General features: G+C 37.4%; 1 protein-coding gene across 3 annotated transcripts; it reads right to left on the reverse strand.

The window, feature by feature from the left end:
- Window positions 1-8172: 8172 nt before the first annotated feature.
- LOC133664351 (zinc finger protein Helios-like) lies at window positions 8173-85568 on the reverse strand. 3 transcript variants are annotated; one of them, XM_062068887.1, is made up of 9 exons: window positions 85450-85568; window positions 84005-84074; window positions 79927-79976; window positions 37731-37820; window positions 30203-30394; window positions 28272-28439; window positions 22384-22521; window positions 22105-22218; window positions 8173-9131 (listed from the first exon to the last, which is right to left on the reverse strand). In XM_062068887.1, exons 1-9 carry the CDS (start codon window positions 85457-85459, stop codon window positions 8329-8331), a joined length of 1635 nt encoding a protein of 544 aa, XP_061924871.1. In that variant the 5' UTR covers window positions 85460-85568; the 3' UTR covers window positions 8173-8328. The 3 variants fall into 3 exon arrangements, with proteins under 3 accessions (XP_061924871.1, XP_061924868.1, XP_061924867.1); XM_062068884.1 differs by lacking the exon at window positions 85450-85568 and having other exon boundaries at window positions 30239-30394; window positions 84005-84190; XM_062068883.1 differs by lacking the exon at window positions 85450-85568 and having other exon boundaries at window positions 84005-84190.
- Between the last annotated feature and the right edge of the window lie 58611 nt (window positions 85569-144179).

Here is a 144179-nt window from a genome sequence, read left to right on the forward strand (position 1 = left end):
AAAAAACTTTGATTTTAGAAAATCTCCGTTAACACGAAAACCTCTGTTCTCATAATAATGAAAAATCAGAAGCCTGAAAAAACAATCTCTATTTGCGTCCTTTACGGTTTTCCAATGTTTGCATCGCGCCAAATAAGCCTCTGTGTGCGGACCATGTTCATTTTGTTGACATCACTTCCTGCTATCGTGGATGTATCAATTTTGAAGAATGTCCTGTTTACATCCCGTACGCGGCCATTTGGAAGAGCTTTGAGGCTAGCGGCACTTCTGACGAGTTTATTTCCACAGATATCGTACCTTGTCAGCGTGTCTTAGAGATCACTTTGTGTGATCGGAAAGGCTTTAAATGTATCCAAACTCTCACAGTCTTGCTGGATCGCCTTCGGTTGATTGACAACTAGCTAGAATTTTAGCTAGTTAGCTAATGGCTTGCGGCACCTTCACTTTGAGGATTTTATCAGAGAATTTCCTTAGCAAGTCTTTAATTGTGATGAGACTGAAAAAGACGCCACGGTGGACCTTTATTACAGCGAAGGAAAAGGCACCGCAGGGAAACAAACTGATGAAGGATCGCCTTACGCAGCTAGTTTGTGCTAACGCTGGCGGCAACTACGTGAAGTCACTGCTCCTTTACCACTCCAAAACTACCAGAGTGTTCAACAATGCCACAAATATTCCCAGATGCAAGGTAACATGATTTTCCTTTTGTTGTTTTTTGCTTCTTGAACGCACCAACGAGATTTGTGTGTTTGTGTGCATGTTGACATTAAGGCTCGCTGGGGTGTTGAGCCATTAACCCCTTGTTATGTTATGTATGTATATATATATATATATATATATATATATATATATATATATATATATATATATATATATATATATATATATATATATATATATATATATATATATATATATATATATATATATATACATATACACACACATGCATACATACTATTTATATATGTATACATACTATATATATACATATATACATACGTATATATATAGAGAGAGAGACAGAGAGCGAGTATATATATACTAAATATATACATACGTATATATGTATGTATATATATATATATATATATATATATATACGTATGTATATCGTATGTATATGTATGTATATATTTAGTATATACATACTCTCTCTCTCTGTCTCTGATTTATGTTTATATATATACGTACTGTATATATATATATATATATATATATATATATGTATATACAGTATATATGTATACATACTAAATATGTACACTACCGTTCAAAAGTTTGGGGTCACCCAAACAATTTTGTGGAATATCCTTCATTTCTAAGAACAAGAATAGACTGTAACGTTTCAGATGAAAGTTCTCTTTTTCTGGCCATTTTGAGCGTTTAATTGACCCCACAAATGTGATGCTCCAGAAACTCAATCTGCTCAAAGGAAGTTCAGTTTTGTAGCTTCTGTAACGAGCTAAACTGTTTTCAGATGTGTGAACATGATTGCACAAGGGTTTTCTAATCATCAATTAGCCTTCTGAGCCAATGAACAAACACATTGTACCATTAGAACACTGGAGTGATAGTTGCTGGAAATGGGCCTCTATACACCTATGTAGATATTGCACCAAAAACCAGACATTTGCAGCTAGAATAGTCATTTACCACATTAGCAATGTATAGAGTGTATTTCTTTCAAGTTAAGACTAGTTTAAAGTTATCTTCATTGAAAAATAAGGACATTTTAATGTGACCCCAAACTTTTGAACGGTAGTGTATATATATATATATATATATATATATATATATATATATATATATATATATATATATATATATATATATATATATATATATATATATATATATATATATATATATATATATATATATATATATATATATACATATATATATATTTTATATATAGAGAGAGTATTTATACATACATACATATATATATATATATATATATATATATATATATATATATATATATATATATATATATATATATATATATATATACATATATATATATTTTATATATAGAGAGAGTATTTATACATACATACATATATATATATATATATATATATATATATATATATATATATATATATATATATATATATACGTCTTTAAACTGTGTACTTTTATTTACTAAAATAGGGACTTTTGTGGAGACATGTTTACATTGATTTTTATGGGGAACTCAAACATATTTCTGGGTTTGTATAACCATGGCCAAGAACCAATTAAGTTTGTGGTTGGAGGTTCCAATGTATAATGCATCTGTTCTTTAATATAACAAAATATCAGATGACATGTGAATTATCTTCAGAGGTGGGTAGTAACTTGGGGTGTGAATCTTTGGGCACCCAACGATTTGATCCGATTCCGATTCCTAGAGTGACGATTCAGATTCCATTCTCGAGCAAAACCGATTTTCGCATTGTATTATTTGGTTTACAAATATAACAAAACTTTGTCCAAACAGGTGGAAATGGCAACAGCGGAGGATGCATGTGCATGGACGAGCCAGTCTGCCCCACAACAAGAGGATAGAGAAAAAAAAGGATCTTATTTACTACAACGTCGGACTACAATGGTGGACCAGCGCAAAAATCTTTGGGTAAATCCCTACCATATATGGATAATCTACTGACGCCACCAATTGGAAAAACGTCAGAAAATTTGCAAATTCTATATGGCTCGTGTGTGTGTATATATATATATATATATATATATATATATATATATAGCAATACATAACAAATGTAATTTTTCATTATAGGGCCCCTTTAAATAACTTTTTGGATAAATTGTACTTGCCGAAGTAATTTTAATGCCACATACTTTTTACTTGTACTCAATCACATTGAGTTTTTTTTTTATCGCATTTATTCATACCATCAATACATTTATTAATATTTTGCAAAGACGTACATTTGGCTTGTTAAAGGGACTCCTTCCAGCGGGTTCTGTCACATGACTGTGTTTTACCATGTGAGTCATATTACTGTAAAGTAACAGCACTTATACTTGATTACAATTTTTGGCTACCCGACCCACCTTCGATTATCTTTAACATCAGCACACACTTTTACAAAACACACTCTGGCCGCAGATTTCCAAAAGCTTCGGGATCGAAAGACAAATAAAAATGTTTGTGTGTGAGAAAGAGGCTAAAACAAAAGAAAAAATATGTTTTTTAAAATATCTGTTTTGGTGTCGACAAGACCAAAGATGAGGTCAACTAAACCGCAGCATAGAATGGAAAAACACACAATTATTATTACAATTAAAGCTTTCCCAGGCATCATTTAAGACATTATGTGTAGCGAGTAAACGCACAACATGTTTGAATACAGAAATAGCGTGCAATATGCAAACTTCATATTTCCAGTGCTGGATGACTAAAATACACACAATTCCACAACCCCAAACATGAATCAATTAAACAGCATTAAAAAGCAGAACTGACCAACATACGAATAATTTTCCTTCTTGTTTTTTAAATGTATCTTACTCGGGGTGTCTAGACACAACTTTTTCACTTTTAATTCGACACCAATATTGGAGCTTTGACTTCTGGTTGATACCGATAGTGATTCCAAACAATACCAGCAGTTGTCAAACTTACTTTATATTATTTAGTAGTGTGGGATATTAGTTCGATCAAGTGTAATTACTCAATCTGAGAACAATGGTAGGTACCAAAAACACGAACCTATTAATTATTAACCATCTGGACTATTATTATTATTATTATGTTGTCTTTAAGTTGAAGTGGAATGTTTTTTCTTGGTGGGCAAAGGTTGAGTAGCGCCAGGACAAAAAAGTCTATAAGGAGTGTAATTTAAAAAAATGGATATATAATTTTTTATTACTTTTTTTGTAACTTCACTCCTAAATAAATATAGCAAATAGGTCATGTTTTTTTAACCCTTTGAATGCCAATTTGTTCCAATTATGTCAGATTTTTTATTTGGAAAAATGTGCACAAAATGAGTCGTCATCTATACAGAACCTGTTGAAGGGCTGGGGTGAAGATCAGGCCTGAATATACAGTACATAAAATTAGTACTACAAATAATTTTAAAATGATTCCAAAACATTTTATACACTCTTAACTCCTTCCGGATGTTTTCACCCTGGGGCTACTGTACAGCTTTTAAATTATTTAAATTATGTACATGATACCCCAGAGGATAAAAACAACAACAAAAACAATATATATGTTTTTTAAATTTATGTTAAGTTTTACATAATATGAAAATTATTATTTAGTTTTAGAATACATTTATAATTATTTATTTTTTTCCTTAGATTGTCATCTATACGTCAGCAGCCAAGAGATTGTATAATCATTTGTACAGTAGGGAAGGACCCCACTCCTGGGTGGATCTTATGTGAAAAGTGGGAGGTTAATCATTTTGCAATGCAGTCTGCTGAAAATGATGGAAAGTGCCACTCCACATAGCAACGCACGCTGTGGTCAAAGTTGGAATTGCCACAAAACACATTTTAAGACATTTAACACTCTACTGCTCTCTGACGGCTGAAGTGGTCCGTGCACCCCTTAATTCATCACGCTTCATGTGTCAGGTAAACCGTGACAAATGGGGCCATTTGAATCCCCTTCATACTGTAAACCAAATAATAAATTGTGAGAGTCGGTTTGAATTGAGAATCGCGTAAATCGTTAATTGATTCTGAATCAAATCTTTACTCCAAGAATCACAATTGAATTGAATCAGGAGTAAGATTCCCATTGCTATGATTTATTTGTAATTGTATTATAAACCAACCAATAAATGTGTAACTTCAATGTGTACGTCAATACTGTAAGGAAGCAGAGCTAAATGGTGACGACATGGCACGAGAGATTATATTTCTGCAGCTGCGGATGGATACAATGAGGCAGGCAGATCAAGTCCAAACGGACAGGATTAAATCCCACTAGAATCACAGCGAAGAAGGTTATTTTGACCGTCATTTATCAGTAAAACATTTTTGGAATGAATGAGAAAATGCCAGAGGGAGGTGTTAGAGCGCCTCCGACCGGTAGGAGACCACAGGGAAGACCAAGTACACTTTGGAGAGACAGTGGGGCAAACAACTATTTAGTCAGCCACCAATTGTGCAAGTTCTCCCTATTAAAAAGATGAGAGAGGCCTGTAATTTTCATCGTAGGTACACTTCCACTATGAGAGACAGAATGCGAAAAAAGAATCCAGGAAATCACATTGTAGGATTTTTTATTAATTAAATTCCTCAGTAAAATAAGTATTTGGTCACCTACAAACACGCAAGATTTCTGGCTTTTACAGACCCGTGACTTCTTCTTTAAGAGACTCCTCCGTCCTCCACTTGTTACCTGTATTAATGGCACCTTTTTGGCCTTGTTATCAGTATAAAAGACACCTGTCCACAACCTCAAACAGTCACACTCCAAACTCCACTATGGCCAAGACCAAAGAGCTGTCAAAGGACACCAAAAACAAAATTGTAGATCTGCACCAGGCTGGGAAGACTGAATCTGCAATAGGTAAGCAGCTTGGTGTGAATAAATCAACTGTGGGAGCAATTATTAGAAAATGGAAGACATACAAGACCACTGATAATCTCCTCCGATCTCAAGATCTCACCCCACGGGGTCAAAATGATCACAAGAACGGGGAGCAAAAATCCCAGAATCACACTGCAGAGAGCTGGGACCAAAGTAACAAAGACTACCATCAGTAACACTACGACGCCAGGTACTCAAATCCTGCAGTGCCAGACGTGTCTCCCTGCTTAAGCTAGTGCCTGTCTGAAGTTTGCTAAAGAGCATTTGGATGATCCAGAAGAGTATTGGGAGAATGCCATATGGTCAGATGAAACCAAAATATAACTTTTTGGTAAAAACTCAACTTGTATTTGGAGGAGAAGGAATGCTGAGTTGCATCCAAAGAACACCATACCTACTGTGAAGCATGGGGGTGGAAACATCATGTTTTGGGGCTGTTTTTCTGCAAAGGAACCAGGACAACTGATCCGTGTAAGAATGAATGGGGCCATGTATCGTGATATTTTGAGTGAAAACCTCCTTCCATCAGCAAGGGCATTGAAGATGAAACGAGGCTGGGTCTTTCAGCATGACAATGATCCCAAACACACCGCCTGGGCAACCAAGGAGTGGCTTTGTAAGAAGCATTTCAAGTTCCTGAAGTGGCCTAGCCAGTCTCCAGATCTCAACCCCATAGAAAATCTTTGGATGGAGTTGAAAGTCCAAAAGTCCCAAAACATCACTGCTCTAGAGGAGATCTGCATGGAGGAATGGACCAAAATACCAGCAACAGTGTGTGAAAACTTTGTGAAGATCTACAGAAAATGTTTGACCTGTGTCATTGCCAACAAAGGGTATATAACAAAGTATTGAGATTAACTTTTCTCATTGACCAAATACTTATTTTCCACCATCATTTGCAAATAAATTATTACAAATCAGACAATGTGATTTTCTGGATTTTTTTCTTCTCATTTTGTCTTTCATAGTTGAGGTGTACTTATGATAAAAATTACAGGCCTCAGCTTTTTAAGTGGGAGTACTGGTGCAATTGGTGACTGACTAAATACTTGTTTGCCTCAATGTATGTCTCCCAGCTGGCCTGGGAACGCCCCGGGAAGAGCTGGACGAAGTAGCTGGGGAGAGGAAAGTCTGGGCTTCTCTGCTTAGGCTAGACTTCGGATAAGCGGAATAAGATGGATGGATGGAAAGAATAAACGTGAAAATGCCCACACGGATGTAACTAGGACAGTCTGAGACCCTCTGTCGGTAAACATGCCAAATGGCGACATCGTCAGTGAACCTCAACAAAAGAGGCTAAAGTTCTTAGGGGCCGACATATGTTCACAATTGTGCATTATGCACATAAAAATATGACTTCATTAATGTAAAAAGTTACAACTTTTTCCCCCACAATATTTTATGATTATTGTCAACATGCCACCTCTTTATATTTGTACTTTATTCTGATCATACTTAGACTTCATAATAACTGCAGAAAGTAGTTCTGGGGCCGTACTTATCAAGCTTCTTAGAATTACTAAGGCTTTCATTGGATCAGTTGAGTCTTAGTGGCCATTTTCGCGTACAACAATAAACATCGTAAAACAATAAATCATAGAAGTCGAGCTTGCTTTCATTGAGGGCCATGTGGCAGTTACGGCTGCCATCAGGGGGCCGCCTGTAACAATATAAATTTGCCTATGCATCTGGGGCCGTACTTATCAAGCTTCTTAGAATTACTCCTAAGAAGTCTGCTAAGAGTTGACTTAAGAGTAAATAAATTCTTCGCTGAAAGCTGCACTTAAAAGTTAGTTATCAAGCGTCTTACTCACACTTTCAGCGAAGTGTAGGACTGAATCTTAAGTGTCACACTCAGAGCTGAATTACGACATTACTATGTGCCGTAAACAGAATTTTAGGTGACGTCATTTCTGTGTCCATAGAAATGACCAATCACGGAAGGGAATCCGTTGTCTAAGAATAAAGAAATATCTTGGAAATATTTAAGTGGACAATGGGAGTGTATATTTTGACAATAAACTACAAAATAATACAAAACAAACTAGTCCCCGCCGGCACTCACGCTACCGCTCCCTCTCTTCTCTCGCCCACACACTCACTGACGTCACTCACCTCACGGCCACACACATACGCTACTGTCATAACATTTTCTTTCCAATTCATTAATTAGGCAACTAATTTGAAACTAGTGTGGGTGGCTCTATATATACTAGCCCACTGCAGACACATGCAGAAATCAACAAGGAATCGAAAAGTATTAAATCTGTGACAAAAATAATATCCGCTCTGTCTAAACGATACCGTTTGATCAGCTGCTCGTCATCAAAAAAAACAACAACATTGTTCCGTTCCCTGAACGTTCGCGCACGTCTCTCTCGCCTCAGTGCCATCCCCTGCTGGCAACTCCTAACCACTTAAGACACCTCTGAAGGTCTCTTAAATATCGTGGAGAGTAGGAGTGATTCTTAGACTTAAGAACGTTGATAAAAAGCTTTTATTCTTAAGTTTGAGAGTAGGACTAAATTTCGCAAATTCTCAGGACTTAAGTGTAAAATGGCACTCTAAGAAGCTTGATAAGTACGGCCCCTGGTCATCGACTCCTTGAGGTTTTGTTTTTAAAATGGTTTGAAGACAAGAATTGAATCAGCACACGCTGCCATCGAGCCTTCACATGTTTGGTCAGCTGTTACGTAGCTGAAAAGGCGCTTCCTTCAGCCATTAAAAGCTTGGTAATGTTTTTCCTGAATCTAACAATCTTCTTACTGGAATGTGTGCTTACCACGGACGATATGTGAGGAGAACTCATAGCGGTCTTTGCTGTTGTGGCCACAGATGTTACACTCCAGTGGATCCCTGTATCCATGGCAACCCATGTGGATGGTGTACATGACATGGTCCAAGAAAAGCACTTGGCAATGGTCACAGTGGAAGGCTCGCAACTCCCGGCCGTCTCGTCCAAACACCCGCATCGCTTCCTGACTCGCCAGCCTCTCTGTAGATTCCCGCAATACCCCGCTCCCGATTCCGGACCCGCTTCTGGGCGACACCTCTGTCGCGTGATCGCCTGAATAAGCCACGGGACTCGAGCGAGACCTTTGGATTGGCGGGAGACTGCCAGCAAGGTTGGCATGCCGTTCGTGGGTGCTGCTTCGAGCCGAGTCGGGCGAATCTCCTCCACTGTTACTCGGTGATTCCTCTTGCCGCGATTGTGTCGGTCTCACCGATCGGGCAGCAGGCCCGTTGGAGATGGCGTGGCTGGGGAACTCAGAAGGTATAGGAGGCTCGGGTGGCAGTGAGTCAGTGTTTCCTGTATGCTCAGCTCGATTACCAACTGGCAGAACGTGATGGTAGAGCGGGTTGACCATAGGCATGACCTCGGTCATGGACAGAGGGTGGCCTGGGTGTTGGATAATGGGCCGAAGTGTGTCCGATCCCAGGTAAGTGATGGCATTACTCATAGCCTGGTCCATCATGTGGGCTGACATCAGTTCGGCCTGCTTCTCAAACTTGAGGCCCATCTCATAGCCCATTTCAGGGTAGCTGTAGCGCACCATCTTTTCACCTGGAAAACATAGAGCAGGAAGATCACTGGGGAGTCCAACGTTTACATTTCTGAGCACACAAATCTGCTTTGACAATGTATCTTCACTTTTTTAACGTTAAAACCATAAATTGTCCAGGGAAAATCCAATGGCTAAGATTGAGACGTATCCTCGACTAGGACAAACGCGCAAGACTGTCCAGAACACGGAGAAAGCCCTCGAATACATCTGCTTGATTGGTAGCTCTGTAATATTGTTTAAAAAAGTATAAATAAACACAGAAAAATGTACCTTTTCACTCTGCCAACTTTCTACTGGGCATCCCACTCATGTATTTTTAAATCCCTCTCAGACTTAGCGCCACTGGGAGGGCTTACTCACTGATGTGAATACGTAGATGCCACTTTCAGGCTTGGCAGGCTCGCCATCTTGAGCAGAGGTTTTATACGACCAATCAGACCAGTATGCATTTGACTGGCACCAACATTTTAATACTTGATTAACCCGTATCTCAGTTGAATATTGTAGTAAATAAACACAGCTTTCCCCTGCTCAAGATGGTGGCCGCGTTGACTGGTCGTTCCGATGGCAACCTTCCAATTGTGGCAACCTTGTCCACCAATGCATTTTATATGCAACACCAAACTGTCCATCATTGTCAGTACGCAAAGTTTTTCGATGGTTGCGTTTTATATATAAATCACTTGGCCTGGTTCCCCCTTATTTGCGTTCTTTTAAGTGTAGAGACTCCAGTCGCTACAGCTTAAGGTCGCAGGACATACTTAGAATGTTTGTTCCTAGAGCCGATACAAATCTTGGAAAAAAAAACTGTCAGATATGCTGCTCCATGGTCATGGAATAATTTACGAAAGGATCTGAGGTTACCTAAACTCATGACTTTGGGGGAATTTCAGGCCATTTTAAAGGATCGAGAAACTGTTTCTCTATATTATTCATTCGGTCTATAGTTTTAGTTGATAACGTTGACAAACTTCTCGGTTGATGGCATCAACTTTTTACTCTATAGGTGGGAAGCATGATTTATGATCTAGTAATAACCTTTCCAAACTCAGAGGCGATTCAGCAACAGCAGCTCAGTAGCTAGCTTACCTTTTGCTATATGGCCAGAGTATCAGGGTCTCTGTGATCAACACAAAGTGTTCCTGTGCCAGAAAAGTAGTTCCTCTGCGTTACCGCATACAATGTTGCTATCTATAGCTTGGTTCTTCACATTTCAGACTTTGTATATTATTTCCCTGTGTTTTGTGTTTCTTTCTGTATCAGCGCTCCTTCCTTTGGCATTTTCACCCGTGGTTGACTGCTCGTCCCACGCCGGTGCTCTTTGTGTTTTTGATACTCTGCTTTTTGGAAACAAGTGGTGCAAAGAGTTTGGCTGCTGGCAGGAAGGGAGGAGCGAAACCGGTTTCTGGTGACATTGATTGGTTTTGTTTCTTTGATGGCATTATTAGAACGACGTCTTCTAGGCAAGTGTGTACATACAACATACATATAACTAATTGCCAATTAGTCAATGCAGTCAGTAGTCATCATTATTTGTCATGAGCAAACAAGAAAACTGGCCTTAAAAAAATATAAGAACTGGCTAGAATTCTGGTGAGACCGTGGTTACATAGGGAGGTTTTTTTAGGAGGTAATATTGAAAAATGCCAAATATCCTCACACTCTCATCTTTTTATCGACATGTTATGCTCAATATTTGACATGTGCAAGATTGAGGCTTGGAAATCCCCATCATGCGTGTCAAACCCTCCACAATAGGAATGCGGTGAGTGTTTCTGAACAAGATTGCAAGCAGCCAGTTACAGGTGTACCTAACCACACGATGAAAAACATTTCCTTGCCACTCGTCGTTGGCACGCTCTAAACTCCTCAATCTGTGTATCTAATGGGTGCCAAAATAATACAGAACATTGTGTTGAAACACGGATACAAACAGGCACTACCTAATTCATCCAAAAATGTATTTAAGAAATGACAATTGTGAACAGAAAAGTTCAGACTATTATTTTGACATAATTGACAGTATTGCTTGTATTGCGTCACGTGACTTGTTCCCCGAAGTAAAAAAAAACTGGTGGCTTTTGTGCAGCAAGCAGCGCACAGACCCTTGAGTACGCAAGGGGTCTCGATCTTCCTGCAAAAAGCAAATATGAGCATAAAATCAAACTATACAATGGAATAGATCCTTATACTTGTTAAAAAAAAGATTTGTCGAGTGATATCGAAGATTATACGTTGGCGCGTTCCCAGACATATGGAACCAGATATCATTCTACATGACAAAACAAATGACAACTTGGAAAAGCATGGAGGTTTACAACTTCTTTGTGTGTGGATGGGTCAAGGAAATTGGTATCAAGACTCTCCTGGGTAAATAAGTCTAATTTTTGCTACGGGAAGGTTACATTTCAGGATTTAACTTCGCGTCTAATGCCATGTTTGTTGCGGTTGTTGCACACGCCATTTACGAGTAGCGCGTTTTCCCCGTCTTTATCAAAATACAACAATAGATGTCAACATTGTGTATGTTGTGAAAGATTAATTTATGATTGTTTATCAAAATATAACTATATATGTCAACATTGTGTAATTTACTGAAATGTTCATTTAATAACGTATTATTGTTTATCAAAATAGAGCTATAGATGTCAACATTGTGTACGTGCTGAAAGATTCATTTATGATTGTTTATCAAAATATAACTATGGATGTCAACATTGTGTATGTGCTGAAAAAAATCCTTTATAATTGTTTATTAAAATATAACTATAGATGTCAACATTGTGTACGTGCTGAAAGATTCATTTATGATTGTTTATCAAAATATAACTATAGATGTCAACATTGTGTACGTGCTGAAAGATTCATTTATGATTGTTTATCAAAATATAACTATAGATGTCAACATTGTGTATGTGCTGAAAGATTCATTTATGATTGTTTATCAAATTATAACTATAGATGTCAACATTGTGTACGTGCTGAAAGATTCATTTATGATTGTTTATCAAAATATAACTATAGATGTCAACATTGTGTATGTGCTGAAATATTAATTTATGATTATCAAAATATAACTTTAGAATTCCACATAATGCATAGGGATGATACTCGAAACCGGTTTTCCCGGTTGTTTGATAAGAAAAGAACCGAGTCCTCGGACTCGAAACCCTTTTTGAGAACCGGTACCCGTTATCGAGACCACTATAGTAAAGGAAAAGAGTTGATTCTTTATTCGAATCCCGTCCCGACCAGAAATGCTCCATGGGACATCACAAGAATTGACGTCACGTAGCTCAGTCATTAGGTGCAGATAGCGAAAGCAGGAAAACAATGGATGGGAAAAAGCGCTCCAAGGTGTAATAAAGTTCAAAACAAAAGCTATAATCCATCGAATAACTTTACTGAGAGATTTTAGCAGGGTAAAACACATGACCAACACTTTTACGACCAACCGGAAACATAGCAACGCACCTCCTTTACCGCAGCTGTCGCAACGTTCTTAAAACAACCGCGGCACATACATATATATACAACATATCTCCCTTTTTTAACTTTTGTTTTTCTTTCCTTGTAAACAAAACAAAATCACACTGTAGATGTGTTGTCTGTCTAATTATAAATAATGCAGACGAGGCGTGTTGGCTGAGTTCTTGACGTTTACTTTCACAGCGTGGCAACATGCAACACTTTTCGGGGCTACCGCGCATGCTCGTAACTCCCGTTGCATGCTGGGTAGTGTAGTTGTTATATTCTCTAGCTCATAACATTTTTCCCACTATAAAGAAATAATGTTAACTCAATAAAGTGTATTTCTTTTTTAGCTTTAACTTTTCATTTTTTAGCATTGTAACCACATTTGCAAAGAACTTTTCTCTTCATAGAATTTTCTTTCAATAAAGAAATAAAGTGCAAAAATGTCAAAGCATCATAACAAACAGTTACCGTATTTTCCGCACCATAAGCCGCACCTAAAAACCACAATTTTTGTCAAAAGCTGACAGTGCGGCTAATAACCCGGTGCGCCTTATATATGGATTAATATTCATATTTATTTTCATAAGGTTTAGGTCTCGCAACTACGGTAAACAGTCGCCATCTTTTTTCCCCGTAAAAGAGGAAGCGCTTCTTCTTCTACGGTAAGCAACCGCCCCCATAGAAGAGGAAGCGCTTCTTCTTCTACTGTAAGCAACCGCCAAGGTGAGCACCCGCCCCCGTAGAAGAAGAAGCGCGCGGATATTTAATTTCATTTGTTTTTCTGTAAAGACAACAAAATGTCTCCTACTAAGAGACACGCATACAAGGTTCCACTGGCTTTTGATATTCATGTGAACCGCACTGTGGATACAACGGGAGCACGTACGGTGAATATTCGCACCACAGGGAATGAGAAGTCGTCCTACTGTGGTTCTAGCTTGCCATGCTAACGGCCAGAAACTTCCACCCACGGTGATATTCAAAAGGAAGACCTTGCCAAAAGAGAACTTTCCAGCCGGCGTCATCATAAAAGCTAACTCGAAGGGATCGGATGGCTGAAGAAAAGATGAGCGAGTGGTTGATAGACGTTTACGCGAAGACACCGGGTGACTTTTTTCACGCAGCGCCGTTCCTGTTGATCTACGACTGCATGCGCGTCCACATCATAGATGGTGTCAAAAAACAAGTGAAGCACACCGAAGAAGAATAATTCGAGGGATTTGTAGATGAGTAATAACTTCAGAAAGTGAGCTTTAAATGTTTATTTTGTGTGTTGTGTGACACTAACGTATGAGCAACGTTGAGTTATTGATGTTGCTATTGCTCTGCACTATTTTGAGTGTTACTATTTTTGTGATTGCACATTACATTTTGGGAGTGAACAGAGTTGTTAGAACGCTGGTTTGTAATATATTATTAAAGTTTGACTGACCTATCTGACTGTTTTGTTGACATTCCCTTTAGCGTAGCGTAGGTGCGGCTAATAGCACGGGGCGGCTAACAGGTAAACAAAGTTTTGAAATATGCCGTTCATTAAACGTGCGGCTAATAACACGGGGCGCCTTATGGTGCGGAAAATACGGTAAGTCAAATAGCAGCAGAAGTGCACTTTTTGGAGAGCTGTATTATTTTCAGTTTTGTGCCCAAGGGACTGATTTTATTTAACACTATATTATTATTTATACACCTATAGTGATCACAGAGACAGCTTGTTTTTGTGTTACTGTATATATTTGTTTCTCTGAAAAATCCCACTTAATATACTTTGGGTAACAACAGTCAATATTTATTTATTTTATTTTATTTTTTTAGGTGGGTAACAGTCAATATTTATTTATTTATTAGATTTTATTTTTTTATTATATAATAAAAGTGAGCTTTTGTTAAACCAAATATTGTGGGTTTTTTTCTATATACAACAACCTATCTGGACTCAATAAGAGAATCGATAAGGAATCGGTTCGATAAGAGGATTCGATAATAGGCTCGAACTCGATAATTCCTTATCAAACATCATCCCTAATAATGCATGTGCTGAAAGATTAATTTACGATTGTTCATCAACCTATAACTATAGATGTCAACACCGTGTATGTGCTGAAAGATTCATTTATGAATGTTTATCAAAATATAACTTTAGATGTCAATATTGTGTATGTGCTGATTGTTGTCTTTGGTAAAAACTTAACTATTTTAGGTTTTGCTCATATTTGCTTTGTTTTTGAGTTGAGTTTCGAAACATATTTGTAGCAAATATGTTTTTGTAAGATATACAAGTAATATCAAAATAACACTTAAAAGTTTATCATTTATATATATGTATATATATATATATGTGATGCTTAGTAGATTGTTTGCCACGACAAGCCTTGCATCATCATCCTGATTTTCTTGCTACATTCCAGAAATGTGGGAAGGTGTACATGTCGGATAAGAACTTTGGAATGTCGCTTGAGGTTAGAATTCCTGTTTGCAAAACCTGGGGCAAAACTTTTGCTAAATGCAAAGCTCGGACGGGAGAAGTGCCCACAAAGTCACCCCAAATATTGTAAAACAATCAATATGGGTTCAGAAAAACATGTAAAGCGACTTTGGGTACTTAGAAAAGCGCTATATAAATCCCAGGTATTATTATTATTATTATTATTAATTCTAGGTCATTATGGAGTAGTACCTCAACTGACAAGCTGATTTGGTTCTGTGAGGGTGCTCTTAGCTCAAAACACTTCACGTCGTCCATTGACGTGAAGTAAAAATCATTGTAATCAGTGCTCGGCACCCCAAAGCAGGACAATGTTAACATGTAACATGCTTTTTAAAAATGAAAAAGTAAAGTTTGGATAATACATATTTTTATAAAAACAATCCAATGGAATTCACTGCTATTAATTACAGTAGTTTTATGAAACTGTAATAATTTACATTGGAGAGTGGACTTCTACGGTATCTCCTTGCAGCTGCTTCGTCGCCAAACACGCTTTTAACTTTTGAGATGTGATTAATCATGAATAATCGCAGTAAATTACTTGTTGACATAATTGAAAATGATTTTAAAAGACCTGCAATTTCATTACCAAACATTTTTAATTATTTAGTTTCTCTGCCTTTCATTGTGTATTTTAATAATCATTCTGTACAGCGCTTTGGTCCACAAGTTTTTAAATTGTTTTACAAAAAAAGTTGAATTGAATACGTGATTCATGCAGGACATTTCTGTGATTGACCACATGGGTTAAAGGGGAACTGCACATTTTATGGAAGTTTTGCTGATCATTCGCAATTCTTATGTTATTTTAATGCATTCTTACTCGTAAATAAACGCTAGCAAAAGCCATCTAACAAAAGAACCAATAGGCCAAGTGCTCTAGAAAACCTCCAAAAACCTCCATCATTGTTTTATATACACGCTGTAAGTATACATGTAATGTTTTAACATTGATAATATGTAATATTTACAAAACCCAAAACCACTGAAGTTGGCACGTTGTGTAAATCGTAAATAAAAACAGAATACAATGATTTGTTAAAGTTAAGTTAAATTAAGTGAAAGTACCAATGATTGTCACACACACACGAGGTGTGGGGAAATTTGTCCTCTGCATTTGACCCATCCCCTTGTTCACCCCCTGGGAGGTGAGGGGAGCAGTGGGCAGCAGCGGTGGCCGCACTCTAACCACTAGGCCACTGAGTAGATTTGCAAATCCTTTTCAACCTATATAAAATGATAAATCATAACCTATATTCAATTGAATACATTGCAAAGACAAGATATTTCACGTTGGAACTGAGAAACTTTGTTTTTCTAGCAAATGTTAGCTCAGTTGGAATTTGATGCCTGCAACATGTTTCAAAAAATCTGGCACAAGTGGCAAAAAAGACTGAGAAAGTTGAGGAATGCTCATCAAACACTTATTTGGAACATCCCACAGGTGAACAGGCTAATTGAGAACAAGTCAGAGCCATGAAATGCTTAGTCATTCACAAACAAGGATGTGGCGAGGGCGAGGGTCACCACTTTGTGAAATTGTCCAACAGTTTAAGAACAACATTTCTCAACTAGCTATTGCAAGAAATGTAGGGATTTCACCATCTACGGTCCAAAATATCATCAAAAGGTTCAGAGAATTTGGAGAAATCACTGCCGTAACATTGAATGCCCGTGACTTTCGATCCCTCAGGCGGTACTGCATCAAAAAGCGACATCAGAGTGTAAAGGATATCACCACATGGGCTCAGGAACACTTCATAAAACCACTGTCAGTTACTACAGTTTGTCACTACACCTGCAAGTGCAAGTTAAAACTATACTATGCAAAGCCAAAGCAATTTTATCAACAACACCCGGAAACGCTTCTGGCTTTGCTGGGCCCGCGCTCATGTAAGATGGACTGATGCAAAGTGGAAAAGTGTTCTGTGGTCTGACAAGTCCATATTTCAAATTGTTTTTGGAAACTGTGGATGTTGTGTACTCCGGACCAAAGAGGAAAAGAACCATCCGAACTGTTATAGGCGCACAGTTCAAAAGCCAGCATCTGTGATGGTATGGGGGTGTATTAGTGCCCAAGGTATGGGTATCTTCTGCTGGCCCCACTATGGACTGGACTCTCACTGTTATGTTGGATCCACTAGGGACTGTACTTAGAGGGGGGGTTACCCACATATGCGATCCTCCCCAAGGTTTCTCATAGTCATTCACATCGACGTCCCTTGTGTGGGCTCCGTGCCGAGGATGTCGTTGTGGCTTGTGCAGCCCTTTGAGACTTTTGTGATTTAGGGCTATATAAATAAACATTGATTGATTGATTGATTGATTGATCTTACACATCTGTGAAGGCACCATTAATACAGGTTTTGGAGCAACATATGTTGCCATCCAAGCAACGTCTTTTTTATGGACGCACCTGCTTATTTTGGCAAGACAATGCAAAGTCACATGTTACAACAGTGGGGCTTCATAGTTAAAGAGTGTGGGTACTAGACTGGCCTGCCTGTAGTCCAGACCTGTCTCCCATTGAAAATGTGTGGCGCACTATGAGGCCTAAAATACGACAACGGAGAACAACTTAAGCTGTGCATCAAGCAAGAATGGGAAATAATTCCACCTGAAAAGCTTGAAAAATTGGTCTCCTCAGTTCATAAAAAATTACTGAGTGTTGTTAAAAGGAAAGGCCATGTAACACAGTGGTAAAAATGCCCCTGTGCCAACTTTTTTACAATGTGTTGCTGCCATTAAATTCTAAGTTAATGATTATTTGCAACATTTCTCAGTTCGAACATTAATTATCTTGTCTTTGCAGTGTATTCAATTAAATATAAGTTGAAAAGGATTTGCAAATAATTGTATTCTGTTATTTTTCTTACCATTTACACAATGTGCCAACTTCACTGGTTTTGTACAGAGTTTGATCATTTTAAGCATACGGCGGCAGATTAACTTTACAGACGCATCATAACGTTCACTTTCCCACAACATTACTAATCATGGCAGACTTGATGAGAGACAACAAAGACTACTTTGATGATGATCCACAAACTTCTATTTTTGAGCCTGAATATAAGGAGGATGATCTACAAGTTTTAGAAGCTGTGTGCTAAACAGGTGCAGCTTTAGTCAAGCACTAAGCGTCATGTAGCAGTATTGCTAAGTGCTAAACAAGATATACAAACAATCAATATAATAAAACAATCACTTACTGCAGTGGTCCCCAACCACCGGGCCGCGGCCCGGTACCGGTTAGTGGATCGATTGGTACAAGAAATGAAAAAAAAATTTTTTTTATTTTTTTTATAAATTAAATCAACATAAAAAACACCAGATACACTTACAATTAGTGCACCAACCCAAAAAACCTCCCTCCCCCATATACACTCATTCACACTCATTCGCACAAAAGGGTGGTTTCTTTCTGTTTTTAATATTTCTGGTTCCTACATTATATATCTATATAGATCAATACAGTCTGCAGGGATACAGTCCGTAAGCAGGCATGATTGTATTTTTTTATGACAAAAAAAATAAATAAAATAAAATAAAATAAAATAAAATAAAATACCCGCCCCCCCCTGACTTACTGTATAACGTCTTTCTTCACTAGGATAAAGACTGATGGGATGATTATATACCTTCCCCTTTACATGAACAATTCATCATAATCCTCACAAAGGGTTGGAAAAAAAAGTGTTTTTTAGTGTCTTTCTCGTTATATTTGGATCTAAGTTGTATGTCAAAGTCGACCAACTTGTGGGTTTATTTCCACAACCTTCTATTATCCAGGTGAGAGGCATGATTTACAATCTAGAATTAACTTTCACCAACTCAGAGGCGATGAAGCAGCTCAATATATCAATATAGCAGCATAAGCTAGTTAGCTCTTTGTGATCACGGCGCCGCAAAAAATAGTTTGTCTGCGCTAGCGCTTATAACAATATTGCTAAAACGTGGTTAATATTCAGGTCACAACATATAAATGGAGTATCGTTGGCGGTTTTTGGATGATTTTTTAGAGGATTTTATGGGCAAAATAGTGTACTCCCAATATCTGCATTGTTAGCCACCTTGCCGTATTTTACGAGTTAGTATGCATACAAAAAGAATGTGTTGTTCTTGTCTTACATAAGGATTGTGAATAATAGGCAAAATTATGGAAATAATGCAGTTCCCCTTCAAATTTGACACCTCAAAAACATATCCGTCATGTTTTTGTTTGCTTGTCTTGAATGTTTCGAGGTAACTTGCTATTGTTTGGGCTGAGAAAACTAATAGCTAATTTAATCCCGAATGAGATATTTTGGAGTGATTTGCCAAACATAGATGGTAGGGCTGTGAAACTTAGGGCACCACCCAATTTGATTCAATTCTTGGGGGTAACGATTCGATTCAGAATCGATTCGCTATTCGAAATCTATACTTTTTTAATAACATTGGATGCCAATTCTGTGATTAACTACATTCCTCCCAGTGACGTGCAGTCACTGGAGGCAGGTGAGGCGGGGCCTCACGTGCCATCATGGAAAGAAAAAAATGTAAAAAGAAAAAATATTAATTACATTGTTATATGTATCCAGTGATTATACTATAAAGTTATTTTCCATTTAACTTCACCAGTTTTAGATTATTTTTATTAAAAATCGCTGAATTTTCACATTTGCCGTTCAAATACTGAGAAGAGGCTTGCTGTCCAGTTGAGGCACGTCACTCAGTTGTGCCTCAACATGGATTGCGGACTCGGCTAACTGCTGGCCTGCTGTGCAGTGAGACCGTATTGCTATATGAACTATATTATACATTTCCATAGTTTAGTTAGCTGAGGTATATAATGTACAGTGTATTTTGTCAACAACTGTATGTGTGTAACGTATTTCTTGTGCTGAGCAATCATAAAACTGCTGCGAAGACGCACTGGCTGAGGCTCGCAGTAACCCCGCCTCCTTGTGGATAATGCACCCCCGCCGTAGAATGCACCCCCTGACGGGAGTGTTATATCAACTAAAGCCCACACTTAAACTTTCCACGTGCAAGATTGAATCTATTTAAAAAAGTTATTTAATAAGACGCCAAAAAGGGCCAAAACAATAATGTTCGTGTTGGGGGAGTTGTGAATGACTGCAGGGCCACAACATTAGGTACACCTGCAGACTGCAGCACGGATTTCATATTTCAGTCATTCACAACTCCACAACTGACCCATCCCTTGATCACTCCCTGGGAGGTGAGGGGAGCAGTGGGCAGCAGCGGCGCCGCGCCCGGGAATCATTTTTGGTGATTTAACCCCCAATTCCAACCCTTGAAGCTGAGTGCCAAGCAGGGAAGAATGCTGGTATGAGCTTTTAAACATAACCCGTTAACTGCTGCCAATCAAATGGTGAATAAGATACTCTTTAGGGTTCATATGTTTGTAAATCTGACTGTGATGAAGTCAGTGCCTCACCAGCCGTGAACCTCACTGCACGTCACTGATTCCTCCATAACATAGATAAACAGTTCTGATCAATTTCTATATTATTTAAAAGAAAACTGGTTTTGTATAAAAACATGTTTCCCAAACATTTAATAAAGTCAAATACAAATAAGGCAACAAGAGAAGTATCCAAAACTTATATTTTCTAAAGTAAATCTGTACAGCAGATATAGATCATCTACATCAGGGGTCACCAACCTTTTTGAAACCAAGAGCTACTTCTTGGGTACTGATTAATGCGAAGGGCTACCAGTTTGATACACACTTAAATAAATTGCCAGAAATAGCCAATTTGCTCAATTTACCTTTAACTCTATGTTATTATTAATAATTAATGATATTTACACTTAATTGAATGGTTTAAAAGAGGAGAAAACACAAAAAAAATTACAATTAAATTTTGAAACATAGTTTATCTCCAATTTCGACTCTTTAAAATTCAAAATTCAACCGAAAAAAAGAAGAGAAAAACTAGCTAATTCGAATCTTTTTTTAAAAATTTAAAAAATAATTTATGGAACATCATTAGTAATTTTTCCTGATTAAGATTAATTTTAGAATTTTGATGACATGTTTTAAATAGGTTAAAATCCAATCTGCACTTTGTTAAAATATATAACAAATTGGACCAAGCTATATTTCTAACAAAGAAAAATCATTATTTCTTCGAAATATTCCAGAACAAAAATTTTAAAAGAAATTCAAAAGACTTTGAAATAAGATTTAAATTTGATTCTATGGATTTTCTAGATTTGCCAGAATAATTTTTTTGAATTTTAACCATAATAAGTTTGAAGAAATATTTCACAAATATTCTTCGTCGAAAAAACAGAAGCTAAAATGAAGAATTAAATTAAAATGTATTTATTATTCTTTACAATAAAAAAAATAAATTTACTTGAACATTGATTTAAATTGTCTGGAAAGAAGAGGAAGGAATTTAAAAGGTAAAAAGGTATATGTGTTTAAAAATCCTAAAATCATTTTTAAGGTTGTATTTTTTCTCTAAAATTGTCTTTCTGAAAGTTATAAGAAGCAAAGTAAAAAAATTAATGAATTTATTTAAACAAGTGAAGACCAAGTCTTTAAAATATTTTCTTGGATTTTCAAATTCTATTTGAGTTTTGTCTCTCTTAGAATTAAAAATGTCGAGCAAAGCGAGACTAGCTTGCTAGTAAATAAATACAATTTAAAAAATAGAGGCAGCTCACTGGTAAGTGCTGCTATTTGAGCTATTTTTAGAACAGGCCAGCGGGCTACTCATCTGGTCCTTACGGGCTACCTGGTGCCCGCGGGCACCGCGTTGGTGACCCCTGATCTACATCAACAATGTGATTTGTCTGAGTGGCTGGACAGGACCGATTAATACATTTTTTTTAAAATGTAAAAACGAATTTAGATATTTTTAATCGATTAAGAATCGTTACAAATAACAATCATGATTAATCTAAAAACGCTATTTTTTTTATATTTCTAAAAGACATTAATAAATGAGAACGTGTGTGTCATGTCATGGCTGTGTTATGTAATTACCCACCCACAAACTTCTGGGGTGTGGTGCTCTTCCTCTTCCCAACATTACTGTGCAGTCTTTCAATAACAAGAGGTCGATCAAACGTTGTCATGGGTCTCGGATCTTTAGGAACGTCACCTGGGGAAAAAAAAAAGATCATTTAGTGAACAGCAAGGAATGAAAATATTTCTGTATTCATGAAGACTACCAAAATGCAACATTTAAAGACATATTATGCTTTATGAACACGTTTACTGCCCTGCGTCAAATGGACTTTGCAAGGTTTCAGTTTGAGGAACTTACCTGCGTAAGAACTGGTGTTGGTGGCCGGCTCCAAGCCGATGCTCTGCAGGTAACCATGGCAGCGTTCCTTATGCTCCTCCAGCGAGCTGCGCTGTTTGTAGCTCCGCCCACAGTAGTTACACTTGTGTGGTTTGCCAACTAAAAGGGAAGACATTCAGAAGAGAGCATATTCATATATTTTACAGTAGGAAGGGGATTCATCGCGACAACATTTGTCGCGGTTTACCCGGCACATGAAACGTGACAAATTGGGGGGTCGCACTATCCACCTTAGCCGCCAGCTGGTAGTAGAGTGTCTTAAAATGTGTTTGGTGGCAATTTCAACTTTGACCACAGCAACAGTCGTTATGTAGCAGGGGTGTCCATACTACGACCCATGGGTGTCCATACTACGACCCATGGGTGTCTTCAATTTGGCCCGCGAGACGTCATGAGTTTAATAAGGAATCTGGTCGCAGTGAAATTGCAATTTATATTTCAAAAGTAAATTTTTTAAACTGCCGCTGATTTGCCACCATCTTGTGGACAGCATAAGTCAATTTTGTCCATGACAACTTATAATGTTATGACAGCTCCTGAGCACAGCATTTACTTATATGACCCAATGCAAACAACCTTGGTGCAAAAAAAAATAAAAATACCAACAGACATGGTCACACATAACACAATATAATACAATTTGTGGATATTATAAAAAGACGTCCATGCACCATAAAAATAATTCAGAATTACACCCATTTAAATACATTACAAAGCATGATGGCAAAAATGCAAAACACTTTCCACACTTATTACACACATGTTTGCTGCATTTTAGCTGCTTTGATATTTCTGACTGATTACAAAACTTTAAGGAGGTTGTCACAGAAGTAAACAAGGTAAAAGTCGAACTCTCACATACTCTTAATATCCAATTATATTCATTATCAACTATTTATCTATTAAATTATATTAATATAATATGTACACATATATATATATATACACATGTACACACACACATGTATACATGTATATATATATATACATTATGTATATATATATATATATATATATATATATATATATATATATATATATATATATATATATATATATATACATACATACATACGTTTCAGTTTAGCTTGCGCATACATCATTCACATGCAATTTCACAGGTTCTGGTTAGCATTTCATAGACCTTGGTTATGAAATCTTTCAGATGTTATCCTTAATCATGCAAATAGCACAAGGCTTATACTACATTTATATCCGACGACACACACCCTAAGGACAAAAGTACCACAACACAAATGTTAATGATGTCCAAACTGTTCACAAACCGTTGGAAGTATAAGATTGGCTGACGGATAAGCAAGCAGGTCTCATTTTACAAGCAACTTACAAAATGAAACATAAAACCACACGGTCCCAAACTCACACAAGCAACCAAACATCCGTGTGAGTAACTCCTAAAGCTACAGATGACACCACACTTGAGTTTAGACATGTCCTCTCTGGTGGGAAAGTGGGTTACAGATGACACGCTCAAGCAACACAATTCCTCCTAAGCGAGTTTAACAAAGTAGACATGTCCTTGGTTCCTAGCAGCAAAGCTTTTGCAGTTAGATGATTCTATAGCAGACAACACAATCAACAAGTAGCAATCATTATGACCATGAGTCACGGTCTAACCTTTACTTGTCTCGTCACACCATTGCTACAACCACGCTTCTGTCTCTTAAAGGGCCTCCATCTCTGTCCAAAGCAGAGATGACCAAACTACGGCCAGTGAGAAGTAACAACTTAAATAAAAAGTCTGGCCCGTGCTCCGTCTCGAGTTTGATTTTAATTACCAAACGTAATGTGTGTATGTTCAGCTACTAACTACTTAAATGAAATCAACAATAAAATAAAATAAACAATATTAATACAAATACATATATATATATATATATATATATATTAGGGGTGTGGGAAAAAATCGATTCGAATTCGAATCACGATTCTCACGTTGTGCGATTCAGAATCGATTCTCATTTTTAAAAAATCTATTTTTTTATTTGTATTTATTTATTTTTATTTTTATTTATTTATTTTATTTTTTTTATTTTTTATTAATCAATCCAACAAAACAATACACAGCAATACCATAACAATGCAATCCAATTCCAAAACCAAACCCGACCCAGCAACACGCAGAACTGCAATAAACAGAGCAATTGAGAGGAGACACAAACACGACACAGAACAAACCAAAAGTAGTGAAACAAAAATTAATATTATCAACAACAGTATCAATATTAGTTACAATTTCAACATAGCAGTGATTTAAAATCCCTCATTGACATTGTCATTAGACATTTATAAAAAAAAAATTAAAAAAAGAACAATAGTGTCACAGTGGCTTACACTTGCATCGCATCTCATAAGCTTGACAACACACTGTGTCCAATATTTTCACAAAGATAAAATAAGTGATATTTTTGGTTCATTTAAAAGTTAAAACAAATTGACATTTTTGCAATCAGTTGATAAAACATTGTCCTTTACAATTATAAAAGCTTTTTACAAAAATCTACTACTCTGCTTGCATGTCAGCAGACTGGGGTAGATCCTGCTGAAATGCTATGTATTGAATGAATAGAGAATCCTTTTGAATCGGGAAAATATCGTTTTTGAATCGAGAATCGCGTTGAATCGGAAAAAATCGATTTTGAATCGAATCGTGACCCCAAGAATCGATATTGAATCAAATCGTGGGACACCCAAAGATTCGCAGCCCTAATATATATATATATATATATATATATATATATATATATATATATATATATATAATATATATATATATATATATATATATATATATATATATACATATATATATATATATATATATATATACATATATATATATATATATATATATATATACACACATATATATATATATATATATACACACACATATATATATATATATATATATATATATATATATATATATATATATATATACACACATATATATATATATACATATTTATATATATATATATATATATATATATTTGTATTAATATATATTTTTTATTTTATAGTTGATTTCATTTGAGTAGTTAGTAATTGAATATGCTACTAATTACTGTATGTATGTTACTAATTTATGTATATATATATATATATATATATATATATATATATATATATATATATATATATATATATATATATATATATATATATATATATATATATATACACACAAAATAAATACCATTGGGATACGAGAAAAATATACTGTATAAAATAGTTACAATTTTAATCAAGGACACTTGGTGGTGTAAACATTAAAATTTAGTTTCAGGTATTAGTGCTGTCCAAATGATTGAATGTTTTCATCTAATTAACCACTCTTTTGAATTTGGATTATTCATGATTAAACACAGATTATTACTCACTTGCATAATTTAAATTAACTTTAAAAAGTACCCCAGTTTTTGGAAGAAAATGCAATTTTAATGTCATGATGTTAAACATGAATATTTCTAAATGTTTTGCTTTACAGCCTATTTATTTGCACAAAACTTGGTAAAGTTGTATTTGAAATCCAATCAGAGTGAAATTTGCCAGTGAGCCCAACAGTCAGCGTTCCCTCACTCCTCTTTGCACCGAAAGTAGGCGCTGACCTGACAACTGCCCTATGACCACCCGTGCCACCTGTCAGGGACTGTCACCAGCCGCGGTTACGGTGAAGGAGCATGCACGCTCAAAACTAATTGTTGGTCCATGTTGGTAAACCCCACTCTCTGACGACCTCAAGAGCAGCGCTGGCTATCAGGTTGATAGCTCAGGCTTTTAGCTCCGTAGTTAGCATGCTAATCTCAGGTTTGAGTCCCAGGCGGAACAAACAAGCATGGACTGAACCAGGCGGGTTACATGTTTTTAATTAATGTGATCTTTTTGTGTGATTAATCACATGAGTTAACTTGTTATTTTTGACATCCGTACTAATTATGTAATCTGCTGCTGGTATCCATGTTTATTATGTATTGCACATTTATTGAATGGAAATAATATCCGTGAATAAATTACATTATATTTTCTTACTATCTGTATTCCCTTTTTTTCATTTTGACAGAATAAATATATGTACAGCATGAAATTGCATAACTTTTTAAACTTTGATATTATCCAATATCGAGACAAATATTATATTTATTATCATACTTTACAAACCTTTTTTTTGGGGGGGGGTGACAAAAATACTTAAATTAAATTAATGATTTCAAAGCAAGTTATCCATCAAATTGTACATCGTAAAAATTATAATATATTTTACGGTAAAATTTACGGTGGTTTTCAAAGCACATTACTGTAAATTGAAAAAAACTACCACTGTTTTTTTTTTACGGTAAAAATCTGTCGACTGTGATGGATGTTTTTATGGTGTGTTACTGTAAATGGAAAAACAGTACCACATTTGACGGAAAAAAGGTGGCAGTTCTTGCCAGAATAAAAAAAAAAGTGGTACTGTTATTCCATTTACAGTAACCGTCAATTTTACAGTAAAATGTTGGCAACTCAGCTGCCATTTATTTTTCATATGAAACAGTAGTACCGTAATATATTGTAAAAAAAAAAAAAAACACTGTATATTTTCTTCTGACCAGTCTTTTTCTTTTTTTAACGTTTAAAATGCATTTAATAATCAGGGGCCGTACTTATCAAGCTTCTTAGAGTGCCATTTTACACTTAAGTCCTGAGAATTTGCAAAATTTAGTCTTACTCTCAAACTTAAGAATAAAAGCTTTTTATCTACGTTCTTAAGTCTAAGAATCACTCCTACTCTCCACGATATTTAAGAGACCTTCAGAGGTGTCTTAAGTGGTTAGGAGTTGCCAGCAGGGGATGGCACTGAGGCGAGAGAGACGTGCGCGAACCATCAGGGAACGGAACAATGTTTTTTTTTTTTTGATGACGAGCAGCTGATCAAACGGTATCGTTTAGACAGAGCGGATATTATTTTTGTCACAGATTTAATACTTTTCGATTCCTTGTTGATTTCTGCATGTGTCTGCAGTGGGCTAGTATATATAGAGCCACCCACACCAGTTTCAAATTAGTTGCCTAATTAATGAATTGGAAAGAAAATGTTATGACAGTAGCGTATGTGTGTGGCCGTGAGGTGAGTGATGTCAGTGAGTGTGTGGGCGAGAGAAGAGAGGGAGCGGTAGCGTGAGTGCCGGCGGGGACTAGTTTGTTTTGTATTATTTTGTAGTTTATTGTCAAAATATACACTCCCATTGTCCACTTAAATATTTCCAAGATATTTCTTTATTCTTAGACAACGGATTCCCTTCCGTGATTGGTCATTTCTATGGACACAGAAATGACGTCACCTAAAATTCCGTTTACGGCACATAGTAAAGTCGTAATTCAGCTCCAGTGTGACACTTAAGATTCAGTCCTACACTTCGCTGAAAGTGTGAGTAAGACGCTTGATAACTAACTTTTAAGTGCAGCTTTCAGCGAAGAATTTATTTACTCTTAAGTCAACTCTTAGCAGACTTCTTAGGAGTAATTCTAAGAAGCTTGATAAGTACGGCCCCTGATGCATAGGCAAATTTATATTGTTACAGGCGGCCCCCTGATGGCAGCCGTAACTGCCACATGGCCCTCAATGAAAGCGAGCTCGACTTCTATGATGTATTGTTTTACGATGTTTATTGTTGTACGCGAAAATGGCCATTAAGACTCAACTGATCCAATGAAAGCCTGAGACGTTTGCACAGTACATCATTAAAATGTTGTATTTAGGGGCTTCATATTTGTCCAAGAGGACTGCAGAAGTAAAAAAAAAAAAGTTGAGAGTTTGTCACAAAAGGGAGGAAGAGTCTTACCAGCATGAGTGCGAAGATGACCCGTGAGAGCGTCACGGCGGCGGCAGGCGTAATTGCAGAAGGGACATTTGAAGGGTTTTTCGCCCGTGTGCAACTTGATGTGTCGCAGCAGGTTACCCTTCTGAGTGAAGGAGACGCCACACTGGTTGCACTGGAAAGGCCGGTCACCTTAATGGGGCACGAATACACGTCTTTTAGCAAACAACAAGGCAAAGAAAGGTGCAGACATGAAATAATGCATGTAATTGTCTTGGAAGAGAGACGCGTTAAATAATGTAACCATGGTAACCGCATGGAAACATACAACAAACTGTTCAGTATGTGTTTGCCACATGTAGCCTATTCATTGGCTTTCATTACTGTACAAGTGTACCTAGTGTACGGTGGTGTGTCTCTGGTAATCTATACAGTAAAAAACACAAATATGCTGTTTTTGCTTCATTACTGTGAGAATCCTACGTGTGACTGAAGCATTGAGGCAGGGGTGTCAAACTTGTTTTCACTAAGGGCAACATCGCGGTTGTTTCCAACCTCATGTATTTTTACAGAATTGCCTATGTATTTGATCATTATATATGTTTTATGTACTCTCGTAAATCTGTAGACTGGCAGCCCAATCGCCAGAATGTTATAGTAGAATTTATGGTGTGATTTTTTTTTCTTTACAGCATATTACTGTAATTGAAAAATGGTAAAAATGTTTTTTTTACTGTAAAAAATATTGTCATTTTTACACTGCATAATTTAATGACTAATTTGCTTTGATTAGATATTTATTTTTATTAACAAAAAACGTTTCTCATGTATGATAATATATTTTTTAATACAATATTAGGAAACACAGAACTAATAGTTCATTATTATTACAGATTATAACTACTTTCCAAAAAAATTTAACTAAAAATAGATTATTAACATGAACAACACTTTTATTACAAATAGTACATAAGTTAAGAAAACAATGTAATGTATGATAATATAATATTTGTTACGTTATTAGATAATACTGAATACAAATATATGCAATAACATGCAGTACATGTATTTTTTCTGTCAAAACAAAAACAAACATATATATATATATATATATATATATATATATATATATATATATATATATATATATATATATATATATATATATGGATATATCTATAATAGTAATAAATATATTTAGTTAAAAAAACTGAAGTACTTAATGCACATTATTTCCAGGCTTACGGGACACGTCAAATGATGTGAACTAAAGGTTGACGCCCCCTCATGGTTAGCAAGCAAGTCCAAAACGTTGATGTTGAAAATATAGAACATTAAACACGACGCTCTGTCAACATGTTTTTGTACGACTTTGGTAAGATACAAAGCCGCACCGCTTGATGGAACACAGAACATTACGGCCACAGTAGTCAGACGTACTTGCTTCAACATACGGGTATTATGATGGTGTGTGTATAAAGACCCCAAAATGAGTTTTGACACCTGTGCATTAAGGACTGGGGCTTGGTTAATTTATCTGCAATGTGCTCAAACAACCACCAGGTAGCCTCTGTGAGCCGACAATACTGCATCACCTCTTTCATTCTTCATGCATGCTTTAAGTGAGGGATGAGGCAAAAACCAACTCTACGTTGCAATAATCGTCAAGAAGTAGTATTCGTTTGTTGCCTGTGCAGAAAATAATTTGATCAGCAATTGGTTGGAAATGACAAAACGTGATCCTATGCTGTGACAACCGTAGTTGTCAAGGCAGGTTGGAACAGGTTGTGGGGGATTCCAGGGATATTTTTCCCTGATAATAATTTCTAAGCCATTGTCTTGGAAGAAGACAACCAAACAAAAAGTTCCACACCCTGTGTTAACAACATATGACGAATGGTTTATTTTAAGGATGGGGAGAAAAACACTTGTTTTGTTTTGTTTATTTCCAATACCGTTTGGTTGTCGATTGAGTGCTTCCGAGGTCATACTTTGTCCAGACATACTGTCCGCTGCATTGTTTGGGCTCCCACCGATGGATTCCCCAACAGATGTCCTTTCTTCTCCTGTTTGGTCCTCACACGCTGGGCTTCTGTTATCAGCCTCCTCGTTTGTGTCTTCTTCTAGCTTGATCTGCTTGTCAGACACTTCTTCAACACAAAAGAAAAGACAATTTACACCACGGCTGCACAAAAACATAGATTCACAGTCAGGTCGCGATTCTTGTTCGTTCCGGTTCCTAATCAGTTTATAATTTTCAAAAAAACAAACAAACAAACACTTTTTTTTAAAAAAATAAATAAATAAATAAATAAATATATATATATATTTGTAAAAAAACTTTTTTTTTTATTATTTTATTTTTTGGATAGGAATCCATTTTTTTTAATACGTGTTCAGGCCATCTCCAGGCAATCAGAAGGATCTTTTCTAACATGTAACCTGCTTCATTGTGATTATTATACTAAATAATACATTGCGAAAATTGGTTTGAATCTAAATATCGTGTTGAGTCGCGAATCGCTTCTGAATCGAATCTTCACCCCAGGGATCGGAATCGGATTGAATCATTCGGTGCCTAAAGATTCAAACCCGTAGTGTGCACTGTTTAACTTAATTTTCCAAAAATGACAGAAGACAAAAGACATACCGTAGTTTTTGGACTATAAGGCGCACTAAAATCTTTTCATTTGCGCCTTATAACCCGGCGCGCTTAATGTACGGATTAATTCTGGTTGTGCTCACCAACCTCAAAGCAATTTTTATTTGGTACATGGTGTAATGACAAGTGTGACCAGTAGATGGAAGTCACACATAAGAGATAGGTGTGAACTGCAGGTTGACGGCCCGTGTTCATGGTTAGCAAGCAAGCCCAAACCTTTGATATTTAATTGAGAATATAGAACATTACACACAGCGCTCAAAAATCTGTCAAAATGTTTTAGTATGACTTTGGTAAGCTACGAAGCCACACCGTTTAAAGGATTGTCGGAGCATTACAGCTACAGTAGTCAGACGTACTGTGCTTCAACATACGGTATTAATACGGTGTGTGTATAAGGACCCCAAAATGTCACTTATTAGAAGACCATCCATCCATCCATCCATCCATCCATTTTCTACCGCTTATTCCCTTTGGGGTCGCGGGGGGCGCTGGAGCCTATCTCAGCTACAATCGGGCGGAAGGCGGGGTACACCCCGGACAAGTCGCCACCTCATCGCAGTTATTAGAAGACATTTGGCGATTTGTTTCGCAAAATTATGCAAAACCAACTTTTCTTCCCTTCTGGTACCTGCTGATGTGTATTTGTGATCTGCATAAGTCCTGAAACTTGCCCGCGTCCGCCATTGTAGTCCGTACGGTAGTCAATAAGCTCCTTCTTTTTCTCTATCTTCTTGATGTGGGGCATTCATCCTCCGCTGTTGCCATTTCCGTTACAAAGTAGTGTACACTTCTAATTTATATCTGTCCGTAGACTCGCTATGGAAGCACTAAAAGCTACGACAAAGATGACGGGGAGAAGACGCTGTCGAAGTGGAGCCATGTAAGACTGCCCACAAAACATCCTGAAGTGACGGTCAGAAGACGACTTGAAGATGGTCTGTAAAACATAATCTATGCAATATTTTGACCGAAGAACCACCATTACATGTTATGTAGACCAAAGGAAGTGTTTTAAATGTAGAAAAAAAAATCATAATATAACCCCTTTAATGCGCCTTGTAATCCGGTGCGCCCTATGGTCCGAAGAATACCGTGAGAATGTTAGACAGCATGATTTGCTGATTAGCTGACTTGAATTCAGGACTTGGTAAAACTGGCCAGTGTAGGCAACGTTAGGATGGACTGACACAATGTGGAAGAAAAAAAATAGAGAAACAGGCTGGTCTGGTTCCTCCTGGCTGTTTCCAGGGAGAGAGGGAGTGTCGTTTATAGCGCCTTCTTGGCATTGCACCTGGGCCCAACGATGAGGGCGAGACATTGCGTGTGTGTGTGTTTGGAGATTGTAGTTTTGCACATAATGGCTGTTCTCACCCCTGGTCTGTACTACATCAATGAACAGTGTTGCCAGATCCCGCAGGAGAAACGAGGACCCAGGCAACATAACACATTGTAAAAAACATAGATGCCTTTATTATTCAACTATGCATATGTCAGTAACATTATAAACACATTAATACATTATTTGAATAACTTGAGATTTCTAAACCCTGATCTTCACCTAAGTAACGATAAGAAAAATATTGGTAATTTAATGATTTGGTGCATTTGCAAACAGCTGAAATTATGCACAAAACAAACTATAACCTGCTACGTACGAATGTACAACAATTATTCCCAACAAAAGAGAAATATAAGCTTGGAGAAAAATATAATTTAAAACATTTGTATGCACGTACAACACTTAAAACCTTTAGAATATCAGTATAGGGAATTAAATGATAGAATGCATTAATAAACTTAACAATTTTTTTTTTATTCTGCAAATTTTTTAAAACTTTTTATTCGACCCCTTTTACCGTATTGCATTTGCATTATCTTGTTTAGCACACTCATTGTTTATGTTTTCTTTGTTTGTTTTTTTTTGTTTTGCTTAGTTGTTTTTTTTTTTTTTTGTTGTTGTTGTTTTTTTTTTGTTTGTTTTTTGTTTGCTCCATGCTTTTTTAACCTGTAAAGCACTTTGGTGCAATCTAAAAAGTTGTTGAAAATGTGCTATATAAATAAAGTTGACTTGACTTGACTTGACTTGACTAATATAATCTAATTTAAAAAACTGTTCAAATAAAAGTGTTTGCAAAGTAAATAGAATAATCTTGGTCAAAGTTTGTTAAAGTACGACCTCTGTTTTTGGCATAAAAATGGTCAACAGAAACAAAATATGGGTTTTAGAGACTTTTATGTGCATCCTCTCATGATAGACGTCTACAGCAATTTTTGTGACGACACGTGAATCTGGTGGTAGGGGCTAATTTTTTTGAAACTTTCACAGGCCCGCGAGAGAGTCAATTTTTAAATATATTTTGCCGGACCCCAAAAATATCACATTTTTCACCGGACCTGACGCGCTTGCAAAAAATCGGTGAGTTTTCCTGAATGTTAAGTGCCTCAAAATTGCGATCGAAGTAGGACAAAAAACTTAAACGAAGCAATTTCAATAGGTCCTTTGCATCTTTTGCTGCTCGGCCCTAATGAAACTTTTTCAAAATAGGTTACAGGTTAGAAAAGTTCCTTCCGGTTGCATGGAGATGGCCTAAAAAAGTCTTGACTATTATTAAAAAAAAAAAAAAGATATTTTGATTCCAATAAAAATGTGGCTGTACAAGTGTTTCAGCTGTGAAACAAAAATGTTAAATTCTGCACCCCGACGAACTACCCTGTTGCCTTGCGTTTGATGCCAATCTTCATCTGTTCCACTTACGCAGGTGACCTTGATTTGAGCATTCTGCAATTCCCACATTTTGACAAACAGACGCCTGACGTTATATAATGTGGTCTATACGTGGCGTAGAGTCTGTAAAACACTTGTGGCCTCCGGTGTGAAATGCCGTGGATGAAGCAAAGGGGGCTTAGTAGATAATGGACATGAAAAACGTACTCGTCCAGATCATCCTGTTTTGGGATTTTACAACAGCAAAAACTCTTCATATTTCACAACATCCTTCTATTGGAGCTTTACTCAGTTGAACAGAGGTCGAACAGAAGAGTTGAGCTAGCATGCTGGCGTGTCAAAATAAATTAGGTCTTTAGATATTTCAACAAAGCTTTCGTACATTCATGGCGCTTGCAGAGAACAGTTTCACTTTCGGACAAAACTTTATGAACCAGCCTCACGCTCACGGCCGTATCCTGGCAACAAGGAGCAGACCTTGCATCTTTATATCTGTCTCCTCCAGTCTGACGGAATGGATTGTTTCGAGCGGTCAACTGAGGATTATTTAACAAATGTAACAGCGCTATTTATTGCTGCTTCTCAAACTAATCAAACGATTAACATGGTTCCATGTACCGTACATTTCAGACTTTTTCCTACGCCTTCAATCCTGCGGCTTATCGCTGCGGATAATTCATGTATTTTTCTTCGCTGACGACCATAATGCATATGCATATAATGCATATGCATATATATATGTATATATATGCATACACTACCGTTGAAAAGTTTGGGGTCACATTGAAATGTCCTTATTTTTGAAGGAAAAGCACTGTACTTTTCAATGAAGATAACTTTAAACTAGTCTTAACTTTGAAGAAATACACTCTATACATTGCTAATGTGGTAAATGACTATTCTAGCTGCAAATTTCTGGTTTTTGGTGCAATATCTACATAGGTGTATAGAGGCCCATTTCCAGCAACTATCACGCCAGTGTTCTAATGGTACAATGTGTTTTCTCATTGGCTCAGAAGGCTAATTGATGATTAGAAAACCCTTGTGCAATCATGTTCACACATCTGAAAACAGTGTAGCTCGTTACAGGAGCTACAAAACTGACCTTCCTTTGAGCAGATTGAGTTTCTGTAACATCACATTTGTGGGGTCAATTAAACGCTCAAAATGGCCAGAAAAAGAGAACTTTCATCTGAAACTCGACACTCTATTCTTGTTCTTAGAAATAAAGGCTATTCCACAAAATTGTTTGGGTTCTTTCTCTCTCTCATAGTAAGGTGTCGGCCTTCTAGCAGTGGAATGCAGAGAGTAGAGATAACTCAGGAAGTAGTCTAAACAACGGGGGTGGGAGCGAGGGACAGAGGGAAGAACACAGGAGTTCCGGGGTTTTGGGAGATCGATCTAGACTGGGCGAGGGAACGCTTCTGTACTGGATTGGGTCTCACGTTTGTCTTCAAAGCTTTGAGAATAAACCACAAAATACCAACTACTGCCTGGTGATGAATTTAAACTTCAGCTTATGTGCCATTTAAGAATTTGGGAGTGACCAGCAGCTTAAAATCCCTGGGAGGAAGAGCTGGTCAACGCAACACTATATATATATATATATATATATATATATATATATATATATATATATATATATATATATATATATATATTTTTTTTTTTTTACACAAGCAAACAAAAGGTGTGTTTTTTGTGCTATGGCGCCATCTTTGGGACGGGTTCGCTCACTACAGGTGCTGCACTGCCCTTCTGTTTATACTGAGCTTTCAACCGGAAGTACACGTGCCGTTCTGTCTACTTTTCGTCTATAGCGTTTTGCCTCGTATGGATTCTTCATTCATAACTCCAAGGAACGGTTGTGAGTTTTACAATATAACTAAAACATTTGTTATTTACTAAACCGTCCCATGTGTGATGTCTGTAGGAGTGTTTTCATGCATATTTGTACAAGCTATTGTAATATAAAAAAGCTAGCATTGTTAGCATTAGCTAATATGCTATCACATTTACAAGTGTCTGTGTTAGTATTTTTAACTTACAACGGCATTCTTTTTGTATTCTTTCAGTTTCGTGAATTCAGCAAAACGTCACTGTGGTGTTATTGAGTCTGTTTAGCTGATTGGCGAGCTAGCTTCCGCAGCTAGTGGGTCCATGACGATGACTTCTTTTTTGCTTGATCAGCCGTTTTACTGCAGTGTTACAGACACAATTAGGGCATGTAAATAAACGTTTAAAAAATATTTCTGTGTAAGTAACTCATTTTACAACGTATAGATATACGTTGTAAAATGAGTTATTTACACAGCTAATATATGGAAAAATATATTTTTCTTCTAAAATGTATTGCTGCGGTTTATATAACGATGCTCTCTATAGTACGTCAAATACGGCATACGTTTTTTTATGTAACAAGTACAACTTTTGAGAAAAAAGGATTTTCTTTATGTTTTGAGGTTATTGTTTTGATTTATTTCTAACATGCATACAGTTACAATGTGATATATCGCCTATTTCCATATTCTTGTTACAACATGTCCAAAAAGGGGTAGGAAGAAGCAGAGCTTAATTAATCCTACCCCTTTTTCGTTCCAAAGCAATTTCTTACATGTGTCTGTTCACTTTCTGTCCCTTAATTTGTAACACAAAAATACAATGATAAATAAATAATATTGCTCTCATGAATATATAGTTAAATAAAATAAATAAATATAGTTAAATAAATAAGAATTCACATTATGAGATTAATAAGATTAATTTTTAGTAAGGTAAAAGTTACATTACTGTCTGATCAATTAAGATGTGTGTACATGAAACCTTCAGGATGGGCTCTTTTAGACAAGGGGATCGATTGCTACTCGAAGCAAAAGGAAGTGAATTTGCATGATGTCACATAAACCGGCCGATGCACTTTTTTTTTTCTTCATTAAAAAAACACTAAACATTTACAAATTAAAACTGAAGAAGATAAACAAATTTAAACACTCAAAAATAATCTCGCTATTAAGTAACCAGAACAATATTTTTTTATAAAACACATTTATTCTGCTAGAACAATAAATTGTGTGTGTATTTATTTATTGCATTTATTTGTTTTATTAAACCTTGGTTATAAGTGTTTGTGAGTATTTTTTAGCACATTTAAAAATACACTGTTAGTAATGAAGTGAATTAAGTGAAGTGAATTACATTTATATAGCGCTTTTTCTCAAGTGACTCAAAGCGCTTTACATTGTGAAACCCAATATCTAAGTTACATTTAAACCAGTGTGGGTGGCACTGGGAGCAGGTGGGTAAAGTGTCTTGCCCAAGGACACAACGGCAGTGACTAGGATGGGGGAAGCGGGGATCGAACCTGCAACCCTCAAGTTGCTGGCACGGCCGCTCTACCAACCGAGCTATACCGTCCCGAGATGAGAACTGTGATCATTGTGGTGACAATAATCGTGATATGAAATGTTCATATCTTTACATCCCTCCTCCACACAATAACTCAGATATGGTAACACTAGCGAGCAGTAGAGAATATGAAGTGATGTTTGGTCCAGAACATTTTTTTTTTTAGTCATTATTGAAATGTTTCTTGCCACCTTATGTCCAATATTTTCTATTTCAGATTTCTAGTTCATTTTGTCCTCTATTATCACACGTAAAAATTTGATTTATTTCACCCTTTCAATGTCTACTCCGTCTATTTGTATGTGTGTTCCCTTTTACTGTTACCAAATAGCATAATTTTAGTTGTATTGAGATTCAAAGATAGTCTGTTTTGGTCAAACCAGCTCTTTAATGTATTAATTTTTCTTCTGTTATTATTTGTATTACATTCTGTGTTTTCTCTCCTGAACAAAAAGCAGCCGTGTCGTCTACAAATAATACTAAATTTAAGTCCTTTATTACTTTACAAATATCGTTCATATAAAGATTGAACAATGTTGGTCCCATTATTGATCCCTGTGGTACGCCACAATAAATATTTTTAGCGCTGTGACACAAGTTTCAAGCACAACTTCTCATTTGGGTACTGTTTTACTTGATAACATACATTTATTGCAATGTGTACCACCTGCATTCAGTAAATACTCACCACTGGGCGAACTCCGAACATACGGATCGTTTTGGCAGATCTGTGTAGACATTCTTGACTTCTCCTTACTCGGAGAGCACTGGCCATTACCTAAAAGACAAAGATAAATATAACAATGTTTACTTTGTGGTTATTAAGGGACAACCTAATGGTCTGCTTTGACTTATAATGTCTTTCATATTAATACAGAATAGTAAATTCCAGACTATAAGCTGCTACTTTTTTCCTACGCTTTGCACGCTTCGGCCTATAAAACGATGTGACTAATTTATGGATTTGTCTTTGCGGCCATAAGGCAAATAGTTTTCATAAAACACATGCAAATACATTAAAAACGTGTGGTATTATTTATGCTATGGCGCCATCTTTTGCACAAATTCACTCGCAGAAGGTGTTGCTGGGTGAAAGGTTACGGTGTTTCTTGCTTTGAACCGGAAGTACAAGTATCGTTCCCCCTTCATAATCATCTTTTTACTCGTACGGATTCTTCACTCATCACTCTGAGGAACGTTTGTAAGGTTTACAATATTACTAAAACAATTCTTACTTACTAAACCGTCACATATGTGATGTCTGTAGGAGTGTTTCCATGCATATTTGTATGGGATATCATAACGTAATAAAGCTAGCGTCATTAGCATTAGCTAATATCGTAACACGTTTACGAGTGTCTGTGTTAGTAACATAAACTTACAACGGCATTCTTTTTGTATTGTTTCAGTTTCACAAATGCCTCAGTAAATTCACCAAAACGTCACCTTGGAGTTACTGAGTCTGATTAGCTGATTGGAGAGCTAGCTTGCGAAGCTAGTGGGTCCATGACGATGACTTCTGTTTTGTTTGCTCAGCCATTTTACTGCCGTGTTTGGAAACAATTAAGGTATAAACATTTACAAAATATATCTGAGTAAATAACTCAATTCACAACATATATATCTGTGGCTTATATCAGTGGTCCCCAACCACCGGGTACCAGTCCGTGGATTGATTGGTACATATATATATATATATATATATATATATATTTTTTTTTTATATATATATATATATATATATATATATATATATATATATATATATATATATATTTAAATCAACATAAAAAACACAAGATACACTTACAATTAGTGCACCAACCCAAAAAACCTCCCTCCCCCATTTTACTCATTCACACTCATTCGCACAAAAGGGTTGTTTCTTTCTGTTATTAATATTTCTGGTTCCTACATTATATACCAATATAGATCAATACAGTCTGCAGGGATACAGTCCGTAAGCACACATGATTGCATTTTTTTTATGACAAAAAAATTAAAAATACCATACCCCTACACGTCCTTTAGTAGTAAGTAAAACCAGAGAGACTCCTAATTAGTCTGCTGACGTATGCAGTAACATATTGTGTCCTTTCTCATTCTATTATTTTGTCAACATTATTCATCTATATCAGGGGTCCTCAAGTACAAATCTTGAAGGTCCACAAATGTTATTTTGAAACAGGCTGGGTCCGTTTATTATCGGTCAAACTTATATAGTAGCAGGATGTAGGTAGTAGTTTAACATTTTCTTAAAATTAACAAAAATAAAATAAATATCTAACAAAATACATGAAAGATTTTCTTTGAAACAAAAATAAATAAGAACTTAAAAAAAATAATATTTCAGTACGTCTGGTAGCTGTGGCATCAGAGAGTGGGATTTGATTTATTTTAGCTGTCATTTCCTCCTTTTCTTTGCCTTCAAACATGGCACCCATCACTTCAGTCAAGCATTATTTAATTATTTCTGCACTAGAGAATGGCTTCTTGTGTTTACCCAAAACCCATGCCACTCTGAGTGAGCACTCTCTTGCTATTTGTTGTTGTGTCATAGATTTAACAAAAATCTTGCTTGATGTTTCATATGACTTTTTCAGCCTCGTGATTTCTTTTTGTCTTAGCTCTAAATCATGAGGAAATGTCTCTTCAAATTCGCGGTGCTCTTTCAGATAGTGACGTTTCAGATGTTCACTTTTCACCAGAGCAACAGTACTGTTGCATATTAGACACATTGGTCTGGTACAGGGGTCGGCAACCCGCGGCTCTAGAGCCGCATGCGGCTCTTTAGCGCCGCCCTAGTGGCTCTCTGGAGCTTTTTCAAAAATGTATGAAAAATGGAAAAAGACGACGGGAAAAAAATATATTTTTGGTTTTAATATGGTTTCTGTAGGAAGACAAACATGACACAAACCTCCCTAATTGTTATAAATCACACTGTTTATATTAAACATGCTTCACTGATTCGAGTATTTGGCGAGCGCCGTTTTGTCCTACTAATTTTGGCGGTCCTTGAACTCACCATAGTTTGTTTACATGTATAACTTTCTCCGACTTTCTAGGACGTGTTTTATGCCACTTCTTTTTCTGTCTCATTTTGTCCACCAGACTTTTAACGTTGTGCATTAATGCACAAAGGTGAGTTTTGTTGATGTTATTGACTTGTGTGGAGTGCTAATCAGACATATTTGGTCACTGCATGACTGCAAGCTAATCGATGCTAACATGCTATTTAGGCTAGCTATATGTACATATTGCATCATTATGCCTCATCTGTAGGTATATTTGAGCTCATTTAGTTTCCTTTAAGTCCTCTTAATTCAATTTATATCTCATGACACACTATCTGTATGTAATATGGCTTTTAATTTTTTGTGGCTCCAGACAGATTTGTTTTTGTATTTTTGGTCCAATATGGCTCTTTTAACATTTTGGGTTGCCGACCCCTGGTTTGGTAATTGCAGTAGGTAGGATGAAAACATATTGCTCTGTCCATTCTTCCTTGAAACGTCGGTTTTCCCTGTCCACCTTTCTTTTACCAGCCTGAGCCAACTTGGAGCATGCCATTGTGATTTGATTGACATTCAGTGACTGACGAGTGAACAGTTAGCGAAGTAGCGATACGAGACAACTGTATGCCTGCAGCGGAATGTTCCACGCATGTGGCATGAGCGCTGTATGACCCAGGTGGTAACAGCCTATCAGCGCGTCGTTGTGATAGAGATGACAACCCATACTCTGATTGGCTGATTCCGCAGCCAATCAGAGTGGCGTTCTCTCGCTCTCACTCCGTCTCTCTCTCTTTCTCTCTCTGAGAGAGAAAGAGAGAGAGACGGAGTGGCGATATTTGACTAAAAACAACAAAGAACGTTGACTTGCGCTAGCGATAACTCAAAGATAAATACAATTATTATATTTTTTTATAATAATTATACAATTTTTTATTTTATTTTTTACTATAATTCGTGCTCGGTCCGGACGGACACGTCGCTGGGTCCGGACATGGACCGCGGTCCACCTATTGAGGATCACTGATCTATATGTTCATCCATCCATCCGTCCATTTTCTACCGCTTATTCCCTCCGGGGTCGCGGGGGGCGCTGGAGCCTATCTCAGCTACAATCGGGCGGAAGGCAGGGCACACCCTGGACAAGTCGCCATCTCATCGCAGGGCCAACATTTACTGTTAATTTATGCTTTCTGTTTTAACATGTTCTATCTACACTTCTGTTCAAATGTAATGATCACTTATTCTTCTCTTCTTCGATACTTTACATTAGTGTTGGTGATACTACACATTTGGGTATCAATCCAATACCAAGTAGATACATGGTCATAATTAAAGTTCTCCTATGTCCACGGATGTATTTAATGACTTTATAAACAATAAAACAAGATTCAGTGATAATAAAAAAAAATATAGATAATTTTAGTACCAACTATACACGGCTCTTGTATTTGGTATCATTACAGTGAATATTTGTACAGATCCACCCATTTGTTTACATTGAGGAGCGCTAGCTTGCTGTTAGCGGTTAGCTATTGTATCCTCCTACGGTGTGTAGTGAAGCATGTTTAGCTATTCCTCGTCCTGCAAGGATGATACTTGTAAGAAACATACTTTATTTGTCGCCATGGAGGCCAGGATTAGTGATTTAGAAGTATTTATGCAGATTTTAGATACACAACAGCAGGTGACAACAGGTAAGAAAAGTTGGTTTTGCACGTTTTTTTTTTTTGCCTGTGAACTGTACAACAATGTGGAAGGACATATTCATATTTTCTTACAAAAGTTACTGTAACTTCCTGAACAGTGATGTTAGGAACATGAGTTAGGTATCAAATTAAAAGTTTCATGCTATATCTGGTTAGATAGAAAAAGCTAAAACATTCATATTACAATAAGAAACAGAACACATTATTTCATGAAGCATTTGAGAATTTAACAAATGTAAACAGGTGTGTTTGTGTAAAATATGTCAAACTGAAAATCATTTGACAGTATTTGTGTTTTCAGTTCATAATGTATACTGTATATTTTTAGTACACATGTCTTTCTGGTGCATCTCACACAGATATATATAACATCATAGCAACATATTGCTCAAATTCTGACAAAACAATCTTATTGAGTTTGTCAAGTAATGATAATAAATGTTACCAAAATAAGTAGCTCTAAAGGTTTGAGACCCCTCTACTACTATGTCCTTAATCTATGTATTTTACAATATTAGATATACGTTTTTTTTAATTAAATCTTTAACATACACCGTAAAATGTAACCCTATTTTTCACATCTGAATAGTGAAAGGAACCATGAAAGAATATAGTCGAGCAAGGCGGTCTCTGAGAAAGTAGGCATTGAGTCTTGCAGACCTTGCCGACATCTGAGGAGAGAACTCTGAATTGAAAAATAACCTTGCCGTTCAAGGCGGAGAAGATGCATTGAATTCCTTCAACAAAGTTTCTTCCTGGAGAACAGACAATTCTCTCCATCCTCTATAACTGGATGGCAGTTCTGAATTGCCCTGGAAACTAAATGACCTGGTCTTATGCAACTATGGGATCCGAATGTCCAGCAAGCGCTGATCGGGTTACAACCTCTCAGCAGCTCGGGCTATGGATAGCCCGCGTCCACTCAGAGGGAGAGGAAACAAATGCCTTATCCCCTTACAGCCCACTCCGTCAGGGTCACTTAAACAAAACAGTGGCTGAAGGCGGACACCCCGACTGAACCGGCTGTCCTATCCCTGAGGAACCAGAGTGTGAGTCATCATTACCACAATGAAGGCTTTTCCAACAGATTACCCGTCATGAAGGTTGGGTGTAGAGAAGAACAAACGTACTGTCGTTCAATCAACATTCCCTATCTCCACTTGTTGGAACATCTTAGTTGAATAAAGTCACCACGGAGGACGGGAGCTCACAGGGAGATTCTGTCCATGATCCATCCTGAGTTCTGAGCTCGGGTTGCAATGCTTGGAGGAACTCTCAGGTGACCAGAGTGAGCTGACCCCCCGGTAATAATGCTGTCCCCGAGACAGGACTGGCCCAGATTTGTCCTGACAAGTTTTCCATGACTGTGGTGGACACTTGGAGATCTGAGACAATGTCCATTGTTGGCCTTGAACATAAGAAACGCCACGGATACTTATTTATCCGTTGGTTCATTCATTTTCTTTATTAGTCCCGGAGGGGAAATTCTGATTTTCAAAACAATTCCATTCAAGAGCAGACATACATTACAGGGAGACAGAACAGGAACGCTGATGGGGTTAGCCAACTTCCGGCGCCCCTTAGAAAAGTGGGAAAAAGGTAAAGACTGTGGGGTATGGGGGTGGGGGTGGAGGCGTGTCTTAATGAAATTAAACAATGGATGTCCGCTAACTTTTTGCAACTCAACGCCAACAAAACAGAATTGCTGATTATCGGTCCTGCTAGACACCGACACCTATTTAATAATACCACCTTAACATTTGACAACCAAACAATTACACAAAGCAACTCGGTAAAGAATCTGGGTATTATCTTCGACCCACTCTCTCGTTTGAGTCTCACATCAAGAGTGTTACTACAACGGCCTTCTTTCATCTCCGTAATATCGCTAAAATTCGTTCCATTTTGTCCACTAGCAACGTTGAGATCATTATTCATGCGTTCGTTACGTCTCCTCTCGATTACTGTAACATATTTTCGGGTCTCCCTATGTCTAGCATTAAAAGATTACAGTTGGTACAAAATGCGCCTGCTAGACTTTTGACAAGAACAAGAAAGTTTGATCATATTACGCCTACACTGGCTCACCTGCACTGGCTTCCTGTGCACTTAAGACGTGACTTTAAGGTTTTACTACTTACGTATAAAATACTACACGGTCTAGCTACATTGTATTGTATGTCCCGGCAAGAAATCTGCGTTCAAAGAACTCTGGCTTATTAGTGATTCCCAGAGCCCAAAAAAAGTCTGCGGGCTAAAGGGCGTTTTCTATTCGGGCTCCAGTACTATGGAATGCCCTCGCGGTAACATTTAGAGATGCAACCTCAGTAGAAGCATTTAAGTCCCATCTTAAAACTAATGTGTATACTCTGGCCTTTTAGACCCCCTTTTTAGATCAGTTGATCTGCCGTTTCTATTCTTTTCTGCTCTGCCCCCCTCTCCCTTGTGGGGGGGGGGGGGGGGGCACAGGTCCGGTGACCATGGATGAAGTGCTGGCTGTCTGCTACTGTTGATCATAATATTTTATTAGAGCGTATCAAAACGCGTATTGGGATGTCAGACTTAGCCTTGTCTTGGTTTAACTCTTATCTTACTGACAGGATGCAGTGTGTCTCCCATAACAATGTGACCTCGGACTATGTCAAGGTAACGTGCAGAGTTTCCCAGGGTTCGGTTCTTGGCCCTGCACTCTTTAGTATTTACATGCTGCCGCTAGGTGACATCATACGCAAATACGGTGTTAGCTTTCACTGTTATGCTGATGACACCCAACTCTACATGCCCCTAAAGCTGACCAACACGCCGGATTGTAGTCAGCTGGAGGCGTGTCTTAATGAAATTAAACAATGGATGTCCGCTATCTTTTTGCAACTCAACGCTAAGAAAACGGAAATGCTGATTATCGGTCCTGCTAGACACCGACATCTATTTAATAATACCACCTTAACATTTGACAACCAAACAATTACACAAGGCGACTCAGTAAAGAATCTGGGTATTATCTTTGACCCAACTCTCTCGTTTGAGTCACACATTAAGAGTGTTACTAAAACGGCCTTCTTTCATCTCCGTAATATCGCTAAAATTCGTTCCATTTTGTCCACAAGCGACGCTGAGATCATTGTTCATGCGTTCGTTACATCTCGTCTCGATTACTGTAACGTTTTATTTTCGGGCCTCCCTATGTCTAGCATTAAAAGATTACAGTTGGTACAGAATGAGGCTGCTAGACTTTTGACAAAAACAAGAAAGTTTGATCATATTACGCCTATACTGGCTCACTTGCACTGGCTTCCTGTGCACCTAAGATGCGACTTTAAGGTTTAAGTACTTACGTATAAAATACTACACGGTCAAGCTCCTGCCTATCTTGCCGATTGTATTGTACCATATGTCCCGACAAAAAATCTGCGTTCAAAGAACTCCGGCTTATTAGTGATTCCCAGAGCCCAAAAAAGTCTGCGGGCTATAGAGCGTTTTCTATTCGGGCTCCAATACTATGGAATGCCCTCCCGGTCAAAGTTAGAGATGCTACCTCAGTAGAAGCATTCAAGTCCCATCTTAAAACTCATTTGTATACTCTAGCCTTTAAATAGACTCCCTTTTTAGACCAGTTGATCTGCCTTTTCTTTTCTTTTCTTTTCTCCTCTGCTTCCCTCTCCCTTATGGAGGGGGAGTTGCACAGGTCCGGTGGCCACGGATGAAGTGCTGGTTGTCCAGAGTCGGGACACGGGTGGACCGCTAGCCTGTGCATCGGTTGGGGACATCTCTACGCTGCTGACCCGTCTCCGCTCGGGATGGTTAATGCTGGCCCCACTATGGACTGGACTTTCACTGATGTGTTGGATCCACTGTGGACTGGACTTTCACAATATTATGTCAGACCCACTCGACATCCATTGCTTTCGGTCTCCCCTAGAGGAGGGGGGGTGGGGAGGGGTTACCCACATATGCGGTCCTCTCCAAGGTTTCTCATAGTCATTCACATTGACGTCCCACTGGGGTGAGTTTTCCTTGCCCGTATGTGGGCTCTGTACCGAGGATGTCGTTGTGGCTTGTACAGCCCTTTGAGACACTTGTGATTTAGGGCTATATAAATAAACATTGATTGATTATTCCATAAAATAGTTAAATTAATTTCTTAATTCTATCTTGATTAAAAAGTGTATCGTCTAGTTCATGGCTCTTTAAAGGCCAACTGAAAGCCACTACTACCAACCACGCAGTCTGATAGTTTATATATCAATGATGAAATCTTAACATTGCAACACATGCCTATACGGCCGGGTTAACTTATAAAGTGCAATTTTAAAATTCCTGCCACACTTCCGGTTGAAAAACTCCTTTGGATATGATTTATGCGCGTGACGTCACAAAAGCAACGGACCCGATAGAAAAGCCTCTTGTTTTCTTCGACAAAATTTTACAGTATTCTGGACATCTGTGTTGGTGAATCTTTTGCAATTTGTTTAATGAACAATGGAGGCTGCAAAGAACGTTGTAGGTGGGATCGATCGGTGTCTTAGCGGCTAAGTACAATACTTACAGCAACACAACAAGGACTACTTACTACGCCTAGCCGATGCTTGCCGCCAAACCCACGGATGAAGTCCTTCGTCGCGCTGTTGATCGCTGGAATGCAGGTGAGCACGGCTGTTGATGGGAAGATGAGGGCTGGCTGGCGTAGGTGGAGCGCTAATGTTTTATCATAGTTCTGTGAGGTCCGGTTGCTAAGTTGCTAAATTAGCCTTAGCGTCGTTAGCAACAGCATTTTTAAGCCTTACCAGGCTGAGAATTTTTAACCGTGTAGTTACATGTACATGGTTTAATAGTATTGTTGGTCTTCTGTCTATCCTTCCAGTCAGGGGTTTATTTATTTTGTTTCTATCTTCATTTGAGAACGATGCTATCACGGTAGCTCAGTAGCTAAGTGTGTCACCGATGTATTGTCTTGGAGATAAAAGTCACTTTAAATGTCCATTTCGCGTGCTCGACTCTCATTTTCAAGAGGATATGGTATCCGAGGTGGTTTAAAATACAAATCCGTGATCCACAATAGAAAAAGGAGAGAGTACATAGTTCTGTGAGGTCCGGTTGCTAAGTTGCTAAATTAGCCCTAGCGTCGTTAGCAACAGCATAGTTAAGCCTTACCAGGCTGAGAATTTTTAACCGTGTAGTTACATGTACATGGTTTAATAGTATTTTTGATCTTCCGTCTATCCATCCAGTCAGGTTTTTTTTTAATTTAGTTTCTATCTGCATTTGAGACTGCTATGCTATCACGTTGGCTACGTAGCTAGGTTAGCTTCTATTTTTTTAGCTTCGAAAAGCTGAATATTATTAATCGTGTATTTACATGTTCATGGTTTAATAGTATTTTTGATCTTCTGTCTATCCATCCAGTCAGGGTTTTTTTTAAATTTAGTTTCTATCTGCATTTGAGACTGATGCTATCACGTTGGCTACGTTGCTAGGTTAGCTTCTATTTTTTTTTTAGCTTCGCAAAGCTGAATATTATTAATCGTGTATTTACATGTTCATGGTTTAATAGTATTTTTGATCTTCTGTCTATCCATCCAGTCAGTTTTTTTAAATTTAGTTTCTATCTGCATTTGAAACTGCTATGCTATCACGTTGGCTACGTTGCTAGGTTAGCATCTATTTTTTTTAGCTTCGCAAAGCTGAATATTATTAATCGTGTATTTACATGTTCAGTCACTGTGAATGTCCATTTTGCGTTCTCGACTCTCATTTTCAAGAGGATATAGTATCTGAGGTGGTTTAAAATACAAATCTGTGATCTACAATAGAAAAAGGAGAGAGTGTGGAATCCAATGAGCCAGCTTGTACCTAAGTTACGGTCAGAGCGAAAAAAGATACGTCCATCACTGCCTCTCAAGTCCTTCACTGTAACGTTCCTCATCTACGAATCTTTCATCCTCGCTCAAATTAATGGGGTAATCATCACTTTCTCGGTCCGAATCTCTCTCGCTCCATTGTAAACAACGGGGAATTGTGAGGAATACTAGCCCCTGTGACGTCACGCTACTTCCGGTACAGGCAAGGCTTTTTTTTTATCAGCGAGCAAAAATTACGAACTTTATCATCGATTTTCTCTACTAAATCCTTTCAGCAAAAATATGGCAATATCGCGAAATGATCAAGTATGACACATAGAATGGATCTGCTATTCCCGTTTAAATTTTAAAAAATCATTTCAGTAGGCCTTTAAATACATACTTTCAGAGGATATGCATTTATTTACAGCGTGTTTTAAAGAGATAACATTTTAGAAATGATTTCTGGGTACATTACTGATCAACTAAATCATTGAATGGTTAAAAGGAGTTTTTATTTATAATATGATGAGGTTTAGTAATACCTCTATCTTTCCATGTTGTCCATTTGACCACATTTTTTATTAATCATGATATTAGGATTGTACCAAAGCGGTTGATTCACAGATGTAATTGGGTTGATTCCAAGTATTTTCTAACACAGTTTTAGAATGTTAAAGGTGGCTTCTATTGGGCTCTGCCTCAATTCAATAGGTATTTTTTTAATGTAATATAAAGGTCCAAGGTCCAAATTGTCCAAGGTGTTTTTCTGCAGAAGAATGGAATAAGTGGCTTGCTTGTTTACAACTGAAGAAGATATAATAATGTAAGAAGTTTGGTAATTGTAGTCCTCCTTTATCTTGTGTACTAGACAATCTTAAGTATGAGCATCTGGCCTTCTTTCCACACCATATAAAGTGTGATATCATTGCATGTATTTTCTTAAACCAACTTTTATTAATTAGGACAGGCATCATTTTCAATATATAATTAACTGCTGGCAGTATACTCATTTTTACTATGTACAAACTGATATTTGGAGAAGTGACCAACGTTCCATTTTGGATTCTATATTATTTTTTAAATGTTTAAGATTTAGATCTCTGCTTGTATAAAGGTTTGGTGTAATATGTAGTCCTAGATCAGGGCCGGCCCGTGGCATAGGCCGTATAGGCAAATGCTAAGGGCACCGTCCATCAGGGGGCGCCACGCCAGTGCCACAAATGTTGGAGAAAGAAAAAAAAAAAAGTTGGTACTATTATTTCTAAATACAAAAAAAGAATCCCACGTTAATTAAAATGCAAAGTAAAGCCTATTTAAAAGAAATATTATTTGTTACAACATTACGCCACCCCCCTCCCCCCGCACGGTGCGCCCCCTCCCTTCCGTATCATGACTCTTTTTGGACGTCACCACATCAAAAAAAATCAACACAAGATGTCAAAACGGCCAAACTGTCAGGTGCCCAGGGAAGAAAAAAAGAGAAAAGAAGAGGAGGAGAAACGAGAAAAAGACAGAGGTAGCAGGGAGGTAACGTTAGCCTACATGAAATTATTTGTCTGTTACAGAATGTGATAGTAACCTGGCTTTTTAGCACATGATTCGGCAATTGTTAATCAATAAATAGCTAGTTCTGTTTTAACGTCGGGTTAATATTGTGGAGGGGGCTAAATTGTTATGGAAAATAATAATGTAACGTTAGGTAATTACAGTACTCCCTGGTGTACAGTAATTTGTAAGTCATTTTAGTTAATGCAATATTAAAAAGCACAAATAGAGAACTCTGTAGGATCCCCTTTTTTTGTAATATAGTTGTTAAAGTCATACTGGTTTGATATCTTGTTTTGTGCAGTGCCTTATTTACAGTATATTGTATTTTTAATTTATTTTACGCAACTTGTTGACACGTTTTATTTTGTGTTTATGTATGTAAAAAATATTGTATTTCTGTTCATTTTTTATTTTTTGTATTCATTTATTTATTCATATTTTTTTTTATCTTGTTAACTATTCTGATTGTTAATTTGCTTTCTTTAAGTAAAAAAAAAGGTCAAAGACAAAGCTATTCGGTTTCTTGTGAGTATATACACTTCACTGCCGATGTGGGGGGGCGCCACCTAAAATCTTGCCTAGGGCACCAGATTGGTTGGGGCCGGGCCTGTCCTACATATATTATTTCTGCCTCTTTTCATTTAATTTTGGAGTTCTGAACTTGCGATTTCTTAGTGTTTATTAAGTGGTAATATTTCACATTTGTCCCAATTTATTTTATACCCTGATAAATAGCCATATTCAGTGATGACATTATTGATATAGTGAAGAGAGGAGTCAACATGTGACAGGTAGAAAATTGTCATCGCAATACATCGATAGCTTATTATACTGAGAGCCAATTTTTATAACATGAATATTATTTTCACTTCTTATTTTTGCAGCTAAGGGTTCAATAACTAAATTAAAGAATAATCCAGATGCAGGACATTCATGTTTTACTCCTCTTTTTAATGAAAAAGATTCTGAAATATGATTATTGGTTTTGACTGATGCCATGGGCCTCGTATAAAGCATCTTAATCCATTGTATAAAATTACCTCCAAATCCAAATTTACGTAATGTGCAAAACATAAATGGCCAATTTATGCGGTGGAATGCCTTCTCTGCATCAACAGTACATACTGCTGTGGAATAAGGGAGACGTCTCGCATAATAGATAACATTAAACCATTTCCTTGTAGTGTCTGGAGATTGTCGACCTTCCATGAAGCCAGTTTGGTCAGTATGAATTAATTTTCCTATTACATTTTATAATCGTGTGGCTAACATTTTTGCCAAGATTTTATTGTCCATATTGGCTCGGGATAAAGGGCAATATTTCATGCAAATCAATGGGTCTTTATCCTTTTTATGTATCAATGAGATATGAGAAAAATTGAAGGTTGAAGAAAACAATTGTTTATTAAATGAAGATTGATACATTTGTAATAATAGAGGAGATAAATCTTTACTGAATATTTGATACAATTTTGTATTGTAGACATCCGGGCCAGGAGATTTATTTTTTGCAAATAAATGTATAGCTTTTTGAATTTCCATTAATTGTATAGGTTCTTCCAGCGACTGTTTGTCATGCTCTGATAAGGATTGGAGTTGAACTGCGTTTAAGTATGACTGCATTGCTTCTATGCTAAAATATTTCTCAGGCTTATATAGATTTGTGTAAAGTATTCTAAATGTTTCATTGATTTGCTAGGGATCAACAGAAATACAACCATCTGAAAGTGTAATATTAGATTTATGATTTCTAGTCATCTGCTTCTTTAATCTTAACGCACGGAGCTTTCCAGCTTGTTCGCTGTATTCATGAAACTTTAATTTTGCCTTATTAATTGTATATTTAACCTTCTGCTTTATTATATTATCATATTCCATTCTCTGTTTGCAAAGTTTGATCCATGTTTCCTGATTATATTGTTTGGACAATGTGTCCTGCAATTGTTTGATTCCATTCAATAATTCATTTTCTTCAGCACGTTGTTTTTTATTCTTAGAGCTTGGAATCCTAATAAGTTCTCCTCTTACACAGCACTTAAGTGCTTCCCATATTGTGGAGATGTCAGAGACAGAATCCTGATCCTTTTTTAATCAAATATGAAATAAATTATTTATTTTGTAATTTATTTTCCTCACTTTCTAATAAAGAACTATTAATTTTCCATTGTTTGAATTGGAACGCGACTGGAGGAAAGCTTACAGCGATTTGAATTGGACTATGATCAGAAATAATTATTGGGTGGATTTTAGCCTGCACGTTTTCTACAATTTTATTTTAATTTTATAATTTTGTTATTTTTATTAAGTATCCCCATTAGCTGGTTGCCACAACAACCCACTAGTCTTCCTGGGGTCCACAAACTCAATACAATTAGAAGTAAAAGCATATAATTATAACTACACAATACAGAAACAAATAAAAAAAATTGCCTTTGGAACAAAGAACATATCAATTCTTGAAAAGGACTGATGTCTGTTTGAATAAAAAGTTAAATCCTTCTCATATGGATTTAAGGTTCTCCAAATATCTATTAGGTTAAGAGTTTGCATTAACTTCAGAAGAGAAAAAAAGATTTCTTGGATTTAACAATCTTACCAGTTTTATCAATATTTGGATGTATTGTTAAATTTAGACCTCCACCCATAATAATAACAGAACCAACATAATATGCCAATTTGAGCTCCATGTCACCAAAGAAAGAAGGTTTATCATCATTGGGTGCATATACATTTACCAGTGTGGTATTGTTAGTATCTATATGGCAATTAATAATCCTATATCTACCCTCTGGATGTAAAAATATACTATTTATAATATTTTTGTTAAACATTTAAGCAAAACCAGGGGCCGTACTTATCAAGCTTCTTAGAGTGCCATTTTACACTTAAGTCCTGAGAATTTGCGAAATTTAGTCCTACTCTCAAACTTAAGAATAAAAGCTTTTTATCAACGTTCTTAAGTCTAAGAATCACTCCTACTCTCCACGATATTTAAGAGACCTTCAGAGGTGTCTTAAGTGGTTAGGAGTTGCCAGCAGGGGATGGCACTGAGGCGAGAGAGACGTGCGCGAACGTTCAGGGAACGGAACAATGTTTTTTGTTTTTTTTTATGACGAGCAGCTGATCAAACGGTATCGTTTAGACAGAGCGGATATTATTTTTGTCACAGATTTAATACTTTTCGATTCCTAGTTGATTTCTGCATGTGGCTGCAGTGGGCTAGTATATATAGAGCCACCCACACCAGTTTCAAATTAGTTGCCTAATTAATGAATTGGAAAGAAAATGTTATGACAGTAGCGTATGTGTGTGGCCGTGAGGTGAGTGACGTCAGTGAGTGTGTGGGCGATAGAAGAGAGGGAGCGGTAGCGTGAGTGCCGGCGGGGACTAGTTTGTTTTGTATTATTTTGTAGTTTATTGTCAAAATATACACTCCCACTGTCCACTTAAATAGTTCCAAGATATTTCTTTATTCTTAGACAACGGATTCCCTTCCGTGATTGGTCATTTCTATGGACACAGAAATGACGTCACCTAAAATTCCGTTTACGGCACATAGTAATGTCGTAATTCAGCTCTGAGTGTGACACTTAAGATTCAGTCCTACACTTCGCTGAAAGTGTGAGTAAGACGCTTGATAACTAACTTTTAAGTGCAGCTTTCAGCGAAGAATTTATTTACTCTTAAGTCAACTCTTAGCAGACTTCTTAGGAGTAATTCTAAGAAGCTTGATAAGTACGGCCCCAGATCTTTTGGGGGACAGTCCAACACCAACTATCTCACCAACCCATCCTTTTTTCAAATATTTTAAATGTTCAGTTTTCAAATGGGTTTCCTGAAGAAAAGCAATATCAGTAGAAAGATTGTTTAGATGCTTCAGAATTTTTCTTTGTTTCACCTGTTCATTTACTTCTTTTACATTCCAAGATATAATTTTCAAACATGTTCTAGTCATTGCAATATCTTATGTTTGTGTTAACTGCTTTTCTTCCTTGTGTGACAACAATGATCAAACATAACATTTAGTAAGTGTGTCTTCTCAATGTATATTCTAACTGGGTTATTTTTTCTTATCAATCCCCCTACCTCCCCCCTCCCGTTGCTCTTTACCACAAAACGGAATAATTTGAATAGCAAAATAAACATGCTTAAAGAAAATACAATAAATAAGAGGGGAAAAAAATTATAAGGGAAACAAAATCATAAGAGCAAGAGAGAGCTAAAAAGTAAAAAAAAAAAAAAGTAAGACGGTAGAAGGGAGAAAAACAAAGAGAAACCACAAAAAACAAAGCAAATATCACCAATCAATCAAGTAGTGGTATAAACTAAAGGAAAAACAGAACCAGGCCATTAATACATCACCCCCTAAAAAAACGTTTGGACAGAAATAAAGAAAAAAGCAAGACTTTTAACTCTTTGCCACACTAAAAGCCGTGTTTGAACCTGGAAGAACTTCATCGAGGTTTCTGGCGGTGTTGAACGTTTCCATGATTACCTGTGCATGCATGACGTCATCATCTCGCGCCATTGTTTTAGTGCCGTTGCAATATGTTCTTTTCAGTCCGTTTGGATTATATCAACACCGCCACTCAACCAGTACGTAATGCAGGCATTTCTGAAAAGAGTTCCTTCGATGTAGAGTTTGTCCACAATTAGACGGGTTCGTTTGGTGTTCTTTTTAGCCTCATTCATTATCGGATACAACAGCCGTCTCCTCTTGAGTATCTCGGCTGGGAACTGGTCACTGATGGAGAAGGTCGTTCCCTTGAGTTCTTTTCCACGTTCCGTTAACATGGATTTACTCTTTGGGTCAACAAACTGTGCAACAGTTGGACGACATATCTTCTCTCCCCCAGAATGTCGTTTTTTCCTATTACGATGAACTCGTCCAAAGCCGGTGTTCCTTGCTGTTGCGCCGTCCATCTTAAGATGGGATGTTAGGAACGTTTGGACCAACTCCTCTGTTTTGTGGTAAGTTCCCAACTTTTCCTCGCAAACTCTGTGAATTATGACATTGTTCCGCATACTATTACATTGTAGATCCAAAATATCTTGCGTGATTTTTATACTTGTATTTTCGATGTCAGAAGTTTTGCTGTCTGAGGCTGTTCCCTTCTGCTCTTGGCGTAGCGTTTTCCTGCTTAAGCACGTCCACAAGTGCCATTTGAAAGTCCATAGATTGTTTAAGCTCCTCCACATCCTCGGGTAGTTTCTTCAATAAGTCGAGGTTTTGTAATTTCTCATTGATTTTTACAATGGAGCTTAACAACACCAGGGGGTGCTCCACTAACCACGTTAAACCCAGATTCCGAACTAACAAAGGTCTTAACTCATTCTCTTTCTATGCCACATCAATGTGGAATGCGCTCCCAACAGGTATAAAAGAAAGGGCATCTCTATCCTCCTTCAAAACCGCAATAAAAGTTCACCTCCAGGCAGCTACAACCCTAAACTAACACCCTCCCCGGATTGCTAATAATCAAATGTAAACAATCAAATGCAGATACTTATTCTTTTTCTTATGCCTTCTGATCTCTCTCTCTCTCTCTCTCTCTCTCTCTATGTCCACTACTTGATGTCCATATCCCCCCTCCCTCCACACCCCTGATTGTAAATAATGTAAATAATTCAATGTGATTATCTTGTGTGATGACTGTATTATGATGATAGTATATATGATAGTATATATCTGTATCATGAATCAATTTAAGTGGACCCCGACTTAAACAAGTTGAAAAACTTATTCGGGTGTTACCATTTAGTGGTCAATTGTACGGAATATGTACTTCACTGTGCAACCTACTATTAAAAGTCTCAATCAATCAATGATATCTTTTAAGTCCTTCGTAATATCATCAGACTCGCTTGAGTGACTCAGCTGGCGTCTCTCACGCTTCTTTGTCGTCATGTTATAATAGTATGAATCAACATATGATTCCAAATGTGAACTAGATTCTTCAGCGTGGGATTCCAGTCTTGTATTTATTTAGAAGCACATAGTTTAATCGGCTCATTTTGGGATGATTTGGCCTAGCTCTTGTCTCACAGACTACTTACTGATTGCAGCCATCTTGACTGCTAACCCTATTACCTCCATTGTTAGCGATGAGGTGGTGACTTGTCCAGGGTGTACCCCGCCTTCCGCCCGATTGTAGCTGAGACAGGCTCCAGCGCCCCCCGCGACCCCGAAGGGAATAAGCGGTAGAAAATGGATGGTTAGCTGACTTTTGCTGGCGTTTATTTACGACTTAGAATGCACAAAAAAGAACGTGTACAGAAAGATTGTAAAATAATGGGCAAAATTCCAAAAGTAAAGTTCAGTTCCCCTTTAAAACTTTAGCGATCCCAACATTACCCTTTGTTTATTTCATGTAATTATATAGTGGACTACGATGTTAACGTTCAGGAGCGTAGCACCAAATTGTGGGCGCCCACACAATAGACTGCTGAAGGGCCTAACATTGCCGCCCCATACACACCGACTTGCACTAAAATGTCATTTTTTTTGCATTTATTTGATTGAAACAGATTTTCAAAACACATGTGAAAACTTTTTTTTGGGGGGACTTTTTAATGATGGGAATAATCAAGAACATAACTCGCTAAACCTCTTTTAAATAATTTGGCTTTGTTTCAAAGAGAAACAAATATATATATAAAAAAAAGCCCCCAAAAATGTATATAAAGTGGCCAAAAAATTATATACCTTTGTCATTATTAATTTGAATATGATTAAACATGTTGGAGGTTTGTGTCTTTAATACAAAAGTTGTTTTTTTTACACTGAGTTTATGTCACTGAATTTTTTGCATTTGAGATGAAAATTGTGCGGACAATTTCATTGAAGAAAAGTTTGTGAGCAAAATGTGTGTGTTTAAAAATTGTGTTTGTTTAACAGTGTTTTCAAATAATTTTGCAGAAATGTTGTGTAAAATAAAATCATTGTGTAAAAAATCAGTGTGAAAATATTCCAAACTGGAAACTCCATCCATTCATTTTCTACCGCTTGTCCCTTTTGGGGTCGCTGGAGCCTATCTCAGCTACAATCGGGCGGAAGGCGGGGTACACCCTGGACAAGTCGCCACCTCATCTAAACTCACTTCCGGTAAATTAAGACTGAAGCAATCGATCCTGTCTCAGAACCAGCTAATGAGTGGCTTTAGTCTTAATTTACCAGGGGCCGTACTTATCAAGCTTCTTAGAATTACTCCTAAGAAGTCTGCTAAGAGTTGACTTAAGAGTAAATAAATTCTTCGCTGAAAGCTGCACTTAAAAGTTAGTTATCAAGCGTCTTACTCACACTTTCAGCGAAGTGTAGGACTGAATCTTAAGTGTCACACTCAGAGCTGAATTACGACATTACTATGTGCCGTAAACGGAATTTTAGGTGACGTCATTTCTGTGTCCATAGAAATGACCAATCACGGAAGGGAATCCGTTGTCTAAGAATAAAGAAATATCTTGGAAATATTTAAGTGGACAATGGGAGTGTATATTTTGACAATAAACTACAAAATAATACAAAACAAACTAGTCCCCGCCGGCACTCACGCTACCGCTCCCTCTCTTCTCTCGCCCACACACTCACTGACGTCACTCACCTCACGGCCACACACATACGCTACTGTCATAACAATTTCTTTCCAATTCATTAATTAGGCAACTAATTTGAAACTGCTGTGGGTGGCTCTATATATACTAGCCCACTGCAGACACATGCAGAAATCAACAAGGAATCGAAAAGTATTAAATCTGTGACAAAAATAATATCCGCTCTGTCTAAACGATACCGTTTGATCAGCTGCTCGTCATCAAAAAAAACAAACATTGTTCCGTTCCCTGAACGTTCGCGCACGTCTCCTGCCTCAGTGCCATCCCCTGCTGGCAACTCCTAACCACTTAAGACACCTCTGAAGGTCTCTTAAATATCGTGGAGAGTAGGAGTGATTCTTAGACTTAAGAACGTTGATAAAAAGCTTTTATTCTTAAGTTTGAGAGTAGGACTAAATTTCGCAAATTCTCAGGACTTAAGTGTAAAATGGCACTCTAAGAAGCTTGATAAGTACGGCCCCAGAACTTTTGAAGCAATGAATATTTCTGTATGGAATTTTTATGCAAGTATCTTTTTTAGAATAACATTTTTTACACAGAGTATTTATTCAACAAAATCCTCAGCATAATTTGATTAAAAAAAAACTGTTCACAATATTCAAACGCACAAATTCAGTTACATAAATTCAGGGTCGTAATGAAGACTTAAATTAAATTGAATTAACCCAGGATTATTATCACTGGATAAATATAATTAATAATAATATATTTTATTATTATGATTATTTTATTATTAGTCTATATCAGGGGTCTCAAACTCAATTTACCTGGGGGCCACTGGATGCAGAAACTGGGTGAGGCTGGGCCGCAAAAAAAGATTTCTTAAAAAAATATCTAACATGCACTTTTTAATGAATTCACCTTCTTTGAATGGCTTTCCTGCCCTAGCAACCATCTCACTCACCATGTAGCTAGCTTTGACTGCTGCATCGCTCTTTTCTTGACAAAATCTTGTTGCCTCAGTAGACTGTTTTTAAAACTTGCAACCCGGTTCACTCTCTCATCTCCCTGGTATTTTGCATACTCCTCAGCATGTCTAGTTGTATAATGACGTTTCAAATTGTATTGCTTGTGCACCGCAACTTTCTCTGTATCAACTACAGAAAAGAGCTATAAGGATTATTCATGAAGTAGATTACTTAGAAGACACTAACATAATATTTATTAATTCTGGTTTATTGAAATTACAGGAGCTAGTAAAGTTACAGACATTATGTGTCATGTTTAAGGCTGAAAGTAAAACATTACCAGCAAATTTACTAAAAATGTTTGTCATCACTTCTGAGAATGAAGAGCATAGAAGAAAAGGTCATTTCCAACATCAGTATTCAAGGACAACTTTAAAACAAATGTGCATATTAGGGATGGGCGATACCACACTTTTAGGATTCGATACGATACCGATACTTTTTCTTGAATTTTCATCGATACGATACCAATAATTTCTTATTGGCCATTTTTTGTCAGTCAAAAATATTATTACTATTGTTATTATTTAAGACAAATACAGACTATTTATACCACATTTATTATGGTCAATATATAATAAAAGTAAAATTAAAATAAATAACATAAATATGAAAAATAAATTAAATATTATATATAATAATAACTATATACTATATATAATAATAATTAAATATTAGGGCTTTCCAATTAACAGTCAAATCCGAATTGCAAGAAGCTGCAGTTATTTTTTAAAGTTTGTGATATAATTAGCAATTTATGAAATAGGCTAATGTTTTCGAAATGTAAGAAATCATGTTACAGATTAAAACCAAAATCACATCCAATCATATATTCAAGATTTTCTTGGAAAAAAATAAAACTGTAATGCAAAGATGAAGAATCTCCAAATTGTATCTCTTTCTTATCCTGTTTTAAATACTCAAGCAATTTTCAACTAACAGTAAATTCCCCTGTGTGGAAATTATTTGAATTTAGGATAATCATTTAAACAAAAATATTCAGTAAACATTACTAAAAAAAAAAAAAAACCAATGCCTGTTTTAAGTCAACAATTGGACAACACTGGATATGCCTGGCTGCATCGCTGTCGGCTGGCTGTGTGTGGGTTGCACGTTGACCACGCTCATTGGCTGTCTCCTGTCACGTGACTGGGCCAGCTCTATACTCTGCCAGGTACAGGGGTGTCCCAGCACATAGTAAGTTAAGTAAGTCATCAAAAACATCTGAAAGTGATGCTTGCACGCCGTTTTTTGGTTTATATCGATACTTTTTTCAGAAAAGTGATGCCAAATGAGTAGCGTGTGAGTATCGATATATCGATACCACAGGATCGATACGCACATCCCTAGTGCATATCAGTGGTGGGGGTTAAACTATGGAATTCTCTTTACAATGAGATAGAACATTGTAAAAATATATTCCAAATGAAAAAATATATAAAGACAGAACAATAATATCATATGGACAGCCATAAGTGTTTACATTTTGCTTTTTTATTCATTATTTTACTTATTTTTTGCCTGGTTTTGTATTTGTTTTGTATCATCCCGTGTGGTGTATATTACTTCTTTTGTTTTTTTTGTTCGGTTTGTACATCATGAAGTTTTACACTTCTTGTTTTTTTTGTGTTTTTTCGTTATATTTGGATGTAATTGTTGGTTTATATGATATCATTAAGTAAGACTACGTATTATGTTGAAGGGGGCAGAAAAATAAAGATTTTTCTTCATCCTGCTCCTTCTCAGGCATTGGTGTGTAAATGTTTAGTTGAATAATTGAGGTATAATTGTCTTATCGATCAAAGATGCACATCAATGAAGGAGATAAATAAAAATGAAATGAAATAAGACACGTCTGTGCTCAACAAAGAAATATTGCATCAAAAATCGTCTCTGTCTGGGAGTAACCACTGGCTGCAGCCCGCAGTTCGAGGAGGGGCTAAACGTTTAACCCATTAGTACAAGAGGTTAGTTCCAAAATATAAAAGGAATTGTGCATTTTGTGATAAAAGCATGAAATTTGGTACACTTATAGCCAAAGGCATTCTCAAAAGATTTGGATGTGGAGCCATCATGAATTTTCAACATGGCAGCCATTTTTCAAAATGTCCGCCAGCAACAACTGTTTTCTTATGAATGATGGATTTAATATGATATTTCAGACTTATTTACCATTCATACTACTTGGTAAATGTAAATAAATAAATGATAAATGGGTTATACTTGTATAGCGCTTTTCTACCTTCAAGGTACTCAAAGCGCTTTGACACTATTTCCACATTCACCCATTCACACACACTGATGGCGGGAGCTGCAATGCAAGGCGCTAACCAGCAGCCATCAGGAGCAAGGGTGAAGTGTCTTGCCCAAGGACACAACGGACGTGACTAGGATGGTAGAAGGTGGGGATTGAACCCCAGTAACCAGCAACCCTCCGATTGCTGGCCCGGCCACTCTACCAACTTCGCCACGCCGTCCCTATGTCTTTTGGATAGTGGAACATTTTCATTGAAAATTCAAAATGGCCACCAACTGGTTAGATATGGATGATCTCTATGTTTAATTATACATTTATCTTGATGCAGAATTTGAATTGGGAACTTTGGAATTTCTAAGAATCTTCTTTCTATCTCAAAATACTCATGTTAAGCAAGGGAAACCTAGGGTCTATCACAGGGAAGACTAGTCACACTCGCCTTCACAGACACAAAGGGCTGTGCACTGCAAGTGGGATTTTTTGCACTTACACTGCCCAACAGAACCCTTCTTGCATTTGCATGAGACAAGTACAGAACTTGACTGGCCTGCATCTGGTAGGCATGTCCAGAAGGGTTCATAGTCCCCCTCAGGTGACTTTGACCAGCCCCATTCGCACGGTGAAGGTAGTTCTGGTGTTGACACCAGGACTATACCCCACACGTGCCCTCCTTGGTATACAGCTCTCTTAACATGCTCTTCTAGGGCAGCCTTGGTAGGGGGGATTGTTTGCACATTGTGCCTCTTTGCAAATAACTTCCTCCTTGCCGTATTGATTTCTGTACATGTGCTGGTTCGGTCTTAGACTAAGATAACAAACCTCTCAATTGTGGCCATTACCTCCTGTGGTATGTCATCTGGGGCTGAAGACACTTTCAACAGGGCATGTGTAAGTTCTGGAAGCACAGACCATACAGCCCATGCAGTCTTTTTCCCATGGCCAACAAAGCTTGACACAGTGTCACAACCCGTCAATGCATGGAACACTGGTAGTGCACATGCTTTCTCGGGCCCGAGCATTGAGCCCGACCAGTGGTCACCAAGTGTGAGTATTGTGGTCACCGTTTCTGAGTTAGAAGGAAGCTTCTGGCCAATTGTAAAGTTCCAAATTTGAATTCTGCACAAAGAAAAGGAAATAAAAAATAATACTGGTTTGACACCGAGATCACCCATATCAGACAGTCATAAAAGTGATGGCTGCAATCTTGAAGATGTCAGCCATCTTGAATATTTAATGACACATTTAGATTATCCAAAAGACATTTACCAAGTACTATGTATGGTAAATAAGTCTGAAACATCATATCATATCCATCATTCATAAGCGAACAGTTGTTACTGACAGCCATTTTGAAAGATGGCTGCCATGGGCGCCATTTTGAAAATTCATGGTGGCTCCATATCCAAATCTTTTGAGAATGCCTTTGGTTATAAGTGTACCAAATGTCATGCTTTTATCACAAAATGCACGATCGTTCTGGTTACCAGCTGCACTACATGTCGCAAACGGCAACAATCACTTTGCACTACACGGACTGCACTACACGGCACTGAGTTTGACGGTTGAATGCTGATTGGCTGTTACTTGCATGAATATTTTAATGATCGACTTGTTTGTCTATCCATACATTAGTTTATAATGTACAATAAAACGTTTAGACCAGCCCACATTTAAGAAAAATTTAAGCCCCTCCTCGATCGAGTAACCCCTGACTGCAGCGGGGGGGGGGGGGGGGGGGGGGAACCCATGGGTTAAACGTTTAGCCCCTCCTCTATCTGCGAGCTGCAGCCAGGGGCACTTGCTGTCTGGAGCCAATGGGAGAGGGGGCAGGGCGGCTCGCCGTGGAATTTACAGTTACGGTAGCACAATTAGCCCCTAACGGGCTAACATCACCACTAACAGCGCTGGGGTCCAGTGCACCACACTTTTGTATTGTCGCTCGCTCCTTCGGCGGAGTGCTTTGGAATATCTGATAGTATATATCTGTATCATGAATCAATTTAAGTGGACCCCGACTTAAACAAGTTGAAAAACGTATTTGGGGTGTTACCATTTAGTGGTCAATTGTACGGAATATGTACTTCACTGTGCAACCTACTACTACTAATAAAAGTCTCAATCAAAGCGCTCATCTTCCCCGCCCGGACTGTTTACAGCGGGGGCGGGGCGAGCAGGCGGGCGAGCGAGGGAGGCAGGGAGGGAGGGAAGAAGAGCGTGTGCGGGTGTCGTGGAAAAGCGGCAAAATGTTTCTCTGCTTGCATCACGCAAGTGACGTCAATGCCTACTTGCCAACCTTGAGACCTCCGAATTCGGGAGATGGGGGGGGGGGGTTGAGGTGTGTGTTTTTGTAGCCCGGAAAAGTTAGGGCTGCAAAGGGTTCTGGGTATTTGTTCTGTTGTGTTTATGTTGTGTTACAGTGCGGATGTTCTCCCGAAATGTGTTTGTCATTCTTGTTTGGTGTGGGTTCACAGTGTGGCGCATATTTGTAACAGTGTTAAAAAATAAATTAAAATAAAATATGACCACCCTCAGTGTGACATGTGTGGCTGTTCCTCAAGTATGTCTTGCAATAACTGCATTTGTCTGCGGAAGCCTCATACAACACGTGTCTGAGCCAGTGCTCTGTTCATGTGGAGAAAAAGGTGATGCGGTGACAATTTCTAGAGGACACTAAAGGCAGTGCCATCATTGCACGCCCTCGATATTAGAGCCTCATAGCCTCATACCACTCCATGATTGGTAGATTCCGCCTATTAGAGCCTCATACCACTCCATGATTGGTAGACACACAGCGCCGTTAAGTGCCATTCATTTTAAACTCGCGGGCCGCACTAACATTACACTGTCATGCTAAGGTGGGGGCCGCACAATAACGTTTGCAATTGCGGGCCGCAATTGGCCCGCGGGCCGCATGTTTGAGACCCCTGGTCTGTATCCTGGTAGTTAGTCTTCCGCAGCCTTTAAACCCTATTGACGCCTCTGTTTCTAACTTTAATGGTGTGTCGTTGAATGCGCCACAGTTATGTACAGAATTGTACCGTGTGCTGCTTCAGGTAGATTTATTATAAGTTTAAAGGCCTACTGAAATTTTTTTTTTTTTATTTAAACGGGAATAGCAGATCCATTCTATGTGTCATACTTGATCATTTCGCGATATTGCCATATTTTTGCTGAAAGGATTTAGTAGAGAAAATCGACGATAAAGTTCGCAACTTTTGCTCGCTGATAAAAAAAAGCCTTGCCTGTACCGGAAGTAGCGTGACGTCACAGGAGCTAGTATTCCTCACAATTCCCCGTTGTTTACAATGGAGCGAGAGAGATTCGGACCGAGAAAGTGATGATTACCCCATTAATTTGAGCGAGGATGAAAGATTCGTAGATGAGGAACGTTACAGTGAATGACTTGAGAGGCAGCGATGGACGTATCTTTTTTCGCTCTGACCGTAACTTAGGTACAAGCTGGCTCATTGGATTCCACACTCTCTCCTTTTTCTATTGTAGATCACAGATTTGTATTTTAAACCACCTCGGATACTATATCCTCTTGAAAATGAGAGTCGAGAACGCGAAATGGACATTCAGTGCCTTTTATCTCCACGACAATACATCGGCGAAATGCTTTAGCTACGAGCTAACGTGATAGCATCTTACTTTAACTGCATATAGAAACAAAAGGAATAAACCCCTGACTGGAAGTATAGATAGAAAATCAACAATACTATTAAACCGTGGACATGTAAATACACGGTTAATGCTTTCCAGGCTGGCGAAGGTTAACAATGCTGTGCTAACGACGCCATTGAAGCTAACTTAGCAACCGGACTGCACAGAGCTATGCTAAAAACATTAGCTCTCCACCTACGCCAGCCAGCCCTCATTTGCTCATCAACACCCGTGCTCACCTGCGTTCCAGCGATCGGCAGAAGGACGAAGGACTTCACCCGATGCGTTTGGCGGCCCGGAGACGTAGGAAGTCAAGGTGAAGTCGGCGGCTAGCGCGGCTAGCGCGGCTAGCACAGCTAGCGCGGCTAGCGCTCCAACAAAGTCCTCCTGGTTGTGTTGCTGTAGTCCGCTGCTAATACACCGATCCCACCTACAACTGTCTTCTTTGCAGCCTTCATTGTTCATTAAAAAAATTGCAAAAGATGTCCAGAATACTGTGGAATTATGAAATGAAAACAGAGCTTTTTGTATAGGATTCTACGGGGTACCATAACTTCCGTTACTCGGACTTCGTCACGCGCATACGTCATCATACCGCGATGTTTCAGCCGGATGTTTCCCGGGAAATTTAAAATGTCACTTTATAAGTTAACCCGGCCGTATTGGCATGTGTTGCAATGTTAAGATTTCATCATTGATATATAAACTATCAGACTGCGTGGTCGGTAGTAGTGGCTTTCAGTAGGCCTTTAATTTTCTTTTATCACTTAATTTTTGTTCCAAAATGCTGCTGCTGTGTCTGAATGTTTAAAGGTGACCTTTGACAACTTGTATGTTGAAAGTTCAAAGTCTGGTTTGACATTATCCAGGTGGAACAGACTATTTTATATTTAAGACAGGGGGTATAAGACAGTCTTGATTTGTGTACAGCAACCTTATTATTTCATGACTACAGAATTGTCATATTAATGTTTATAATGTCATCTTTTCCTTGATTTATTTACAAAAGCCCAGGTGTTCAAAGTGGTACTACATCCCCACTTCTGACATTCCAGTAAGGAAATCGAAAGAGCTCCAAGCTAGACTTTAAGATGTGTAGCAAAGCCTGCTTTTTTTTTGTTGGAAGTTACAAAGCTGTGCTCTGTGACGTCGTGGGTGTATACAAGTAAACCGGTCGGACTCATTTATCCACAGGCAGGTCGCAGGCGGATTCATGTCCATGAGGAAGTTGTTAGTTCATGACGTCATGAAAACATGGAACGTCACAACCCACAGTTTGAGTGCACGGCTGTCAGGTCTCCTGTTCGACACCGAAAACTGTCATATTTCGACCTTCTTTCCCGCCGCATTACCATTTCAATGAATTATCGTATATTGCCCGTATTTTATACATGATTTTTCCTGAAGTATTTTCCGTGTTAAAAATAAATAAATAAATAATGTTATGCTTTGACAGGTATCGAAACTGAAAGTTAACTTACACACAAAATATCCTTCCCTCTACTTAATGACACCATGCAACTAGAGAAAATAATATACAGTACAGGTGTGAGATAGCATAAATAACGAAACATTGTGTGTATCTCTTCTAGCAGAACAAAAGCTAATTCTAAGGCGTTCTATTCTGCTCAAAGGTGGGGAACATTCCTATGACAATATTTTTTTTCCTTTTTTTGCTCAAATCTCTCAAACAAGTTCAGCTCTTAACAAAAATACCAACATGTTTTTATTTTAACCCTTTGAAAGCCCTTTGATCAAATTATGTCAGTTTATATCTGTTATATAGTTGCATGACATGAATTATTCTACCTGTCACATTATCCCATCAAAATGCCTTCTAAAGTGTACAAATGTGAAAAATTATTAAATGTTTAATATTTTAAGTTTTATTAAAACATATTTTGTATATTTACTTTAAAAAAAAAAAAGTTTAAAAAAAAAATACAAAAATAAAATTGTTTAGGCAAGGCAACTTTATTTGTATAGCACTTTTCATACACAAGTCAGACTCAAAGTGCTTCACAGACAACAAAGTGAAATGAAAGAAAATAAAAGCAAAATTAAAATGCAGACAATACAAATAAAAACAGTGCGGACGTTGAAAGTTAAAAGATTAAAAGATTTAGCTGAAAGCTAAGGTGAACATAAACGTTTTCAGTCTAGTTTTAAAAGTAGTCAGAGTTGGGGAGAGTCTGACATCTTCAGGAAGTTTATTCCAGCTATTTGTTGTTACTCTGGGAACCGCTAACAGATTGGTCTCATAAGATCTTAGTGATCTAGTGGGCTTTTATAGTGGGAGCATATCAGTAATATACTTCGGCCCTAGACCATGTAGGGATTTATGTGAGCAGGAGGATTTTGAAATCAATTCTCTGATGTACAGGGAGCCAATGTAAGGATTTAAGAATTGGTGTAATGTGCTCACATTTTTTGGTCTTTGTTAGAACTCTAGCAGCAGCGTTCTGAACAAGCTGTAGCTGCCTGACAGTTTTTTTGGGGAAGACCTGCAAGGAGACCATTACAATAGTCTAGCCTACTGGTAATAAAGGCATGTACAAGTTGTTCTAAGTCTTGAGCTGACATGAGCCCTCTAAGTCCTGTTACATTTTTGAGGTGATAGTAGGCCGATTTTGTTACTGATTTGATGTGACTGTCAAAAAGTAAATCAGAATCTAAAATAACCCCAAGATTTCTGGCTTTATTTGAGGTTTTCAGGGACAGTGATTGAAGGTGTTGGACGACTTTAAACCTTTCTTTTTTAGCACCAAAAACAATTATCTCAGTTTTATCTTCATTTAGTTGTAGGAAATTTTGGCACATCCAGTGTTTGACTTGCTCAATGCACTGGCACAGAAGATCTATGGGGCGATAGTCATTTGGTGATAGCGCTACATAGATTTGGGTGTCATCGGCATAGCAATGATGGTCAATGTTATTATTTTGCATGATCTGTCCTAGTGGGAGCATATAGATGTTAAATAAAGTCGGCCCGAAGATTAAACCTTGGGGGACTCCACGGTTGCTTCTGATACAAAGTCCCCAATGGAAACAAAATAGTTCCTATCTTGTAGATATGACTTGAACCAGCTTAAAACGGTGCCTGAGATCCCCACCCAGTTTTCCAACTTGTCCAAAAGTATTGAGTGGTCGACAGTGTCAAATGCAGCACTGAGGTCCAATAGCATTAATACTGAAGTTTTGCCAGAGTCTGTGTTTAGACGGATGTCATTTATAACTTTAAGAAGGGCCGTCTCTGTGCTATGAAGAGGTCGAAATCCTGACTGGAAGTTGTTGTGGCAGCCAGTAGAAGCCAAGAAGTGATTTAGTTGTTTGAGGACAACTTTCTCAATTATTTTACTTATGAATGGTAGATTTGAAATTGGTCTGTAGTTGTTGATAACAGAGGAATCTAGGCTCCGCTTTTTTAGAAGAGGTTTAATGACTGCAGTTTTGAAAGCCTTCGGGAAATTGCCCGATTGAATAGAATTATTAACTATTTGCAATACGTCTGTTGATAGGCAGTCAAAAACATTCTTAAAGAAGTCTGTAGGTAAAACATCAAGGCAGCAGGTGGATGACTTTAGAGCTGTCACCATTTCCACTAGAGTTTTAGAGTCTATGGCATTAAAGCTTGCCATCATTGCTGTGTTACTTTTGCCTAAACGGGGTGGTGATCCAACTTTTTTACTTGAGATATTGATGGCGCGTCTGGTGCCTTCAATTTTATCAGTATAAAAGAATGCAAACTCATTGCATTTCTGCGTGGAGTGGAGTTCGGCTGGTAGGTCAGTTTGTCAACGGTTGCGAATAGGGTTTTGGCCTTATTAGTGTTGCTGTTTATGATATTGGAGAAGAATGTTTCTCTAGCACTTTTTAAGTCTAAATTGTAGGCCTGGAGGCTCTCTTTATAGATGTCATGGTGAATATGAAGTTTTGTATTCCGCCAGATTCGTTCAGCCTTCCTGCACTCTCTTCTCTGGGCTGTTACAACAGCAGATTTTCTCCAGGGTGCCTTTTGCTTACAAGAAACTGTAACAGGTGCAATGATATCTATGATATTCACAATTTTGGAATTAAAGTTGCTTACAAGATCATCAGCATGACATGGGTTTAGAGGTGGTAGTGAGGAGATGGCGTTTTTAAAGAGGACATTAGCATGTTCATTTATGTACCGCTTTTTGACATTCTTTGATTCTGTTTGTGTGTCTGGAATTACAGAAATATTAAAGAAAACACAGAAATGATCAGACAAAGAAGGATCAATCACAAGACCTTTTAAACACTTAACTACTTTTGTTTTACTTTTGGGCTTTGAAGATAATTCAATAAAATTGTCCGCAGAGGGTTAAACACATTTGCTAAATATGTATATATCGATAAAATCTCAGTACAGTCCTGTTACCTACATTATTTTTGTACGTTATTATCAAAATATTTGTGTCAAATCACTGCAATGTGATTCCTGTCAATATGTTGTATGAGCATAATTCGCCATCGGAACCTATCAAAAAACATATTTTTCGAGTAGATCAACATTTGTGCGATCACATTTAGAGTTCAAAAAAGGACATTTTGATGTATTCTTTGCCCTTGGAGGTTCTTCTGAATACTTTTTGAAAGGAACGTACTGTAGAAAACTCTCGTATGCACAATAATAGGAGCAAAATGAAAGTATTAAGTCATCCTGGTCAAGGTCCAATGATTTTCATGCTATTCAAAAGTCCCATTTCCAAAGGGAGCACTTGAGGTATGTGGCATATAAAGCTGAGTACAGTACAAAAGACTGTAACAATTTGTTGTTTAAGTCGTGTGTCGTGTGTCTCTCGTCTGTGATTAGGATTTGGAAGGCCTTATTGTCCCAAATTGAAACTTCTGTCCTGCCGGGTGTACGGATCAAAAACTGGTTCTTGTTCAGAACCGGTTCCCGGTTCTCTTAACGGGATGACGTTATTATGCAACGTTCATAGTGACGTCAGATCGTAAAATGGCAAGGGAAGGAGCGCTCTGAAATTCACTGACGTTTTGCAAGAAAAGATTGCAACAGCGCTACTTGTAATCATCCCGAGGTTGCTATTTCAACAAGAGAAGAGACATAGGAGCAATATACTGAAACATTTGATAAAAGATGCTTAAACTATAAGTAGCTGTTGTGTTTTTGAACCGCCACAAACGGATCCCATGCAGCAGCAGTCATGGGACGTAAATAAAACAGGTACTTATACCGCCGATAATGTTAATGCTGTTACCTGTTTAGTTGCAATGAATGCCTTATCATTCAGATGAGCATGAGGAGACATATTCTGACCGGTTTGGAGGCTGGCAGTAATGGCTCCAGTTCACATCTGCCGCCAGCAGGGAAGAGTACTACAGTGACTAAGTTTGTGGTCAAAAGCTTGCAGATAGTTGCTACATAGATGCTCCTTCAGTAGGTGAATGTTCAATTGACGTCTGAGAAAAGTTGAATGTTTTCCTCCAACCACATTTTTCACTCAGTGATTATACTATACAGGTGGAACTTATACAATTAGAATATTGTGTAAAAGTCAATTCATGTCGGCAATTCAACTTCAAATGTAAAACTAGTAAAGTTAAAGTACCACTGATGGAGAAGTTAATTTCACCACATCTAGTTTGTACTAGATGTGGTGAAATTAACCCATCCCCTTGTTCCAGCCCCTGGGAGGTGAGGGGACCAGTGAACATCAGCGGTGGCCGCGCTCGGGAATTTTTTTGGTGGTTTAACCCCCAATTCCAACCCTTGATGCGGAGTGCCAAGCAGGGAGGCAACGGGTCCCATTTTTATAGTCTTTGGTATGACTCGGCCGGGGTTTGAACTCACGACCTACCGATCTCAGGGCGGACAGTCTAACCACAAGCCACTGAGCAGGTCAGTAAGTTATATTAACTCATTACATATAAAGTGACATATGGCAAGCCTTTATTTATTATCACTTTGATGATCATTGATCATCTTGTTTTTGAAAACCACACATTTTCTGAGATTTTCATAAAATGTAAGCCATAATTATCTACAATTCTACATTATTTCAAAATAAGGCTTGAAATATATTGTATTGCATGTTGTAAATCTAAACAGACATTTGCATTTTCTAGGCAGATGACAATGATTCCTAAAATGTTTTTAAATGTTACGAAATGTTACATTCTTGTGTAATGTCCACAAGTGTTTTATTTTGGTAAATTCTACAGAAATGTTTTATTTATTTATTATTTCAAAGAGTGCTTCTTAAAACCTCACCGGTGGATTTGTAAGGCCATGTTAGCTCTAAACTAAACACAATTGATCCACCTTTTTGTTATCTTTTTTTTCTAAATAAGAATCTTTAAGAGAACCGATAAAGAACCAAATTGTTAGGCAGAATTGAAAGTGGAATCGGAACCGGAAAAATCGTAGCAATTCTCATGCCGAGCTGGGTGTATTTGTACAAACTCACCTGCTTCTTGCACACACTCTCTTAAAGTCTGGTGGTGCAAGGACACATTTATGATCCTAAGGATGTGTTTTTTCCTGTCAAACCTCAAGTCTCTGTGAACACACACACACACACACACACACACACACACACACACACACACACACACACACACACGGCGACAATACACGGTGTGTAAAAAAAATATATAGTTTGGCGCGTATTCTAATATTTTCCTTTATCACAACACAACGTCAGCCAACAACAAACTGCAAGTATTGATGGTTATCAGAATATGCGAAAACGCAAATTAAGCTCTCACTGGCACTTAGCGACTTTGAGGAGGGTAGCAGGAACCCTGACACGCAAAAAACTACATATGTGTTGACTTGCTTCACGGCATACGTCACCCCTCCTTTCCCCATTCCTTAAAAAGACGGAAGTTTTTCTGAATGCCTACGTGCAATTACTGCTATCATGGCCAAAGCTGCAAACAACCAAAGAAACGAAAAGTTGTGCCTGAGGAGATAAACACAGAAAAAAAGGAGCTTACCCGGATTAAAGGACAGTCAGGATCAACATTGCCCCGGCTTTCACTCGCTGGCGTGAGCTCAAAGACGAGGTAATTTCAGACCGATGCTGCCTTGGTTCTGTTCCTGCTAAACTAGTAAGTGACTTTCCATGCTCAAATCAAAATGCTAATGCTAATGTTAGCTATCGGAAATGCGTGTGTTATCAATAAATAGCCACCAGCTTGATAATTCCACACTACTTCCTTCGAAAAAACTCTCCAGCCGGTCTTCCTTTGCTTGGGACCATCCGCCCCGATACATTCTTGGTAGTAGCGTCATGCTAAAGTTCACTCACACAAATATTTAATTTCCTTGCAATTTAATACACGGTTATTACAGGCTACACATCGTAGGTCTGAGTCATATTCACATAGTTTATTCATCAATGATTTTCTGTGGTAAAAGGACAATAAAACACATGTAAGTCCTTCCACATAATCAGTGCAGTGTTTGTGTATCATTAGACAGACTGCATGAAAAGGTAGGATTTATATTTTGTAATAACAAGATGCAATGAGGCAACATGTAAGGATAAACTGTTTTTTCCAAAACAACCAAAGAAACGAAAAGTTGTGCCCGAGGAGACAAACACAGAAAAAAAGGAGCTCACCCGGATAAAAGGACAGTCATGGATCAACATTGCCCCAGCTTTCACTCGCTGGCATGAGCTCGAAAACGAGGTAATTTCAGACCGATGCTGCCTTGGTTCTGTTCTTGCTAAACTAGTAAGTCACTTTCGATTCTCAAATCAAAATGCTAATGTTAGCTATCGGAAATTCGCAGAGTAATCAGTGCGGCGTTTGTGTATCATTAGACAGTCTGCATGAAAAGGTATGATTTAGATTTTGTAATAACATGCACTGAGGAACCTGTAAGGATAAACTGTTTTTTCCCCAGTAGAAAAAGCTAAAAAAACGATAATTTCAAGGCACAGATCGACAACAAAGACCCTCTCATCAGTTACGACCATCACTGTGCGCGCTTATTGTTCGACCAAAACCCACATGAGAGCCTAGAGTCCCCACCAAGGTCGCTAACAAGCGGCCGCTTGGTTTCAACGACACTGAGCAAAGAAAAGAAGAACCCGCTGAAAGGAAACCAGCAAAGAGCAACGGAGTGCCACAAAGTACGCGTCCAGGCTCTGCGACATTCGAAACAGGATGTCAATAATGCTTGTTCTGCTCTCGTTTTGGTGTGAACAGGAACAAGCCTGCTTCGTGGGGAAAATCCCTTGAATTAATGAGACCGGTGGTGACACTCGGTTGCTTTTAAGAACAATAGATTTACTCACAGCGTAAAAACTTAGTATGGATTGCCACAACAATTGTACATAATTCATCTCAACAAAAGAGAATTATAACCTTCCAGAAAAATCGCATTTAAAATATTTGTATGCTCGTACAACACTTAAAACCTTTAGCATATCCGGATGCGGAATTAAATTATGGAATGGATTAACCAAAGAAATCAAACAAAGCACCAACATGATTCAGTTTAAGAGACTGTTCAAACTACAGGTGTTCACAAAGTACACAGAAGAACATTTATGATGAACATCTTCAACCCTTTTTTTTTTTTTGAGATAGATTATTTATGTATTTAATATATGTTTACTTACTATGGTATATTATTCATTTATTCACTGTTCTGTTACAGAGAACAAGGAAATGGGATAACATTGCTATGGTATGAAAAGGGGTAGGGTTAAATAAGCTGAGCTTCTTCCTACTCCTTTTCGGACGTGCTGTAATGAAACGACTGGAAATATGTGATGCATGACATTGTATCGTATGCATGTTCCAAATAAACTGAAACTGAACTGAAGTTGCACAAACTTTCTGGACAAATATGGCACAAAAACATGTAAATTGTCCGTAAGACTATTGCTAACAGTGAAAACAACACCATTGGTTTCAATTGAAATTAGTATTTTGATGTGAAGAGACTAACCTCCCCAGCACACACACGATCTATCTGACATCAAAAATAATCAAAAGTTATACTTATTTCTATATTCAAGAAGTCGTTATTGTCCTCACGCTTTAAAGATGAATTTGCATTCATAAAGAACATTACAGTAGAAGCAAAGTGTATCGAATTTGATACAGAAAACATCACTGCAAATAGCACACTATATCCAATAGAGACAGAACCAGAACGGTAATTGGTGCAATTATTAATGGCTGTTTATACACCGGGCATAACAATGCACAATTTAAAAAATGTAGTGTTATTATATGCAGATTCCAATTAATTTCATATTTTTATCACAATTTTGACACCAGTTAGTTTTAGTCAGCGTTTTTATTCAGAATTGATTCTCGATTAAAAGTCAATACATTTTCAATAACATTGGGTGCCAGTTCTATGATTCACTACAGTCATCCATAAAATAGATGAACAGCTCTGATAAATTTCTATATTACTTAAAAGAAAACTGGTTTTGTTGAATACAATTCTACCCAAACATTGAATAAAGTAAAATACAAATAAGGCAACAAGAGAAGTATCCAACACTTCTCTTTTCTAAAGAAAATCTGAACAGCAGATATAGATCATCTACATCAACAATATGATTTGTCTAAGTGGCTGGACAGGACAGATTGAAAAATTATAAACAGTAATAATAAAAATATATATATATATATTTTTTTTATCGATTAAGAATCGCAATTTTATTTGAAAATACATTTTTTGACACCCCTAGTAATTTGTAAAAAACCACAAAAACTAATATATAATAAATAATATTGAAAACAAAGGTATCATTTTGTGTGTCCGAAAAGGAGCAGGAAGAAACACAGCCTATATGCACTTTTTTTTTTTTTTACTACATTTAGTCAACTAAAACTACAGTAAAAAATAAATATTTTATCTATGGTAAAGTATGTTAAAACTTCCAACAAATCACCTTCATTTACTGTAGGCTACTTGCAAGACACAAATAAATAATATAATTCACAACAAAAAGTAAACCCACTTTCAATCAATATATCAACAGGTCAATCATTTCAAATTAAACTTAATTTTATTTGAAATGGAATAAAAAAAACATGCTGTTGAAGAAAAATATATGAACAATATGACACATGATACTCCTGTATGAAGTAATACATAAACACACATTGTACTGCACTTTCTCGGCAATAAAAACAGCAACTAAGGTACTTAAAAAATGTAATATTGCTTATATTCCAGTATATTTTAATGTTCATTTTTAAGTAAATGGGAAATAATCATTGAAAAATCGTTAATTGTCACAGTTTTTGATTCCTTTTTTTCTCGTTCTTTGTCAGGGAAAAAAAAAGGTTGTTGTTGCTTTGTCTGTCAGTGAGTGAGTGAGGTAGCAAAACAACTTCAAAAGTAAGCAGGTTTTTATGAAACTTGTAGGAAATGTCCAAAATATGATAAGGAATAATTGATTAGATTTTGGCCTGATCAAAAATGATTTTCTACTAATGGGCCCGCCTCCACCCACAGAGACAAAGACAGTGGATGACTGACAAGAGGTTTCACTCCGCTTTAGCTAGCTCAAAAGGTTTTGGGTAGATTTTCATTTACCAGGCTGGGATAAGGAACGAGTGATTACATCTTGAGGCTGATGCAGATCACCGTCTGGATGCAGGACTTTTGGGAGATAGAGCCTAGTGAAGGTCTAGTGCTTTTCTCTTCGTAAAGTTATTGGAAACTCTTATTTACAGGTATGTAAGCACCCTTGGAGAAAAAAAAAGAAAAGCTGACGAAAAAAGGAGAACATTTTCTAATAGCACGAATAACTGCCGCGCAAAACCCAGAAAAATATTTTGAAAATCACCACTCCATTTCCTGCAACTGGAGGAAATGGGATACTACACTATTTTCAACCTTCAGATTTTCGCCTTTTTTTTGACATTTACATGTGCCATGTAATGTACTTTTTAGTTTACTAACATTATTTCAATTGAAAACATTGTGTCAAATTCTATAACATGCATGCAAAGAACTCAAAAACGCCCCCTCGCGTAATATACTTCCTGTGTCGTGACCTCTGTTTACAATCTGTCAAGTCTAAAATATACCTTCTCGCTGGCTACCAACAAATACTCTACAACTACAACTTGTTCGGAACTAACAGTGTTCGGATTGTAATCATCCAAATATGATAAGCGGCAAAATAGAAAGCCGTTAACGTTGTGACTCGTAGAGCGAATGCAGGCGACGACAAGTAAGCTAGGTAGATAATGCTAACTATGCTAACTAGCGAGCTTGTTTCCGTGCTCCTGATTGTCTCCCAGTCTTGAAACTCAGTGCGACGTTTCGACAAGAGGAACAGCGAGTACCTGCGGTTGAGGTGAGCGTTCAACAAATTTTGTTCCCATCGTTTTTTTCACATGCCTGTATTTACAGCGGGACCTCGATTTACGAACCCCTCAATGGACAAGCTTTTCAGTTCACAAACTGCAGACCGAATAAAAACGTGCTTTGTTGTACGAACCTTGGGACTCGTGTAAAGTGATTTGCGTGGATTGCCGACAAAAAAATTGCATTGTTTCGAGTCCAGAAAAGGTTGTACCGCACAAACAAATTCAGATGGGTTTAGGTGTGGAGTAAAACTGGCTGTTGCTTCAAATTGCGCTTTTATTGTTGACTTGTTTAATAGACTTGCCTAACATGCTGATAATTGAGTGTTTCTTTTTCCATTTTCAAGCATAAAAATGGCTAAATGAACTAAAAATATCAATACAGCAGTACTGTTGAGCACAAGACGAGAATAAAGCAATCAAACTGCTGTTCAGTACTGTGGCTACTGATTGGCTGAGCCTCAGGCAAGATTACTAAGACTAGCATGCTAACTTTTTTTTTGCCAATTTTGCAGCCAAACACCTCAGAGTCATATAACTTGGTATTTGATATGTGTAACTGTTAGCATGCTAACTTTTTTTTAGCCCATTTTACAGCCAAACACCATAGGGCCATATAAATTGATACTATATAATGTATGTGTTAAATGTTAGCATGCAATTTTATTTTTATTTTTTTTACAAATTTTACAGCCGAACACTTCAGAGTCAATTAACTCGGTACTTGATACGTGTTAATTGTTAGCCTGCTGAACTGTTTTTTAGCAAATTTTGCATAAGAATGCCTCAGAATCTTAACCTGGTACTTGAAGCATGCTAACTGTTAACATTAGCATACTAACATTAGCATAGTATCTTTTTTAGCCAATTTTACAGCCAAACACCTCAGAGTCATATTAACTTGGTATTTGATACATGTTATATGTTAGCATTGTATTTTTGTTTTTAGTGAATTTTACAGTACAGCCGGATTCCTCAGAGCCATATAACTTGGTATTTGATACGTGGTAACTGTTAGCATGCTAACTTCTTTTTAGCTAATTTTATAGCCGAACGCCTTACAGTCATATAACTTTTGATACGCGTTAACTGTTAGCATGCTAACTTTTTTTGTCTGCCAATTTTACAGCTGAACACTTCAAGGTCATATCATTTGGTAGTAGATATGTGTTAACTGTTAGCATGCTAACTTTTTTTTAGCTAATTTTACAGCCGAACATATCAGTCATATAATTTGGTACTTGATACGTGTTAACTGTTAGCGTTCTAACTTTATTTTTTAGCAAATTTTACAGCAAGCACCTAGAGCAGGGGTGGGCAATTAATTTTTACCGGGGGCCGCATGAGCAACCCGAGCACTGCTGGAGGGCCACACCGACAATATTTCAATTAAATTTTGCTTAAATTATTTTTGATATACCGTAAGATAAAAAATAATTATATTTTCATTTAACCTAACTTATCTTTATACAAAAGCAGATGGCTTTTGATGGTTTTATTTTTAACACTTTCTTACACAACACTTCCTGATGTATAATACCATGCAAAAATGTCAATTTGTGTCACTTTATCCTGCATCCTCTTTGTTGTGAACGTAGCACACCTGCAAGGTGATTGGCGAAGAAGGAGGAAGCGTTGCTGTTGCGGAAATGAGGAGTGAGGATAGACGTGCGTGTGGAAAGAACGAGATAAGTTGAGCTGTGTTAGTATAGCTTGCTCAATAAAAGTTTAAAAAGAGCGTCAGACTTGGTGTGCACTTCTTCTGGACTCTACAATTGGTGTCAGAAGTGGGATGAAATGCCTCCCAGTTTGCCTTGCCATCAAACCTGGGAGTCTTCATTGAGGGCGGAATTCCCCCATGGCAAGCAGCGTGAGCTGCACCTGTAGACACTGCCTCTCTCTCTTTCTCTCTCTCTCTCTCTCTCTCTCGTCAGAAGTGGGATGAAATGCCTCCCAGTTTGCCTTGCCATCAAACCTGGGAGTCTTCATTGAGGGCGGAATTCCCCCATGGCAAGCAGCGTGAGCTTCACCTGTAGACACTGTCTCTCTCTCTCTCTCTCTCTCTCTCTCTCTCTCTCTCTCTCTCTCTCTCTCTCTCGTCAGAAGTGGGATGAAATGCCTCCCAGTTTGCCTTGCCATCAAACCTGGGAGTCTTCATTGAGGGCGGAATTCCCCCATGGCAAGCAGCGTGAGCTGCACCTGTAGACACTGTCTCTCTCTCTCTCTCTCTCTTTCTCTCTCTCTCTCTCTCTCTCTCTCCCTCTCAATGACGTAGCAGGCTGCGCACACAATTAAGCAGTGCAGTATGCGCAAAGTTTTACTTCTGCCACCAATTGTAGCGTCCAGAAGAAGTGCACACCAAGTCTGATGCTCTTTTTAAACTTATATTGAGCAAGCTATAAGCTTGCTCAATATAGCTCAACTTATCTCGTTCCTTCCACACGCACGTCTATCCTCACTCCTCATTTAAGCAACTCAAGAAGACAACGTCAACTTCAGCAGGTCGTTACACTATATTCTTTAAACACAGCAACATGTGTACCACAAATTAAGCACACGGCTTTACCTTTACTTGGCAGTCCATGTCTTGTTGATTCGTCATCACCTTTTCTTTTTTTAGCGTCTCGGGGATAACCGGGCGGACCGCCCATAAATAACACTTTTTCAAAATAAAAGCAGCACAGTTGTATTGCACGCACGACATAGATGTTTTTTTAAATGTATTTTGTAATTTGTGATTGCCGCTGCGCGCACGAGCATACGTCCACACGGAAGTCATACAAATAACGCTTTTCAAAACAAAAGCAGCACCGTTGTATTGCACACTCGAGAGATACTTTTTTAAATTTATTTTGTAATTTATGATTGGCCTCACGCGGGCCGGACAGGGACGTACAAAGGGCCGGATGCGGCCCGCGGGCCGCAGAATGCCCAGGTCTGACCTAGAGTCATATAACTTTGATACGTGTTAACTGTTTTTTTTTTTTTAGCTAATTTTAAATGCAAATGCCTCTAGTCACATGACTTGATACTTGACACATTTTGATTCTTAGCATACTAACATTAGCTTTTAAAGGCCTACTGAAATGATTTTTTTTTTATTTAAACGGGAATAGCAGATCCATTCTATGTGTCATACTTGATCATTTCGCAATATTGCCATATTTTTGCTGAAAGGATTTAGTAGAGAAAATCGACGATAAAGTTCGCAACTTTTGCTCGCTGATAAAAAAAAGCCTTGCCTGTAGCGGAAGTAGCGTGACGTCACAGGAGCTAGTATTCCTCACAATTCCCCATTGTTTACAATGGAGCGAGAGAGATTCGGACAGAGAAAGTGATGATTACCCCATTAATTTGAGCGAGGATGAAAGATTCGTAGATGAGGAACGTTACAGTGAATGACTTGAGAGGCAGCGATGGACGTATCTTTTTTCGCTCTGACCGTAACTTAGGTACAAGCTGGCTCATTGGATTCCACACTCTCCTTTTTCTATTGTAGATCACAGATTTGTATTTTAAACCACCTCGGATACTATATCCTCTTGAAAATGAGAGTCCAGAACGCGAAATGGACATTCAGTGCCTTTTATCTCCACGACAATACATCGGCGAAATGCTTTAGCTACGAGCTAACGTGATAGCATCTTGCTTTAACTGCATATAGAAACAAAAGAAATAAACCCCTGACTGGAAGTATAGATAGAAAATCAACAATACTATTAAACCGTGGACATGTTAATACACGGTTAATGCTTTCCAGGCTGGCGAAGGTTAACAATGCTGTGCTAACGACGCCATTGAAGCTAACTTAGCAACCGGACTGCACAGAGCTATGCTAAAAACATTAGCTCTCCACCTACGCCAGCCAGCCCTCATTTGCTCATCAACACCCGTGCTCACCTGCGTTCCAGCGATCGGCAGAAGGACGAAGGACTTCACCCGATGCGTTTGGCGGCCCGGAGACGTAGGAAGTCAAGGTGAGGTCGGCGGCTAGCGCGGCTAGCGTGGCTAGCGCTCCAACAAAGTCCTCCTGGTTGTGTTGCTGTAGTCCGCTGCTAATACACCGATGCCACCTACAACTGTCTTCTTTGCAGCCTTCATTGTTCATTAAAAAAATTGCAAAAGATGTCCAGAATACTGTGGAATTATGAAATGAAAACAGAGCTTTTTGTATAGGATTCTACGGGGTACCATAACTTCCGTTACTCGGACTTCGTCACGCGCATACGTCATCATACCGCAATGTTTCAGCCGGATATTTCCCGGGAAGTTTTAAATGTCACTTTATAAGTTAACCCGGCCGTATTGGCATGTGTTGCAATGTTAAGATTTCATCATTGATATATAAACTATCAGACTGCGTGGTCGGTAGTAGTGGCTTTCAGTAGGCCTTTAAGTTTGGCTTGCACATTTCAGTGTTCACACGCAATTTCACCGATTGCATAAAGTATTTTTTTCACTGCAATGTTGTAACGCAACAATTTTTTATTTTGTCCGTAGAATGTGTCGCGGGCCAAAAAAAAGCTGTGGGCCGCAAATGGCCACATTTTGGACACACCGATGTAGATAAACAATACAAATAAAAAAGAGTAGCCACTTAAGTAGCGCGTGAGGAGCTTTTAGCTCCTTCCCTTCTCATGGTTATTTCACTTGGGAAGGACCTGGGACTATTCGCTAATCAGTTATGTCCTAGGTTTTAGAACCGGCATTACCTAAACAACTTCATATGCACGTTGAGGGAAAACTGAAACAGGTTTTAATATTTGGGACATAAAAGTTCTTAAAGTGACATTTGTCTTGAAATTTGAACAAATTGGAGATGTTTTTTCCCTGTGAAACAATCAAACCCAGATCACAGGAGCGTCTCGCACACTTTCTCTCTCGTCCTTGCTTCACATGGAGTGTAATGAAAAAGCAACAAAAGCACTTACTAGCAGAGTAGCCATTGGGTGCCTCCATTTCCACAGCAGCAATGCAGCGACTGAGGAGGAGAAAAAACAAGCCCTTCACATTTCCTTCACAAAGAAGTTAACATTTTACAGGAAAAAAATATGTCATTTTACAGGATTCAAGTCCAATAAATTGTGAAAAAGTCTATTTTTTTATTAAATGTGAGAAAAAAGTAATTTTTCAAGAATGTTTAAGAAATATTTGAAGAAAAAAATGTTTGATGAAAATTTTTTGAAAATGTAAAGAAATAGTATACATTTTTTTCATGATTAAAGTGGATTATTTCATGAAAAAATTACATAATTTATTTTTAGAAAAAAAGTTGAAAAAATGTGGGGAAAAATATCATACAACAATTTTTAGGGATATTCTGAGTAAATACAAATATTTTACAAGACAAAGTTATGTAATTTCTTAAGATTAAAGTTAAATATGTAATGATTTATTTTTTCTTTTTAAAAACCAAGTTATAATATTTATATAAAATGATGTTGGACTATTACAAATTTTTTTTTAAATGTTACAAAAAAAATAGTCAATTTTAAAGGAGTAAATTTATATTGTGAACATGTCTCTTTTTTTTATTACAAAAACGCAAAGCTGTGAGAAAAAAGTGTTATTTTAAGAGAAATGTGTGGAAATGTTTAAAAATATATATTTAAAGAAAAAAGTTTCAATTATCAAATCGAAATATATTGATTTGAATAGCAATCAAATATATTGTGAAAAAAAGCAATTTTTTTAGAAACTGTCATACACACATTTTTAAGAATATTCTAAAAAAAAATATTGAACTTAATAAAATAATGCACTTTTACAAGATTAAAGTCAAATGTGTAATAAAACTAAGTTTTTTGTTTTTTTAGAAAACAAGTAATATTAGTAATTGAGATTTTTTTTTAAATGTTACAAGAAAAAAAATGCCATTTTAAAGCATTAAAGTTCAAAAGATTGTTAAAATGTACTGTATTTTTTATTTGAAAAACTTAATATTGAAATAAAAAAAAGTAGTTTCTCTTACAAGAATTGTGTAGAAATATTTAAAACATGTTTTTTTTTTTTAATTACAACACAAATTAGGAGAAAGTGTGCCATTTTACTTGATTAAAGTCTAATATATTGTGGAAATGAAGCCTTATTTTTTTGGAAAAAAAAGTTGTAGTATTGTAAAAAAAAGTTGTCATAAAATTTAAAGTCAAATATGTAAGGAAAAAAAGTATTTCCTATACTTTTATTTTGAGGAAAAATATGATATTGTACAGGAATTATGTCTATTTGGAGTTTATTCTTTAAATGTTACAAGAAAAAAATATGCCATTTTAAAGTATTAAATAAATTGTGAACATGTATTTTCAATAAAAAATAAAAAACTCAATACAGTGAGAAAAACAAGTGTTATTTTACAAGAATTGTGTAGAAATATTTTTTAAATGTATTATTATTATTATTATTATTAAATTTAAAGAAAAAGTGTGCCATTTAACATGATTACAGTCAAATATATTGTGAAAAAAGCTACATATTTTTTTAGAAAAAAAAAGTTGCAATATTGTGAAAAAAACAATTGTCACATAAGAATCTTTAGGAATATTCTGCGGAAAAAAATACAAATTTACAATTGAAAAGTATAAAATCTTCTAAGATTACAGTCAAATGATGAAAAAAGAAGAACATAATAATATTCTGAGAAAAGAAGTTGTCATTGTACACCAATAATGTCGTAATATTTTGAAAAAAAACAAGGGGCGGCGTGGCGAAGTTGGTAGAGGGGCCGTGCCAGCAATCGGAGGGTTGCTGGTTACTGGGGTTCAATCCCCACCTTCTACCATCCTAGTCACGTCCGTTGTGTCCTTGGGCAAGACACTTCACCCTTGCTCCTGATGGCTGCTGGTTAGCGCCTTGCATGGCAGCTCCCGCCATCAGTGTGTGAATGTGTGTGTGAATGGGTGAATGTGGAAATACTGTCAAAGCGCTTTGAGTACCTTGAAGGTAGAAAAGCGCTATACAAGTATAACCCATTTATCATTATTATTTATTTATCATTTATTAAACAATTACAATAAGAGATTATGCCATTTTACAGCATTAAAGCTAAAGATATTGTGGAACAGTCTTGTTTTAGGAAAAACGCAATATATTGTGAGAAAAAAATTATGTAGAATTATTTGAAGAAAAAAGTTTACTTTTTTTTTTTTTAAATCCTAAATTATCATATATTTCAAACTTTATTTTAGTTAAAGTTAAAGTACCAATAATTAGGTGTGGTGACATTTGTCCTCTGCATTTGACCCATCCCCTTGTTCACCCCCTGGGAGGTGAGGGGAGCAGTGGGGAGCAGTGGGCAGCAGCGGTGCCGTACCCGGGAATCATTTTTTGGTGATTTAACCCCCAATTCAACCCTTGATGCTGAGTGCCAAACAGGGATGCAATGGGTCCCATTTTTATAGTCTTTGGTATGACTCGGCCGGGGTTTTGAACTCACAACCTACTGATCTCAGGGCGGACACTCTAACCCAGGGGTGTCCAAAGTGCAGCCCGGGGGCCATTTGCGGCCCGCAGCTAATTGTTTACCCGCCCGCCACACATTCTGGAAATGCTATTGCAAAAAATTAAAATGAACATTAAAAAAAGTGGAATGAGGTGAAATCTAACGAGAAAAAGTTGCAATGTTGACACAAAGCTGCCATGCAGGCCGGTTTTTTTTTTTCTTTTGTCTTTCTTTCTTTTTTTGCCACTACTCAAAAAAAAAAAAATTGTGACAAAAAAATCGATGTTATAATTATTTTCAAAGCTCCAATTAGTTCAAATTTTTCACTTTAAAATGTTTTATGTGGTAAATATTGCATATATTGTGTAGTTGCCATATAAAAACTAAGATTTCTTTGACAAAAGAGCATAAAACAAACATAACAATAATAGTTCAAACGTAAAATCGACAGATATATCTGAAGTTGATCTCGTAACTTAAGTGATGAAAGTTAAAAAAATAATAATAATAATAAAAATGTATCACTTTATGAGTGGGGCACCTTTTGGATCCCAAATATATTTAGTGGTATTTTATTTATCTTTTCACTGTGATGACTCAAAAATATTAAATAATTAAAATCAATGGTGTCCTGCATTATTTATATTTTAGGGCTCTAATTACTAAATACTGCATATTTCAGTTTTACTATAAAAAACAAAGTTGTTTTTGACAGAAAAGCCATACAACCTTTTTTCTTAAAGTTGATATAGAGATTTACTGTAAGCGTTAAATAAAAAATAATAATATAAATTAGACTTATTTTTAACATTTTAATAACTGAGACCCTTTATGGTCCCCAGGACCCCTAAAGGTAAAATAACTACAAAAAATCCATATATTTTGTTATGGTTTGAAATTAAAAATATCAAAATGGCCCCCACATGCTTTAATTTTTCCGTTTACGGCCCTCAGTGGAAAAAGTTTGGACACCCCTGCTCTAACCACTAGGCCACTGAATAGGTTGAAATGAATTAATATCTTCTTGACTTATGATTTCAAAGCAAGTTTTCCATTAAATTGTATGTAAAAAAAAACATGAATCAAATGCACATGTAACTGTGTAAAAAATACTACGAGGCCATTACACATTAATATTCATACTTAGTCGTCCCTCTTTGATTGCTGTTAATTGGTTCCGGTTATGAGCGCAATAAACAGACTTCTGCGAAGTAGGAATCCTGAATAATAAATCTAACCTGTCTACAACCTTTTAAAGACATTTTTCAACATTATGAGGACCAAACCTTTTGCACATTTCACTTTTCTCTTCTACTTTTGACACGTGCGGTCATCTTGGACTAATACTTTGCGGTCAAAGCAAGGAACACGGCTCGGTTGCGTGGTAACAGGGACCTGTTACCACTTTTGTGCACGCTACGAAACAATAATCTTTGCGTACAGCTCGTTTTTTGTTTAGATTTGCATTAGCGATGCCGCAGTTGAAGTCATCTAACTTTCATTTTGCATTGGCTGGATATGTTTTGTGGTTATTTGTCAGAAAGAAGCTGAAGGAAAGACAATTTGATTACCTCAGGTGGCCTCCTGGGCAGAACGACTTGGTGATATCAGTCGGAAGATGGCAGACCGTCTTCCAGCTTCCTTTTAAAACAAAGACAAAGTGTTTCTTCTGGGGTTTCCCAAAGCCATCAGGAAGGTCAAGCATGGAAAAGTTATGGCGCGCATCTTTCCGAACCCCAGAAGCCCTCCCAGGACGACTGGAGAAAACACAACATCTGTCTGGGAAAGTCTGACACGAACCTCACTCCAGCCCACGTAGAGCAGGAACAGTGGACAGGGAAGACCTGCCGGGCCGCTAAGAAGGAACCAAGACGAGGGATGGATCAAACTGGATCCACCGGTTCCTGAGGAATTAGCCATGGCGGCAGGGAACAGCCGGTTTTCAAGGGACTGGAAAATCCGTTGGTACAGTCAGCGTCGAGAGAAACTTTTAGCGCTGGAGGCATGAGTCACGCGCATATGATCAGGGATGCATGCAACATTTAAAGGGGGAGGGGGTGGGTCACGAGGCACACCTGATACATAGCCCGTTTTGACAGCGCATGAATTGATCAATATACAATTACAATTATGGATGAAATATTGCTCCATTTTTGACATCATCCTCAATTCTGGTGAAGTTGTGATTTTTAGCTCTATTTGAAAAAAAAATGTTTTTCTTATTTACCTGAATATCTGTCCCATGGGGTTGCACAGCGATCCACAGCGAACGCCTCGGCTCGGCTCCGACATCCTTTCGTGCGCGCGCACACACTGAGAGGCAGTCTGGCTCGGTTCCGCGGCAGTAAATGACAAAAAAAAAAAAAAAAAAAAAATAGCTTTTTTTTTTTTTCTTTTAGATCTTCGTCCTCCACCCCCTTGCAGAGAAGAGTTCCGAGTGACACGTGACACTTGCTGCGCGCCTTAGAAAGATCTGCGTCCGTGCGTGAGTGGACGTAAAAAAAACACACTTGGGCTTCACTGACGTCTCAAGGGATTTTTTTTTTTGTAAGCATGTGTTAGTAACTGCGGGGGGTAAAAAAAAAAAAAAAAAAAAAAAAAAAAAAACAAGTCGGAGCGCTTTCATCGTGTTAGAAAAAATTAATTTGCACAGCAGCGCTTTCTGGTGGCGGTTAGTGGTTATTACAACTCGTGTTGTATTATGGCAGGGGTCGGCAACCCAAAATGTTGAAAGAGCCATATTGGACCAAAAATACAAAAACAAATCTGCCTGGAGCCGCAAAAAAATAAAAGCCATATTACATACAGACAGTGTGTCTCAAGATATAAATGTAATTAAGAGGACTTAAAGGAAACTAAATGAGCTCAAATATAGCTACAAATGAGGCATAATGATGCAATATGTACACATCGCTAGCCTAAATAGCATGTTAGCATCGATTAGCTTGCAGTCATGCAGTGACCAAATACGTCTGATTAGCACTCCACACAAGTCAATAACATCAACAAAACTCACCTTTGTGCATTCACGCACAACGTTAAAAGTGTGGTGGACAAAATGAGACAGAAAAAGTGGCATAAAACACGTCCTAGAATGTCGGAGAAAGTTCTATCAATCAATACATGTAAACAGACTATACGGTGAGTTCAAGGACCGCCAAAATAAGTAGGACAAAACGGCGCTCGCCAAATACTCGAATCAGTGAAGCATGTTTAATATAAACAGTGTGCTTTATAACACTTAGGGAGGTTTGTGTCATGTTTGTCCTCCTACAGAAACCATACTAAAACAAAAAAATAGATTTTTTTTCCCCCTCATCTTTTTCCATTCTTCATACATTTTTGAAAAATCTCCAGAGAGCCACTAGGGCGGCGCTAAAGAGCCGCATGCGGCTCTAGAGCCGCGGGTTGCCGACCCCCGGACAAGGGGGAGTTTTCAAGCCCCACCTGCCCCCATCGCCCCAACAGAACGCTAATGCCAAGCTGAACATTTTCAAATTTATTGAACATCAAGTAACATCAAGTCATACTTGCCAACCCTCCCGTTTTTAGCGGGAGAATCCCATTATTCAGCGCCTCTCCCGGCAGAGATTTTCTCCCGACAAACTGCCGGTATTCAGCGCACCTGAGACTGAGTGGGGACAACCTATTCTCACGTCCGCTTTCCCACAATATAAATATAAATACTGCCATCTAATGGATAGATAATTCAAGTATTTCTTTTATGTAAATAAAATAAATATATATATATAGCTAGAATTCACTGAAAGTCAAGTATTTCATATATATATATATATATATATATATATATATATATATATATATATATATGAAATATATATGGAATACTCGAGTTGGTGAATTCTAGCGGTAAATAACCATGCCCCCCGCCCCCAACACCACCCCCCACCTCCCGATATTGGAGGTCTCAAGGTTGGCAAGTATGCAGTATACTGTCACACTCAATCTTACAGTTAACATAACTCCTAAACCACACATAAAAAATGGCTCATAATGCCTGGAGGAATGTATCTTTGTGAGTTTTACTGGAAAAAAATATTTGGTAAGGTTTGTAAAGACACAAGTTAGTTTTTTTTACTCAATATTACGGTATAACTGTCATACTAAATATGAAAGTTATATAAACATAACTCCAAAACCAACCATGCATTATGTCTAAAAATGCCTGTAATATTGTATCCATGTGAGTTTTACTAGAATCAGTGGTTTTTGTAAGGTTTGCAAATACAAAATATGGGTTTTCCTCACTATGACAGTACACTGTCACACTCAATCTGACAGTTATTTAAACATAACTCCTAAACCACACTTGTAAAGACACAAGTTAGCAGAGGTGTGGACTAGAGTCACATGACTTGGACTCGAGTCAGACTCGAGTCATGAATTCGATGACTTTAGACTCGACTTGACAACATGTCAAGAGACTTGCAACCCGACTTGGACTTTAACATCAATGACTTGTGACTTCACTTGGACTTGAGCCTTTTGACTTGACAAGACTTGCTACTTTCCCCAAAATCCAACGATTAAAAAGTTATTCGGGAGCGCTCCATATCTTCCAAAGTGTACGTGTGTGTGTCTGTCAGGGAGTGAGCGCTTTGTCAGCGTGTGTGTCTGTCAGTACAACAGCCAATCGAATTAGATCCATGTTGTTTTCAGCTATTTTTAAGTTCAAGAAACAATAAGATTAGGTTATATAAACATGCATATATTCTACATAAACAATGTATGAATACATTAAATATCTATATATTTTATAGGCTGTATCTCTGTTGCTGCAGCAGCAAAGATTTTATTCTGTCTTGACACTTTGTATTGATATTTTCTATTACATTCTTCCCTTAAATGATCATGTTTACAGTGATTGTTTTATATGTATTTTTTATGTATGTCGCTTTGGATAAAAGCGTCGGCCAAATACTTTAACTCAAACATATATAAACACCTGAAAGTCTTTATATCAGCTAAAACCACCAGTTTGTTTCACTGGATTCAGAATAAAACTAAATTCTGTTTTAATGTTAGTATTTGAATATTGTTACTTGAAGACTTATTCCTGGTTACAATTATACTGTTAAGAAAGTATTGTCTTATACTTTGCCTAAAATGAGAACACATCATAATCAGTGGCGGCTGGTGAATTTTGTTTTAGGTGGGGCTGAAAGTTTGTAAACTCTTACTTGTGAAAAGTAATCCCCCGATTCCTATTTTCAACAGTCAGCTCATTTGAGCAGGAAAACGCTGAACACCAACCCGGCATCTTTGTTTTCTACCTGTCAACTGTCAGTTTAGGCTGCTCGCCGGCTCCTCATCACCACTTCAAGATGGCGGCCAAATTGCTCGCGTCACAGCAGCCAATGCTGCGTCACTTATGGTTATAACGTCATTGCAAACACTCAATATTACGGTATAAATGTCATACTAAATATGAAAGTTATTTAAACATAACTCCAAAACAAAATTGCAATCCATCTAAAAAATGTCTGTAATATTGCATCTATGTGAGTTTTACCAGAATCAAGTATTTTGGTAAGGTTTGCGAATACAAAATATGGGTTTTACTCACTATGACAGTATACTGTCACTCAATCTGACAGTTAATTAAACATAACGCCTAAACCACACATGCACAATGGCTAATAATGCCTGGAGAAATGTATCTTTGTGAGGTTTACTGGGAATTTTTTTTTTACTAAATATGACAGTATAACTGTCATACTAAATATGAAATTTATATAAACATAACTCCAAAACCAAACTTGCAATCCGTCTAAAAATGCCTGTTTTATTGAATCTATGTGAGTTTTACCAGAATCAGGTATTTTGAAAAGGTTTACAAATACAACAATTAGGTTTTACTCATAATGACAGTATAACTGCCCACTCAATATGACATGTATTTAAGAACATTACTGTCATATTGAGTTGAAAACAACTTTTTGTGTTCGCAAGCATTAAAAAAGCATATGTTTCGAGTAAAACTCACAAGGATGCATTATTTTAGGTATTATTAGTAATTTTTCATGTGTAGTTTAGGATTTATGTTTAAAATCCTGAGATCATGCAAATAAAGCAATAAAGATGTTTTCCAACATAATTCCTAAACCAAACATGCAAAATGTCTAAAAATGCCTGTAATATTGAATCTATGTGAAAATTACTGGAATCAGTTGTTTTTGTAAGGTTTGCAATTACAAAAATTACGTTTTACACATAATGACAGTATGACTGCCGCACTCAATATGACAGTTATTTAAACATTAATCCTAAACTACACATGAAAAAAGACTAATAATGGCTAAAACAATGCATTCTTGTGAGTTTTACTCGAAACATATGCTTTTTTAATGCTTGCAAACACAAAAACATGTCTAAAAATGCCTGTACTATTGAATCTATGTGAAAATTACTGGAATCAGTTGTTTTTGTAAGGTTTGCAAATACACAAATTAGGTTTTACTCACTATGACAGTGTCACACTCAATATGAGTTATTTAAACATAACTCCTAAACCACACGTGAAAAATGGCTATTAATGCCTGAAATAATGAATCCTTGTAAGTTTTACTCGAAACATATGCTTTTTTAATGCTTGCAAACACAAAAAGTAGTTGTTTACTCAATATGACATTAATGTTCTTAAACTCCTGAGATAATGCGAAAAATGCAATAAAAATGTATTCCAACATAATTCCTAAACTAAACATTCAAAATGTCTAAAAGTGCCTGTAATATTGAATCTATGTGAGAATTACTGGAATCAGTTGTTTTTGTAAGGTTTGCAAATACAAAAATTAGGTTTTACACATAATGACAGTAAAACTGACGCACTCAATATGACAGTTATTTAAACATAAATCCTAAACTACACATGAAAAATGACTAATAATGCCTAAAATAATGCATTCTCTTGAGTTTTACTCGGAACATATGCTTTTTTAATGCTTGCAAACACAAAAAGTTGTTTTTTACTCAATATGACAGTAATGTTCTTAAAATCCTGAGATAATGTGAAAAAAGCCATACAAATGTATTCCATCATAATTCCTAAACCAAACATGCAAAATGTCTAAAAATGCCTGTACTATTGAATCTATGTGAAAATTACAGGAATCAGTTGTTTTTGTAAGGTTTGCAAATACAAAAATTAGGTTTTACTCACTATGACAGTGTCGCACTCAATATGTGTTATTTAAACATAACTTCAAAATGAAAAATGGCTATTAATGCCTAAAATAATGCATCCTTGTAAGTGTTACTCAAAACATGTTTTTTTAAGGCTTGCAAACACAAAAAGTAGTTTTTTACTCAATATGAGAGTAATGTTCTTAAAATCCTGAGATAATGCAAAAAGAGCAATAAAAAAGTATTTCATCATAATTCCTAAACCAAACATGCAAAATGTCTAAAAATGCCTGTTATTTTGAATCCATGTGAGTTTTACTAGAATCAGTTGTTTTGTAAGGTTTGCAAATACAAAAATTAGGTAATTAATAATCGTCACACAGTTATTTAAACATAACTCCTAAACCACACATGAAAAATGGCTAATAATGCCTGAAATAATGCACCCTTAAGAGTTTTAATCGAAACATATGCTTTTTTAAACATTGCTAACACAAAAAGTAGTTTTTTTTCTCAATATGACAGTAATGTTCTTAGAATCCTGAGATAATGCGAAAAAAAAGCAATAAAAAATCTATTTAAACATTACTCCTAACAACACATGCAAAACGGCTAATAATGCCTGGAGAAATGCATCTTTGTGAGTTTTACTGGTAAATGATATTTGGTAAGGTTTTTTAAGACACAAGTTAGTTTTTTTGACTCAATATGACAGAGTAACTGTCATACTAAATATGAAAGTTATATAAACATAACTCCAAAACCAAACATGCATTATGTCTAAAAATGCCAGTAATATTGTATCCATGTGAGTTTTACTAGAATCAGTTGTTTTTGTAAGGTTTGCAAGTACAAAATATGGGTTTTACTCACTATGACAGTATACAGTCACACTCAATCTGACAGATATTTAAACATAACTCCTAAACCACACATGCAGAATGGCTAATAATGACTGGAGAAATGTATCTTTGTGAGTTTTACTGGAAAAAAATATTTTGTAAGGTTTGTAAAGACACAAGTTAGTTTTTTTTACTCGATATTACGGTATTACTGTCATACTAAATATGAAAGTTATATAAACATAACTCCAAGACCAAACTTGCAATCCGTCTAAAAATGCCTGTAATATTGTATCCATGTGAGTTTAGCTAGAATCAGTGGATTTTGTAAGGTTTGCGAATACAAAATATTTGTTTTACTCACTATGACAGTATACTGTCACACTCAATCTGACAGTTATTTAAACATAACTCCTAAACCACACATGCAAAATGGATAATAATGCCTGGAGAGATGTATCCTTGTTAGTTTTATTACAAAAATTATCTTTTGTAAGGTTTGCAAAGACACAAGGGGATGGCGTGGCGAAGGTGGAAGAGTGGCCGTGCCAGCAATCTGAGGGTTCCTGGTTCAATCCCCACCTTCTACCATCCTAGTCATGTCCGTTGTGTCCTTAAGCAAGACACTTCACCCTTGCTCCTGATGGGTCCTTGTTAGCGCCTTGCATGGCAGCTCCCGCCATCAGTGTGTGAATGTGTGTGTGAATGGGTGAATGTGGAAATAGTGTCAAAGCGCTTTGAGTTCCTTAAAAAGGTAGAAAAGCGCTATACACGTATAACCCACTTACCACTTACTTACAAGTTAGTTTTTTTTATTCAATATGACAGTATAACTGTCATATTAATATGAAAGTTATATAAACATAACTCCATGTAAAATGTCTAAAAATACCTGTAATATTGAATCTGTCAGGACTGGGTCCCTGCCGTGGTTGGTTCTCCCAGAAGGCAAAGGAAAATTGGCGCGTGCGAGGCGTGAATTTAAATACATGTTTATTTAACAATAAAAAAGGAATAAACCAAAGGCGCTCACAGTGGAGGTACAAAACGACTATGAAAACAAAACACTAGCACAAAGGCAGAACTAGGACATAAAACAAACTTGCAAACTAAGGCTTGAATAAAGAAAACTTACTTGGAACCAGAACAGGACATGAAAAAGAACAGCATGGATCATGAGCGTGAACAGAGTGGCAGGAGTGAATGTGATGTCGCCAGGACGAACAACAGAAACAGAAATCCTCCCCTCTAAATTGTCCAAAATGTCTTTCCTTCCCCCCCACCTGGGCTTTTGTGGGTGGATAAAAAGAAAAATTTTGTGACAGGGGCGGGGTTTGAGTCTTGGGGGGCGGGGCATGAAAACTGGGTGACTGTGATTGACAGGATCTAATTTGTAAAAACATATCCTGATAATGTCTTATCATGTTTTTACAGTCTTTTGCTGGAGGTGAGTGATCAAAAGAAAAAGTATTGAAAAAAAAATCCTGGTCTGTGACGTCATCAGGGCGAAGCCGGGCTGGCTGCTGCTTGCTTCCGCCCGGAGGGGGAGGGGCTTGTGGGAGCGGCGTGTCCTGCCGGCTCGCGGAAGTCTTTCCTCGTCCTTGGCGACGCTTCCGGGACGGGAACGACGCGCCGATGGCACCAGCTTGCCTCCATTCCCCCACATCATCCCCCTGCGCTCCCTGGGGGAAAAGCGCAGCGTCTCGGTCTCCATGGCGCGCAGCACCTCCCAAGAAGCCTCATCCAAACTGTCCAACTTTCTTGCGGGAGAATTTTTCTGCTGGCGACATACTGTCAGGACTGGGTCCCTGGCGTGGTTGGTTCTCCCAGAAGGCAAAGGAAAATTGGCGCGTGCGAGGCGTGAATTTAAATACATGTTTATTTAACAATAAAAAAGGAATAAACCAAAGGCGCTCACAGTGGAGGTACAAAACGTCTATGAAAACAAAACACTAGCACAAAGGCAGAACTAGGACATAAAACAAACTTGCAAACTAAGGCTTGAATAAAGAAAACTTACTTGGAATCAGAACAGGACATGAAAAAGAACAGCATGGATCATGAGCGTGAACAGAGTGGCAGGAGTGAATGTGATGTCGCCAGGACGAACAACAGAAACAGAAAAGCTTATATAGTGACATGATCAGTGAAAACAGGTGCGTGACTCTAACCGTGAACAGGTGAAACTAATGGTTGCTATGGTGACAAATAAAAGTGCACAAAAAGTCCAAAACCAAATCCGAACATGACTAAAACAAAACATAATCACAGACATGACAGAATCTATGTGAGTTTTACCAGAATCAGGTATTTTGGTAAGGTTTACAAATACAAAAATTAGGTTTTACTCATAATGACAGTATAACTCAGGGGTCACCAACGCGGTGCCCGCGGGCACCAGGTCGCCCGTAAGGACCAGATGAGTCGCCCGCGGGCCTGTTCTAAAAAAAAAAAAAAATGTAAAAAAAAAAAAATACAAAAAAAAAAAAAACATTTTTTTTTTTTTTTTTTTTAAATTAAATCTACATAGAAAAAAACACAAGATACACTTTCAATCAGTGCATCAACCCAAACAACCTCCCCCGTGCACACTCATCCACACCCACTCACACAAAAGGGGTTATTTCTTTCTGCTACCAGTATTCTGGTTCCCACAACATAGACAACACATCTGCAAGGGACACAGTCCCTGAAGCACACATGATTGTATAGGCTGCTGGTCCACTAACATTTTAATTAATTACTATTTTTTATGTAATTATTTTTATATTGTTTTACTTTCTTTTTTTATCCAAGAAAATGTTTTTTATTTATTTATCTTATTTTATTTTATTTTTAAAAAAAGGGCCTTATCTTCAACAGACCAGGTTGTCAATGAAATTAGATTTGTTTAAAGGGTTTTTTAAACCAGGCCCAGTCCAGATAATGTCCAAGTCGGACTCAGCAACACACACCTTCATTCATGTACACAGAAAAAAATTAGGGAACACAACAGATTGCATATAATTTATAAACAAAATTACATTTTCAAAATAAGCATTTATGTACAGTCCAGATTATGTCCAGGTCACTCAAATTAGGGAACACAACAACAGATATCATATAATCTATAAACATAATTATACTTTCAAAATAAGCCTTTGAGGACTTCTCATCTTTTTTTTTAAATGTTTTTTGGCATCATTATCGTTTTCAACCATGTAACTTTCTAAAGTTAGAAAATACTGAATAAATGTTTTAAAGAAAGTAATACTAAGTGAATATCTGTTTTTGGCCTTAAAAATAAACATTTTACGGAGTACTATAATTAAATTGACTAAATCATGATTGTCAATGAACTCTCCTAAAATAACAGAAACCACATTAAGCTTCATAAACAAACCAATCCTTAAACACATTTTTTCAACTTCCACCCAAAACAAAGACACAATATGACAATACCAAAACAAATGCAGGGTGGATTCAGGCTCCTGACAACAAAATCGGCAATCATCTGACTCTGTCATATTCCATAATTTTAACATTTTCCCTGTGGGAAAGAAGTTATAAATAATTTTAATTTGAAAATAACGATTTTGCACATCGATAGTGGTTTTATAAATTAGTTTGAATATGGCATCCCATGGCAACGGGCAGTCAAAAAAGTCCTCCCATTTTCCATTTGTGTTGTATGAGGCAGCCTTCAAAGATTTCTTTATTAAATAAAAATTATGTATTTTTCTATTTATTTTAGTTCCTTTTTGCCAACTAGAATTTCTTATAAGAGGTTTACAAACTAATAATTTAGTAGTTCCATAATTAATTATTTGTTTCCATCTTTTCCCAATTACTCCAGTTAGTTGATAAAATGAAAAGCTTGAGCAAGCATCACCATACATAGCTCTAAATTCATCATACTTCATAATTTTACCATTCTCATTGATAATATCATTGACAAAAATGATTCCTCTTTCAAACATATGTTTCCAAAAGAAAGGCTTTCCATCTATTACAATATTAGAGTTCATCCATATTAACTGCTGCAAAATATCGTCTCTTTTTTCTGGCACATAAAATTGAAAACACCACTATGAGTGGATTGTTTCCTTTATGTTTCCCAGCAGACTCTCTGGGAGGGGATCACTTGTAAAAAAGGATACAATTTCTTTTGATACAGTACATGTTTTTTGTCCAACAGGACATTTGTGTATCACTCAATGTTTAAATACATCTTTGGAACAATTGATGCTTTTAAAAACAGACACATAGCTTCCATGTTGAGAAGTTTCAGGCCCCCATATTCATACTCATTGTACAAAACCTTTCTTTTAATCTTTTCTGGTTTGCCGTTCCAGACAAAATCGAAGACCCTCCGCTCATAAATCTTAAAAAAGTTTTGTGATGGAGCTGGTAATGACAAAAACAAATAAATAAATTGAGGAATAATTAACGAGTTGGCAATAGACATTTTACCATACAAGGTTAGGGATTTCTCTTTCCATGATTGCATAATTTTGTTCAGCTTTCTTAGTCGATTATCATAATTTACTGAGCCTAGATCTTACATATTTTCTGGGACAACAACACCAAGTATGTTAACTGGTCCATCTGTCCACAAAACAGGCACTTTGCATTCCATTGGAAAGGACGTTCCCTTTAGATTTCCGATCCTTAACATTTTACATTTATCATAATTAAGCTTAAGGCCAGATTGCTGTGAAAATATGTCCAAAAGATTAAGAAGGTTCCGCAAACAATGAGGAAAAATCTTATCTTTGTGAATCAGCCTTTTCTGACATGAACTTCATCAAGAACAAACACAGAACACGCCTCACTGATGCACATCTGCAAGACTCACTCAGAGTTGCAGTGTCAAGTTACACACCAGAGTACAACACACTAGTTAACAGCATGCAATGCCAGGCTTCCCACTAACTGACAAAGAAACAGATAACAGATTTGGTGTCCAGTTCAAAGTGTGACATGATTTAAAAATTTGAGAGTTTACTTTTGTATTTTACATGAGTTATTATTTGTACAAACATGGTGCAACGTAATTCATGATTTGTTAAAAAATGTTAGTGGCTAGCTAGTTAAAATGGGATATTGTGATTTCACAAGACTGTCTTAGAAGTGATCATTTGAAAATGTTCAATTTGAAAAATGTGCACTTAGAGAAAATATAAAAATAAAGTGTTGCATATTGATATTTATCTGTTTCTATATATATTTATTGTGAGAAATCATTAAGATGATCAGTGTTTCCACAAAGATAAATATAATTAATTATTAATAATAACAGAGTTAAAGGTAAATTGAGCAAATTGGCTACTTCTGGCAATTTATTTAAGTGTGTATCCAACTGGTAGCCCTTCGCATTAATCAGTACCCAAGAAGTAGCCCTTGGTTTCAAAAAGGTTGGTGACCCCTGGTATAACTGCCACATTCAATATGACAGTTATTTAAACATAACTCCTAAACCACACATAAAATGCCTGGAGAAATGTATCTTTGTGAATTTTACCGGAAAAAAATATTTTGTAAGGTGTGTAAAGACACAAATTAGTTTTTTTTACTCAATATTACGGTATAACTGTCATACTAAATATGAAAGTTATATGAACATAACTCCAAAACCAAACATGCATTATGTCTAAAAATGCCAGTGATATTGTATCCATGTGAGTTTTACTAGAATCGGTGGTTTTTGTAAGGTTTGCAAATACAAAATATGGGTTTTACTCACTATGACAGTACACTGTCACACTCAATCTGACAGTTATTTAAACATAACTCCTAAACCACACTTGTAAAGACACAAGTTAGCAGAGGTGTGGACTCGAGTCACATGACTTGGACTCGAGTCAGACTCGAGTCATGAATTTGATGACTTTAGACTCGACTTGACAACATGTCAAGAGACTTGCAACTCGACTTGGACTTTAACATCAATGACTTGTGACTTCACTTGGACTTGAGCCTTTTGACTTGACAAGACTTGCTACTTTCCCCAAAATCCAACGATTAAAAAGTTATTCCGGAGCGCTCCATATCTTCCAAAGTGTACATGTGTGTGTCTGTCAGGGAGTGAGCGCTTTGTCAGTGTAAACGCCCTGAGAAGGGAGATGTTTGAGTATACAGATACGAGGACACAACTTCGTTCTGCTCACGTCTGTATTGACTGCCAACAAATCAAACACCAAACATGTACAAGTACACAGTATTGCAACAAACATAAAATGCACTCCAGTATTATCATACGGATTTTACATTAAAATAATCGAGTAGGTTTTCCTGTTCTTTGCACTAATAGACTTTACCTTAGTGTAACAGTATTTGAAGACGTCTCAACCAGTAAATACAAAGGTTCACCCACTACAGTAAGCCTATATTGTTTTAGTAACAAAAGTCACTTATCATTCCTTAAGATTAAAAAAACTACACTGAATTAGTCCCAGAAACTAGTAAATACACATTTCATCAGCAATATACACAGATTAATAATTAACTACGCACAGTACTTTTCTATATATTTAACACTGTTGATGCAGTTAGAATCTGCTTTGTCATCGGCAGTGCAATTAGCTTTAGCATTAGCTTGGTCATGTATAAAGCCTTGTCGACTGAAAAGACACATATCATAAAAATATATTCTTTCAAAACATGTTTAAACACTATAAAGATACATTCGGGGGTAAAACTATTAACATAAAGACACTTGTACCTGAGAAGGGAGATGTTTGAGTATACAGATACGAGGACACAACTTCGTTCTGCTCACGTCTGTATTGACTGCAAGCAGGAAGTCAGGTGTCCTCTAGTATAGCTCCCAGCACAACACGCCACCTGCTGGAGCCGTCCAGTACTACAATGGCTCTTATTAATGCTGGCATTACAATAACATTAGCTCCATATTCTACAAATAACCGTGCTTTACTGTTGTCATTAACAATAAACATTTTTAAGTTTCGAATATAAAATGACACAGTAATACAACTCAAGAGCTTACTTTGCTACTTACAATCACTGTATTCTACTAGTAACTAAATGTACATCCTGTCACATATACTCCCCCTCAAAATTAAATGTTGTCCTCAACATCCTTACATTTAGCATTAGATTTTTTAACCACCATTAAACATGTTCCAAGACAGGTTTACAAGCTAGAACTCTTTTGATACATTCTGTTTTTGCAATTCAAACATGAATAAACATGGATTTACAGGCTGGAACTCTTTTGATACATTCTGTTTTTGCACTTCAAACATGAACAAACATGGATTTACAGGCTGGAACTCTTTTGATACATTCTGTTTGTTTGTATTTTTTTACTTCCATAAGTCTTCAGCAGTGGTAACTGTTGTAAGTGGGTATCAGTCTACGTTCCGTACAAGTAAAGGCGCTGGTCGTTCCATGACGACACTGGTTGTGTCCATATCTGAGGTCTTGCATAAATGAGTGTTTCAGCAATACTGTAACAAGATGGGGATCCAAATGTATCATACTGGAAGATCTTTGGCGGTCTTCGCTGTCGCTGAGGTCTCTCATATGTCACTTCTGCTTCGCTTCCTCTCGTGTTGTCCATCGTAGGCAGCGGTGCACATTTCCCAGTATCAGGTGAATTGTCACTATGAACATCCTGGTTTGGTAGTTTTTCTCCATAAAACTCCACTTCCATCTGTCTCCAGTTTTTCCCACTCTCTGAGTAAGCAGCGGCTGTGTACACTAAATGTTCTCAGTTCTTGGCGCAAGGGTCTTGCTCCAGACACCTTACTTTGCAGCACTGGCCCAATATGGCAGTCATCTTGCTGATCCTGGTATATCTGCGCAAGTGTTAACGACACAACTGAGGTATCCTGAGCACCTAGCAGGTTTGTAACAGATATAGCCATTGACCACAAGGCATTTGAATATGGCTGTGTATCTACTGCCTGAGCGGTAGCTCCAACTGCATCATAAGACATTTCTTCCGTACACTCACTCATCATAGATTCTAAGTCAACTGGCATTCTAGACAAACTATCAGCATCAATGTTCTCTTTGCCAGGGCGGTACTTAATGGTAAAGTTGAAATCAGATAATTCTGCCACCCATCTACTCCCTGTTGCATTTAATTTAGCAGTGGACAACACATAAATCACATTAGTGAATTACATTTTATATAGCGCTTTTTCTCAAGTGACTCAAAGCGCTTTACATAGTGAAACCCAATATCTAAGTTACATTCAAACCAGTGTGGGTGGCACTGGGAGCAGGTGGGTAAAGTGTCTTGCCCAAGGACACAACGGCAGTGACTAGGATGGCGGAAGCGGGGATCGAACCTGCAACCCTCAAGTTGCTGGCACGGCCGCTCTACCAACCGAGCTATACTGTGTCGCTGTATACTGTGAAAAAGGGTGCATAATAAAGATAGTCCCGAAAACGCTCTGTGATTGCCCACTTCAAAGCGAGGAATTCCAGTTTACCTGAATGGAGGTTGTAGTTTTTCTCTGCTGCTGACAAGGTACGTGAACCATATGCTATTACCCGAAGCTTCCCGTCCTGCTTCTGATACAGCACAGCTCCCAGCCCTTTGTTTGAAGCGTACGTGTGGAGTACAAATGGCTGGAAAAAATCCGGGAAGGCTAGGACAGGTGGTTGAACAAGACACTTTATCAGTTGCTTAAGAGTTTGTTGATGTGACTCCTTCCATTCAATGGGTGTGTGAGATGACACCACTTTTGCACGTCCTCTTTTTGTCCACTTGCCTTTCTTAGGTCGTGAGCTCTCCTCCTTTGCTGGTCCCTTGATCAGGTCGTAAAGGGGACTGGCAATACGAGAGAAGTTCTTTATATACTGACGATAGTAGCTCAACAGTCCCAAAATCTGTCTCATCTCACCAACTGTCTTCGGTTTTTTTTCTTTCAGCACAGTTACGGCGGCAGTATCAGCAGGATCCATTTTATTTCCTTCTGCTGATACGATCCTCCCAAGGTAGCGAATTTGAGTTTTGAATAACTCGCATTTGCTTGGTTTCAATTTGATCCCATACTGTCGAAGTCTCCGCAATACGTTCCTCACATCATTCACATGACTTTCGAATGTGCTGCTAAACACAAGTGTGTCATCGAGGTACGGGACACATATTTTGTCTCGGAGGCCCTCTAAACACTCTTCCATGCAGCGTTGAAAGGCTGCTGGAGCATTCAACCAAACCGAAGGGGATCCTTTCCCATTCATACAGGCCCCACGGTGTCACAAAAGCTGTTAGGTGCTTGCTATCTTTGGCCATAAACCCCTGGTGGTAGGCTTTTATCTGGTCTAACAGAGAACATGGTGTTTCCTCCAAGGCCATCCATGATATCCTGGACTCTGGGGATGGGCTGCCTGTCAGGATGAGTCTTTCGGTTTAGCTCTCTATAGTCTATACACAAACGCAAAGACCCACACTTCTTTCTTACACAAACAACAGGCGAAGCATATGACAAGTGTGACTTCTCTACCCACCCCTGTGCAATCAAGTCTAGCAAATACTTTCATTTCCTCATACAGAGGCTTAGGAACTGACATATTAGTTCGTACTACCGGCTCAGGATCTTTAAGCTAAATTTTTAGCTCGAACTTCTCAATACAGCCTATGTCACTGTCGGACTTAGAGAAAGAATGGGATTCCTCCCGCAGCATGTCCCGCACAACCTGTCTCTGGTTTTCATTTAGATGACTGAGGTCAATAGGGGGATCCCAAGGTTCTGCACTTGCTGGTTGGTCGTGGTGTTGGGCCTGAATAGTATTTACATCAACAGTTGAGTCTACTTCCTTGGCTACACCAAGAGGATACGCAGTTGTAATTAAATGTGCTGTACCAATAACTACTCTTCCTGTTAGCATGATGTCATGGTCAGTGGGGTTTTGGACACTAAGGATGATGTTTGGTTGTGTCCCTTTTTCGACCTGTACTAGTGTGTTACAAAATTCAAGTCCCTCTGGCCACTGAGGATTGTCATCAGGTTCAAAAACTAACGTGGTGGCTTCTTTAAAGGGTCTGACATTGATTTTGCATTTTACTTTAACAGCACAATGGCTTGGCACACTCACTCTTTGACAGGCAGTTTTCACAAGGTACTCACTTGTTCGCTCAACACTCACTGCTTCAATGAATGCCTTTAATGTATTTTTCTTTAGGGTGGGAAATGCCAGGTGAACAGCCTGTATCAGTTGATTCTCCTCTCCACCCTGAGTCTTGTTTTCTTGGCTGTTAACAATAATACATTCAATTACATTGAAGCCTATTATTGGGCGGGACTGTTGGTTACCTTTCATAACAAGTACAGGAACTCGGATCTCTTCAGAGGCGGCTGCTAACCTAAACGTAATTTCTACCCACCCTACATATGGCATTTCTGTTCCATTTGCCGCCTCTATTTGCAAGGGGTTATTTGGATCGATGATGTCTCCAATGTCTCTAAGTGTGATATTGGGTAATTTACATGCTTGTCATACCTCATCAATCGCTGATACCTGTGAGCCCATGTCCCAGAGTACTTGGGTTTGCTTCCCCTGCAGGTAGCAGTCGACGAGACATTTTTTTCCAACCAAATCTGTTACTGTTTGCTGTTTACTTATTATTATTCTTTCTTGGCCAGTTGTTGTGTTGCATGAATACTTTTTGTGTTTACGGCTAACTGTGAGCGGGTGGTTAAGGTTAATGTTGTGTCCTGACAACTTATGAATCTGACATTGTTCGTTATTTTTACAGTTAGTGTTTGTTTGGGACATCCTAATTAAATTGGTCACTCCCTGTCCCTCGGGGGAAACCGCCCATCGTTTAAAGTGGTCCCTCTTGCAGCACCCTGCTGTCCTCTGTATCTTCTGCAGCCAGCGTGGAAGTGCTCACTACTGCCACATCTGTAGCAATGCTGGCAGTACTCCTCACCTTCCTGTTGACACATGAAGCATCTTGGTCGGGGACGTGGTATTGGGTATCTCTGTGGTGCAAACCTCTGCTGAAACTGTGCAGTTCCCGTCATTAATATTTGGGGCCCTAGCTACTGGGTACTCCTGCATGGATCTGCCTGATTGCTGAAAGACTGCAGGGCTCACACAATTCGGGGGCGTGAAATGCTGCGGATGGTGGGCGATCATACAATCTGTCCCTTGACTGACGGGGGTACAGTTTTGGTGGGGATTCTGCTTTATGGATGGACTCTCTGATTTGTAATATCTCTGTCTTGAGGTCTTTCAGGAGCACAATATCTGCTTTGATATCCCTCAGGTCTGACAGCACATCCGGGGGAAATGCAGCAATGTTTGTTGAGCTGCGTATTTCTTGTCTCCACTTACATCACTCGACTGGACAGCATGGATGTTTGTGTGTCGTTGTGGTGTAGCTTGCTTCTTTTTCTCCTGTCGTTCTTTCTCATTAGCACACGCCATGTTGAGCCTCTCAAGCAGTAGTTCGTCTGAGGTGGTTGGTGTTAAAAGGAAAGGCTGGAGGTCACTTTTGATGTTGTCATTTTGTAGGCCTGTTAGTACTGTGTGCATAAACATACTCTGCACCAGCGCGGGTGGTGCAGAGTATGTCATACTTGAGACTAGACTCAGCTTCTTGTGATGCAAACTAAATTTTCTGTCTTAAATCCATTGCTCTAATTAGGAAGTTTTGTGGAGTGTCTTTATTATTCTGAACCTCTGTGGTTAGTTGCTTGTACAGCTCAGTTGCACTTCCCTCCTGGTAGTGGGAACGAAGGATCCTCCGCAGGGTGGGAAGAGACAGGTTACTTTTACCCTCAAGATAGCTTCGCAGTTGGAGGCCAGGTACAATGGCTCTGATAACAGCATCCACTATTTCCGATTCATGGTAACCCTTACCAAGAAGGCTTTTCTCAATTTGACGGTCCAAGCTGGAAAATGTCAGTCTGTCCTTTTGCCCAGGTTCACCAATTTGGCCTGCGATTTTATAGTCTTTTTACCACAGTGGGTTAGTTACATGGACAGGGGCTGTGCGGACTGACACTGTGTCCTCGTTAACATTACTTGGTGTGGTTTTGTTTGCTAATCCTTGCATTTTTACCTCTTTCTGTTGCACCATAAGTTTTAGCTGCTCTATCTCGCTTTTCAATTTTTCTTGTTCCTCATTATTTTCTGATGTGTCACTTTCACCAGTACGTAACAGGATTGTTATTTTGTCCTTCAAGTTCAATAATTGTGACAACACTTCATCTTCAAATTCACACAGTTCATCACATTCAATACAGTGAAGGACATGGGAAACAATAGCGTTGCAGGTTTTGCCAACAATGTCCTCTCTATTTGTTCCAGAGATTTGAAGAAAGTCACTTACTTGCATTAACTGGTCTATATTCAGTTGAAAAAGTGTTCCTTTGATTTCAAATTGCAGCATCTCTACCTCTGACTCCATCTTGGCAGGTGAGAGACAAGTAAATAGGGGGGTTTTGTTGTGTTGCCTGTTACCGTGGACTTTGCTGCTCCCTAGTGGACACGATGCACCTCAGAATACACGCTTTCCTTGGCAAGGCTTCCACTCCCACCTTAATTGCAGTCTCTCCAACCTGAGTTTTTTATGAGATGGTAGATGTGCGGTGTCTTCCCTGATTTGGGGATGCCAACCTCACCTCTCTCATCCCAGCGGAGCCTCCAAAATGTAATCGCCCTGAGAAGGGAGATGTTTGAGTATACAGATACGAGGACACAACTTCGTTCTGCTCACGTCTGTATTGACTGCCAACAAACACCAAACATGTACAAGTACACAGTATTGCAACAAACATAAAATGCACTCCAGTATTATCATACGGATTTTACACTAAAATAATCGAGTAGGTTTTCCTGTTCTTTGCACTAATAGACTTTACCTTAGTGCAACAGTATTTGAAGATGTCTCAACCAGTAAATACAAAGGTTCACCCACTACAGTAAGCCTATATTGTTTTAGTAACAAAAGTCACTTATCATTCCTTAAGATTAAACAAACTACACTGAATTAGTCCCAGAAACTGTAGTAAATACACATTTCATCAGCAATATACACAGATTAATAATTAACTACGCACAGTACCTTTCTATATATTTAACACTGTTGATGCAGTTAGAATCTGCTTTGTCATCGGCAGTGCAATTAGCTTTAGCATTAGCTTGGTCATGTATAAAGCCTTGTCGACTGAAAAGACACATATCATAAAAATATACTCTTTCAAAACATGTTTAAACACTATAAAGATACATTCGGGGGTAAAACTATTAACATAAAGACACTTGTACCTGAGAAGGGAGATGTTTGAGTATACAGATACAAGGACACAACTTCGTTCTGCTCACGTCTGTATTGACTGCAAGCAGGAAGTCAGGTGTCCTCTAGTATAGCTCCCAGCACAACGCGCCCCCTGCTGGAGCCGTCCAGTACTACAATGGCTCTTATTAATGCTGGCATTACAGTAACATTAGCTCCATATTCTACAAATAACGGTGCTTTACTGTGTGTCAGCATGTCTGTGATCTTCTTTTAATTCTTTTTATTTTTTATTTTTTTATAAATAGATTTAATTATTTATTTATTCTTTTAAAAAAAATATATTTTATTAATATTATTATTATTATTATTATTATTATGTATTTATTTATTTTATTTACTTATTCCCCTACCTCAGGGGGGGGGGGACCGGCGGGGCGGTTGCTGGTTGTTCCATCTCCATCGTTGGGGTCCCTGCGGGTGGGGTGGGTGGTTCCTGTGGCCCCGTGCTGGGTGGTCCTGTGGCGGCCGGCTTGGGTGGGGTGGCCGTGGGCTGGCCTCGCCGCGCTTTCCGGGGGGGGGGGGGGGGCTCGTGGGGGCCCTGTTGCCGGTGGGGCGGGGGCGGTCTTCCCGTCCGGTTGCGGGGGGTCTCCGGGCCCCTCGGGCGGGGCGTCCCGCCTTTCTGTCCGTGTGGGGTGTGGTCTCTCGCTGGCTTGGGGTCTGGCTGCCCCCTGCTTTTCTCGTGCCTTGTCCTCTGCCGGGTGCGTCTGTCTGCGGCCTGCTGCTGGCCCTTGTGGGCGGCGCAGTGGGCCAGGCTCTGGGGTTCCTGTCGCTGTCCGGCTTGGCTGCGTGGGGGCGGTGGCCCCTGGTTCCCTGGGCACCACACCTACTGTTTGTGGGATGGGCTCTCGGGGAGGCTGGGGCCGTACTCTGGCTCCCGCACACACTGGGAGTCAAATGTATTGTACATGCAAATTCACATATACTCACACACATACATACAGACATACATAGGTACCTACGCTTCCACATACATATACAAATAAATACAGTACATATTTACACACTCAAAGTTCGTACATCCACACGCACATTCATTATACAAACATACTGTATACACATACTGTACATATACATTCACTGTAAAAACATACATATACACATACTGTACATATACATTCACTGTAAAAAACACACATACACATACTACACATATACATTCACTGTACAAACACACACATACACATACTGTACATATACATTCACTGTACAAACACACACATACATATACTGTACATATACATTCACTGTACAACACAAATATACACATACTGTACATATACATTCACTGTTCAAACACACATACTGTATACACATACTGTACATATACATTCACTGTACAAGCACACATATACACATACTGTACATATACAAGTACATATGCACACATACACTCATGCACATAATCACGTTTCATCAAACATATATTAACGTTGTTGCCCTAGGGTAAACTGGGTATAACACATGGCACACTGACAAAGCTTAACCTATTGTTACTATAACAATCTACAAGGTTAATGTAGGTTGCTTCTCTTTCTTCCCCTCCATTTTTCTGCATTCTTTCGTATCTCAAGTTATCATTACGTATATGTATCGTTGCATTTGAACAATTGTATTGTTGATAATAAAGGTAAAGTATTGGTATTGTTTATTATCAATAGCACTATTTCTATTGGTATTCATATTGCTCCATTTTTAGTGTAATAATGCTCATTGTCATTTCTGTATTTTTTATTTTCGCTAACTGCTTATTTGCTATTACTTTTACCATCATATTTGTACATGTCGTATTTGCTGATGTTGCTCTGTTGTTGTTGTTGTTGTTGTGTTTGCTGTTGTTGTTTTTGTCTCTCTGTCTAATCCCCCTCTTGTCCCCACAATTCCCCCCTCTGTCTTCCTTTTTCTCTCTTTCTATCCCCTCCTGCTCCGGCCCGGCTGCACCAAATGATAATATAAATACATTTAATAAAGTAAAAATACAAGTAAGGCAACAAGAGAAGTATCCTACACTTCTCTTTTGTAAAGTAAATCTGAACAGCCGATATGGGCATCTACATCTGCTATATGATTTGCCCGAGAAGCTGGGCAGGACATTATTAAAAAAAAAAAAAAATTAGTATAGCTCCCAGCACAGCGCGCCCCCTGCTGGAGCCGTCCAGTACTACAATGGCTCTTATTAATGCTGGCATTACAATAACATTAGCTCCATATTCTACAAATAACGGTGCTTTACTGTTGTCATTAACAATAAACATTTTTAAGTTGCAAATATAAAATGACATAGTAATACAACTCAAGAGCTTACTTTGCTACTTACAATCACTGTATTCTACTAGTAACTAAATTTACATCCTGTCACATCAGCGTGTGTCTGTCAGTACAACAGCCAATCGAATTCGATCCATGTTGTTTTCAGCTATTTTTAAGTTCAAGAAACAATAAGATTAGGTTATATAAACATGCATATATTCTACATAAACAATGTATGAATACATTAAATATCTATATATCTTATAGGCTGTATCTCTGTTGCTGCAGCAGCAAAGAGTTTATTCTGTCTTGACACTTTGTATTGATATTTTCTATTACATTCTTCCCTTAAATGATCATGTTTACAGTGATTGTTTTATATGTATTTTTTATGTATGTCGCTTTGGATAAAAGCGTCTGCCAAAACTTTAACATAAACATATATAAACACCTGAAAGTCTTTATATCAGCTAAAACCACTAATTTGTTTCACTGGATTCAGAATAAAACTAAATTCTGTTTTACCCAACAATGTTAGTATTTGAATATTGTTACTTGAAGACTTATTCCTGGTTACAATTATACTGTTAAGAAAGTATTGTCTTATACTTTGCCTAAAATGAGAACACATCATAATCAGTGGCGGCTGGTGAATTTTGTTTTAGGTGGGGCTGAAAGTTTGTAAACCAAACCCCTGTAGGGGCGTCATCCTCCCCCAGAAGATTCCTTTGTTATTTTCACATACAAATATTGAAGATCTGCTCCTTTTCAACTCTGTGGTAATATTATTTTCGCAAAATACAACCAATAGTACGTTAATGTTAAATCTTACTTGTGAAAAGTAATCCCGCGATTCCTATTTTCAACAGTCCGCTATTTTGAGCAGGAAAACGCTGAACACCAACCCGGCATCTTTGTTTTCTACCTGTCAACTGTCAGTTTAGGCTGCTCGCCGGCTCCTCATGCACCACTTCAAGATGGCGGCCAAATTGCTCGCGTCACAGCAGCCAATGCTGCGTCTACTTATAAGATGTCTATGGTTATAACGTCATTGCAAACACGGCAATCTGTTGCGTCCACTGCTGTTCGCTACCTTATTCATACTTTGTGTCCAGTGAATTTTTTTAAGCAGGGTTGCATGAGGTACCTATACATAACGTTACGTTAGTCAATGTATCACACACAGTAACGTAACGTTAGACGGCGGTCAGCAGCACCGCATATTTTAGCCACCTACAAAAAGACAAACATCGTCAAATAAAGGTCAGAATGTGCACTATTTTAAAAATATGTGTACATATTGCATAGAGCCCTGACATCTAAAAAGTTCAACTCTGTTCATTGTTATGTTCTTGTTATGTTTTTCATGTGTACGCACACATAAACACACATCCAGCATGAGATGAGATCAATAAAATAAGAGAAGAACAGGATAGAAACTGCTGTGGAACTAGTTACAATGCAATATGTCATGGAAATACAATGTAAACACTTTTGTGCAAATAAGTACATTTGCACTTGCTTTTTCAAATGTGTTTATTCTGTACAGGAATGAGTTAAAAGTTTAAAATGACTGGTTAATAGTGCTATTATGAAGTGCAATGTCAGCACTATTCATACTTGCCAACCCTCCCGTTTTTAGCGGGAGAATCCCGGTATTCAGCGCCTCTCCCGACAACCTCCCGGCAGAGATTTTCTCCCGACAAACTCCCGGTATTCAGCCGGAGCTGGAGGCCACGCCCCCTCCAGCTCAATGCGGACCTGAGACTGAGTGGGGTCAGCCTGTTCTCACGTCCGCTTTCCCACAATATAAACAGCTTGCCTAACAAATTCAAACGAACGGAAACAAGAATTTCAGTTCATCCAGGACAGTTCGAAGGGGAAAGTGTATGTTGCCTGTAAATATGTAGAACAGACTTCCCCATTGAACACGGTGGCCGAAATGATATACTCATCATGAACGGAGAAGTTAAACAGGACAATACTGCCATCTAATGGATAGCCACTGGAACACTGAAATTCAAGTATTTATTTTATGTTAATAAAATAAATAAATAAATAAATAAATAAATATATATATATATATATATATATATATATATATATATATATATATATATATATATATATATATATATATATATATATATATATATATATATATATATATATATATGTATATATATATATGTATATATATATATATATATATATATATATATATATATATATATATATATATATATATATATATATATATATATATATATATATATATATATATATATATATATATAGCTAGAATTCACTGAAAGTCAAGTATTTCATATATATATATATATATATATATATATATATATATATATATATATATATATATATATATGAAATACTCGAGTTGGTGAATTCTAGCTGTAAATAACCACGCCCCCCACCCCCTACCCCCCACCTCCCGATATTGGAGGTCTCAAGGTTGGCAAGTATGGCACTATTTGTTTCCCCTGCATTTTCAAATGCATTTGTTTTAATAAATAAATACAGCGTTTTAAAAGCATACACAATCTGTGTAAATATATTAGTCTGTGGTTGAAAGGACTTGAAAGGACTCGAAATTCAAAATGCAGGACTTGGGACTTGACTTGAGACTTTCCAGTCTTGACTTTGTACTTGACTCGGGACTTAACTGTCTTGGTCCGGTGACTTGACACGGGACTTGAGGGCAAAGACTTGAGACTTACTTTTGACTTGCAAAACAATGACTTGGTCCCACCTCTGCTAAATATGAAAGTTATATAAACATAACTCTAAAACCAAACTTGCAATCCGTCTAAAAATGTCTGTAATATTGAATCTATGTGAGTTTTACCAGAATCAGGTATTTTGGTGAGGTTTACAAATACAAAAAGGAGTTTTTACTCATAATGAGAGTATAACTGACACATTCAATATGACAGTTATTTAAACATAACTTCTAAACCACACATAAAATGCCTGGAGAAATGTATCTTTGTGAGTTTTACTGGAAAAAAAATATTTTGTAAGGTTTGTAAAGACACAAGTTAGTTTTTTTTACTCAATATTACGGTATAATTGTCATACTAAATATGAAAGTTATATAAACATAACTCCAAAACCAAACTTGCAACCGTCTAAAAATGCCTGTAATATTGAACCGATGTGCGTTTTACCAGAATCAGGTATTTTGGTAAGGTTTGCGAATACAAAATATGGGTTTTACTCACTATGACAGTATACTGTCACACTTAATCTGACAGTTATTTAAACATAACTCCTAAACCACACATGCAAAATGGCTAATAATGCCTGGAGAAATGTATCTTTGTGAGTTTTACTGGGAAAAAAATATTTTGTAAGGTTTGTAAGGACACAACCTAGTTTTTTTTACTCAATATTACGGTATAACTGTCATACTAAATATGAAAGTTATATAAATATAACTCCAAAACCAAACTTGCAATCCGTCTAAAAATGCCTGTAATATTGAATCTATGTGAGTTTTACCAGAATCAGGTATTTTGATAATAACTGCCACATTCAATATGACATTTATTTTAACATAACTCCTAAACCACACATGCAAAATGGCTAATAATACCTGGAGAAATGTATCTTTGTGAGTTTTACTGGAAAAAAATATTTGGTAAGGTTTGTAAAGACACAAGTTAGTTTTTTTTACTCAATATTATGGTATAACTGTCATACTAAATATGAAATTTATATAAACATAACTCCAAAACCAAACTTGCAATCCGTCTAAAAATGTCTGTTTTTTTTTAATCTATGTGAGTTTTACCAGAATCAGGTATTTTGGTAAGGTTTAGAAATTCAAATATTAGGGTTTACTCATAATGACAGTATAACTGCCACATTCAATATGACAGTTATTTAAACATAACTCCTAAACCACACATAAAATGCCTGGAGAAATGTATCTTTGTGAGTTTTAGTGGAAATAAATATTTTGTAAGGTTTGTAAAGACACAAGTTAGTTTTTTTGACTCAATATGACAATATAACTGTCATACTAAATATGAAAGTTATATAAACATAACTCCAAAACCAAAGATGCATTATGTCTAAAAATGCCAGTAATATTGTATCCATGTGAGTTTTACTAGAAATCAGTTGTTTTTGTAAGGTTTGCAAATACAAAATATGGGTTTTCCTCACTATGACAGTATACTGTCACACTCAATCTGACAGTTATTTAAACATAACTCCTAAACCACACATGCAAAATGGCTAATAATGCCTAGAGAAATGTATCTTTGTGAGTTTTACTGGAAAAACCTTTTTTTGTAAGGTTTGTAAAGACACAAGCTTTTTTTTTTTTTTTTTTTTACTCAATATTACTGTCCTTTCGGTCATAACCCAAAGCTCATGACCTTAGGTGAGGATGGGAACATAGATCGACCGGTAAATTGAGAGCTTTTCCTTCTGACTCAGCTCCTTCTTCACCACTACGGATCGATATAGCGTCCTCATTACTGAAGACGCCGTACCGATCCGCCTGTGGATCTCACCATCCACCTTCCCTCACTCGTGAACAAGACTCCTAGGTACTTGAACCCCTCCACTTGGGGCAAAATCTCCTCCCCAACCTGGAGATGGCACTCCACCCTTTTCCGGGCAAGAACCATGGACTTGGAGGTGCTGATTCTCATCCCAGTCGCTTCACACTCGGCTGCGAACCGATCCAATGAGAGCTGAAGATCCTGGCCAGTTGAAGCCATCAGGACCACATCATCTGCAAAAAGCAGAGACCTAATCCTGCAGCCACCAAACCGGATCCCCTCAAAGCCATGACTGCGCCTAGAAATTCTGTCCATAAAAGTTATGAACAGAATCGGTGACAAAGGGTGGAGTCCAACCCTCACTGGAAGGGGTCCAACTTACTGTCGGCAATGCGGACCAAGCTCTGACACTGATCATACAGGGAGCGACCCGCCACAATCAGACAGTCCGATACCCCATACTCTCTGAGCACTCCCCACAGGACTTCCCGGGGGACACGGTCGAATGCCTTCTCCAAGTCCACAAAGCACATGTAGACTGGTTGGGCAAACTCCCATGCACACCCAAGGACCCTGCCGAGAGTATAGAGCTGGTCTACCGTTCCACAACCAGGACAAAAACCACACTGTTCGTCCTGGATCCGAGGTTCGACTATCCGGCGTAGCCTCCTCTCCAGTACTCATAAATAGACCTTACCGGGAAGGCTGAGGAGTGTGATCCACGATAGTTGGAACACACCCTCCGGTTCTCCTTCTCAAAGAGAGGAACCACCACCCCGGTCTGCCAATCCAGAGGTACCGCCCCCGATGTCCACGCGATGTTGCAGTGTCTTGTCAACCAAGACAGCCCCACAGCATCCAGAACCTTAAGGAACTCCGGACGGATCTCATCCACTTGCGACCGAGGAGCTTTTTAACTATCTTGGCAACCTCAGCCCCAGAAATAGGAGAGCCCACCACAGATTCCCCAGGCACTGCTTCCATAGAAAGACGTGTTGGTGGGATTGAGGAGGTCTTCGAAGTATTCCCTCCACCGATTTACAACAGCCGCAGTAGAGGTCAGCAGCACACCATCACCATACACAGTGTTGACAGTGCACTGCCCCCCCCCCCCCCCCCCCGAGGCGGCGGATGGTGGTCCAGAACCACTTCGAAGCCGTCCAGAAGTCGTTTTCCATGGCTTCCCCAAACTCCTCCCATGTCCGAGTTTTTTCCTCCGCGACCGCTGAAGCCACACTTTGCTTGGCCTGTCTGTACCTGTCCGCTGCCTCTGGAGTCCCATGAGCCAAAAGGACCCGAGAGGCTCTTTCTTCAGCTTGACGGCATCCCTCACTGTTGGTGTCCACCAGCGGGTTGTAGGATTACCGCCACGACAGGCACCAAACACCTTGCGGCCACAGCTCCAATCAGCCGGCTCGACAAGAGAGGCACGGAACATGGTCCACTCAGACTCAATCTCCAGCACCTCCCTTGTGACATGTTCAAAGTTCTTCCGGAGGTGGCAATTGAAACTCTCTCTGACAGGAGACTCTGTTAGGCGTTCCCAGCAAACCCTCACAATGCGTTTGGGCCTGCCAGGTCTGTCCGGCATCCTCCCCGACCATCGGAGCCAGCTCACCACCAGGTGGTAGAAAGCTCTGCCCCTCTCTTCACCCGAGTGTCCAAAACATGAGGCCGCTAATCCGATGACACAACTACAAGGTCAATCATGGAACTGCGGCCAAGGGTGTCCCGGTGCCAAGTGCACATATGGACACCCTTATGTTTGAACATTGTGTTTGTTATGGACAATCCGTGACGAGCACAAAAGTCCAATAACAAAGCACCACTTGGGTTCAGATCCGGGTGGCAATATTTCCCAATGACACCTCTCCGGTTTCACTGTAGTTGCCAACATGAGCGTTGAAGTCCCCCAGCAGAACAAGGGAATCACCCGAGGGAGCACTCTCCAGTACTCCCTCAAGGGAATCCAAAAACAGTGGGTACTCTGAGCTGCTGTTTGGTGCATAAACACAAACAACAGTCAGGACCCGTCCCCCAACCCGAAAGCGGAGGGAAGCTACCATCTCGTCTACTGGTTAAAGTCCAACGTGCAGGCTTTGAGCCGGGGGGCAACAAGAATTGCCACCCCAGCCTCTCATTGCTTGCAACGCCAAAGTGGAAGAGAGTCCAGCCCCTCTCGAGAGAACAGGTTCCAGAGCCCTTGCTGTGCGTCGAAGTGAGTCCAACTATATCTAGCCGGAACTTCTCCACCTGCGCACCAGCTCAGGGTCTTCCCTCCCAGCAAGGTGACGTTCTACGTCCCAAGAGCTAGCTTATGTAGCCGATGATCGGACCGCCAAGTGCCCTGCCTTCGGCTGCCGCCCAGCTCACACTGCACCCCACCTCTATGACCCAGCCCATGAGTGGTGAGCCCACTGGAGGGGGGACCCACGTTGCCTCTTCGAGCTGAGCCCGGCCGGGCCCCATGGGGACACCAGGCGCTCGCCATTGTGCCCCACCTCTGGGCCTGGCTCGACAGGGGAGCCACGGTGACCCGCGACCAAAATGCTAGGGGAACAGTGCCAGAGGAAAGTGATGAGTTTATAATATTTAGCACTGATGGACCTAATATTACAAAAAGCTCCTTGATAAGTTTCCCAGAAAGTGGGTCAAGTAAACATGTTGTTTGTTTTATCCCATTTACACGCCTTAACAATTCCTCTAATGTTATTTCATCAAAAAGAGAGAGACTATTTTGGAGGGCAGTATCCGTCGTATATACAGTCGTATCTGTGTTAATAGAACTCAGTTGTAGCTGGGATGCGTTGTCTGTAATCTCCTTTCTAATGAGTTCAATTTTCTTATTAAAGAAATTCAAAAAGTCATCTGCCGAGTGGGTGAAGCTACTGGGAGGAGTCCCTTGTTGGGTTAGCGATGCTACTGTACTAAACAAAACTTTACATGCAAAATGTCTAAAAATGCCTGTACTATTGAATCTATGTGAAAATTACTGGAATCAGTTGTTTTTCTAAGGTTTGCAAATACAAAAATTTGGTTTTCCTCACTATGACAGTGTCACACTCAATATGAGTTATTTAAACACAACTCCTAAACCACACGTGAAAAATGGCTATTAATGCCTGAAATAATGAATCCTTGTAAGTTTTAATCGAAACATATGCTTTTTTAATGCTTGCAAACACAAAAAGTAGTTTTTTACTCAATATGACAGTAATATTCTTAAAATCCTAGGATAATGCAAAAAAAAGCAATAAAAATATATTCCAACATAATTCCTAAACCAAACATGCAAAATGTCTAAAAATGCCTGTACTATTGAATCTATGTGAAAATTACTGGAATCAGTTGTTTTTGTAAGGTTTGCAAATACAAGTGAGTAAAACCTAATTTTTGTATTTGCAAACCTTAAAAAAACAATGGCTTCTAGTAAAACTCACATGCATTCAATATTACAGTTATTTTTTTAGACATTTTGTATGTTGCGTTTAGAAATTATGATGGAATACATTTTTATTGCTTTTTTCGCATTATCTCAGAATTTTAAGAATATTACTGTCATATTGAGTAAAAAACTACTTTTTGTGTTTGCAAGCCTTAAAGAAGCATATGTTTCAAGTAAAACTCACAAGAATGCATTATTTCAGGCATTAATAGCTATTTTTAATGTGTAGTTTGGGAGTTATGTTTAAATAACTGTAATATTAAATGTGTGGCAGTTATACTGTCATATTAAGTTAAAAAAAACAACTTGTGTCTTTGCAAACCTTACAAAACAAAATGTTTCTTGTAAAACTCACAAAGATACATTTCTCCATGCATTACTAGCCATTTTGCATGTGTGGTTTAGGAGTTATGTTTAAAAAACTGTCATATTGAGTGTGGCAGTTATACTGTCATTTTGTGTAAAAACCTATTTTTTGTGTTTGTAAACCTTACAAAAACAATTCATTACAGTAATTGTCACATAGATTCAATATTACGGCATTTTTAGACATTTTGCATTGTTGGTTTAGGAATTATGTGGGAAAACATTTTTAGTGCTTTTTTCGCATTATCTCAGGATTCTAAGAACATTAGTCATATTGAGTAAAAAACTACTTTTTGTGTTAGCAAGATATAAAAAAGCATATGTTTCGAGTAAAACTCCCAAGAATGCATTATTTTAGGCATCATTAGTCATTTTGCATGTGTAGTTTAATAGTTATGTTTAAAAAACTGTCATATTGAGTGTGACACTGTCAGAGTGGGTAAAACATATATTTTTATTTGCAAACCTTACAAACACAACTGATTCTAGTAAAACCCACATGGATTCAATATTACAGGCATTTTTACACATTTTGCACGTTTGGTTGAGGAATTATGATGGAATACTTTTTTATTGCTTTTTTCGCATTATCTCAGGATTTTAAGAAAATTACTGTCATATTGAGTAAAAAACTACTTTTTGTGTTTGCAAGATTTTAAAAAAGCATATGTTTCTAGTAAAACTCCTAAGGATGCATTATTTCAGTTATCATTAGTCATTTTGCATGTGTAGTTTAGGAGTTATGTTTAAATAACTGTCATATTGAGTGTGACAGTATACTGTTATAGTGAGTAAAACCTAATTTTTTGTATTTGCAAACCTTACAAAAACAACTGATTCTAGTAAAACTCACATGCATTTAAAATTACAGTTATTTTTAGACATTCTGCATGATGGGTTTAGAAATTATGAAGGAATACATTTGTATTGCTTTTTTCGCATTATCTCAGGATTTTAAGAACTTACTGTCATATTGAGTAAAAAACTACTTTTGGTGTTTGCAAGCCTTAAAAAAGCATATATTTTGAGTAAACTCACAAGATTGCATTATTTCAGGCATTATTAGCCGTTTTTCATGTGCGGTTTAGGAGTTATGTTTAAATAACTGTCATATTGAGTGTGACACTGTCATAGTGAGAAAAACCAAATATTTGTATTTGCAAACCTTACAAACACAACTGACTAGTAAAAACTCACATGGATTCAATAGTACAGGCATTTTTACACATTTTGCATGTTTGGTTTAGGAATTATGATGGAATACTTTTTTATTGCTTTTTTCGCTTATCTCAGGATTTTAAGACCATTACTATCACATTGAGTAAAAAACTACTTTTTGTGATTGCAAGATTTAAAAAAAGCATATTTTCGAGTAAAACTCATAAGGATGCATTATTTCAGGCATCATTAGTTATTTTGCATGTGTAGTTTAGGAGTTATGTTTAAATAACTGTCATATTGAGTGTGACAGTATACTGTTATAGTGAGTAAAACCTAATTTTTTGTATTTACAAACCTTACAAAACAACTGATTCTAGTAAAACTCACATGCATTTAATACAACAGTTATTTTTAGACATTTTGCATGATGGGTTTAGAAATTATGTTGAAAACATTTTTATTGCTTTTTTCGCATTATCTCAGGATTCTAAGATCATTACTGTTATATTGAGTAAAAAAATACTTTTTGTGTTTGCAAGATTTAAAAAAAGCATATGTTTTGAGTAAAACTCCCAAGGATGCATTATTTCAGGCATTATTAGCCATTTTTCATGTGTGGTTTAGGAGTTATGTTTAAATAACTGTCATATTGAGTGTGACACTGTTATAGAGAGAAAAAACACATTTTTGTATTTGCAAACCTTACAAACACAACTGACTCTAGTAAAACTCACATGCATTCAATATTACAGGCATTTTTACACATTTTGCATGTTTGGTTTAGGAATTATGATGGAATACTTTTTTATTGCTTTTTTTGCATTATCTCAGGATTTTAACAACATAACTGTCATATTGAGTAAAAAACTACTTTTTGTGTTAGCCAGATATAAAAAAGCATATGTTTCGAGTAAAACTCCCAAGGATGCATTATTTCAGGCATCATTAGTCATTTTGCTTGTGTAGTTTAAGAGTTATGTTTAAATAACTGTCTTATTGATTGTGACACTGTCAGAGTGGGTAAAACATTTTTTGTATTTGCAAACCTTACAATCACATCTGACTCTAGTAAAACTCACATAGATTCAATAGTACAGGCATTTTTACACATTTTGCGTGTTTGTTAGGAATTATGACGGAATACATTTTTATTGCTTTTTTTCGCATTATCTCAGGATTTTAAGAACATTACTGTCATATTGAGTAAAAAACTACTTTTTGTGTTTGCAAGATTTAAAAAAAGCAATTGTTTCAAGTAAAACTCCTAAGGATGCATTACTTCAGGGATCATTAGCCATTTTGCATGTGTAATTTAGGAGTTACGTGTAATTAACTGTCATATCGAGTGTGACAGTAATGCCTCAAAGTGAGTAAAACCTAATTTTTGTATTTGCAAACCTTAAAAAAACAACTGATTCTAGTAAAACTGCATATTGCGTTTAGAAATTATGATGGAATACATTTTTATTGCTTTTTTCGCATTATCTCAGAATTTTAAGAATATTTTTGTCATATTGAGTAAAAAACTACTTTTTGTGTTTGCAAGCCTTAAAGAAGCATATGTTTCAGGTAAAACTCACAATAATGCATTATTTCAGGCATTATTAGCTATTTTTCATGTGTAGTTTGGTAGTTATGTTTAAATAACTGTCATATTAAATGTGTGGCAGTATCTGTCATATTAAGTTAAAAAAAAAACTAACTTGTGTCTTTGCAAACCTTACAAAAGAAAATGTTTCTTGTAAAACTCACAAAGATACATTTTTCCATGCATTACTAGCCATTTTGCATGTGTGGTTTAGGAGTTATGTTTAAAAAACTGTCATATTGAGTGTGGCAGTTATACTGTCATTTTGTGTAAAAACCTATTTTTTGTGTTTGTAAACCTTACAAAAACAATTCATTACAGTTATTGTCACATAGATTCAATATTACGGCATTTTTAGACATTTTGCATTGTTGGTTTAGGAATTATGTTGGAAAACATTTTTAGTGCTTTTTTCGCATTATCTCAGGATTCTAAGAACATAACTGTCATATTGAGTAAAAAAATACTTTTTGTGTTTGCAAGATTTAAAAAAAGCATATGTTTTGAGTAAAACTCCCAAGGATGCATTATTTCAGGCATTATTAGCCATTTTGCATGTGTGGTTTAGGAGTTATGTTGAAATAACTGTCATATTGAGTGTGACACTGTCATAGTGAGATAAACCAAATCTTTGTATTTGCAAACCTTACAAACACAACTGACTAGTAAAAACTCACATGGATTCAATAGTACAGGCATTTTTACACATTTTGCATGTTTGGTTTAGGAATTATGATGGAATACTTTTTTATTGCTTTTTTCGCATTATCTCAGGATTTTAAGAACATTACTATCACATTGAGTAAAAAACTACTTTTTGTGATTGCAAGATTTAAAAAAAGCATATGTTTCGAGTAAAACTCATAAGGATGCATTATTTCAGGCATCATTAGTTATTTTGCATGTGTAGTTTAGGAGTTATGTTTAAATAATTGTCATATTGAGTGTGACAGTATACTGTTATAGTGAGTAAAACCTAATTTTTTGTATTTGCAAACCTTACAAAAACAACTGATTCTAGTAAAACTCACATGCATTTAAAATTACAGTTATTTTTAGACATTCTGCATGATGGGTTTAGAAATTATGAAGGAATACATTTGTATTGCTTTTTTCGCATTATCTCAGGATTTTAAGAACTTACTGTCATATTGAGTAAACAACTACTTTTGGTGTTTGCAAGCCTTAAAAAAACATATATTTTGAGTAAACTCACAAGATTGCAGTATTTCAGGCATTATTAGCCCTTTTTCATGTGCGGTTAAGGAGTTATGTTTAAATAACTGTCATATTGAGTGTGACACTGTCATAGTGAGAAAAACCAAATTTTTGTATTTGCAAACCTTACAAACACAACTGACTAGTAAAAACTCATATGGATTCAATATTACAGGCATTTTTACACATTTTGCATGTTTGGTTTAGGAATTATGATGGAATACATTTTTATTGCTTTTTTCGCATTATCTCAGGAATTTAAGAACATTACTGTCATATTGAGTAAAAAACTACTTTTTGTGATTGCAAGATTTTTAAAAAAGCATATGTTTCGAGTAAAACTCCCAAGGATGCATTATTTCAGGCATCATTAGCCATTTTGCATGTGTAGTTTAGGAGTTTTGTTTAAATAAACTGTCATATTGAGTGTGACACTGTCATAGTGAGCAAAAGAACATTACTGTCATATTGACTAAAAAATTACTTTTTGTGTTTGCAAGCCTTTAAAAAAGCATATGTTTCGGAAATTTCCCAAGGATGCATTATTTCAGGCATTATTAGCCATTTTTCATGTGTGGATTAGGAGTTTTTAAATAACTGTCATATTGCGTGTGGCAGTTATACTATCATTATGAGTAAAACCTAATTTTTGTATTTTTAAACCTTATAAACCGCCTGTTTCTGTGAATTTCTAGTAAAATTCACAGAGATACATTATTACAGGCATTTTTAGACATAAACATAGGCATGTTTGGTTTTGGAGTTAGGTTTATATAATTTTCCATATTTAGTATGACAGTTTTACTGTGTTATTAAGTACAAAAACAAACTTGTGTCTTTGCAAACCTTACAAAGTATTTTTTTCCAGTAAAACTCACAAAGATACATTTCTCCAGGCATTATTAGCCATTTTGCATGTGTGGTTTAGGAGTTATGTTTAAATAACTGTCATATTCAGTCATAACTGTCATATACATGGGGAAGGCGTGGCGCGGTTGGGAGAGTGGCTGTGCCAGCAACCTGAGGGTTCTTGGTTCGATCCCCACCTTCTACCGACCTCGTCACATCCTTTGTGTCCTTCACCCTTGCTCCTGATGGGTGGTGGTTAGGGCCTTGCATGGCAGCTCCCGCCATCAGTGTGTGAATGTGTGTGTGAATGGGTGAATGTGGAAATAGTGTCAAAGCACTTTGAGTACCTTGAAGGTAGAAAAACGCTATACAAGTATAACCCATTTACCATAGTGAGTAAAACCTAATTTTTGTACTTGCAAACCTTACAAAAACCACCGATTCTAGTAAAACTCACATAGATACAATATTTTAGGCATTTTTAGACATAATGCATGTTTGGTTTTGGAGTTATGTTTGTATAACCTCCGTTCTGAGCCGCCACCTTATCGTGGTAGAGTAGTTTGCGTGTCCCACTGATCCGAGGAGCTATGTTGTCCGGGGCTTCTATGTCCCCTGGTAGGGTCTCCCAAGACAAATAGGTCCTAGGTGAGGGATCAGACAAAGAGCAGCTCAAAGACCTTTATGAAAAGTACAAATCGAGGTCCTAGATTTTTCCTCGTCCGGACGCGGGTCACCGTGGCTCCCCTGTGGAGCCAGGCCCAGAGGTGGGGCACGATGGCGAGCGCCTGTTGGCTGGCTCAGCTCGATGAGGTAACGTGGGTCTCTCCTCCAATGGGCTGGGTCATAGAGGTCGGGTGCAGTGTGAGCTGGGCAGAAGCCGAAGGCAGGGCACTTGGCGGTCCGATCATCGGCTACATAAGCTAGCTCTTTGGACGTGGAACGTCACCTTGCTGGGAGGGAAGAACCTGAGCTGGTGTGCGAGGTGGAGAAGTTTCGGCTAGATATAGTTGGACTCACTTCAACGCACAGCAAGGGCTCTGGAACCTGTTCTCTCGAGAGGGGCTGGACTCTCTTCCACTCTGGCGTTGCAAGCAATGAGAGGCTGGGGAGGCAATTCTTGTTGTCCCCCGGTTCAAAGCCTGAACGTAACCTTTAACCCAGTAGACGAGATGGTAGCTTCCCTCCGCCTGGGACGGGTCCTGACTGTTTACGCACCAAACAGCATCTCAGAGTACCCACTCTTTTGGGATTCCCTTGAGGGGGTACTGGAGAGTGCTCCCTCGGGTGATTCCCTTGTTCTGCTGGGGGACTGCAACGCTCATGTTGGCAACTACAGTGAAACCTGGAGAGGCGTGATTGGGGAAAAATGGCCACCCGGATCTGAACCCAAGTGGTGCTTTGTTATTGGACTTTTGTGCTTGTCACAGATTGTCCATAACAAACACAATGTTCAAACATAAGGGTGTTCATATGTGCACTTGGCACCAGGACAGGGGGCGGCGTGGCGAAGTTGTTAGAGTGGTCGTGCCAGCAATCGGAGGGTTGCTGGTGACTGGGGTTCAATACCCACCTTCTACCATGCTAGTCACATCCGTTGTGTCCTTGGGCAAGACACTTCACCCTTGCTCCTGATGGCTGCTGGTTAGCGCCTTGCATGGCAGCTCCCGCCATCAGTGTGTGAATCTGTGAGTGAATGGGTAAATGTGGAAATACTGTCAAAGCGCTTTGAGTACCTTGAAGGTAGAAAAGCGCTATACAAGTATAACCCATTTATCATTTATTTATTAGGACACCCACGGCCGCAGTTCCATGATTGATTGTAGTTGTGTCATCGGATTTGCGGCCTCATGTTTTGGACACTCGGGTGAAAAAAGGGGCAGAGCTTTCTACCGAATACCACCGGTGGTGGCTCCGATGGTGGGGGAGGATGCCGGACAGACCTGGCAGGCCCAGACGCATTGTGAGGGTCTGCTGGGAACACCTAGAAAAGTCTCCTGTCAGAGAGAGTTTCAATTCCCACCTCCGGAAGAACTTTGAACATGTCACGAGGGAGGTGCTGGACATTGAGTCTGAGATGACCTCTCTTGTCGAGCCGGCTGATTGGAGCTGTGGCCGCAAGGAGTTTGGTGCCTGTCGTGGAGGGATGTCGTCAAGCTGAAAGAGCCTATCGGGTCCTTTTGGCTCATGGGACTCCAGAGGCAGCGGACAGGTACCGACAGGCCAAGCGAAGTGCGGCTTCAGCGGTCGCGGAGGCAAAAACTTGGACATGGGAGGAGTTTGGGGAAGCCATGGAAAACGACTTCGAAGCGATTCTGGACCACCATCCGCTGCCTCGGGGGGAGCAGTGCACTGCAACACCGTGTATGGTGAGAATGGTGTGCTGCTGACCTCTACTGCGGCTGTTGTGGATCGGTGGAGGAAATACTTCGAAGACCTCCTTAATCCCACCAACATGTCTTCCTATGAGGAAGTAGTGCCTGGGGAATCTGTGGTGGGCTCTCCTATTTCTGGGGCTGAGGTTGCCGAGGTAGTTAAAAAGCTCCTTGGTGGCAACGCCCCGGGGGTGGATGAGATCTGTCCAGAGTTCCTTTTTCTATTGTGGATCACGGATTTGTATTTTAAACCACCTGGGATACTATATCCTCTTGAAAATGAGAGTCGAGAACGCGAAATGGACATTCAGTGCCTTTTATCTCCACGACAATACATCGGCGAAATGCTTTAGCTACGAGCTAACGTGATAGCATCGTGCTTTAACTGCATATAGAAATAAAAAAAATAAACCCCTGACTGGAAGGATAGATAGAAAATCAACAATACTATTAAACCATGGACATGTAAATACACGGTTAATGCTTTCCAGGCTGGCGAAGGTTAACAATGCTGTGCTAACGACGCCATTGAAGCTAACTTAGCAACCGGACCGCACAGAGCTATGCTAAAAACATTAGCTCTCCACCTACGCCAGCCAGCCCTCATCTGCTCATCAACACCCGTGCTCACCTGCGTTCCAGCGATCGGCGGAAGGACGAAGGACTTCACCCGATGCGTTTGGCGGCCCGGAGACGTAGGAAGTCAAAGTGAGGTCGCCGGCTCGCGCGTCTGCTCTCCAACAAAGTCCTCCTGGTTGTGTTGCTGTAGTCCGCTGCTAATACACTGATCCCACCTACAACTTTCTTCTTTGCAGCCTTCATTGTTCATTAAACAAATTGCAAAAGATGTCCAGAATACTGTGGAATTATGAAATGAAAACAGAGCTTTTTGTATAGGATTCTACGGGGTACCATAACTTCCGTTAAACTGACTTCGTCACGCGCATACGTCATCATACCACGACGTTTCAGCCGGATATTTTAAATGTCACTTTATAAGTTAACCCGGCCGTATTGGCATGTGTTGCAATGTTAAAATGTCATCATTGATATATAAACTATCAGACTGCGTGGTCGGTAGTAGTGGGTTTCAGTAGGCCTTTAATGTAACATTTTAGCGGCTTGGTGTTGCCAAAAAACACAGTTACCACTCCACTTCAACTTAAAGACAGCAGAAGATAGAGTACCTAACAAAAGGGTGGGCCAGCGGGGTATGCGGGGGATTGTTTTATGGCCGGAAGTGAAGGGGGCTTTATGACCCCCCAGGAAGTGGGCGTGGTTTCCACGTACCTCTAAAAGGGGGGCGGGGGGGATTAAATTATGACCCCAGGATCTTCTGAGAGCAGAAGTCCATTCCAGACAGTGAATAATAAATAGGTGAGTGCATTTCCATATGGAAGATTGTTCTCTGAGGAGTTTCACATGATCAAACCTTGCCTAACTTCCCACACTAACAAAGTATGTATGAGTTGTGCTGATATCGTTTCAGATCGGTATCAGCCAATAGTCAAGGCTCCAATATCGGGCATCCAATTGGACGTGGTGAAAGTTCCCAAGCCAGTAAACAATTGTGGATGGCATTGAATTGTTTCAGTTAAGATTGGTTGAGAGGACAGTGGAACCTCCGTTTACAAACCCCATACTGTACTAACTTTTCGATTTACAAACCACAGACCAAATAAAAATATGCTTTTGTCGTAGGAAGTCGTTTACTCTGTGTGTAAACGTTTCATCCACCCATTTTGTGCCCGGCAGCACATCCATTGTGCACATCCATTCAATCTCCGATGCTCGTTGTTTTTCAACTCAGTGTTGCAGGTGGGAGCTACTGTGCTACTTTGTGTGCTTTTTTTTTTAAAGTGTTGGTTTTTTTTCAGCCTTTTTACAAAAAAAATTCTGGTTCTGCTAGCCCAATATGAGTCCCAAGAAAGCAATGGACACGTGGTGTGTGGTTTGAAACATTCAGGAAGTATCCACCGCGTTGTCGACACTGTTTCCTCCCACTTTTTCCACTGAACATCAAGAAGATTAAGCGGGAAATGACTAGGGGATTTCATATTTTCAACTCTTTATCATCTTAGCCAGCTGGCTGTTAACGTTAAAGAGTTTTGTGATTTCAAACTGTGAGTGCACCACAGTGTGCTTGTCAGCAGGGTGGCTGCATGCGAGGAGGAGAGTTCAGCTTGCTATGGAGTGCGCCACAGTTTGTGTAAGTGTTGTGTGTGTGTCAGCAGGGCGGCTGTGTGCAAGGAGGAGAGTTCAGCTTGCTGTGAAGGCATTACAGTTTGTGTGTGTGTGTGTGTGCGCGCCAGCAGGGTGGCTGCATGCAAGGAGGAGAGGTCAACTTAATGGGTTTTTTGGGGGGCTTTGTTATTAAATAGAAAGTTGATCCCTCACCCCCTTGTTTGTTTGATACACACTACTATTTAGCACTTTATATCGTGTTCAAAGTGTGCAAACTTTCACTAAAACATGGACTTTTGACGAGGTTGGAACTCATTATGCATGTTAACATTGTTTTTTAACGATAAATTGGTTTCAATATAGAAACTTTTCTATTTACAAACCCTGTTCAAGAACCCATTAACCCATCCACTGTCATTATATAGTGTTTCAAAACACACACGCACACACACGCAGCCTGATATTATCGGCCGATAAATGCTTTAAAACGTAAAATCGGAAATTATCGGTTTTTAAAAGTAAAATGTAGGACGTTTTTAAACGCCGCTGTGTACACAGATGTAGGGAGATGTACAGAGAGACAATAAACCTTTAAGGCACTTCCTTTACGTGCATGCCATCCCAGTCACATAATATCTACCGGCTGTTCTCATAACAAATTGATGCAAGGCATACTTGTTCAACAGCCATACAGGTCACACTGAGGGTGTCCGTATAAACAACTTTAACACTGTTACAAATATGCGCCACACTGTGAACCCACACCAAACAAGAATGACAAACACATTTCGGGGAAAACATCCTCACCGTAACACAACATAAACACAACAGAACAAATACCCAGAATCCCTTGTAGTACTAACTCTTCCGAGACGCTACATTTTTTTCCATAACTCGAGTTGATTTATTTTGGAAAACCTTGTTACATTGTTTAATGCATCCAGCGGGGCATCACAACTAATGTGTTCATTTCACCACTGTATATATCGGTATGGGTTGATATCGGTATTGGTAATTAAGAGTTGGACAATATCGGAATATCGGATATCGGTAAAAAAGCCATTATCGGACATCTCTAGTAATAATGTTTTATAATCATGCTGTATGAAAATGTCGACCTAAGGAACACTAAACCATATTTTGTTTTTGGACAAATATATTAGTTTGAACTAAGGATGGATACCATACAGAATCACAGTACTATTAATGCCAGGATAACAAATGTTTCACTTTTCAAGAAAATTAATTTTCTCTTTTACCAATATTTGAAACACATAAACAAGGTAACCCAAATTTCCCTGTTGTGGGATCAATTACGGATGATCTTATCTTACCTTAAACCAAAGAAATAAAATACAAACTCATTTAAACTTGTATTTTTCCTTTTTATTTTTAAATAACATTTAACATAAAGAACATAAAAAACTGTTCTCATCTCTTAATGGATCTGACTATCATTTAAAAAGGTTTCCCTTTAGGGTACCGTATTTTTCGGACTATAAGTCACAGTTTTTTTTCATAGTTTGGCCGGGGGTGCGACTTATACTCAGGAGCGACTTATGTGTGAAATTATTAACACATTAGCGTAAAATATCCAATAATATTATTTAGCTCATTCACGTAAGAGACTAGACGTACAAGATTTCATGGGATTTAGCGATTAGGATATGTTATAGTTATTTGAATGACTCTCACCATAATATGTTACGTTAACATACCAGGCACGTTCTCAGTTGTGAAGTGAAGTGAAGTGAATTATATTTACATAGCGTTTTTCTCTAGTGACTCAAAGCGCTTTACATAGTGAAAGCCAATATCTAAGTTACATTTAAAGCAGTGTGGGTGGCACTGGGAGCAGGCGGGTAAAGTGCCTTGCCCAAGGACACAACGGCAGTGACTAGGATGGCGGAAGCGGGAATCGAACCTGGAACCCTCAAGTTGCTGGCACGGCCACTCTACCCATACTTGCCAACCCTCCCGTTTTTAGCGGGAGAATCCCGATATTTCAGCGCCTCTCCCGACAACCTCCCGACAGAGATTTTCTCCCGACAAACTCCCGGTATTCAGCCGGAGCTGAATACCGGTACAAATTGCTTGCCAGGGAAGATCTTCCCCAGGAAGCAAGGATTGACCGGTTTTGGGCCATGCTAGGGAGAGATGGAAGATTCCACACTCTCGTGCATTTGATGAAAGCACTTTTGTGCGTGCCACACAGCAATGCATCATCAGAGAGGGTGTTCAGCATGGTTAGAAAAATAGTGACAGAGAATAGAAAGAGGATGGACAATTCAACCCTTAACAAAGCATTGTACTTTCAAGTACAACATTGAGTAGATGAGTGTTGTGTGTGTGTGTGTGTGTGTGTATATGAGTAAATAAATGAACACTAAAATTCAAGTATTTCTTTTATTTGTATATATATATATATATATATATATATATATATATATATATATATATATATATATATATATATATATATATGTATACATATATATATATATATATATATATATATATATATATATATATAGCTAGAATTCACTGAAAGTCAAGTATTTATATATATATATATATATATATATATATATATATATATATATATATATATATATATATATATATATATATATATATATATATATATATATATATATATATATATATATACATATAAAATACTTGAGTTGGTGAATTCTAGCTGTAAATATACTCTCCTCTTAACCACGCCCCCAACCACGACCCCCCCCCCCCCCACCCCGACCAAGCCCCCCCCCCCCCCCCCCCCCCCGTCTGATCGAGAGAAGGTAAAAAGAGGTGCTTTTTACCCTCTTTCGATTTGGTACTTAGAAAAAAATCTAATTATTTTTTTTTTCTCCGTTTTTTTCCTAAGTGTCTGATCGAGAGAAGGTAAAAAGAGGTGCTTTTTACCCTCTTTCGATTTGGTACTCAGAAAAAATCCAAGAATTTTTTTTTTTTTCCCGTTTTTTTTCTAAGTGTCTCATCGAGAGAAGGTAAAAAGAGGTGCTTTTTACCCTCTTTCGATTTGGTACTTAGAAAAAATCCAAGAATTTTTTTTTTTCCCCCGGATTTTTTTTAAGTGTCTAATCGAGAGAAGGTAAAAAGAGGTGCTTTTTACCCTCTTTCGATTTGGTACTCAGAAAAAATCCTTTTTTTTTTTTTTTTTCCGTTTTTTTCCAAGTGTCTGATCGAGAGAAGGTAAAAAGAGGTACTTTTTACCCTCTTTCGATTTGGTACTTAGAAAAAATCCAATAACTTTTTTTTTTTTTCCCGTTTTTTTTCTAAGTGTCTCATCGAGAGAAGGTAAAAAGAGGTGCTTTTTACCCTCTTTTGATTTGGTACTTACAAAAAATCCAAGAATTTTTTTTTCCCCCCCCGTTTTTTTCCTAAGTGTCTCATCGAGAGAAGGTAAAAAGAAGTGCTTTTTACCCTCTGTCGATTTGGTACTTAGAAAAATTCCAATTTTTTTTTTTTTTTCCTCCGTTTTTTTTCTAAGTGTCTGATCGAGAGAAGGTAAAAAGAGGTGCTTTTTACCCTCTTTCGATTTGGTACTTAGAAAAAATCCAAGAATTTTTTTTTTTTCCCCGGATTTTTTTTAAGTGTCTAATCGAGAGAAGGTAAAAAGAGGTGCTTTTTACCCTCTTTCGATTTGGTACTCAGAAAAAATCCTTTTTTTTTTTTTTTCCGTTTTTTTCTAAGTGTCTGATCGAGAGAAGGTAAAAAGAGGTGCTTTTTACCCTCTTTCGATTTGGTACTTAGAAAAAATCCAATAACTTTTTTTTTTTTCCCTCCGTTTTTTTTCTAAGTGTCTGATCGAGAGAAGGTAAAAAGAGGTGCTTTTTACCCTCTTTCGATTTGGTACTTAGAAAAAAAATCCAATTTTTTTTTTTTCTCCGTTTTTTTTCTAAGTGTCTGATCGAGAGAAGGTAAAAAGAGGTGCTTTTTACCCTCTTTCGATTTGGTACTTAGAAAAAATCCAAGAATTTTTTTTTTTTTCTCCGTTTTTTTTCTAAATGTCTGATCGAGAGAAGGTAAAAAGAGGTGCTTTTTACCCTCTTTCGATTTGGTACTTAGAAAAAATCCAAGAATTTTTTTTTTTCCCCCCGGATTTTTTCTAAGTGTCTAATCGAGAGAAGGTAAAAAGAGGTGCTTTTTACCCTCTTTCGATTTGGTACTTAGAAAAAATCCAATTTTTTTTTTCTCCGTTTTTTTCTAAGTGTCTGATCGAGAGAAGGTAAAAAGAGGTGCTTTTTACCCTCTTTCGATTTGGTACTTAGAAAAAAATCCAAATTTTTTTTTTCTCCGTTTTTTTTCTAAGTGTCTGATCGAGAGAAGGTAAAAAGAGGTGCTTTTTACCCTCTTTCGATTTGGTACTTAGAAAAAATCCAAGAATTTTTTTTTTTTTCTCCGTTTTTTTTCTAAATGTCTGATCGAGAGAAGGTAAAAAGAGGTGCTTTTTACCCTCTTTCGATTTGGTACTTAGAAAAAATCCAAGAATTTTTTTTTTTTTCCCCCAGATTTTTTCTAAGTGTCTAATCGAGAGAAGGTAAAAAGAGGTGCTTTTTACCCTCTTTCGATTTGGTACTTAGAAAAAAATCCAATTTTTTTTTTTTTCTCCGTTTTTTTCTAAGTGTCTGATCGAGAGAAGGTAAAAAGAGGTGCTTTTTACCCTCTTTCGATTTGGTACTTAGAAAATACATTTCCCCCAAAAAATGCGACTTATACTCCAGTGCGACTTATATATGTTTTTTTACTTCTTTATTATGCATTTTTGGCCGGTGCGACTTATATTCCAGTGCGACTTATACAGTATATGTTTTTTTACTTCTTTATTATGCATTTTTGGCCGGTGCGACTTATACTCCGGAGCGATTTATACCCCGAAAAATACGGTACTTAGTTTTTTTGTCCCCATACCGTCAGAGGTCCCCTAAAGATGACTGTGTAAACAGAGCGATGTCCCCATTAAGTAAGCATTGCCAGAACACACACACACACACACACACACACACACACACACACACACACACACACACACACACACACACACACACACACACACACACACACACACACACACACACACACACACACACACACACACACACACACACACACACACACACACACACACACACACACACACATAATTATTAAAGAAAACTAACTGCAGCCAATTGATTAGTTGAAGGAAATACTGATGAATTGCACTTTTGCATAGAAAATAGAGCGCGCTCCTTGTCTTCAACCAACAGAGTTGATTCCGTCTCAGCCGGTGACAAGACGCTACAACTCCTTGCAGAGAAAAAGGAGTTCAGAACAGGTGCTTGATCGCCTCAACACACGACGCGTCCACAGATGCTACACGTCTGGATGTGCGACATCAGATCCGAGGTCAGATGAAGACCTCCATGTTCCCTTCGTCACTTTCATGTCTCGCTCCCATTTTGCCGCCCGTCACTCTGTGGCTGCACTTGAGGGAGTCACGCGTGAACACACACTCGCCTCCGATCTGTCCATGCACACACACACTTTTCAGTGCAAACTTTCCTTCATCTACATCTGCTTTTGCTCAAGGGTTTGTTGTTGTTGGTTTTCTTTCCGGGTTGTTTTTCCATCTGCGCTGGCAAAAATACGCCCCAGGAACGCGGAATGAAAACTGCCTGATGACGCTTTAACTCAGAGCTTTTCAATTATTTCCTGTCATGATCCCCCCTGGAGAACAGCAATTGCAGCAGCCCTCTGAATTGAAGTACAATTGAGAACTGGAAAATGTATGTATTCATCAGCACAACACACTGTGAGGGATAAAACTTAAACTACCACTTAAACCTATTTCCATATAAAGTTTATGAAGTCAATTTGGAACATTTAAACCAGTGGTTCCTAACCTTGTTGGAGGTACCGAACCCCACCACCACTTCACCAAATCCTTCTTTAGTGAACAATAAAATGTTGGGTTTTTTTAAATTCAAGACAAAGTTATATGTTTTTGGTAACATTTTAGTATGGGGAACATATTCTAAGTAACAAAGACTTAATTTAGAGTTATTTGGACACTAGGGGAACATATTCTAAGTAACAAAGACTTAATTTAGAGTTATTTGGACACTAGGGGAACATATTCTAAATAACAGACTTAATTTAGAGTTATTTGGACACTAGGGGAACATATTCTAAGTAACAAAGACTTAATTTAGAGTTATTTGGACACTAGGGGAACATATTCTAAGTAACAAAGACTAATTTAGAGTTATTTGGACAACAGGGGAACATATTCTAAATAACAGACTTAATTTAGAGTTATTTGGACACTAGGGGAACATATTCTAAGTAACAAAGACTTAATTTAGAGTTATTTGGACAACAGGGGAACATATTCTAAATAACAGACTTAATTTAGAGTTATTTGGACACAAGGGGAACATATTCTAAGTAACAAAGACTTAATTTAGAGTTATTTGGACACTAGGGGAACATATTCTAAATAACAAAGACTTAATTTAGAGTTATTTGGACAACAGGGGAACATATTCTAAATAACAGACTTAATTTAGAGTTATTTGGACACTAGGGGAACATATTCTAAGTAACAAAGACTTAATTTAGAGTTATTTGGACACTAGGAGAACATATTCTAAGTAACAAAGACTTAATTTAGAGTTATTTGGACACTAGGGGAACATATTCTAAATAACAAAGACTTAATTTAGAGTTATTTGGACACTAGGGGAACATATTCTAAGTAACAGACTTAATTTAGAGTTATTTGGACAACAGGGGAACATATTCTAAATAACAGACTTAATTTAGAGTTATTTGGACACTAGGGGAACATATTCTAAATAAAAAAGACTTAATTTAGAGTTATTAGGACACTAGGGGAACATATTTTAAATAACAAAGACTTAATTTAGAGTTATTTGGACACTAGGAGAACATATTTTAAATAACAAAGACTTAATTTAGAGTTATTTGGACACTAGGGGAACATATTCTAAGTAACAAAGACTTAATTTAGAGTTATTTGGACAACAGGGGAACATATTCTAAATAACAGACTTAATTTAGAGTTATTTGGACACAAGGGGAACATATTCTAAGTAACAAAGACTTAATTTAGAGTTATTTGGACACTAGGGGAACATATTCTAAATAACAAAGACTTAATTTAGAGTTATTTGGACAACAGGGGAACATATTCTAAATAACAGACTTAATTTAGAGTTATTTGGACACTAGGGGAACATATTCTAAGTAACAAAGACTTAATTTAGAGTTATTTGGACAACAGGGGAACATATTCTAAATAACAGACTTAATTTAGAGTTATTTGGACACTAGGGGAACATATTCTAAGTAACAAAGACTTAATTTAGAGTTATTTGGACACTAGGAGAACATATTCTAAATAACAGACTTAATTTAGAGTTATTTGGACACTAGGGGAACATATTCTAAATAACAGACTTAATTTAGAGTTATTTGGACACTAGGGGAACATATTCTAAGTAACAAAGACTTAATTTAGAGTTTTTTGGACACTACGGGAACATATTCTAAGTAACAAAGACTTAATTTAGAGTTTTTTGGACACTAGGGGAACATATTCTAAGTAACAAAGACTTAATTTAGAGTTTTTTTGGACACTAGGGGAACATATTCTAAATAACAAAGACTTAATTTAGAGTTATTTGGACAACAGGGGAACATATTCTAAATAACAGACTTAATTTAGAGTTATTTGGACACTAGGGGAACATATTCTAAGTAACAAAGACTTAATTTAGAGTTATTTGGACACTAGGGGAACATATTCTAAATAACAAAGACTTAATTTAGAGTTATTTGGACACTGGGGGAACATATTCTAAGTAACAAAGACTTAATTTAGAGTTATTTGGACACTAGGGGAACATATTCTGAGTAACAAAGACTTAATTTAGAGTTATTTGGACACTAGGGGAACATATTCTAAGTAACAAAGACTTAATTTAGAGTTATTTGGACACAAGGGGAACATATTCTAAGTAACAAATACTTAATTTAGAGTTATTTGGACACTAGGAGAACATATTTTAAATAACAAAGACTTAATTTAGAGTTATTTGGACACTAGGGGAACATATTCTAAGTAACAAAGACTTAATTTAGAGTTATTTGGACACTAGGGGAACATATGCTAAATAACAAAGACTTAATTTAGAGTTATTTGGACACTAGGGGAACATATTCTAAATAACAAAGACTTAATTTAGAGTTATTTGGACACTAGGGGAACATATTCTAAATAACAAAGACTTGATTTAGAGTTATTTGGACACTAGGGGAACATATTCTAAATAACAAAGACTTGATTTAGAGTTATTTGGACACTAGGGGAACATATTCTAAATAACAGACTTAATTTAGAGTTATTTGGACACTAGGGGAACATATTCTAAGTAACAAAGACTTAATTTAGAGTTATTTGGCCACTAGGGGAACATATTCTAAATAACAAAGACTTAATTTAGAGTTATTTGGACACTAGGGGAACATATTCTAAATAACAAAGACTTGATTTAGAGTTATTTGCACACTAGGGGAACATATTCTAAATAACCAACTTAATTTAGAGTTATTTGGACACTAGGAGAACATATTCTAAATAACAAAGACTTGATTTAGAGTTATTTGGACACTAAGGGAACATATTCTAAATAACAAAGACTTAATTTAGAGTTATTTGGACACTAGGGGAACATATTCTAAATAAGAAAGACTTAATTTAGAGTTATTTGGACACTAGGGGAACATATTCTAAATAAGAAAGACTTAATTTAGAGTTATTTGGACACTAGGGGAACATATTCTAAATAACAAAGACTTGATTTAGAGTTATTTGGACACTAGGGGAACATATTCTAAATAACAAAGACTTAATTTAGAGTTTTTTTGGACACTAGGGGAACATATTCTAAATAACAAAGACTTAATTTAGAGTTATTTGGACAACAGGGGAACATATTCTAAATAACAGACTTAATTTAGAGTTATTTGGACACTAGGGGAACATATTCTAAGTAACAAAGACTTAATTTAGAGTTATTTGGACACTAGGGGAACATATTCTAAATAACAAAGACTTAATTTAGAGTTATTTGGACACTGGGGGAACATATTCTAAGTAACAAAGACTTAATTTAGAGTTATTTGGACACAAGGGGAACATATTCTAAGTAACAAATACTTAATTTAGAGTTATTTGGACACTAGGGGAACATATTCTGAGTAACAAAGACTTAATTTAGAGTTATTTGGACACTAGGGGAACATATTCTAAGTAACAAAGACTTAATTTAGAGTTATTTGGACACAAGGGGAACATATTCTAAGTAACAAATACTTAATTTAGAGTTATTTGGACACTAGGAGAACATATTTTAAATAACAAAGACTTAATTTAGAGTTATTTGGACACTAGGGGAACATATTCTAAGTAACAAAGACTTAATTTAGAGTTATTTGGACACTAGGGGAACATATGCTAAATAACAAAGACTTAATTTAGAGTTATTTGGACACTAGGGGAACATATTCTAAATAACAAAGACTTAATTTAGAGTTATTTGGACACTAAGGGAACATATTCTAAATAACAAAGACTTGATTTAGAGTTATTTGGACACTAGGGGAACATATTCTAAATAACAAAGACTTGATTTAGAGTTATTTGGACACTAGGTGAACATATTCTAAATAACAGACTTAATTTAGAGTTATTTGGACACTAGGGGAACATATTCTAAGTAACAAAGACTTAATTTAGAGTTATTTGGACACTAGGGGAACATATTCTAAATAACAAAGACTTAATTTAGAGTTATTTGGACACTAGGGGAACATATTCTAAATAACAAAGACTTGATTTAGAGTTATTTGCACACTAGGGGAACATATTCTAAATAACCAACTTAATTTAGAGTTATTTGGACACTAGGAGAACATATTCTAAATAACAAAGACTTGATTTAGAGTTAATTGGACACTAGGGGAACATATTCTAAATAACAAAGACTTAATTTAGAGTTATTTGGACACTAGGGGAACATATTCTAAATAACAAAGACTTAATTTAGAGTTATTTGGACACAAGGGGAACATATTCTAAATAACAAAGACTTAATTTAGAGTTATTTGGACACTATGGGAACATATTCTAAATAACAAAGACTTGATTTAGAGTTATTTGGACACTAGGGGAACATATTCTAAATAACAAAGACTTAATTTAGAGTTATTTGGACACTAGGGGAACATATTCTAAATAACAAAGACTTAATTTAGAGTTATTTGGACACTAGGGGAACATATTCTAAGTAACAAAGACTTAATTTAGAGTTATTTGGACACTAGGGGAACATATTCTAAGTAACAAACACATAATTTAGAGTTATTTGGACACTAGGGGAACATATTCTAAATAACAAAGACTTAATTTAGAGTTATTTGGACACTAGGAGAACATATTCTAAATAACAAAGACTTAATTTAGAGTTATTTGGACACTAGGGGAACATATTCTAAATAACAAAGACTTGATTTAGAGTTATTTGGACACTAGGTGAACATATTCTAAGTAACAAAGACTTAATTTAGAGTTATTTGGACACTAGGGGAACATATTCTAAATAACAAAGACTTAATTTAGAGTTATTTGGACACTAGGAGAACATATTCTAAGTAACAAAGACTTAATTTAGAGTTATTTGGACACTAGGGGAACATATTCTAAGTAACAAAGACTTAATTCAGAGTTATTTGGACAAGGGGAACATATTCTAAGTAACAAAGACTTAATTTAGAGTTATTTGGACACTAGGAGAACATATTTTAAATAAATACTTAATTTAGAGTTATTTGGACACTAGGTGAACATATTCTAAGTAACAAAGACTTAATTTAGAGTTATTTGGACACTAGGGGAACATATTCTAAATAACAAAGACTTAATTTAGAGTTATTTGGACACAAGGGGAACATATTCTAAGTAACAAAGACTTAATTTAGAGTTATTTGGACACTAGGGGAACATATTCTAAATAACAAAAACTTAATTTAGAGTTATTTGGACACTAGGGGAACCTATTCTAAGCAACAAAGACTTAATTTAGAGTTATTTGGACACTAGGGGAACATATTCTAAGTAACAAAGACTTAATTTAGAGTTTTTTGGACAATAGGGGAACATATTCTAAGTAACAAAGACTTGATTTAGAGTTATTTGGACACTAGGGGAACATATTCTAAATAACAAATACTTAATTTAGAGTTATTTGGACACTGGGGGAACATATTCTAAATAACAAAGACTTAATTTAGAGTTATTTGGACACTAGGGGAACATATTCTAAGTAACAAAGACTTAATTTAGAGTTATTTGGACACTAGGGGAACATTCTAAATAACAAATACTTAATTTAGAGTTATTTGGACACTAGGAGAACATATTCTAAGTAACAAAGACTTAATTTAGAGTTATTTGGACACTAGGGGAACATATTCTAAGTAACAAAGACTTAATTTAGAGTTATTTGGACACTAGGGGAACATATTCTAAGTAACAAAGACTTAATTTAGAGTTTTTTTGGACACTAGGGGAACATATTCTAAATAACAAAGACTTAATTTAGAGTTATTTGGACAACAGGGGAACATATTCTAAATAACAGACTTAATTTAGAGTTATTTGGACACTAGGGGAACATATTCTAAGTAACAAAGACTTAATTTAGAGTTATTTGGACACTAGGGGAACATATTCTAAATAACAAAGACTTAATTTAGAGTTATTTGGACACTAGGGGAACATATTCTAAGTAACAAAGACTTAATTTAGAGTTATTTGGACACTAGGGGAACATATTCTAAGTAACAAAGACTTAATTTAGAGTTATTTGGACACTAGGGGAACATATTCTAAGGAACAAAGACTTACTTTAGAGTTTTTTTGGACACTAGGAGAACATATTGTAAATAACCAACTTAATTTAGAGTTATTTGGACACTAGGGGAACATATTCTAAATAACAAAGACTTAATTTAGAGTTATTTGGACATTAGGGGAACATATTCTAAATAACCAACTTAATTTAGAGTTATTTGGACACTAGGGGAACATATTCTAAATAACAAAGACTTAATTTAGAGTTATTTGGACAACAGGGGAACATATTCTAAATAACAGACTTAATTTAGAGTTATTTGGACACTAGGAGAACATATTTTAAATAACAAATACTTAATTTAGAGTTATTCGGACACTAGGGGAACATATTCTAAGTAACAAAGACTTAATTTAGAGTTATTTGGACACTAGGGGACCATATTCTAAGTAACAAAGACTTAATTTAGAGTTATTTGGACACTAGGGGAACATATTCTAAATAACCAACTTAATTTAGAGTTATTTGGACACTAGGGGAACATATTCTAAATAACAAAGACTTAATTTACAGTTATTTGGACACTAGGGGAACATATTCTAAATAACAGACTTAATTTAGAGTTATTTGGACACTAGGGGAACATATTCTAAATAACAAAGACTTAATTTAGAGTTATTTGGACACTAGGGGAACATATTCTAAGTAACAAAGACTTAATTTAGAGTTATTTGGACACTAGGGGAACATATTCTAAATAACAGACTTAATTTAGAGTTATTTGGACACTAGGGGAACATATTCTAAGTAATAAAGACTTAATTTAGAGTTATTTGGACACTAGGGGAACATATTCTAAGTAACAAAGACTTAATTTAGAGTTATTTGGACACTAGGGGAACATATTCTAAATAAAAAAGACTTAATTCAGAGTTATTTGGACACTAGGGGAACATATTCTAAGTAACAAAGACTTAATTTAGAGTTATTTGGACACTAGGGGAACATATTCTAAGTAACAAAGACTTAATTTAGAGTTATTTGGACACTAGGGGAACATATTCTAAGGAACAAAGACTTACTTTAGAGTTTTTTTGGACACTAGGAGAACATATTGTAAATAACCAACTTAATTTAGAGTTATTTGGACACTAGGGGAACATATTCTAAATAACAAAGACTTAATTTAGAGTTATTTGGACATTAGGGGAACATATTCTAAATAACCAACTTAATTTAGAGTTATTTGGACACTAGGGGAACATATTCTAAATAACAAAGACTTAATTTAGAGTTATTTGGACAACAGGGGAACATATTCTAAATAACAGACTTAATTTAGAGTTATTTGGACACTAGGAGAACATATTTTAAATAACAAATACTTAATTTAGAGTTATTCGGACACTAGGGGAACATATTCTAAGTAACAAAGACTTAATTTAGAGTTATTTGGACACTAGGGGAACATATTCTAAGTAACAAAGACTTAATTTAGAGTTATTTGGACACTAGGGGAACATATTCTAAATAACCAACTTAATTTAGAGTTATTTGGACACTAGGGGAACATATTCTAAATAACAAAGACTTAATTTACAGTTATTTGGACACTAGGGGAACATATTCTAAATAACAGACTTAATTTAGAGTTATTTGGACACTAGGGGAACATATTCTAAATAACAAAGACTTAATTTAGAGTTATTTGGACACTAGGGAAACATATTCTAAGTAACAAAGACTTAATTTAGAGTTATTTGGACACTAGGGGAACATATTCTAAATAACAGACTTAATTTAGAGTTATTTGGACACTAGGGGAACATATTGTAAGTAATAAAGACTTAATTTAGAGTTATTTGGACACTAGGGGAACATATTCTAAGTAACAAAGACTTAATTTAGAGTTATTTGGACACTAGGGGAACATATTCTAAATAAAAAAGACTTAATTCAGAGTTATTTGGACACTAGGGGAACATATTCTAAGTAACAAAGACTTAATTTAGAGTTATTTGGACACTAGGGGAACATATTCTAAATAACAAAGACTTAATTTAGAGTTATTTGGACAATAGGGGAACATATTCTAAGTAACAAAGACTTAATTTAGAGTTTTTTGGACACTAGGGGAACATATTCTAAGTAACAAAGACTTAATTTAGAGTTTTTTGGACACTAGGGGAACATATTCTAAATAACAGACTTAATTTAGAGTTATTTGGACACTATGGGAACATATTCTAAATAACAGACTTAATTTAGAGTTATTTGGACACTAGGGGAACATATTCTAAGTAACAAAGACTTAATTTACAGTTTTTTGGACAATAGGGGAACATATTCTAAATAACAAAGACTTAATTTAGAGTTATTTGGACACTAGGGGAACATATTATAAGTAACAAAGACTTAATTTAGAGTTATTTGGAAACTAGGGGAACATATTCTAAGTAAAAAAGACTTAATTTAGAGTTATTTGGACACTAGGGGAACATATTCTAAATAACAAAGACTTAATTTAGAGTTATTTGGACACTAGGGGAACACATTCTAAGTAACAAAGACTTAATTTAGAGTTATTTGGAAACTAGGGGAACACATTCTAAATAACAAAGACTTAATTTAGAGTTATTTGGAAACTAGGGAAACATATTCTAAGTAACAAAGACTTAATTTAGAGTTATTTGGACACTAGGGGAACATATTCTAAGTAACAAAGACTTAATTTAGAGTTATTTGGACACTAGGGGAACATATTCTAAATAACAGACTTAATTTAGAGTTATTTGGACACTAGGGGAACATATTCTAAGTAACAAATACTTAATTTAGAGTTATTTGGACACTAGGGGAACATATTCTAAGTAACAAAGACTTAATTTAGAGTTATTTGGACACTAGGGGAACATATTCTAAGTGACAAAGACTTAATTTAGAGTTATTTGGACACTAGGGAAACATATTCTAAGTAACAAAGACTTAATTTAGAGTTATTTGGACACTAGGGGAACATATTCTAAGTAACAAAGACTTAATTTAGAGTTATTTGGACACAAGGGCAACATATTCTAAGTAACAAATACTTAATTTAGAGTTATTTGGACACTAGGAGAACATATTTTAAATAAAGACTTAATTTAGAGTTATTTGGACACTAGGGGAACATATTGTAAATAACAAAGACTTAATTTAGAATTATGTGGACACTAGGGAAACATATTCTAAGTAACAAAGACTTAATTTAGAGTTATTTGGACACTAGGGGAACACATTCTAAGTAACAAAGACTTAATTTAGAGTTATTTGGACACTAGGGGAACATATTCTAAATAACAAAGACTTAATTTAGAGTTATTTGGACACTAGGGGAACATATTCTAAGTAACAAAGACTTAATTTAGAGTTATTTGGACACTAGGGGAACATATTCTAAGTAACAAAGACTTAATTTAGAGTTATTTGGACACTAGGGAAACATATTCTAAGTAACAAAGACTTAATTTAGAGTTATTTGGACACTAGGGGAACATATTCTAAGTAACAAAGACTTAATTTAGAGTTATTTGGACACAAGGGCAACATATTCTAAGTAACAAATACTTAATTTAGAGTTATTTGGACACTAGGAGAACATATTCTAAGTAACAAAGACTTAATTTAGAGTTATTTGGACACTAGGGGAACATATTCTAAGTAACAAAGACTTAATTTAGAGTTATTTGGACACTAGGGGAACATATTCTAAGTAACAAAGACTTAATTTAGAGTTATTTGGACACTAGGGGAACATATTCTAAGTAACAAAGACTTAATTTAGAGTTATTTGGACACAAGGGCAACATATTCTAAGTAACAAATACTTAATTTAGAGTTATTTGGACACTAGGAGAACATATTTTAAATAAAGACTTAATTTAGAGTTATTTGGACACTAGGGGAACATATTCTATTAACAAAGACTTAATTTAGAGTTATTTGGTTAAGGTCAGGGTTAGAGGGTTAGGGTTATAATAAGGCCGTGCCGAATAAGGCATTAATAAGTACTTAATAATGACTAGTTAAGAGCCAATATGTTACTAATTTGCATGTTAATAAACAACTCATTAATGGTGAATATGTTCCCCATACTAAAGTGTTACCATGTTTTATTACTGGTGCACAAAATGAAGCGTGCATGAACATCACCTTGTTCAAAGAACAAAACCAACACAGTGCATAAACTCACAACAAATTACACACCTGCAAATCAGTCTGACTTCTGCTGTTGCCGTATCCGTAATACGCCGATAAGGAGACGTTTTTATTTACACGATGAGTCGGGTGTGTCTTGACCTCCGCCGAACCCCTGAGCCCGACTCACCGAACCCCTAGGGTTCGATCGAACCCAGGTTAAGAACCACTGATTTAAACAAAACTGCTCCATATGTTCAATTCTCTATCATGGGGACGGTTGCCAGCAACTTGGGGGTTCCTGGTTCGATCCCCAGCTTCTACCACCCATTTACCATTTAATACACAGAAAAACAAGTCTTAACTGGGTTGTATATTTTTATGAAGCTAAGTCCGCCCAGATCATTTTATTCTAAGGCCGTCTGAAAGGATGTGAGGTGACGAAATGATTTGACATTTTATTTCGAGAAATGTTCCTAGTTTCAAATATCGTCAGTCATTGACTAATCTTAGTTTTAGCGTGAATAATTATAGTTTTTCTCTTCTAAAAATGGTCATCTTGAGAATAACTCTTCAAATAATAGTAGACTAGATTTACATTGCGCTTTTCTAGATACTCGACAAGACCAAATACTCGACAAATTGCTAGCTGGCAACTGGTGTGCTAATCACCGTCTGACCTTTACAGCGCTAACTGTCGGCAGGCAACGAGCGTGTTAATCTAACTAATGCACAAATTGCCGGCTGAAAACTAGAGCGCAAAACGCAAGCTGGCAACTAGCGTGCTAAATGTTAGCCGGCAACTACCGCGCTGATTGCTAGCTTTCTATTAGAGCATTATTCGTTAACTGGGAAATAGACGTCTAATCGCTAGCTGGCAACTAATCTGCTAATTGCTGGATGACAATTAAATTACAAATTGCTTGCTGTAAACTAGAGCACAAAACGCTAGCTAGCAACTAGCATGCTAATCGCTAGCTGGCAACTGGTGTGCTAATCGCCGGCTGACCTTTACAGTGCTAACTGTCAGCCGGCAACGAGCGTGTTAATCGCTAGCTGACAACTAATGCACTAGGGCGCAAAACGCGAGCTGGCAACTAGCGTGCCAAATGCTAGCCGGCAACTACAGCGCTGATTGCTAGCTTTCTATTAGAGCATTATTCGTTAGCTGGGAAATAGACCTCTAATTGCTAGCTGGCAACTAGAGTGCTAATTGCTATCTGACAACTAATGCGCAAATCGCTAGCTGGCAACTAATCTGATAATTGCTGGATGACAATTAAAGTACAAATTGCTTGCTGTAAACTACAGCACAAAACGCTAGCTAGCAACTAGCATGCTAATCGCTAGCTGGCAACTGGTGTGCTAATCGCCGGCTGACCTTTACAGTGCTAACTGTCAGCCGGCAACGAGCGTGTTAATCGCTAGCTGACAACTAATGCACTAGAGCGCAAAACGCGAGCTGGCAACTAGCGTGCCAAATGCTAGCCGGCAACTACAGCGCTGATTGCTAGCTTTCTATTAGAGCATTATTCGTTAGCTGGGAAATAGACCTCTAATTGCTAGCTGGCAACTAGAGTGCTAATTGCTATCTGACACCTAATGCGCAAATCGCTAGCTGGCAACTAATCTGATAATTGCTGGATGACAATTAAAGTACAAATTGCTTGCTGTAAACTAGAGCACAAAACGCTAGCTAGCAACTAGCATGCTAATCGCTAGCTGGCAACTGGTGTGCTAATCGCCGGCTGACCTTTACAGTGCTAACTGTCAGCCGGCAACGAGCGTGTTAATCGCTAGTTGACAACTAATGCACTAGAGCGCAAAACGCGAGCTGGCAACTAGCGTGCCAAATGCTAGCCGGCAACTACAGCGCTGATTGCTAGCTTTCTATTAGAGCATTATTCGTTAGCTGGGAAATAGACCTCTAATTGCTAGCTGGCAACTAGAGTGCTAATTGCTATCTGACAACTAATGCGCAAATCGCTAGCTGGCAACTAATCTGATAATTGCTGGCTGACAATTAAAGTACAAATTGCTTGCTGTAAACTAGAGCACAAAACGCTAGCTGCCAACTAGCATGCTAATTGCTAGCTGGTAATTAGCATGCAAATTGCAAGCTGGCAAAGCAATAATTGCCAAAAGTGCTAAACACTACTGTAGCTGGCAACTAGTCTGCAAATCGCTAGCTGGCAACTGTTGTGCTATTCGCCGGATGATAATTAAAGTACAAATTGCTTGCTGTAAATTACAGCACAAAACGCTAGCTGGCAACTAGCATGCTAATTGCTGGCTGGCAACTAGCATAGCAAAGCAATAATTGCCAAAAGTGCTAATCACTACTGCAGCTGGCAACTAGAGCGCAAATTGCTAACTGGCAACTAGAGTGCTAATTGCTATCTGACAACGAATGCGCAAATCGCTAGCTGGCAACTAATCTGCTAATTGCTGGCTGAAAATTAAAGTACAAATTGCTTGCTGTAAACTACAGCACAAAACGCTACCTGGCAACTAGCATGCTAATTGCTATCTGGTAATTAGCATGCTAATTGCAAGCTGGCAAAGCAATAATTGCCAAAAGTGCTAAACACTACTGTAGCTGGCAACTAGTCTGCAAATCGCTAGCTGGCAACTGTTGTGCTATTCGCCGGATGATAATTAAAGTACAAATTGCTTGCTGTAAATTACAGCGCAAATCGCTAGCTGGCAACTAATCTGCTAATTGCTGGCTGAAAATTAAAGTACAAATTGCTTGCTGTAAACTACAGCACAAAACGCTAGCTGGCAACTAGCATGCTAATTGCTAGCTGGCAACGACAGCGCTTACTGCCAGCTGGCAATGAGAGCATTGATCGTTAATAGCGAGCTGGCAATTAAAGTGCTAATCGCTATCCATCCTAAATGCTGACTGAATACAATAATAGAGTGGTTTTATGATTTTATTTTAAAAGTGCAAGGAAACGTGCCGTTTCTAAACAACAGTATTGAGTGTTGGATCAATGTCAATGTGATTTTTACATTTGTAGAAAAATAATAGATATGAAAAAGTCCAATCAAATAAAATATGTTTTTAGACTTTAGTTAAATAAATAAAAAATATTACCCAAAGTTTGGTAAAAACGTGTTGAACCAACTTCCTGATATTGATTCCCATTTCTTGTAGTTACAATCTATGTTAAAGGCCTACTGAAAGCCACTACTACCGACCACGCAGTCTGATAGTTTATATATCAATGATGAAATCTTAACATTATAACACATGCCAATACGGCCGGGTTAACTTATAAAGTGACATTTTAAATTTGCCGCTAAACTTCCGGGTCGAAACGCCTCTGAGGATGACGTATGCGCGTGACGTAGCCCGGCGAACACGGGTATGCCTTCCACATTGAAGCCAATACGAAAAAGCTCTGTTTTCATTTCATAATTCCACAGTATTCTGGACATCTGTGTTCGTGAATCTGTTGCAATCATGTTCATTGCATTATGGAGAAGGAAGCTGAGCAAGCAAAGAAGAAAGTTGTCGGTGCGAAATGGACGTATTTTTCGAACGTAGTCAGCCACAACAGTACACAACCGGCGCTTCTTTGTTTACATTCCCGAAAGATGCAGTCAAGATGGAAGAACTCGGATAACAGAGACTCCAACCAGGAGGACTTTTGACTTGGATACACAGACGCCTGTAGAGAACTGGGACAACACAGACTCTTACCAGGATTACTTTGATTTGGATGACAAAGACGCAGACGTGCTACTGTGAGTATGCAGCTTTGGCTTCTAAACATTTGATCTTGACCGTATGTGCGCAACTTTTTTTTCCGTACGTACGTAACTTTTTAAAAATATATAAGCTTTATGAACCTTGGGTTAGGTGAACGGTCTTTTGGGCTGAGTGATTGTGTGTGTTGATCAGGTGTTTGAATTGTATTGGCGTGTTCTATGGAGCTAGGAGCTAGCATAGGAGCTAGGAGCTAGCGTAACAAACACGCAGGTGTTATTATGCAGGATTAATTTGTGGCATATTAAATATAAGCCTGGTTGTGTTGTGGCTAATAGAGTATATATATGTCTTGTGTTTATTTACTGTTGTAGTCATTCTCAGCTGAATATCAGGTACCGTGAGTATGCAGCCTTGGCTGCTAAACATTCGATAACTTGACCGTATGTGCGCGTCACGTACGTAACTTTTTAAAAATATATAAGCTTTATGAACCTTGGGTTAGGTAAACGGTCTTTTGGGCTGAGTGATTGTGTGTGTTGATCAGGTGTTTGAATTGTATTGGCGTGTTCTATGGAGCTAGGAGCTAGCAGAGGAGCTAGGAGCTAGCATAACAAACACGCAGGTGTTTTTATGCAGGATTAATTTGTGGCATATTAAATATAAGCCTGGTTGTGTTGT

Source organism: Entelurus aequoreus, linkage group LG14 (assembly GCF_033978785.1).
Source record: "Entelurus aequoreus isolate RoL-2023_Sb linkage group LG14, RoL_Eaeq_v1.1, whole genome shotgun sequence".
Classification (NCBI taxonomy): Eukaryota; Metazoa; Chordata; class Actinopteri; order Syngnathiformes; family Syngnathidae; genus Entelurus; species Entelurus aequoreus.

Excerpts from the sequence above, each read along its gene's own strand:
- LOC133664351 (XM_062068883.1), bottom strand. The coding sequence starts at position 84,138 with ATGCTTGACCTTCCTGATGGCTTTGGGAAACCCCAGAAGAAACACTTT. Across the intron at positions 37,821-79,926 it reads ACCCAATGGCTACTCTGCTA|GTAATGGCCAGTGCTCTCCG; the intron begins GTAAGTGCTTTT and ends TTTGTCTTTTAG. Across the intron at positions 30,395-37,730 it reads TGTTCGGAGTTCGCCCAGTG|TGTCTGACAAGCAGATCAAG; the intron begins GTGAGTATTTAC and ends GTGTTGAAGAAG.